The sequence below is a fragment of the Cyanistes caeruleus genome, chromosome Z, assembly GCF_971803275.1.
Source record: "Cyanistes caeruleus chromosome Z, bCyaCae1.hap1.1, whole genome shotgun sequence".
NCBI lineage: Eukaryota > Metazoa > Chordata > Aves > Passeriformes > Paridae > Cyanistes > Cyanistes caeruleus.
In genome coordinates, this window is record NC_141732.1 from 5988473 (window position 1) to 6128687 (window position 140215).

General features: G+C 46.5%; 5 protein-coding genes and 1 pseudogene across 10 annotated transcripts; 4 read left to right on the top strand and 2 right to left on the bottom strand.

The window, feature by feature from the left end:
- Positions 1-7944: 7944 nt before the first annotated feature.
- On the bottom strand, positions 7945-22624 carry LOC147648028 (serine/threonine-protein kinase PAK 2-like). 2 transcript variants are annotated; one of them, XM_086867776.1, is made up of 15 exons: positions 22362-22622; positions 21423-21460; positions 20855-20977; positions 17836-17970; positions 17214-17558; positions 16600-16767; positions 16164-16278; positions 14717-14780; positions 13967-14015; positions 13117-13229; positions 12321-12438; positions 11527-11626; positions 10888-11084; positions 9031-9168; positions 7945-8237 (listed from the first exon to the last, which is right to left on the bottom strand). In XM_086867776.1, the coding sequence occupies exons 1-15, from the start codon at positions 22438-22440 to the stop codon at positions 8139-8141; spliced, it is 1881 nt and encodes a 626-aa protein (XP_086723902.1). In that variant the 5' UTR covers positions 22441-22622; the 3' UTR covers positions 7945-8138. The 2 variants fall into 2 exon arrangements, with proteins under 2 accessions (XP_086723902.1, XP_086723904.1); XM_086867778.1 differs by lacking the exon at positions 20855-20977 and having other exon boundaries at positions 22362-22624.
- Positions 22625-30819: 8195 nt separating this feature from the next.
- On the top strand, positions 30820-32330 carry LOC147648029 (syncytin-A-like; annotated as a pseudogene).
- A 19192-nt stretch (positions 32331-51522) lies between these two features.
- Positions 51523-57696, top strand: LOC111944384 (maestro heat-like repeat-containing protein family member 7). Its single transcript, XM_086867755.1, has 16 exons — positions 51523-52320; positions 52420-52599; positions 52862-52929; positions 53074-53190; positions 53379-53527; positions 53854-54001; positions 54251-54438; positions 54528-54665; positions 54945-55059; positions 55236-55376; positions 55571-55747; positions 55871-56026; positions 56186-56287; positions 56656-56758; positions 57045-57101; positions 57378-57696. Exons 1-16 carry the CDS (start codon positions 52194-52196, stop codon positions 57575-57577), a joined length of 2166 nt encoding a protein of 721 aa, XP_086723881.1. The 5' UTR covers positions 51523-52193; the 3' UTR covers positions 57578-57696.
- Positions 57697-69676: 11980 nt separating this feature from the next.
- LOC111942364 (serine/threonine-protein kinase PAK 2-like) lies at positions 69677-81535 on the top strand. The gene is given in 14 exon segments (XM_086868268.1): positions 69677-69694; positions 70020-70142; positions 73095-73229; positions 73507-73851; positions 74298-74545; positions 74772-74902; positions 76287-76350; positions 76922-76970; positions 77700-77812; positions 78413-78536; positions 78781-78880; positions 79350-79546; positions 80887-81024; positions 81443-81535. Coding segments are annotated over 14 exon segments (1878 nt in total).
- A 9921-nt stretch (positions 81536-91456) lies between these two features.
- Positions 91457-105946, bottom strand: LOC111942012 (RNA polymerase II elongation factor ELL2-like). 4 transcript variants are annotated; one of them, XR_015280337.1, is made up of 11 exons: positions 105831-105946; positions 104981-105165; positions 102762-102828; positions 101262-101503; positions 99071-99195; positions 98565-98655; positions 96917-97238; positions 94867-94933; positions 92421-93100; positions 91945-91989; positions 91457-91804 (listed from the first exon to the last, which is right to left on the bottom strand). XR_015280337.1 is itself a non-coding variant. In XM_086867812.1 (11 exons), coding segments are annotated over exons 2-10 (1146 nt in total). In that variant the 5' UTR covers positions 105110-105165; positions 105831-105946; the 3' UTR covers positions 91457-91804; positions 91945-91988. The 4 variants fall into 4 exon arrangements, 1 of the variants encoding a protein (XP_086723938.1); XR_015280335.1 differs by having other exon boundaries at positions 92421-93254; XR_015280336.1 differs by having other exon boundaries at positions 101262-101506.
- Positions 105947-115891: 9945 nt separating this feature from the next.
- On the top strand, positions 115892-121883 carry LOC147648030 (maestro heat-like repeat-containing protein family member 7). Of its 2 annotated transcripts, none has more exons than XM_086867753.1 (16): positions 115892-116551; positions 116651-116821; positions 117084-117151; positions 117284-117412; positions 117601-117749; positions 118077-118224; positions 118474-118661; positions 118751-118888; positions 119168-119282; positions 119459-119599; positions 119794-119970; positions 120094-120249; positions 120409-120510; positions 120870-120972; positions 121242-121298; positions 121575-121883. In XM_086867753.1, the coding sequence occupies exons 1-16, from the start codon at positions 116425-116427 to the stop codon at positions 121772-121774; spliced, it is 2169 nt and encodes a 722-aa protein (XP_086723879.1). In that variant the 5' UTR covers positions 115892-116424; the 3' UTR covers positions 121775-121883. The 2 variants fall into 2 exon arrangements, with proteins under 2 accessions (XP_086723879.1, XP_086723880.1); XM_086867754.1 differs by having other exon boundaries at positions 115897-116551; positions 117296-117412.
- The last annotated feature ends 18332 nt before the right edge of the window (positions 121884-140215 follow it).

The following is a 140215-nucleotide window of genomic DNA, read 5'->3' on the forward strand; positions in this document are numbered from 1 at the left end:
CAAGGAATTAGAAAATATGAAGGTCAAGAAAGTAGAATGTGCCCAATAAGTTAAAAATGTTTAAAAGTTTGTACTGTGCAAACAATGGACAAGTGGCGGAACTATTCCCCTCACTTGTGGTGTTGAATAAACAAATCCTTGCTCTATAGGCCCTGCACTATGGAGTACTGTTTTCTTGACTACATTTCGTGCATCATAATCCTGGTATGATTTTCATTTTCTTCTTAGGATCTTCTAATCATAATAAGAGTAAGAGAGCGAGTTGTGTATTGGGAAGGCCAAAACAGGGTAACCCCGGGACAGAAGCAGAATTTCCAAATGCCATCCCTGGGAAAGGAAAGGACACAAAACAGCTCTGGGGAAGAGCGTCCCTCGCACAGCCCTCAGAGCTGCCACAAAGCACAAGATGGCGGCTGGGGCTGAGGCTGTGCCATGCACAAGATGGTGGCCTGAGCTGAGGCTGTGCCACGCACAAGATGGCGGCCAGAAATGAGGCTGTGCCACACACAAGATGGTGGCCAGAGATGAGGCCGTGCCTCTCAGAGCGTTCTGCAGCCTCTACCAGCCCAGCCCAGAACATCGCAGGGCAGTCAGAGCCCCCCTTCCAGCCATCTCTTTCAATGGACATTGACAGACACCTGGGGCACGGACACAGGGTGGCATCTGTGGTCTGTGCACACAAACATGTACCAGCCAGTTTGTAACCTTGGCTGGCAGTAGTCTCAGGTGAAAATAGAAAGAAACTCCAGGGTTTGAATGTTTTAAAATAGAAAATTTCATTTGCTAAAAAAAAAGTACCAAAAGCACAATGAGGCATCAGAGCCTGGGTCTTCCATGCAGGACTCATAGTGAGTGTGAGGTGATGAAAATGGAGATGGAATTTAACTGAAAGCAGACTGTGCAATGGGTGCTCACCTGTGATATCTATCCCTCAGGGTACCTATTTATTTAGAACACTATGAAGACTATGTAGGAATGAAAATAACCCATCAAACTGCAGCAGGAAATCCATTGTGGCTTAGGTTCTTCTTAATTTAGATGCTTTAGGTTGAGCAGAGCTTTTGTGTTCAGCAGATGCACAGGCAGAGGCTTCTTGGGCTGCTGCTCTAGCACCCAATATTTTGAGTGGGAGATTGCAGGAAAAAAACAAGAGAAACCCATCAACTACTGAAGAGAAAGAGTCACTGACAGGAAGCAGTGGGTGAAGAAATGTGAGAGGAAAAAGGCAGAAAATGGGAGGTCACAAGTGTGAGAAATGTGAGTGAGGAAAGGAGAGAAATGGGAAGGTGAAGTCAGCTGTGTGTGACGGTGGGGTGGTGAGAACTTCAGGGCTCGGGCACCTCAGCAGCTGCTTCTGGGCTTTCAGCTCTTCAGCCCTCAAAAGGGCTGCTGGAGTGAAAACAGCTCTTAAGGCAAATACAGAAGAAAAGAGACAGATCTTCGTAGCTCTGATCTCTTAGGAGGTGTGAATTCAACTTTCTCCTCCAAGAAATCCCAGTTCAAAAGCTGCTAGGGTCAGAGAGAACTTGCTTTTTATCCGCTGTGGAAAAGGGTGGGTCAAAGGGAATAACCAGTGAGAAACACAGAATGTACATAAAACTGGAGGCATGCCTAGGTTGGCTTTTTGACCTCAGCACACCTGTAAAGGTGGCCAGCCAGGGTCTCTCTCCCAAGGAGAGGGCAACCATCTGCAGCCTAAGGGGTCTCCTCCCTCCAGGGAAGAATGGCCACACTGCTGGCCAGATCCCTGGCCACTACAGGAGGGAAGAAAAGGGTAGGAAAGCCGAATGGCAAAGGGTGAGAAACATGAGGAGCAAATGGTGAGAAATGTGAGTGAAAAGAGGAGAAGAAGATGAGGGGAGAAGAGGGCAGGAAATATGATGGGAAAATTCTAAGCAACATGAGTACAAAATGGTGAGAAACAAAGGGAGAGAAGGGAGAGGATGTGAAGGGAAGAGCGTGAGAAGTTTTATTTGTAAAAAGAGTAAAAGAGGCAGGAAATGTGAGAGGAACATTGTGGAAACCTGAGGCAGAAGAACAACAACAACAAAAAAATAAAGAAACCTGTGGGTGGGAAAAGTCAGAAAACATGAGTGAAAGAGGGGAACAAAATATGAGAAAAAAAGTATAAGGACCATGAAGAGAAAAGAATTATAAATGTGAAGAAAAAAGTGTGAGACACATGAGAGGAAAAGAGTGAGAAGCATGAGGAGAAAAGTGAGAAACATAAGGAGAAATTTTGAGAAAGCAACCTGGGATAAGGAAACAAGAGGGGAGAAAAGGGTGGGAAAGGTGAGATGAAAAGTGTGAGGAAGATGAGGTAAAAAGGCTGGGAAACAAGAGTGAGAAATGTTCAAGAGAGTTGTGACAAACATGATTGGGAAGGGAGAAAAGATAGGAAATGAGAAGGTAGAAAAAGGCAGGAGAAAAGGCACTGTTGACAAAAGAGGTGTTATAATTCTTAACCCATTCCCCCATACCTTTTCCCATTTATTGCACAAGCCCAGAGCTTCTCTGTGTGTCCGTCTCTGCCTCTGCCTTTATTCCCATTTGGAAGCAGTCAGACTGGCAGGATCTGCCCACCAGCAGCAGCAGCTGCTCCAAGCTGGGAACATGAGTGGCAGTGCTGATTTTCAGAGGCTTCTGTCCCCCAGGTGAAGCCAAGGCAGGAGCAGGTTGAAAAGTGCTGGCGCTGCTGCTGCTGCTGCTCAGTGCCAGAGAGCTCTGGGCTGGGCAGGGCACGGTGCCCACTGTGCTGTGGGCTTTTTCTCCTGCCAGATCTGGAACAAGTGATGATGACCTGTGAGGAAACTGATGGATTTTGAGGAGGCTCTGCAGGCATTGCTCTGCACACACTTGGGCCACCTGCAGCACAGAGCTTTGGCCCCCCAAAAGGTAAACTAGAGGGAAAGAGCTGGAAAAGATTTTGTTTTGATCTTTCTTACCTGCTCAAGAGAAATGGCCAAAATGAAAGTGACCAAGCAGGGCCCAATCCCCACAGCCAGCTCAGGGTTCAAAAGGAAATATTACTCTATTTCAGTGCAGGGTGTGTGGAGAATCCCTTCCCTAAATTGTGCACATGTAGCAATCTCACCTACTAGCTTGTATCCATGGAACTAAGACATCTTCGGTACTTTGCTGAAACTCACAGGCTAAACATTTCCCCAGATTACTTGACATATTTAAATCCTGTCTCAGAATATATTGAAATGGAAATAGGCTTGTCCTGAAGCTCTCTGGTAGTCATTGTCATAGCTTCAGAAGGAGACCCATGTAGAAAAGAAGCCAAGACACAGTGGGGGTTGCAAAGAAAATTTATTCCATTAGTTGCAGAAGCAAAGAATACATACCAACCCCTGGATTCCCAGAAACCCACTGAGCAGAAGAAGGAGGTGAAGCATGGTGCTCGGCAGGAGAGGCATGTAGGCAGTGCACTTTCAGGACATCCCCTGCATCAAATCCGTCTGCATTTTGTCCTTCTCACTCCTCCAGCCCAGAAGCAGGCCTTATATCTCCTGCTCAGGAGTGGAATTTTCCCAGTGACAGCATCAGCTCCCATATGGCCGGCACGTGAGATGAGACCACAATGGCTCAGAATACCGACTCCATGCCAACAATGCCTCCATTATGAACAGTTCCTCTTTCAAAAGTTAACTGCCCACCCATTGACCAATCCATTGTTTCTATTGCAAGGGTCAAGTTCCCACCCCGTAACTGATACCGTTTTCTTCATTGTCTTGTTGACCTGCTCAAACATGGATCAAATATGGCAGGGCCTCTGTCACGATCCTCTAACACAAGCGGGAGTTGTGAGAGGTTCGTATGATCTCCGAGTGCAAAAAGGACACCAAGGAATTTCAGGTTAGATCATAACAGCAACAATGTACCTTTATTTTAGTGCCAGCAACATGGGTTATGCAATAGATGAGAGGGAGAGAATAAGAAAGAGAGAGAGAGAGAGAGAAGGAGAGAGAGAGTGAAGGGAGGGATAAAGAAGCAAAGTAAAGAGAGAAAAAAGAAGGGGGTTATAGCTACCAATGGACGAGATGGGGGTGCTGGTGTCTTCTGTGGGGACATATCTCTCTCTGAAAGTAACTTAGAAAAGTCACTTTTATAGTCTGTTTCAAAGGGAGGGGCAGTTGCCCAAAAGGTGGGGAGATTTATAGGCTATTGTGGTGTGACTCATTGCTCTGAGAAGCCGGTGTAAGGCACAGAGCAGGCCGCTCTTCACAAGTCCCTGCTCACCAGCAGGAATTAAGGCAGTGTAGCGTGGCAGCACAGCAAACACACCTGCAAACAATCACTCTTGTGCTGTGACCTGTTGCTCTGGAAAGCTGGTGTCAGGTCAAGCACACCTCCAAACAATCACTTAGCAAACATCCACCTCAACCAGGCCAGAAGCTCTGCACAAAGTCCCTTGTGGTCTTCAGGGTCTCGGTCTCTGTTCTTGCCATGGTTGTGAGGCAGATGAGGGAAACCTGGCACCGCCTCTTACAGCCTGCTCTCACCTCCCAGTCGCTGACAGCTCTGCACCAGAGGAGACCTTGCAGAGCACCACCACTGATCTTTCTGCTTTCTCACTTGAGCAAGACTCTCATCCAGCCAAAGAGATTGCACTTAGGGATTGTAGTGGTTTAGATTTGCTAATTTCAGCTTCTTGGCAAACACCAAGAATAATAAATTAATTTGTGTAGTGGTTTAGATTTGCTAATTTTGTTTCCCGGCCAACACACCAAATAAATGTTGTGGTTTTAAAGCAGTAACTAAAAAAATTACTAGAAAACTTACTTATTTCTTGCTAGGAGATATGGATTAGAACAAGAGCAAAACAGGCTGCAAACTTAAAAGGAATGAAGAAAGTTTATTAACAAAAACTACAAGAATAAGAAAACCAGAATTAAACCTCCAGAAAACCCTTTTCTCCACCACTACCCAACCATTCCCTTGTTCACCTGACAATATAGAGACAAAAAAACAACTTTGGTGCTTGCAACAGTCCCAATTCTTGCTATAGTCTTTTCATCTGTACTTATAGAGAAACAGAAGTCTTCTTCTGCTAATCTATGGAGTTTTTCACAAGAGAACTAATTTTCTTCATAACTTTCTATTTCTCTGATGCCAGCTGCGCAAAAATCTGCCATCAATTGTCTCTTCCCATTTCACATCACTCTGAGGTGTGTTATGGGTCAAATGGTTCTAGGGATGTCATTTTTAGGGATGAGTTATTCAAAGGCAAAAGTTCTCTTCATCTGTCTCTCTGAGCCTCCCTGGAAACAGAAGGTTTTTCTTTGCCTCTACAAAGCCACAAATCTTCAACTATTACTTCTCCCCCTCTGTTCCAGCACATCACGTATCACAACTACTCCACCTTTTGCTTAAAATCCACACTTTGAAACACTCTATTCCTCCCAATATACTCTGTCATGAATTAAAGGAATTTTATTTTCAGAACACTATTGTCCATCTCTATAGCTTTAACAGAAAAATATTTCAGCTTATTAAAGCATTTCCTTATTCTCTCTTCCCCATCTAAAACTTAATTCTTTTCTTCACTGACTTTGATGGTTTTATTGTGCCTTCTTCATGCTGATGATCCCTCTCTCTTCCCCTCACTCTGGGAAAAAAGGGTTAATCTGTAAGTCTCATCCAGGTAGTAAAAGAGTTCAAGTCTTGGAAAGCTGCAGATGTTCATGGAGTCAGGTTTCAGTTCAGTGGCACAAACTGCAAACCAAGTCAGGCCGGCTGCCTCTGCTCTTCTCCTTCCCCCCACCCTCCGCGGCCTTGTCCGGCCTGGTTGGGGAGGAAGAGGCTGAGCCGGAGCCGGAGCATTGTTACCTGTTCAAAAGATGGAAACCAAAGAGAACAAGAAATTCCCAGTCTTAAGCCTTACGATAGGTATTCACAAGTTGATCTCACTTTTCAATGGTCAGAATCACTGGGAGTTCTCAGAAATGGCTAGTAATTGGTCAGGAGAAAAAAGTCCCATCAGCCTCCAGCAGCTTCAACTTACCCCAGTTCCCAAACAAACCTTAAGGGTACAGAACTCAAGATATATAAAGTCACACCAGGACAATTATTTTTCTTGTAATAATTCTATTTTATAATTACTAAATAATGTGGTGGGTTTAGCACTGGCTAAAATCACCAGTGCACTTACTCATTTGTTTTTGCTGGGAGATATGGATTAGGAGAAGGGCAAAACAGGCTCAAAACATAAAAGGTATAAAGAAACTTTATTAACAGGACTACAAGAAGGAGAAGCATCAGAATAAGACTTCCAGGACTCCTTTCCTCCCCCTGACTAACTTCTTTCCTTTTCAAGCTGACAGCACAGACACAAAACATGGGATGTTAAATCAGTACCAACAATACAATACTCCTCTGTCAGTTCGTGAAGGGAGAGAAGATTTCTCTTGCCATGCCACCGAGACTTCTCTACATGAAACAGTTCTCTCATGGCTTTTCATTTCCACAGATAGCATCTGCCCAGGTTAAGTTCTGCAATTGTGAAATCTTTCCCATTTTCACAGCCCTGCTACAAGTGTCTTCATGGGCTATGAACTCATGGGGTATTATTTTAAGGATGAGTTGTTCAAAGGCGAATGTTCCCTTCATCTGTCTCTGTCATCACCTCTGGGAACAGAGCTTTTCTTCTTCTCTCCCTGGGGACAAAAGGTCTTCCTCACTCTCATCTCTCTCGCTCTCTGTTCAGACTTCTCATGGGATCACAGCTACTGCAACATCTGCTTGACTTCTTATCAGTGCATGCCTCTGTCCACATGCACAGTTTGAATGCTTCATTCCCCCATCCTCTCTCATGAATTGAAGGAGATATTTCTGTGTATCATTTTCTATCTCCATAGCCCTACCAAAAGAAATTTTCAGCCCAACACTGAGACATCTCCTCATTCACCTTCTTTGATTCTTACTTTAATGACCCCAGTGTCTTCATGTTGTCTTCTACGTGTCCCCACTTTGTCCTTTTCTCTTGAGGGGAGAATGGTGGTTTGCAGGTCTCATCTGTGCACTGATAGGGTTAAATGAAAGGTTTAAATCTTGCCAGGTCTGCAGATGGTCATGGGCAGTGGCTGCAGCAATTATGATGATGATTTCAGGCTGCCCTGGGCCCCTCTCTCTGCCCGGCAGCTGCTGGGAGGGGAGGCTTGGCCTGGAGCCATAGGTGTGTGCTGGGGAGAGGGTTTAGTGTCAGCGAGATGTCAGCAGCTGTGGCCCAGCCTTGCCTGGGGCTGGGATTCTGCAGCCTCCATCCCCCGTCCAGGAGCCACTGGGGTCCGGCCCAGCCTCTCCCAGGAGCACAGGCCGTGGGTGAGCAGGGCCGGCCTCACCAGAGCTCCGTCACCTTCTGGGTCCGGAAGCCAAGAGAGAGATTTCCCAAACTTTATTTTTAAAAATGTAGATCTCACAGAGGCAGATCTAATTTCTAAATGGTTCAAAATGTTGTCACTTCTCAGCACTAGCCAGCTATTGACCTTTCCCGGGCACAGGAGCTCCCAGCAGCTTCTTTCCGAGAAATCTCTTCCATAGGTGGTTTCTTCCTTCTCCAAATATCAATCAATGTGAAACCACCACAGGGATACAAATCCAAATGGCAGGAACCCAAATGCTCTGGAGTCACAGCTGAAGGCCTGCATCTGCACAGGAAGTTTTGGCTGCCCCATTCCTCCACTGCTTTTGCCTGCAAATGCCATTGCCCTTTCTGCCTCAATTAGACATACCACACAGCTGGGCAAAACCCAGCCAGTGAGCCAAATTCCAAAGGCAATGCACTTTGGAGAGGATGACTGAAGAAGAGCCTTCCCCACTTTCAAAGCACACCAAAGAAGCCATGAATATCACTTTGCACCTTGAAGAGACAACTGATAAGTCAGAAGGAAATGCTGAGTTTATTCACAGGGTAAAAAAGAAAGCAATCTTCCAGATGAGTTAAAATTTCAGAAATTTTATTGATTTATACTCCTACTCTATAACCCTACTCTACAATTCTAGTCCACAATCCTACTCTTGAACCCTACTCTACAATCCTAGTTCAGAATCCTACTCTATAACCCTACTCTATAATTCTAGTCTACAATCTGACTCTATAACCCTACTCTACAATCCTAGTCTACAAGCTGACTCTACGCTGGTCCTGATGTTTTCTCCTCCTTCCTCCTCTTCACTGAAATGATCAGCGGCACCAGGCTGGACACAGGCTCAGTTAATGTTACAAGTGGATGCTGCCCAAAAGGGAAAAAAAGAAATCAACAAAACTCAATTAACCATGACTTTCCAAGCTCAATGCTTCACAGCCTCCATCAGGATTCCTCTGGTTCCCAGACAGACCCAGAAAGGGGACCAATGGGGGCATCTGCATCTCCATCTTCACGTGCAGGACCTTGCCATCACAGGCAAACCTGGCCCAGAATCCCACTCATCCATTGATTCTTCTTTCTTCATTTTGATGGGACTTTTGCCCTAGCAGGGCTCTAGAAATGGTGCTTTCTCTGCCAGGCTGAGAGAGCTGGAGTTATTCAGCCTGGAGAAGAACAGGCCCCAGGGAGACTTTCTAGCTACTTTCCAAAACTTCAGAGTGGCTTCTGAGGGTGTGCAGGACATCTTTTTTAATAGGTCCAGTGACAACAGGACATGGGCTAATATGTTTAAAGAAAAAGGGGATGGAATCAGAAGAAGTCTAAGGAAGAACTTGTTTCCTTGGGCACACAAACAACACTAGCACAGGTTGTCCTAAGAGCTTGTAGGTGCCCTGTCCCTGGAACCATTCCAGGCAGGTGGGAGAGGGTTCTGGACATCCTGATCCCTTTAAAGATGTCCCTGCTCATTGCAGGGCACTTGGACCACATGAGCTTTACAGGTCCCTGCCAGTCCTGCTAGAATTCCTCGCCATTTCCATTTGAACAGAAGGAAGATTGGAGGTGAGGAGGAGGGGGGCACATCTGATGCCTTGCATTTCAGCGGAGGAGGAGCCCATCCCTCAGACACTGTTTCACCTGCAGCCCCTTGGCATTTTACCTGCAGGAGCTCCTCAGCAGACCAGCGCTGTGCCTCGTCTGTCTGCAGGCAGCAGCTCAGGAAGTCATGCAGCAAAAGCGAGAATAGGTTGGGCTGCCACAGCTTTGGTGTCCCTCTTATGTTTATCAGGAGTTGAGGCTGGAGAAAAAGGAAACACAAGGCTCCACCTGCTTCTTTCCCATCTGCAACTGCTCTCCCAGAGCCCAGTGTTTCAGCTCCACTCTGCAGTGGCATTTTTTGCCCTGGCAGAGAGGCAGAGATGACTTTCCTATACCTATAAAAAACTTAAACACCGAGGCAACCCCAGCTTTTCCAACATCCAGCAGATCTTGCCTTGGCAGCTGATTTTCACTGACTAGTTCTCTGGTTAATGAGAACTTCATCACCAAATGCAGCTTTTGCTTCTCTGAGGATTCACTCCAACTTGTGTGAATAGCTTGACAGGCCATTTGGGAGGGGGAATAGCTATAGCTCTAGCTATACTATTTCCAAGGATTATTACACAAAAGGGATCACTGCCATGCTTGTTGGTCCCTTAAGCACAGCTTCCATGAAACAAAAATCATCAAGCTTTTTGTTCTGTTCTTGAAAGAAATGCAGATGCAGAAAGCATTTAAAACAGACAGAAATGACAGTGGGGAGAGGCCTAGGAGTCTGCATGAAAATGCCCACCAGTGCTGGTAGCAATGAAATAGATGCTGACCAAGGAGACTTTGATCCTCTTCAAGCCAAAGGAAAACTTCCTTCACTTTTCCCACAGCAACAGAGGTCAAAAAGGAGGTTTTATCCCGTCCCTCTGCAGCTGAGCTCAGCTAGTGGGCATGGTGAGGAGTCCTCACTGTCACTAGCGCTGTGCAACCCAGGGATGGCCCTGCTCCTGTGCTAAAGGAACAGCACCGGCGTCAACCGCACCCCTTGGATCCCAGCCCCAGGCACCTGACTGCAGGCTCATCCTCCTGTTCAAGTACCAAGAAACAGCCGGGGCTTTGGCACACAATTCTAACTGCAGCTGGAGAAAAACACATCCTGAACTTATCCAGGCCACCCAGACACATGACAGAACAATGTACAGATGACTTGAAAGCCTGAAAGTTTGGAGGTCCCACAGGATTTGGAAAAGATGCTAGAATTTGGACAAAAATGGATGTGCTTTGTTTAATAAAGGAAAAAGTAAGCAGAACTACTTTGATTTTTGTATTTTCTGTTTACTTTTCCTTTTTGTTCTATTATTTTCCTTTTCTTTTTCTTTTTCTTTTTCTTTTTCTTTTTCTTTTTCTTTTTCTTTTTCTTTTTCTTTTTCTGATTTTATTTTTATTTTTAATTTTAAGTTTAATTTTATATTTTCCTTTTCCTTTTCCTTTTCCTTTTCCTTTTCCTTTTCCTTTTCCTTTTCCTTCTTTCTCTTTCCTTTTCCCTTCCCTTTTCCCTTCCTCTTCCTCCCCCTTTTCCTTATCCTATTCCTTTTTCTTTTTTTCTCGTCCCATTTCTCTTTTTTTCTGCTTTTTCTTTTCCATTCCCTTTTCTTTATTTTCATTTTTTCTTCTTCTAGAAAATTGAAAACAGGAAGGTCCCAACTCCATCTCAAAGGATATTTATCACACTGCTGAACTCTCCACTGAAAAATTCTTCTCCTTCAGAGACAAGCTTCAAGAATTTTCAAAAAGCAAAAGAGAAATGTCACGGAGGCCAGCAGGGCTGCAGGCCAAAATGGCACGTTTCTGAACTGGGTACCTGCCACTTGCCTGCTGATGCAACCAAACCTACAGCGGATGCTGATGTGCTGCAGGGACATTTTTAGAAGGGGACCTTGGTGGAAGTAATGCCAGCAGATGGCAATGGCATTTATATGCGCCTTACCGAGACAGGAGTTTCATTCCAGGAAGGAACTTCTCGTTCCACCATTTCGATGCCCACGATTCCAAAAGACCATATATCCATTTTGGGGCCGTACGGGTGACCTTTCACGACTTCAGGCGCCATCCACCCCGAAGTGCTGGCCACGGAGATCTGTCTCCTCTGCTCAGGGGTGAGCTGAGCAGAGAGGCCAAAGTCAGCTGTGGAGAAAACAACACACCATGAAAGGCAGCTCCAATTAGGAAACCAAGCAAAAGCATTGCTCACTCCCAGTCTCAGAATGCACTTTGTCATCTGCTGGAAATCCATTCCTGCTCAATTTCCTCAGGGCTTTAACCAAGGAAATATGGAATTGGCTGCTTCAAAAAATCCCCACCTTTTTTACACTTCCTCCAGCAATGGCCTTTCTTTTTCTGAAGCTTTAGATTGTAGCTCCTTCCCTTTGGATGGGACACAGCAATGCCACTCTTGACTGCTTGTGGTACCTTGTCATACCTCTGTGCACATCACAGCTGTGCCTTCAGCTCACAGCAGGGGCACCTGCACTGCCAGCAGCACCATTTTTGGGGAGCTGGCAGTCACTGAAAGCAGCCCCACACCCCACATCCCTGGGAGGCTGAACCTCACCAAGAATACACTGACCCAGCTTGACAGAGCCGTCCATTCTGAGAAGGATGTTGCAGCTCTTCACATCTCGATGGATCACATGGTTGGAGTGAAGAAAATCCAGTCCTTGCAGGCACTGAGAGAAAAAACAGAAACAGGGGGGCAAAAATGAGTGATGTGATTTCATCACACAAGCAAGGAAACAGCTGTAAAAATTCCCTTTGCAGGGGAATGGGGAGTAATGGCAGAACACAGTGCCACTGAGAGGAAGAGCCTGCTGCTGCAACAGGAGCAGAGCAGGACCTTTGTCAGGAAAGGCATGGCAGCTTTTGCAACAGCAGCAGCAACTGCTGTTGTAGACTGTCCCCTGCAAACCAGGCAGAGTGACTGCAGCTGCAGTGGGTGTGCTCAGAAGCAAACAGCATTTGGGCTGCACTACTATCCTTTTCTGCTGAGACCTAAAAGAAATTAGTCCCTCTTTTTTTCTTTGCTGCTTGTTTCAAATCCTGCCACCAGCATCTTTGCTTTAAGAGGTAAGGAATGTAGTGTAAATAAGCACAAAGTAAGCATTTAGAGAGGCAAGGTGGAGAACAGCAAATCCAAATAGAAGCGACAGAACTAGACTACAACAGCAGGAGATAAGAGTACAAGGAGTGAGTAGAGTGAGTGCAGGGACACTGGCAGGCAGTTCACTTGAAAGGCTCTTGCTTGCCCATAGCATACCAGCAAGACAGAAACCAAGCTTGGCCCATGAAATCACTCCCATTCTGAGCCCCAGTTTCCTAGACAATCTTGCTCAAGCCCTTGGAAGCACAGGTGGGATCCCTGACCTCACGGCTGACAACTGCAATCTCTCCTTCTGACATTTGAGTCTCACTGATGATATCTCTCAGAGTGCCTCCGTCCATGTACTCCATCACCAGCCAAAGGTGCTTCCCCACAAAGTAACTGAAAGAAGGAAACAAGGGTGTGGAGATGAACATGCATGGCTACGTTGCTGTTTGCAAAAGACAACAGTTGATTCTTGTTTCTGGGTGCCTTTGTGACAAGGACAGAATAAAAGGAATAGACATTGCCTCTAGGCTGTGCAGGGTTTGCAGTCTGTGCAGTCTCAAGGAGAATGGCACATGTACAAAAAAGGAGATGTCTTAAATGGCCAGCAAGCAAAAAATGCACTTTTGTAACAGCCCAGATAAAAAAGCTGTCACACATGGTATCTCTTTTAATAAGCACCGAGTCTTCCTGGCATTCACAGCAATGGAAAAAGGGCAGCAATGCAAGGGAAATCTTCTCTCTAGGGTGGTTTATCAGCACTTCAAAGGTGCTCCTAAAAACTTGAAAAAGTTAAGCCCCAATCCAATGTGGAGGAAATGAATTTACAGGGTGTTTTGTTCTTAAGATAGGGCTGGTCCAGATTTTTGGACAATTTTCAAACTGCATTTGCCAGGGTAGAATAATGCAGACAAAATGCAAAAATCTCTTCCATCCACTGGAGATAAGGTGAGAAATCATAATTAACCAGTAATTAAGAGTTCTTTTTTCTGCCAGTATCCAAAGTGGGTTTTTAACTTTGCAGGCATGAAGTATGTAAATAAATATTGGTGGGATAAAACAAGAATCCCTCACCTCTCTAAATAGGTCACAATGCTGGGGTTCCTATTCATTTTCATGACCATGAGTTCATAAGCAGTTGCTTCCTTCCCGACCAGTTCTTGAAGATTGATTTTCTTTATGGCCACCTAAAATGATATTGAAAATGAGTAACTTTGGAAGTTGGCATGGAGCTTCTCACATGGAGTGAGTGATTCTGGAATGGCACAGCCAAGCTGTGCCAAAGCACCTTGTGATTAGACATTGGAGTAATTAGGAAGTGACAATCCAACAGCCCATTGCTCTGCTCCCTTGGGGACAGTTACATGACAACTGACCACTTTGTCTTGTCCACTTGGTAACAAAGGTGTATCAACTCTCACCCACAAAGTTCTGACCACACTCTCTGCTGCTCTGCCTGCACTTCCAGAGAAGTAATCTGTGCCTTGGTACTCTGTGGATACAGGCAGGCCTTTGGGCTTTTAGGGACACCTTGCAGATCTCTCCCTACGTACAGCTCCCAAGTGGCTAATGAGCTACCAGTAACATTCAGATGTATTTGCTGTCAACCAGAAATGAGGATTCAGGACTCTGAAGCTGTAGCCCCAAAGAGCAGTGAGATGCTCTAAGTGAGATGCTAAACCTTGGTTTTAGCAAATGAGAGCAAGTGGGCACGTCCTTCTCTGCAAGGAACCACTGCCCTCCTTGCCTTCCTACTGGCAGCTGAGAAGGACAAAGACTGTCCCAAGTGCAATTTGCAGGCTGGCACCAGTCTGTGCTTCCTGTGTCTTTGCTGCACAGCTCTACCCAAAGCTTCAGGCACAGATGTCACCTGTAGGGAAAGGCCTTGAGAGCAGCAGAGTCTGCAGGGGCTGTTGACATTTACCTCTCCTCCTGTGGTAATGTCAAGTGCTCTAGAAACCTCTCCAAAAGCTCTAGAAACAAAACAGCAGCAAAGAAAGGAGAAGCCATTTAGATCTTGCAGTGAAAGCCACTCCAGACAGGAGATCTCTGCTGTAAATACCTAAAAGCTGCAGGTTGCAGGAGGGGTCTGCCAGAAGGCAGATGATACATTTTCCCCTCCAGTGCATGGGCACTGGGCCTGTTCCTGAAGTGCTGGGCTTTCCTGCCTCAGCTCAAAAAGACAGCTTATTCCTTCATCTCGGCTATCAGTTTCTAAACTGGGCAGTTCTAATCCTGAGCATGGAGTATTTCCTTTAGCAAACTCTTGGAAAGAAATGTCCCTGAGGACTGTTATCTGACAGCTATCATAAGGGGACGGGTTGCTCTTTCAGGTAAGCAGGATTCTTCTCCTGTCATTCGTGTGGCAAAATTCTATGATCTTGAGACATACACAAATGCTAAGGAAATTACCACAGAGCTGTCCCACACTTGAGAGACAAAGAGATCTACCAGGTTCTGTTCCTTGCTGCAGGCAAGACCTTGGTTGGCAGCATGGGGAGGTCTTTGGCAATGCCTTCTGAGCACACTTACAAATTCTGGCCAGTACTAAGAGGTGGGGCAGACTAACCCTGGTGTCTGAACATGTTTGCAGCTTGTCTGACTTCCCACTTGATGGATATTCCACCAGCGAAACACCTGGCCCAAGGCTGTGTAGAAGTATCTGTGGACTCACCCGCTGCCGAGATTTTCCAGTTCAATGTATTTTCGTATGGGATTTTCCATGTTCACCATTCTCCCTGAGGGAAACAAAATGCAAGATTCTCACTTTCATGCAGAAATTCCAGTTTCCAGGAGATAAGAAAGCCCCACTGTCTGGGACTCTGAACCCTTTGTGGTCAGCTGGGCAGCAACCACAACAACAAGAGCAAGAGCAACAAGCCAGGCAGTTCTGCAGTCCAAATGGCCAGCAGAGAGACTGGTTTTGTCCAGTCCTTTGAAGACTTCTCTTGTCAGGAAATAAAGCCCAGGGAGATGCATTCCCAGGAGAGGAGGGCATCTTCTCTAGCTTGCAGCATTTGCCAAAAGAATGAATGGCTTTCCATCTGTAAAGCAGAGCAGCTGATGCTGTAACCCATTCCAAGGGGGCTTTTGGCATCAGGACCCTCACCCTGTATGAGCAGGCTGAGCTCCAAGACGCCCTTGCCCATGGCCCATGGGAAGAACCCCAGTGCTTCCCTTCACCCTGACAGCGCGGATCAGTGGCTGCCATTGGACTCGGCCTCTCAGCACCGCACACGTTCCCCCCACCTTCCCAAGTGGGCACAGCGGGCAAGGGCAGCGAGGAGAGCAGTGCTGCTCAGGCGCCGCTGTGACACGCACAGCTGCCCAGAGGAGATGCTGTCCCTCTCGGGAGTCCAGGCCGTGCCGTGCAGAAGCCGGCCCAGACGAGGGGCTGCTGCCTCGGGCCAGCTCAGCTCTGCAGCGGCCGGCCGGGCGGCAGCGCCACTCTCCCAGCTAAGGAAGGCTCCAGCCCCTGCAGTCAGAGCAGCCCTCAGGGCCAGGGCACACAGCAAGGCTGCCAAAGGCCAAGCATGAGCACTGACAAGCCATGGCCACAAGCCACAGCCAGCCTGAGCCCCTGACAAGCTGCTGCCCCCATTCAGGACACAACGGGATTGGCTTAGGCATCAGACACACCGAGGTGTGGATCAATGCCCTTTTTTGTCTCAACAGGTGAAAGTACACACAGAATCAACCGGGATCTTTTCTCAGCCCCACCAGGTCTTTATGGGAGGGTACAACACTGGCAGCTCTTATGGGCAAGAAGCAGATTAAATGGGTTGTGCTGCAGAATCACAGAGGGCTTGATGTGTTTTCCTAGAGACTGATCTGAGCAGGGGTTGGGCCAATGGGTAGAACTCAAGCAACTGCTCCAGCAACAATTCCTGCTTCTTTCTTCAGTAGAAAGGGAAGCCAGGTAAACTTTAACCAGTCCAGGCTGCCCTCAGGGACAGCAGGAACATGCAGAGTGCTCTCTCCCTGCCTCGAAGCAGAGCACTTCCTGTGGAGAGACCTAAATGTCCCTGTGACACCAAACTGAGGAGGAACATTTGGTACAGCTAAGTCTGGCACGTGCACACAATTCACTGTCCCTCAGACAAGAAATAAACTAGATGTACTCAGTAGCTCCGGGAAATCCTCCTGTGGCTGAGCAGCATCTGTGTCAGTGCTGGAGATGAAGAAATTGCACAGGCTCCACTTCTCAGGGAGGGGAACGAAGGCTCCTTGGTAGCTCTGAGAGTAGAAATGAGTTGGTGTCAGAAAAGTGACTGGCAGAGATTACCCCGAGTACCCTTTTCAAATTCAAGCCCGTAAGAAGTTGCTCTTAGCCACATGCCAAGCTCATAAACTGGATTTTTTTGGACACCTGCTTCTGAAACCAAATGGTCAAAACCAGAGGTTGTTTTATTTGAGTTCATAGACACCTTCATATTCCATTTTCATGGATTTTCTGAAGGATGACTGCAGCAATGATCATTCCATTTCCTCCCAAGGATCCCTTTCCCCCTCCAAAGTCTGCAGACACATTTGCAGCTCCTTGTTCAAATGTTGTACCTCCTCACAATGAGTCCACTTTTCCTCCACCATCTTTGACACATTCCCAACCTTCAGCATCTTTGCTTGGGACAGTTGCTGTGCCTCACGCCAACCTTGGGGCTCCTCATCACCAGTCATTTGCTGGAAGCCTTCCCAGGCTGCCAGGTGAGATGTCAACATTTCCACCTCAAGTCAAACAGAACAAAGCAGTCAGAGACTACAGCTTGTCCCTTTCTGCCAAGGCTCATTGACTGTGAGGAAAGGGAACGAGCAGGAGAGGAGCAGATTCCCCAAGGGATACAGACAGCTTGTGGCTTGTGTTCAACATCTATCTGGGTGACTGTGTTCACTTGCAAAAACACCTGAAGAAACAAGGAGAGCAGGAAGAGGCCAGCAGGAATGCACTCAGATGAGTGCTGGCAAAAGGGGAAAATGACTTGTGCCACTGTCCAGAGCAGTAGTTGGGATTCAGCACACCAGGAAATTTCCTTCAAAGCAGCTGGGATAGACACTACAGCAGGATGGCACTGAGAGGCATCACCCTAGCTCCCTGCTGCTCTGCAGAGGAAAGGCAAGAGGGGCTGAAACCACCAGACTGCAATGACTGCAGTGTCTATTGCTGTTTCACTCACTTGTTTATGTAGAAAATTCTTCTCCTGAATCAGGTGATTGATTTCCTCTTCCACCATCTTCATTTCTTCCTCCAGCCTCTTCTCCCTTTCGTTGATCCTAGCCCGAATATCCTGCATCTCTGCCTGGAGATTTTCCTTGCTGTCCTCTAAAACACATGAGAGAGACAGCTTGATGAGTGGAGTGGCTGCCACTCTATCACTCACCTTGTTTTGTTGATCTCTTCTCTGCCGATAGAGTGTCATCTCCTCTTGAATGTTCCTCATGTCTTCCTGGTGCCTTCTCTTTACCGCCACGATGGCATTCTGAGCTTCAGGCAGCTCTGCTTGTGGCTCTGCCTTGATGTTCTGTATACACAAATGGAGAACAAGTGACTGGGAGCTGCCATAAGGCTCAGCTTTTCCCTCTTTCAGCCTCAAAATCACACTCATTCAGTCGCTTCTTTCACCCTGCTTAACCACCTCTGCTTCCACTGTAACCCTCCTGTCCCAGAGCTGATCTCTGCAGATTACAAGGCTCTGTCCTTTCAGTGCTTCTAGGACTCCTGGCCTCCTCAGTCCCAAGAGCTGTGTTTTATGCCCCTCTTCCTGCCCTGCATTCTGTCACCTGCTGAGTCAGGCTTACCTGGCCATTCTCCAGTGCCTCTTCCACCTGCTGCCCAAGCTGCTCTTCCTGCTCTCGGGCTGGCAACAGCTCTCCCTCAGTCTGGCATGGCATCTCTGACAAATCAATCTGCTCCTGCTCTTTCTCCAGAACAACCTGCAAAGAAAGCAAGAGAACATGGCCTTCAACTCCCCACACAACATTTGTGGGCCAAGACTCAAACACTGATGGGCTCACACGTTCCCAAAGCACTGTGCTGCTGCTCTCCTGGCTTGTTCTCTGCCCATGGGGAGACACAGATTCCAAAGTGACACTGGCAGTACAATCTGGGTCCAGCTGGGTCTGAGTCCCCAACAGACTCTTGGGCAGCTGACAGGAAATGTGTGCCATTTCTCAAGGGTCTGCTGAGGGCCTCCCTCCCCTTCTGCTCTGTCCTCTTTGTCTTTCCATAGTCAACTCACACTCAGCCCTGTCCCACAGTTCCATCCTGGCTCTGCAGGTGGCTTCCTGTGTGATTTCATCCCTTGTGAGAGACACTTGTGGAGTTTATGTTCTCTTCAGGCCTGCACCACCATTCCTGCCTTTCTGACATCTACACTCTTGTTAGAAATCCTGCTCGTTCAGAGATAAGGATGTGTGCAATTTGATCTTCAAATGGAGGTCAGGGAGCCCCTATGGCCACCTGAGTATATGGAAGAGGACCAAGGTGTTTATCCTCCCTCTTTTGTCAGCTGAGAATTCTGAGCAGCACTAACAGAGATCCTCCAAAGGCCCCATCAACAAATGAATTGACACACCCCTAGGGATGCCAATGAAGGAAACCATGTGTCGTGTAATGCATGTATGACCAAAGTCTCCAAACTCCACCTAGAGCTTGAGATTGTTCCACTCCCTTAGGACATGCAGCAATTTGTTGCATATAAAGAAGGTTTCACAGCAGAAGAGAGTGGAGGAGGAAAAGAGCTGTGAGGGGAAAAAACAACCATCTCTGCAGGGGGAATCATCTCTGCCTGCTCCGGATCAGTCAATGGAACCTGTCTCTCCTCCTCTCCTCAAAGGGATGCCTTTAGGTGACTTTTATACCACCAACTGCTTTGGAGCAGAGATGGGAATATTCAAATGGAATATTTGATATCTATCAAATAGAGTTAGATAGATAGATAGATAGATAGATAGATAGATAGATAGATAGATAGATAATCACTATTATAAACTCTCTTGCTATACTTTCTCTTCCTATACTTGGTAGCCAGTGCCCCCATCAGCAGCAGTGCTGAACTTGCTCTCCTGTTGCTTCAATAAATCACACTCTTGGGGAATCTGGATTGTGTCAGTGCTTTGCTGTCAGACCCAGAGCACTGCTCTGGGAACTGCAGTCTTTGTGCATCTGTGCTCAGACAAGTTCTTCTCTTGGACTCACCCACACTGATGGTGCTGAAGTGGCTGCAATCAGAAATGAAGCCCAGCCCCTCCCAGCATCTCTGATCTCTCAGCACCAGCTGGAATGCAAGGCCATTGATTTCCTGCCCAATTCCCAAACACAACACCTATTGATCAACCATGGGCTGCCAAAAGGCATGGGCACTGTTCACCTGAAAGTGATGTGCAAGCCCTGCTGTCTGGCCTGGCACCAGAACAGCTCCTTCTGCCCCATCATCCCCACCCCAAACTATGTGTTCTCCTGCAAAAATACTGCATTTTCCAGAACTGCCATCTTCCAAATTCAAATTCTAACAGAGTTTCTTCCAGTGCTGCAAGTGGGCAGGAAGGACTAAGCCAAAGCACCTTTAATGGCTGCAGAAGGAGAAATTACACAGAGTCCTTTTTATAATCAAACCAATAGACAAATAAACAAAGCAAAAGATGAAATTGTCACCCACTCCAGGGTCTAATCTTCTTGGCTACAGGGAGGGGATGTTTCGCAGGAAACAGGCACAAGTGGGGAGCACTGTCATGTCGGGATTGATGGAAGTCTGCTTGAAGCAGACTTGAAGCACCACGGTGCTGCTCAGCACAGGGGGACGCTCAGTGCCCTGCTCCTGCTGCCCCACTCTTGCTGACACGTGGCCAGCATGCCCCAGGCCTTCTTGGCCACCTGGGCCCACGCTGGCTCACGTTCAGCTGCTGTTGAGCGACACCCCTGGGTGCTTTGTCCCAGGCAGCTGCTCAGGCACCAAGTTGCACATTTGACTTTCAAGACACCATCCAGAATTTGGAGATGCCTTTCCTGTTCTTAGCAACACAAGACAGCACTCAAGGACTTGCGGCTTTATCCCAGCCTCCAGGCTCCAGGGGAGTTTTCAAAGCTGCAGACTTCAGAAAGAAAAGTCTCAACAGACATATGGAGTCTCTGGTTTTGCCTCAGAAGAAGGATTCAGGACAGTGCAATTTGTGTCTTCTGCCACAAGAGAAGAGTGGCCCCACATGGATTCATGGACCACAAAATCATCTCTTAGCAGCTTATCAAAAGCCAGAAGAGACGTGGGCTCAGAGCACCTGTCAGCTCTGCTACTGACTGCTCTGCCTGAAGAGGCAAAACAACAACCTGGCAACAAAGGCACCAAAATCCCTGATTTCAGTCAGAAATTCCACATCCCCAGTGTGTCTCTGAAATACTCCCAGGTAAGCACACCCAAGAAGGCCATGGAGACAAACCACCCCAAAGCACTTGTGTGGTCAGATCAACATCTTTTGTGCCTGCAGCTACTTGGCCAGTCTGTAGGGCACAGGACTCTCCAGACCACAGTGTCCTCTCCAGAATGTGACATGGCTGAGCAGAGTGTCTTTGAAATGCTCCCTCCTCTGGGCACAGGGAGCCTTCATGCTTCAGGCTGGCCCCTCTCAGAATCCCAGCAATTGGGGGCCTAAACATGACAGATCAAAAGTCATTTTTCAGCTGCCATTGCCTGGGGTGACTTGCTAGGTGCTGGCACGACTCCAGCACTCAGCAGCCTCAGCTACCAACAGCAAGTGCCGGCTGCTGAGGAACTTGCAGCTGTGCCTTGCACTAAAGACAACACCAGCCAGAAGTGGCACTTACAGTCTCCGAATGTTCAGGCTGGGGTGTGACCACTGCTAGAGGCTCGTGGTCATTTTGCTCCTCTTTGGCCTCTTCTCCAGGAGCAGGGGGAGCCAGAGAAGAGTCTGCTGTTGGTTCTGGGCTCTGTGCACAGATAGTAGTGTTAGGGACAGGCAGCTACCTATCATTTATAACCTTACTTCTATTCTGCTCTATTTCTACAACCAGCTCGACTAAAGACAAATCATCCACTTTGATAGCAATGGGATTCTAAGTCACTCCAACTAAATGAAAATGGCTTAATTCAACTGGACTGCAAATTGTCTGAATTAGATCTCCCACCCTGGCTACTGTCAAGAATATGCAGTGTTCTTTCTGCAAAACTGGTCTTCTGGTTCTTTTAAAGCACTGAAGTGGAAAATGAGGAAATAGGCAGCAATGCCTTTGCTATCACTGCTGCAGACATGGAAATGGATTTCCTTTCAGCCTACTCAGCTGGCCACCTACACTCTACTGCCACAGGCCAAGCTCCCAGCTTGCTCCACAATTCCCAAGCAGCAGGAACATCAAAGGTTCCTTTCTCACTCACCTCAGGATCGGCACCTCTGAACACACGCCTCAGGTGACCTGCAGTGAGCAAGGGAAAATGAACGCAATGGGGTGAGAAAACTGCCTGGGCTGCTGAATCCCATAGAATAAGTGAACCCAAATACCAAGAGGGTATTTTCCTCTAACAGCATCCCTCAGGGGACACCATTCTTTCACACATCCAACAAGGAACTGGGCAATATTCTTGCTTGTGCCTACACTTTGGCCTCTTTTGCCAGTAAGTGAACACAAACTTGATCAAGAACATGCAAAGTGTTCTTTAACACTCAATTATCGAGTCTTGTCCAACAGATAAAGTAGCTTTTGCTCTTTTCCCTTTCAGATACTTTTTTAAAAGATAAGTTGCATGCAGTAATTCTCATTAACTTGCTGAAAACATTGGCCCAGAAAATCTTCCCCCAAATCCCCCTGAGCTGTGGCAGTTCTACTGTGCAGCACAGCAACAGCAGCTCCAGCGTTCAGGAGCACACACTCGCTGCTTTGGAGTTTGCACTTCATTGCAAAAGGTATTGCTATTCTAGCACTCAGAAAAGGGTGAACTTAGTCAAATCCTTTCATGACAAAACTGAGAACAAAAGAAGCTTTCCCTCATTTGTGGGGAGAACCACAAAGTCTTAAGAAGGCCTTCTGAGAAGGTCTCTGCATTTTCAAAGCTATCCTGCTTGAGCCAGCAAACTGAGGAAAGGACAGACTCTGCTGCCACAGACTCTCCTGTGCAGGGAATGGAACCCTTGCAAATGCTGCCTGCAGACCCCTGGCTACAGGCATCCCATTTTTGCTAAACTTGTTGACAGGAGCTTTAGCAAAGCAGTGGCATCCTAATGGTCCTTCTGTTTCAAAATCAATCCAGGCACTAAGAAAAAGCAGGAAGACCTACAAAAGCCAAGTTAGGTTACACCCAGGGAAAACCTCTACTTACATGCCAGGTTTGTCAGGTAATAGCCGGAATAAATAAAGCCGTAAACAGTGCAAACTGCAGCAGCGAGTGGCTCCATCATTGGAGCACTGCTGCGGCAGTTTGCAGACACTGCTCCAACTCAAGAAGAACAAGGCTCCTGTCAGTGTGCAGCTGCCCACTGACAAACGCCTCAAGCAGGAGGATGCTCCTGCACTGAGCAAGCCCAAGAGCTGCTCTGACACTGAGGCCTTCCGTGCACCAAGGCAACCTTCTGATGTCTCCATGACAATGTGGCAACCATGTCCTGACATCACAAAGCAAGTGTTCTGCCTTGGAATTTATGCAAATTTATGCAAAGCAACCCAACTTTCCCTACAGCAAACACCAAATAGCCTGGGAAGTTCTCCTCTGTCACAAAGCTGCACAAAGTCCCCTGGTGAAACAAACCCTGTTGTTCAAGGGATCCAAGAGTAAAAGCAAGAGTGGCCCAAGCACCTACAGCCTGTTCCCCAACTGAGCACTCACATGGGACCAAAGACAAGGCAACCAGACCAAGAGAATGGCCCAAAGCATTGCACAGAACCAGGGAAGAAAACACTGTTGCCATAACAGCTGAAATAATTCTTAACAAATCTCTCCACATATTTGCATATTTATTGGACATGCCCAGGGCTCCTGTGTACATATATCTCTGCCTTTATTCCCATTTGGAAGCAGTTGAACTGGCAGGATCTGCTCACCACCAGCAGCAGCAGCTGCTCCAGGCTGGGAACATGAGTGGCAGTGCTGATTTCCAGAGCCTTCTGTCCCCCAGGTGAAGCCAAGGCAGGAGCAGGTTGAAAAGTGCTGGCGCTGCTGCTGCTGCTGCTGCTGCTGCTGCTCAGTGCCAGAGAGTACTGTCTGGGCAGGGCACGGTGCCCACTGTGCTGTGGGCTCTTTCTCCTGCCAGATCTGGACACACCTGGGAACAAGTGATAATGACTTCTGGGAAAAACAAGGGGTTTTTTGGGAGCTGCATTACTCTGCACACACTCGGGGCACCTGCAGTACAGAGCTTTGGCCTTCAAAAAAGGTAAACCAGAGAGAAATAGCTGGAAAATGTTTCATTTTTATCATTTTCATTTTCTGACAGATTTAAATCACAACTCAGAATTTATTGACATGAGAGTAGGGGTATCCTGAGGCTCTCTGCTAGTCATTGTCATAGGTTCAGAGCCAGGGTCTTCATTTCTTCATGCAGGAACACGAGTAACACAGCACCAATATGAGGATCAGATCATTTGTTTATTCTCTAAGCTTGGTTACTTTTATACTGTATATAGATCTATTCATACAAGTATCTCCTGTAGAACTGGCTGCACACATCCTTGTAAGCATTTGTATTGGATAATTACATTTGTGTATATGGGACCACAACTTGTGTGTTCAACTTCTCTATCTCTCATCTCCTTTGGCTCTTCCTTTGTGTTCTTTTGCTGACCACAACTGTTCCTTCCCTGTCTGATAACCTTGCCCACGTTCTTAACTCTTTCTCTTTATGGTCAAATTTGTTCTAATGCAGCTCAGGGTCCTACATCTCCCCTTCTTTTCTTTAAAACTGGAGGAACTAAATGGTGCAACATTTGTTGAATGCATTGTAAGAAACAAGGAAGAAGCAGCAGAAAGCTTAGAAATACAATCAGTAACATTATTGCCCTCTTGACCAAGGTCTGCCACCAACCCCTTAAACCCAAACTAGCAAGAAAAAGGATCATGTCATTCTCTGATATGCTTCATGTTTTCATGTAGTCCTGCCATTTGTTTATGAATATTTTTGGAGTGCTCAGATAAGTTAAAACAACACATTCCTTCAAAATCTTCACACCCGTGTCCATGTGCTAATAACAAAAAATCTATAGCTGCGCAATTCTGCATGGGTGTCATGCCGAATACTATCAACATCAGTCAGCAACTCACTCAACACTTTCTTAGTCAAATGCAACTGTTTGTCTCCCCAACAGGCAAGATGAGCTTTATTTTTCACATTCCTGGCAGCCATTCCCTCTGGTAAATGGAAAGATGTTGCAATGACAGTCACCAATGATGGTAATTGCACATTGGCATTACAAGTCTCATCAAAATTCAAATGGATCAATGTGATCTTTGATGATGACTTTGACTGGCATTCAATAAATTCCTCATGTGGGGGGCAAATAATTTTAGTGGACCAAGAGAGCATGGTCCACCAACAGGTCATCTTGGAATACCAGGCTGTAGAGGAATGGCTGGCGAGCAAAGGTCATATTCCCATGCAGCAGTTAGCTGGGAAAGAGTTAGACAATGGAGTACAGTTGGTGTGAAATGTTGCAAAAGTCAGGAAGGCCTTAGTGATAACTGTTAACTGAGAACAGGATGCTGTGATCAGAAGAATGTGAATTCAGCATAGATGAGCTATCACAGGAATGTAGAATTAGGTGGAGTTGACCTTAAATGAAATATCCAATAATGAGCCTGCTTTTGCACTATGTATGAGCCTAATTATTGGTGCTATATAAGTGGTTTTAGAGTTACCAATAAATGAGATTTGCTGATCATTCGTATTGAGTGCTGCATTTTCTTCCGCCAAACTCTTCAAACGGCGCCCGAACAACAGGGACCTGAGAGACCCTTGGAACCTTTGGGACCTTAGAGACCCTTGGAACCTTTGGAATCTTTGGGACTTTAAAAAGGAGTCGGAGTCGGCCAAGTGAGTGGTGACAGGGGACGGGTCCTCCGTAGCAAGGACGGTGAAAAGCAACAGCTGTGCTGCATTCCAGGCAACCTCGGAGGAGGGTTCTGATCACACAGTAGGGTTGCCGCGCCCAGGCGACCTTAGAGGAGAGTCCTGCCGTAACGTGCTGCCGAAACCTTGTAGGGCTGCAACAGTGCTGATGGTAAGATGGAAAGGCAAGTAGCATATGATTTATTTACCTGCTTTTTAGAAAAGCAACAGGTTAAAAACTTTGATTTGCACAAGGATCTTCCTGAACTTCTTGCTTATGGGTATGCTCAGGGTTGTTTTCAGAATCCCCATACAGTCCATGAATTAAGTGAGTGGCGAAAGTTTGGAGAAAAATTGTGGGAAGCTACTTTAGATGATGATAAAACTGCTAAAAAATTGGGAAAGCTGTGGCGGACAGTTCATAATGTTCTTTTGCAGTATCAGGCTGAACAGGCAGCTGCCACAAAGGCATCTGCAGCTATGTCAAAAAATAAATTATTAGAGGGAATTAATGAATGTCCATTGCCACCTGCCACGAACACAGTAATCTTAACCCCCCCCCACGCAGTCACTGACCTCTGCTTCAGCTGCTAATTCTTTTGTTTCATCTCAAATTCCTTCACCTACTAACCTTGATTCTGGAACGGAGCCTTTGGCACCGTTACCATCCTCTCCTATGGGAAATAAATCTGTCCCTGGGGTAGGATGTGAGTTAGGTGAGACTGTTGCACGGGAAAGAAGGGAGACATGGGCTACGTTGGCACCGAATGATTTGCAAGAAGGAGATAAGGAAATGACAGACGCTGTATTGGAAGTAGTATGTCCCGTAACCTTTGCACCGATGCAAGGGGGAGGAATACAAGCTCAAATTACAGCTTTAGATTGGAAGTGGTTATCACAGTTGCGATCTGCAGTCAGTCAGTTTGGAGTGACCAGTGAACCGGTTAGACAGATTATCTGTGGGGTACACAGATTTTGTTGCCTGCAGATTGTAGGAGCATTATGAAGTTGATTCTTACTAAGCATCAGCAGTTGTTGTTTAATGCGCACTGGCAAGCTTATTGTCAAGAAAGTGTAAATGTGCAAAGGCAGGCAGGTGATCCACTGCATGGATTAACTTTGGAAGAACTTCTGGGATTAGGAGCATATAGTCAAGTGGAGGCACAAGCTGTTTTGGGACCAGATAAATTGAAAGAAGGAATGCGATTGGCACGAGTTGTGTTTGATCGGATTAAGGAGCCAGGAGGAATTCCATCTTATATGGGTATTAAACAGGGGCGAGATGAGTCATTTGGAGCATTTATTGATAAAGCAGCTACAGCTATAGAACGGGCAGGTGTTCCTGAATATATGAGGGGAGCATTATTAAAACAATGTGCCTTACAAAATGGTAATCCAGCAACCAAGTCAATTTTAAATTCCCTAAGTGCTAATTGGACTATTGAGGAGGCATTAGAGAGAATGTCTAATATACCAGTGGGTTCACAGGCAATGTTAGTCCAAGCAATTAAAGAACTAGGGCAAGGGTTAGAAAAGCAGGCTGCATCTACTCAGAGTCAGGTTTTAGAAGCTTTAGAAAAGCAGGCTGCATCTACTCAGAGTCAGGTTTTAGCAGCTCTTGCACCCCTACAAGTGGCTACAACTAACAATGGCAGGATTCCAGTTTCTCGATTCAAATGTTTTTGCTGTGGCAACCTTGGACATATTCAAAAGGAATGTACTGTATTGTCTGTTTGGTGCAATCAGTGTCGGTCCAATACCCACGCTGATAATGTCTGCCGCTGGCGATCGGGAAATGGGAAAGCCAGCGTGAGAAGCCACCGCGCCAGGACACAAATAGAGGCTGCTGGAACATCAGTGCAACTTCCCTCCAGCCTGGCACAGCGGGGAGCCTCGGTCTGGACCTGGCAGCCTCAGTGACTGTGGATTTATCGACATCACAGCCCTACAAGATTCCCACAGGAATTATTGGACCACTGATAATAAATGGAAAAGCTATGGGTGCAATAGTGTTCGGGTGTTCATCTGCTAGTCTTATGGGACTATTTATTTTACCTGGAGTAATTGATGTGGACTATTTTGGTGAAATATATATCATGGCATATACACTGGCACCACCAACTAGAATTGATAAAGGACAGCGAATTGCACAATTGGTGCTGCTGCCACAATGTACCCATCAGTTGACACCACTGAAAAATCAATCACGGGGTACGGGTGGATTTGGTTCTACAGGAGGAATTACATTGCTTACTCTGGACTTAAACACTCGAGCCAAGCGAACAGTTGTTCTCAATTATAACGGAGAATCCCACCACTTAGAAGGACTATTGGATAGTGGGGCGGACTCAAGTATTGTTGCTCCACAATATTGGCCCCAGGAATGGCCTTTGTTGCCTAGTATGGTTCCTGTTACAGGGGTGGGAGGCTTAACTCTGGCAAAAAGGTCTCCACAAATCCAGATTCAATTAGATGGGAAGGTCATCAATTCTGTTTTGTCAATTGTTCCATTACCAGACAAAGTTCAATGTCTAATTGGACAAGATATTCTGTCACAACTTGGTGTTATTTTGACCAATGAGCACCCTTTAGAACAGAGGCCATTGTTTGGACTTTCCCACTCCCACTTAAATGGATAATTCAGGAACCAGTATGGGTTGAACAGTGGCCTTTAAAAAGGGAAAGTCTGCAACTAGCTCATCAATTAGTGCTGGAACAATATCAACAAGGACATTTAAAATTGTCAACAAGTCCTTGGAATACTCCTATTTTTGTTATAAAAAAGAAATTCGGGAAATATCGATTGCTTCACGGCTTACGTGCAGTAAATGAACAAATGGAGCCAATGGGGGCACTACAACCTGGTTTGCCCAATCCTGCAATGTTACCAAAAAATTGGCCCTTGTTAATAATTGATTTAAAGGACTGTTTTTTCACTATCTCATTGCATGAACAGGATACTTGCAGATTTGCTTTTACTTTGCCATCATTAAATCGAGCAGAACCAGACAAGAGGTTTAAATGGACAGTATTACCACAGGGTATGCGTAATTCTCCTACCTTGTGTCAGCTTTACGTTGACAATTCTTTGTAGTCACTACGTGCTCGATGGCCTACAACTATTATTTATCACTATATGGATGATATTCTTTTTGCTCAGTTACAACCTTTTGCAGATAAACAAGTTAAGGACATTCAAACACAACTACTTCAGAATGGACTGATTGTTGCACCTGAGAAAATACAGCAGTCATCCCCATGGAAATATCCCGGGTGGACTTTAACTGAGCAGTATGTTGCCCCTCAGAAACTGTCATTGAACATGTCACTTCATACTGTTCATGATGCTCAGCGATTGCTTGGAGATTTACAATGGCTTAAACCTGTTGTGGGTATTCCTAATGAACTTTTACAATACTTACGACCTTTGTTAAAAGGAACTGATCCTACAGCACCTATACAGGTCACCAGTGAACAACAAGAAACTCTCAATAAAATAATGGACTGTATCCAGACAGGTGTTGTTCATAGGCGAGATCCAGACTTGGACATTAACCTTACTGTATGGTTTGGACCTCAACATCTCATCGGTGCCTTAACGCAACAACAAAAGAAAACAGGGGAAATATGGGTATTAGAGTGGTTATTGCCAACACTTCAACAGAGACATACATTAATTCAAAAAACTGAAATTTTGGCAAATTTGATAAAACAAGGGCGGAAGCGATTGTGGCAGATTATGGGTGCAGATCCAGCTGTAATTCAGATACCAATAAAAAAGGACACTTTAGACTGGTATTTAATTCACAGCTCCACATTGCAAGAAGCATTGCTTGACAACAGCAGTGTAGTCAGTACTGAGGAAGTGCCTTGAATACCACTACGATGGATAGGTCAGCAGAATTGGATTGAAAAGCCCAAACGATCATTTGTGCCATTACCAGAGGCATCAACTCTGTTCACTGATGCTGGAAAGAAATCTCGTACAGCTGCTGCTACATGGCAAAATTCAGAAGGACAATGGAATCATCACATTATTCCAGCTCAAAAGGAGGACACATTACAAACTCCTGAATTAGTTGCTGTTGTTTGGGTTTTGGTGCAGTTTAAGGGTCCTGTTAATGTGGTAACTGATTCTTTATATGTTGCAGGAGTGAGTGAACGTATTGAAAATGCAGACATCAAGGAAGTAAAAAACCCTCGCTTATATGAACTGTTTTTGCAACTTCAAAGAGCAGTAAAGTTGAGGACTGCTTCCTTTGCTATTATCCATATTTGTAGCCACAAATGGGATGTGGGTTTAAGAGAAGGAAATGCTAGGGCAGATCGACTGGTTTCATTGACACAAAATAATCCTGTCCCACCACAGACATTAGCTAGAGAAGCTCATGCCATCTTTCATCAAAATGCAAAAGGTCTCCATCGGAAGTTTCAGATACCTTTAGAGGAGGCTCGGGCTATTGTCAAAGCTTGTCCTATTTGTAGTTTTCACAATCAAGGCAGTGGATTGGGTCTTGGGGTAAACCCTAGAGGATTACAGGCTAATGAGTTGTGGCAAATGGATGTTACTCATGTTGCAGAGTTTGGGAGAGTTAAGTATGTACATATCACCATTGATACTTACAGTCATTACATCTGGGCTACAGCTCAATCTGGTGAGAAAGCATGGAATGTTGAGCGACATTTAGTAAGTTGTTTTGCAGTCATGGGAGTTCCACGTTCTATCAAAACAGACAATGGGCCTGCTAATTGCAGTAGTAGAATTAAGCAGGTGATGCAATCATGGGGAATCAAACACATAACAGGGATTCCTCATTCCCCCACAGGTCAGGCAATAGTAGAACGAGCTAATGGTACTTTGAAGCAATATCTGAACAAATTTAGAGAGATCAAAGATCCACAAGAAAGATTATTGCGTTGCTTATTTGTTTTAAATTTTCTGTGTATCTTTGGAAACAGCGATTTGCCTGCAGCAATACGTCATAGTGCACCTGAAGCAGAAAAAACTCAAAGTCCAATATGGGTTCGCTATAAAGATCCAAAAATAGGTCTGTGGGGAGGTCCTAGCAAGGTACTATACTGGAGACGTGGTTATCTTTGTGTGTCTACCCCCACAGGGCCTGTCTGGGTGCCAAGCCGATGGACTAAACCTGCTGATCCCAGTGCTGCTGATCCCAGTGATTTACCTTCAGCTGATCCAGAAAATTTAGCAGATACTTCTCGCTCTCTACCATCAACATAGAGACGGGATCTGATGAACTCTCACATGAAAATCTTGTGTACAGTAACAAATTGTGAATGTTATCCTTTTGTATGTTACATTTGTAAGGTCTGTAAGGAAAAGTGGTGAATACATTCTAAGTGGGGTAGATCTCCAAGAGGGATTTGTACAGAGTGTTAAAACTTTGAAAGAAATTTAACAGAGATTGCATTACAGGAAGGTGTGCAAACAGGACAATTTGAAAAAGGATCTGATAGATGGTGGGAGATTTTTGCTTTTGGGGTAAGTCCAGAAAATTATTGTTATCATCCTAACACCCCTTTACTCTTTATTATTGAAATAACCACAATACGTTGTCGTAAGACACTTACACAAGTCAGGTGTGATATCCCAGGGGTAAAAAATAAAAATTGGGAGCAATTCTTAAAACGGCAGTCTCGAGAGAAAGGGTCTTTCCCTGAAAGTTATCCCTGCTGCTGAGAAGATGGAACACCCTGTGGTTCGAAGCAACCGAATCGATGGGAGAGGCAGAGGGGTAAAAGAAAAGGGAAGCAAGATCTCACATGGGATCCAGCCAAAATGCTGGCGGAACTGCCACAATCTTTTTAAAGTCCTTAAAGGACTATTTCTGATCAGGTTGTTGTTGTGGTTTACCATGATAAAGGGAAATTAAGGGTTTTTGATTGACATGGATGAGAGTCAAAATATGTGGGTAACATGGGCTAATCAAACTGGACAGGATAATTTTTGCCTTTCAATGGCTACCCCTTCAGATCCTTTTCGAACTTGTTTAGTGGGCGCACCTTTAGATGATTCACTCAATGCCACAATGTTTAAAAACTGGACAAAGAATTGGAAAACACCCAAGGAAGCAAACAAAACATTATGTGAAATTCCATCAGGTAAATTCAGGATCAATATCTGTGACAAAGGTTTAATTCAGTCAAATCCCATTGGTGCTCAAAATTGGAACATTGCTACAGGTTTAAATGTTACTGGGTCAGAACCACAAGAGTTAAGACTGTTAGGTTCAGCCCCTAGCAATTACTGTTTAAATTTTGTCAATAGGGCTAGGAGCAATCATGCAAAGAAGTCTCATGGGCCAAATGGTACAAATGTTTCTCCACAAAATTTGCTATATTTGCAAAATAATGATACATACTGTGGCAATTGGTCTCCCAAAGTAAATTCTAGCAGTACACCTTTACAATTACCACCTAGTATTTTTCTAATTTGTGGAGATCGTGCATGGTAAGGACTGCCAGCAAACATTTATGGAGGGCCTTGTTATTTTGGAAAATTGACATTGTTTGCACCCACTATACAGCAACTCTTAGGAGCCAATAGAACCAGGTTACGAACAAAGAGAAGTGTGTTTCAATGGGGACCAGAATGCAAAGATCAGGTTGAACTTTGGGAACGTCCTACAGTGATTGTGTCATTTATTTTTACACCTGGAGTATCTAGTGCTCAAGCCTTAACACAGTTATGACAACTGGCATGTTGGACAGGAAAACAGTTTAACATTACATCAAAGGTTTTGTCTGATTTGCTTTTGGATATGAACAGTGTTAGGCATGCTGTATTGCAGAATAGAGCTGCTATTGATTTTTTGCTATTAGCACAGGGCCATGGCTGTGAAGACGTTGATGGGATGTGTTGCATGAACCTTTCTGATCATTCAGTGTCTATTCATGCTCGTCTTCAACAGCTACAGAGCAATATGAAAAAATTAACCATGCAAACAAATCCATTAGAGGAATGGTTTCAATCCCTAGGTCTTACAGGATGGTTAAAAAATTTGGCACAAATGGCAATTGTTGTTATATTGATCATTGTGATTGTGTTACTGTTTATTCCTTGCATACTGCAATGCTTGCAAAACATGGTAAAAAAGGCTACTTCTACAGTTTCGTTAGTACAAAAAGAAAACGGGGGAATTGTAGAGGAACGGCTAGCAAGCAAAGGTCATATTCCCATGCAGGAGTTAGCTAGGAAAGAGTTAGACAATGGAGTACAGTTGGTGTGAAATGTTGCAAAAGTCAGGAAGGCCTTAGTGATAACTGTTAACTGAGAACAGGATGCTGTGATCAGAAGAATGTGAATTCAGCATAGATGAGCTATCACAGGAATGTAGAATTAGGTGGAGTTGACCTTAAATGAAATATCCAATAATGAGCCTGCTTTTGCACTATGTATGAGCCTAATTATTGATGCTATATAAGTGGTTTTAGAGTTACCAATAAATGAGATTTGCTGATCATTCATATTGAGTGCTGCATTTTCTCCCGCCAAACTCGTCACCAGGCCAGGCTCGATTCCCACAAATCAAAAAGAATCCCGGTGGGAGTTCCCACTCTCCTGAAGTGTTTCCTGTCAGACCCCCTGTTTTTAATCTGTTCCATGGAGATTGTCCTGTAACATTTGGATAACCTTCAAACAACGTTTTTCCTCCTTGCTCTTGTAACCAACTAATCCAAGGATCTCCAAACCAAACTACTCCTGTACCATTAACTGCTTGCCACGGTGGGGCCATACTGTTGCAACTAGGCAGAACAGTAACACTGACATCCAAGGTTGGGAAAACACTGGCTAACAAATCCAGTTCTTGAAATGGAATAGGATATGATCAGTTCAAATTTGCAATTACTCTTTTCTGCCAGGCTGCATTGTGCATAAACGGCCGAGTATACTGTCCCTTTGGACTGAGACAGTCATCACTTCTGCCGCTTCTTAAATTTACAATTTTCAGGTCCCACCAACCAGAAAAATCTGTTTTGTTCTCCTGAAGGGGAATGCCAATTAAGCAAGTTCAAAAAGGGTTATTGGCCTGCTGTAAACTGAGACAAAAATCCTGCATACCAGACACATTAGCCCAGGTTACCCAAACATTTCTTTGTGCTTTGTCCAGAAACACCCCTCACCATACAATGAAAAACCCCCCAAAATCAACAGTAACATCGCCATGGGGCGTGCACTACACCATCGTCTTTCTCCCATGTCCCGTTCACGACTACAAACTTGCCAACTTTGGGCAACTCCAACACCCATTCCACACTTGGTGTTCACTACCTTATTGCCTTGCCTAATACGTAATAATGCTAAGCGTTTAAGAAGCTCAAAGCTAATGTCTGCTAATACTCTCTGTCCAAAATCTTCAATCTGTTTGAATGAGTTTAGAAAATGTTGTTGTTCATGCAGTACTCTGACTGCACGCCTTGGAGCATTCCCTCCAGGCAACTGATCTAATGATGGACCAACAAAGTCACTCAACCATCGTGCTCTAGAGTAGGTAATAACCCGTGTGATACATGGCTGACACTTATACACCTCCTCTCTTCCACGTGCCCGAGTGACTCTCCAACTCTCTTGTTTACACCAAGAACAACACACCAATAGCCAGGGTCAATAGTCAAGCCCTTGTTCTCCACAAACACATTCAAGAGTCTCTAATTGTCTCTTGTCAACAATTGTTTTCAAAGAGCCACATAAAATGCAGTAAGATCTGGCAAAAAACCAACTGCATCCTTATTGTCAGGGTGCAGGGCACTCAGCAATGGTGTCAATGCCAAGTTCATTCCATGCTGATGTCTCTTCCATGCTTCAGGACAAAGAGCTGATGTCATTATTCTTCTGTAAGCATGGTTTAAGCCATTTTGCAGGAATCCATGTAGCTGAATCTTTCCCTGTGGAAATACAAGCATATGCTTTTCCCCAAGTTAATAACTGCATTGGGCCCTCCCATAACCCAGTCAGAGGAGGAAAATATTTAACTTGCATATTTTTAAAAGTAAAATCAGGTTGGTTTGTTTGCACGTGTACTATTGCAGGAGGATGGTCTTGTCGTCCACCTACACTCAACCAATTTATAACAAATAATGGTTTTGCCAATATTTCATGGGGAGAATCCCCCCTATTTTCCCCTCTTTTTCCAAAATATTAAGGTGACTTTTAAGAATGCCACGAATGCATTCAACAATTGCTTGGCCACACGAGTTATATGGGACTCCATGGAGAAGTTGAATACCCCAATGTTGTAAAAAATTAGCACTAGAAGTCGCTCAATATATGGGACCATTGTCAGTTTTGATCTTCTTGGGGCAGCCCATCACAGCAAAAGTTGGAGTCCTTCTCCAAAGTTGTTGAGCTGCAGCAGCTGAGGCAGATGAATGGGCAGAAGCCCACACAAATGCTGAGCAAGTATCCACTGACATATGCACATAATGCAATGGTCCAAAAGGTGAAAATTCAGTAATATCAGTTTGCCAAACTCATGGGGCTGGAGTCCCCGAGGATTAGCTCCTCCATCTTGCACTGGTGTCAGAATAGCGCTGTCAGGACATGCTGCAACCACTGCTCGAGCCAGTGTTTTTCAAATTCCAAATTGTTTACAGAGAGCAGCAGCAGATTGATGAAAGACAGTATGTGAACAGGATGCCTCTTGAATAGTCTGATCTTTGGAGAGGATGACTGAAGAAGAGCCTTCCCCACTTACAAACCATACCAAAGAAGACATCAATGTCAATTTCTACCTCTAAGGAAAAAGTGGCAATTCAGAAGGAAATGTTGAGCTTTCTCACAGGGTCAGAAGGAGGGGAATCATCCAAAGGAGATGAGGCTTAAGAAAGTTTATGGATTTATAATCCTACTGTAAAATTCAACTCTGCATTACTACTCTACAATATTACTCTAAGCTGGCCATGGAGAAAACTGTTCTAATTTGATTAAAACATTATTGTTCTCTCCTTTCACTGCTTCACGGAAAGGATGAGTGGCACCAGGCTGGAGCCAGGCTTGGCCGATGTTACAAATTGATGCTGCAGAAAGGAAAAGAAGAAGAAAGCATGATTTTCCAAGCTAAGAGCTTCAAAGGCAGGGGAATATTTTTTAAATGAAAAGGGCATTGAGTCAGAGGAGGTCTAAGGAGCATGGGGCAGCAGTGGCATAGGTTGGCCCAAGAGCTGGTAGGTGCCCCACCCCTGGAAATAGCTCAGGTCTGAGTATCCTGTTCTCTGTAAGGAGGTCCCTGCTCCCTGCAGGGCACTCGGACCACATGAGCTTTACAGGTCCCTGCCAGCCCTGCCCAGTCTAGGATTCCTCACCATTCTCACTTGAACAGCACCAAGATTGGAGGTGAGGAGGAGGGGGGCACATCTGATGCCCTGGAATTCAGTGGAGAAGGAGCCCATCCCTCAGCCACTGTTTCACCTGCAGCCCCTTGGCATTTTACCTGAAGGAGCTCCTCAGCAGACCAGCACTGTGCCTCGTCTGTCTGCAGGCAGCAGCTCAGGAAGTCACGCAGCAAAGCTGAGAGGAGTTTGGGCTGCCGCAGCTGTGGGGTCCCTCCTTTGGCTATCAGGAGTTGAACCTGGAGCAAAAAGGAAACAAGAGGCTCCACCTGCTCCTTTCCCATCTGCAACTGCTCTCCCAGAGCCCATTGTTTCAGCTCCACTCTGCAGTGGTACTTTTTTCCCTGGCAGAGAGACAGAGATGACTTCCTGTATCATCAAAAAACACAAGCCCCAAAGCAGCCCCAGCTTTTCCAACATCCAGCCGGTCTTGCTTTGGCAGCTGATTTCATGGACTGATCTAGTTAGTGGAGAAATAAAGACATGCAAATACATGTTTTCTTCTCTGAGGATTCACACCAGCTTGACAGGCTTCTTGGAAGAGGGATTTTGCTATTCTAACTAACTCTATTTCCAAGTATCATTACATGAAGGGCATCTCTGCAGTTCTTGTCGGTCCCTCAAGCACAGCTGCCATAAAACAAAACTCATCAAGCTTTTTGTCCTGTTGTTGAAAACAATGGTATTTGGAAGAAAAGAAAGGAAATCCCCCAGGTGCTCTTCAGGGAAGGAAAGAAATATTTGGCATGCTATATTCAACAGAGATACATTAAGATGCCTCCACAAATGTATTGAGATAAAAATGCCTTTTTGGGCACACAGGAGCCACCTGCAGATTTGTCACCCTGCAGTCTGAAAATTTCAGGTTTCCTTATGATGTAAATGGAAAATATTCCTGGTGAAATCAGAAGAAAGAGAAGTGTCATCCCTTTGCTAAGCCTCTGCTCATTGGATACTCAAGTCAATGAGCATTTGAGTACTCAAATACTGTTGGGCCCATCCCAGAAAGTGGCAGGAAACAAACTGGAGGTTTTGGCAGGCTTTCCCCATCACCAGGCTCCAGCTTGCTGATATGGAAAAAGTGGCTTGGCTTATGAACAAATATGGTCACTAAGTGTTTCAGCAGCACAGCACAAGAAGCAGCAGGGACTCTGTGCCTTTAAACCATCCTCTCCAGGTTACAGGCAAGAAGTGAGAAGAATAGGGGTTCACTTCTTCTCTCAAAACCACTATTTTAGAAACTTTGTTTGGTTTGAGTTTCTTTCCTTCATTGCTGGAAAGATAATACCAGTTCTGAGGTGCTTGTTTCCTGTTATTAGGGCCATCTACACAGCCAAAAGAGCTGCAACGATAACCCAAAGCAAAATGTTGCCTGAGAATGGAGATTGTTTGCATGGGGTAAGGCTTGAATTGCCCCACTGATGCAACCAAACCTAGAGCTGATGCTGATGTGCTGCAGGGACATTTCTAGAAGGGAGCCTCGGTGGAAATACTTGCAGCAGATGGCAGTGATATATTAGGGCATCTCCTCATGGTTCTTTGATTTGGAACTTGATCTTTTTTTTATTAACTTTTATGTTATCTTACACGTGTCTTTATATTTTTCTCTCTCTAGAGAGAGGATTATGGTCTCTAGGTCTTCTCTCTGCAGTGAAAGAGTTAATATCTCACCCAGGCCTGCAGATGGATATGATGATTTTTGCTGGGTAGTGGTTGCAATAGTTACGGTGATGGATTTGAGGCCATGTTGTGGTTGTTCTAAGATCTCAGGGACCTGACCACAGTGGTCATGGCTGTTCTGGCTGTGTGGTTGGTCTTTGGCCCCTGCTGTTTTTCATTTCAGCTGCAGACTGATGGCTCCCCCTTCCCACTGATGGCAGCCGTTTGTGGGGGGTCGCACTGGAGGGGGCCTGGCTTGGCCAGCAGCTACTCCCAGGGCCCAGCGGACTCTGGCTCAGCACGAGCAGACAGGGCCAGGGCTGAGGCCAGGGCTTGGTGTTAGTAAGATGTTAGTAGCTGTGAATTGGCTTAGCTCTGGCCAGGGCCCTGCAGCCTCCCATCCCCCGCCTGGCTCCTGTTGGGTCCTGGCCCGGCCCCTCCAGGCCTCGCAGGCTGCAGTGGAGTGGGGCAGGCCCAGCCAGAGCCCAGTTACCTTTCAAGGCTGGAAACAAGAGAGAGCCCTCTTGGGCTTGCCTGTCTTTTAAAATGTAGAATTCACAGAGGCAGAGCCAGCTTCTAAATGGTTTAATGGGTTGTCAGATCGCAGAACTAGACAGCTATTGGTTTTTACTAGGCACAGGGGAAGCTCTTAGCAGCTTCGCTCAGAAAAATCATTTTCCTGGCTGGCTTCTTCCCTCCTCACTGAGTATTAATTAATACTCACTCTGCTGGTCTTCTGGGGGTCTTTGGGGCTGAAGTGAGCAATTTTCCTTCAGCTGAACTTTTCACTTTGTCTTCTTGCGCATGCTCCCTTGAGATCTTTTCACCCCCCTCTTTCCATTTCTTCTGGCTTAGGGGTCCAAAAGAATCCAAGGAACACCCTCATCCTATGGCACATTTATGCTTGCAGCCTGTTTACATATTCCAGCTCCTTATCTCATCCAGTAGTCTTTATTCTCTTCCTGCTAATATGGGAGCAGTCAGTATTTCACACAGGTTTTGTAGCCCCTTCTTTTACACAAGGCAATTTTATAAATGATTGCTGATTCTTAATTTCTCTGTTTCAACCCAAGTGATCTTGAGGGTACATGTGGGTCACTGAGCTGATACTAGATTCCCAGAATAGGTATCCAGTTGAAAGGAATGAGAGAGATTTCTCTTTACAAGCTGCGGGTAAAGCTAGTGTCGTGGTTTTAAACCAATAACTAAGAAAATTACTTACTTCTTGCTGTGAGATATGGATTAGAACAAGAGCAAAACAGGCATAGAGCTTAAAAGGGAAAAAAAAGAAAGTTTATTGACAAACTACAATAATAAGAACACCAGAATAAACTTCCAGAAAAACCTTTTCATCCCCTACCTACCCACTATTCCCTTGTTCACATGACAACAGAGACAAAAACTTTGGAACTTTGATGGTTAAAACAGTCCCAATTCTTGCTACAGTCTTTTCACCAGTCTTTGTAGAGAAACAGAAGTTTCTTCCTGTTAATTTATGGAGTTTCTCACAGGAAAACTATTTTTGTTATAGTTTTCCATTGCCCTAATGTCAGCTGCCCAGAGCTGCTATTATTAGAGCCCACTCCTCCCATTTTCACATCACTCTGAAGTGTGTATGGGCCATGAGTCTAGAGATAGCATTTTTAAGGATAAGTTATTCAAAGGCAAAAAAGTCTTCTTCATCTGTTTCTGTGAGCTTCACCAGAAAACAGTTTTCTCATTGCCTCTCAAGGCTTCAAATCTCCCAGCACTTCACTATACCATAATTACTCTACTTTTTACTCAAATTTACACTTTGAACTCTTTATTCCTCTCTAGATCCTGTATCATGAATTAAAGGAGTTCTTTTCAGGACTTCGTTGTCCATCTCCATAGTTTTAACAGAGAGATATTTCAGCTTAATTAAAGCATCTTCTTAATTCTCTACCTTTCCTGAAGCTTCTTTTCTTTCCTGTCACTGGTAGTTTATAAAGTCTCTTTTCATGTTGATCACTCTCTTTTTCTCTCTCTGGATAAAAAGATTAATCCGCAAGTCTCATCTGGGTAATGAAAGAGTTAAAATCTTGCCCAGGCTTTTGTAGATGGTTCGGGGATCTCTGCTGAACCGGAGCTGGAGCCGTCTGTGATGGAAAGTTCTTCACAGCTGCTCTAGAGAGTGTGATTGCTGCTCCAGCCCACTGCAAGTCCAGGGCCTCTCTCTTTCTTCACTCGGCAGTTTCTAGTGAATGTAGTTACAGCAAAACCTGCAGCCAAGCCAGAGATCAGCTCGGCCCGGCCTGGGGCCCGAGGAAAACCTTCCCCAGGCGTCCCCCCCCATCTCCCGGCTGGGAGACGTGGCAGGCCCGGCTCTCGTCCCCACCCGGCCGCATGGCCTGGGCAGGGAACGGGAAGCCGGGAGCTCTGCCACCCTTCACAGCCAGGAAACAAAGAGAACCCAGAGAGCTCTGCTTTTACGCTTTAAGGTAGGGTTCACAAGTTGATCTCACTTTTCAATGGCCTAAACTGCTGTCAATTCCCAGCAATGACCGATAATTGGTCAGGAGAAAAGACTCCAGGCAGTTCCCAGCAACTCCAACTCCCTTAAAGGTAAAGTAACTCCATGACAACTAGGTACTGAGAGATGGAAGAAGCAATGCGTGGAACCATCAGATCCATAGGATAAGAAAAAGGGGGGGTGGGGTATACATTAGAAGGGGGTCTTTATTAGGCAATTTGGGAAGCCTGTACCTCTCAAATACTTCCACCAATGGGTAAAGAGAGTGAGAAATGCAGCCGGGAAATTAGGAAAAAAAGGAGGCTGCATCCTCTAAAAATTTGAGAGACCCCAGGGGAATGCCCCATGGCCTTTCCCTTTATTCAAATAAAGTAACAAGACTCCTCCGTCTTTATTTTGGATATAAACCTCCGGTGTTTGTGGACTAATTTTCCTGGCATAAGTGCCTCATGCGTCACTGAGGGAAGGCGGATGCCCCGTGTGTTGCTGAGGTGTCATGAAGATTCCCTGCATGCCACTCTGGAGCCATGAGGGTCACTGAGGGTGGCAGGTGCTCAGGATTCCACTGAGGTGACATGGGGGTCACTGAGCAGAGGCGGGTGTCTGTTGAGTCCCTCAGGGGATGTCGGGGTCACTGAGGGAACGTGGGCCGCATTTGAGGTGGAGTCGGGCATGCCGGGTGTGGCTGAGCACACATGCTGGTCGCTGAAGGTACCTGAGGGCTGCTGAGCAGACGTGGGCGCTCCCTGAGGGACACGGGAGGGGCGGGCGCGTCCCCACTGCGCAGCTGCCGCCACCGCCGCCGCTCCCTGCCGCAGGGGGCGTTTCTCGCCCAGGCGTGGGCGGCCCCGGCCCGCCGCTCCCCTCAGCCACGGGGCGCGAGCTCGAACCCGCTGTGTCCGCCCCTTCGGGCCAGGCACTGGGTGGCCTTCCATAAGCGGTGTGGGAAGTGCCCTGGGGCAGCCCAGAGCTGATACACGTAGAGGAGAATGGGGCAGGATTGTCTCAGGACTAGGGAGTGTTTCAGTTTGTGAGAGGTAAACCTGGAGTGGCTCAGAGGGAGAGAACTTCATAGGAGAGGAATGCTGGCATTATCTGGTGTCATCTGTAGGGCACAGAATGAACATTTGGGGGTTAAAGTTGAGGTAATCACTAGGCTGAGAGAATTATGAAATCGGAAGCAATCTCTGGAGTACATGTAGTGGACATTTGGCAGATAATTAGAAGTGACCTCGAAGAGACAAAATTACATTTGAGGAAGAGTCTGAGGTAATAGCTAGAGAGGACATTGCGATAATTTTGTGACAAAATCTGAGATAAATTTTAGGAGAAAGAAAGAACGTTTTGGGAGTAAAATATCAGGTTATCTGACTTCCCACTACCTTGTGCCATACTCCAGCAGGAGGGCCTTGTCCTCCCTGTCCCCAGCCAGCCCAGCCTGCGCACTTCAGGGTGTCCCCACCATCCTGGTAAAGCCCAGCCTTGATGGCTTCTGCCGCAGGTCTGGGAGACACTTTGGGGAAGCGTCAGATTTGCTGGGCGTCGGCTGTCCGGGGGCTGCTTATCCCTCTGACACCCAGTTCCTCAGGGCTTCCTATTGCCCCAGCTCCTCAAGAGCTTCCTGTCCCCTTGGAGCCTCCAGCCTCCACACATCCCCCTCGTGCCTTCCCACAGCCTTGTCCTGTCATGGCCACCGCAGTCTCTCATCCCTTCATGGCCTCCAACCACCCCATCCCCTCAGCATCTCCCCCGGCGTGGCCCGGCAGCAGCGCTGCAGCCCCACAGGATCTCCAGAGGAGCTGGATCAAGAGGCACCTGGGAGTCCTCAGCAACCCAGTCAGCACCACACGGGCACGAGGACACAGATGGCGCTTCCTGGCTGCGACAGGGCTTCTGCCTTCAGCAAAACCACCAAAGGCCAAGGGCTTCTGGCCATTTTCCCTGCACCACTGCATGCCTGGGCAGCTTGCCGAGCACAAGCATCCTTTCCCTCCTCTTCCCCATGCCCTGCACACCCTGGGCAGCGAAAGAAAGATCCTGGGAGTCTGTCTATTATAACACATCCTATATTTATATACTAAAGAAAAACAAAAAGAAGAAAAGAACAATCTTGAAGGAAAGGGAAATGTTTGCCTGCTCATGTGGGCCCAGCAGGCAGAGCCTGCCAGATCAGTTGCCAGCAGTACTCCAGCAGCGCAGCCAGCAAAGACCCGACAGATGAGGCCATGACCTCCATGCTCCGCAGAGCTGATCTTGCAGCCTCTGGAACGTGGAGATTGGAGCGTGGTCTCCTGCCCTGAGAAGGCACAATGTCTGAATTGCCAGGCTTTTGACCTCCAGGCTGATGTCACCTGTCATGTCTTCAAGGGCTGGAAGGGGTTTTCAATGATAGTTCTTCAAGATGCTTTCTTCTGTCTTCCGTTTGCAGAAGAAAATCAAAATACATTTGCTTTTGCATGGGAGAATCCCACCACTGGCAGGAAAAAACAACCTTAGCTGGATGCATTGAGGATATTACCTCAAGGGTTCAAAAAAATTCCCAAAGTTTTTGGGAATTGCAATGAATAAGGTGTAATGATTGGCTCACGCAAATGAGGAGGAGTTATTAAGTATGTTGGGAAGAAGTTCTGTTAAGATTTATAGGTCTTTTGACAGGTACTCCTGTGGTTCCAGTTTGGACTTCAACCCTTTTCTGCTGTCCCCTCAATCCTCCCCTTCCTTTCTGCGGTTACTGCCTGGCAGCTCTGGCTGGCAGAGCTGTCAAAACACATCAGGGTGGGCGTACTCTTGTCCCTGGCAAGAGGTGGCAGGGAGTGGGGGACACTGGGTGCTGGGAGGCTTGGCAGGCCAACATCTCACCATCAGTCAAGATGCAAGAAGGGCTTCACCAACAAAAGGCACAGAGGACTGACTGACAGACCTTGGGAGGAGCCAAATCTACCGCTAGGGATGAGGCCACGGACCCTAGGAGGAGCCAAGTATACATATATGGGCAAAGCCACGGACTGCGGGAGGTGCTGGGAGGAAATACAGGGACTGCTTATCAATATTAATGTAGCTGGTGCAACCTTGAGTGTATAAAAGGCAGAGACACCATTCTGTGGGCTGAGCCTCTGGTGAGCAGAAAGAGTCTCACAATGCTCCCAGCCCTCCCCACTTTGCTTTGTAACTTGAACAGGATCTAACTAAATTTTATTTACTCATTCCTGCTTATGGTCTGAGTCATTTGTAACAGGAATCAATTGGCTAAAGAATTAGAGCAATAGCAGTCTCTGCCAGGCAAGGAACACTCCCACAGAATGTAGATGATTTGTTGATTGCCACTGAAAGTACTAAAGAATGTTTTGAATGGGCAGTTTGAATGTTCTTGGATTGAATGGTTATTAAGTATCTCAACAGAAAGCCCAACTGGAACAGCAACAAGTGACCTACCTCAAATATGAGGCCTCTGTAGGACAACGGTCCTTGGGAACTGCCCGGAAGAAAGCAATTTTCCAGACACATCAACCACAGACCGTAAGAGAACTCTGTATTTTCCTTGTAATGACAGGTTGGTGCCAACTGTGGGTACACGGCTATGGATTAATTGAAAAACCTTTATATGAATTAGTGAAAATCTCTGAAAATGCCGTGATATGGAACCCCAAAGCAAACAGGGCCTTTGAAAAATGGAAGCGTGAACTCATGAGGGTCCCTGCTTTGGGGCTGTGTGAAAGAAGTAATTTTGGTTATTCTCCCATGAGAGACGGGGAATATCTTTAGTGGTTCTGGCACAACACCTGGGTTCTTACAAAAGGGCAGTAGCCTATTTTTCTAAACTTGATACTGTGACCAAAGGCTGGCCTGCCTGCCTTAGGGCAGCAGCAGCAGTGATCACAAACATTGAAGAAGCAAAGAAGTTTACACTAGGGCAAAAGATGATTGTCTTAGTGTCACACACAGTGCCACCTGTATTAGATCAGAAAGGGAACCATTGGTTGTCTTCCTCGAGGTTCCAAAACTACCAAGCAGTCCTGGCTGAATCTGACAATATTGAAATTCAAGTGACCAATATTATTAACCCTGCCTCTTTTCTGCAAGGAGGGTCTGAAGCTGAACCTGTAGTACGTGACTGCCTAGAGACCATCAAAGCTGTGTATTCCAGCTGCCCAGATCTAAAGGAGGAGCTGCTCCCAGGTGCCATGAAGTGGTTCACTGTTGGCAGCAGTTTTGTGAGACAGGGAGTGAAAAGGGTGGGCTACACTGTGACTACAGTCTTGGAGGTAATCGAGTCAAACCCGTGACCAGCAGGAGCCTCAGCATAAAAGACTGAGATAATAGCCCTGGGGTGACTTTATGATGCTTGTATCCCCAGTTGTCTGTTCTGTTGACGCTGGATATTAATTTCTGCACGTTTAAGACTGGTTCTGAGAGCAAAGAGAGGAAAAAAGGAAGCATGCAGTTTGTTTTCAGAAACTGCCCTCACTCCCCTGCATCCTGCTCCTGGACTGTGTTGTCTGCAGTATGGATGGACAGTGAGACAGAGGTCTCCTTTGCTTTTAGTTAGTTTTTTTAGCTAGCTGAGGCAGAGAAGTCCCTTGGACTGTGGCTTTTCTTTTCCTTGGAATGGTTTAAACCTGCTCTGTACTGAAAATACAGAGAAATACCAGGAGCTCATGCCTGTGGCCCACCAGGGCCTGGGACTCTGCACTCCAGCACCAGAGGGACTGATAAGAGACTGAGTGAGCTGAGTTACACTCTGCAAAAAAGGACTTTCTGAATTTACCATCTCTTCAGAACTGTGAAAAGTTTTATTTTTTAATATTATTCATTTTTTATACTTGTGAATACTTGGCTGCTAAATAAACATTTTGTCCATTTTTCTCCAAAGAAATCTTTTCCCAAACCAATTGGGGGAGGGGCAGCTTGAATTTGCTTTCAGGAGGGACGGCATTTGGAGGTTTCTTCCCAAATTTGCCCTAAACCAGGACACCCTCACTTGAGCATTAGAAATGGCAATGGAAAAGAAAAATATTATTTGCTCTGATGCCAAATATGCTTATGGAATTGTTCATGTCCACGGAGCCATAAGGAGGGAAAGGGGACTCCTGACTACATTCACCAAAGGAGATCGTCAAACATGCAGCTGAAATCCTCAGGGTCACCCGAGGTGTTGGAACTCCCATTGCAAGTGGCAATTATACATTGCTGAGGGCACTCTAAAGGTAACAGCCTCCCGGAAGCAGGCAACAAATTTGCAGATTCTGAAGCTGGAATCACTGCCAAAAGAAATTAACCACTTGTGGCAGCTCTAATACCTACTGCAGTATCAACTAAGCAGCCTGTAAAATACCAACCTTCTGATTATAAATGGATTAATGAAAATAAAGGAAAACTTCTAGAAAATGGTTGGGGAAAATTAGGAACAGGTCAACTAATACCACCAGAAAAGTTTATGAGACATTATGTGAAGTCTGAAGGTGGGGAGAGAAATCTCACTGGGGAGCAGAGCCCTTACCCCAATACCTAAGGGAAGAAATTGCAGGCCTAAGCTTGCAGGAAAGTGTTGAAGAAGTAACATCACAATGTGTGACGTGTTTGAAGAATAATCCAAATCCAACTGTTAGGCTAGAAAAAGGAGTTTTTAGGAGGAGCATTTCCTGGACACTTGTGGCAGGTAGACTTTTCTGAACTCCCAAGAAAGCGGGAGGTGATTTTGATATTTCCTGGTACTTACTGATACTTTCTCTGGGTGGTCAGAAGCGTTCCCTTGTAGGACAAATAAAGCTAGAGAAATGACAAAAGCATTGTTGAATGAGATCATACCTAGGTTTGGTGCACTTAGAGAAATATCCTCTGATGGAGAATCACATTTCTGTGCACAAATGGTGTGAGCTCTCAGCAAAGCATTAGGAATCCAATGGCAGCTTTACACGCCCTATAGACCACAAGCTCGTGGTCAAGTAGAAAAGCTGAACCCTATGATCAAACAACAGATGGCTAAAATTGGTCAAGAAATGAATTTATATTGGTATCAAGCTTTACCTATTGCCCTTATCAGACTCAGAATAAAACCTAGGTCTAAATAAAAAGTTAGCCCATTTGAAATGCTTTATTGGCAGACCTTATGGATGAAATGTTACTTGTGATGAAAATTTGGCGCAAATTGGTAATCAATATATCTATGACTATTTAATGGCTATAAACAAACAATTGCTCCAGAAGTTTAATGCTGTGTTTGAGATTCAACCTAAGCAGCCAGATCATAAATTGCATGTAACTGATCCTGGTGACTGAGTGTATGGTAAGAATTTTACAGGTGATCCTCTGCAAGAAAAGTGGGACAGACTGTTCCAAGTGCTTCTGACTGCCTTTACATCCATTTGAGTAAAGGAAAGACGACCTTGATTCACTACACCCCAGTGAAGAAATCACCAAGTAAACCCTGGATGACCAAACCTGTTGGGGATCATAGACTAAAATTGCAATTCACTCATAAACCATTAAATCAATATTGTATTTCACTGTCTTTTGCATTGATTATACTGTCACTGCCTTCAATGTTGACACCTATGTAACACTGAAAGGGGCCACAGCTAATTACACAGGACTCAGGGATTTCTGTCTTTGCAGAGAGGTGCAACAATGGAACCTTCCCTTAACAGGGGTACCATCAAGTAATTGGTCAGATTTGAACCCCTACAGCTTACACAATACTAGTGCTCAATGTAGACAGGCAGGATCTTCCCTGGGAAAGCCCCTTTTCCAATTACTACCTATCAAGGAGTCAGTCACATACACAGGGCTGAACAAGTCTGGGACAGATCTCAGCAACTTTTCCGGTAACACAGCTGGGTGGGTCCATGTCACTCATCCAAGGCGGAAAACCTGACCTTTTGATAGACATACCAGAAACGAGTCTGTGAGAATTGATACCAGCTGTGATCTTACTGATGCATCTTGGTGGTTTTGTGGGAATGGAACAGCATTAAAGCAATTACCAGGTGACTGCACTGGCCAATGTAACCATGGGATGCCTTATCCCTCATTTACAGGTTATAAATCAAACTAATGAAATGACACTTATTATTCAAGGACTATGGAAGAACAGACTCGCTAAGAGAACACCCAATAGCCCACTGGTGTGATGCAGCGCAAGGATTCACAGTTTTGTTAGAGCGTTGCTCCCAATTTTAAGAATTGCACAATTGGAAAAGGCAATTTCAAACATCTCAGTCAAAATAGGATTGCTAACTCAACAGCAGATGACTTACTGTGACAGATTGGCATTTAAGAAAACAAAGAGAAACACCTAAAGAAGTTAAAACTGCTGGAGGCTGATGGGAGTTTTTCTCCCAGCAAACAACTGGCCATTTCTGAGAATTGACAGCAGTTTTGACCATTGAAAAGTGAGATCAACCTATGAACACCACCTTAAGATCTAAGCCTGGGAATTTCTTTGTCTCTTTGTTTCCTGGCTGTGAAAGGTAACAGAGCTCCAGCTGGCCTCCCGTTCCCCTGCCCAGACCATGTGGCCCGGGCAGGGGCTGGGCTGGGCCTGCTGTGGCTCCCGGCCGGGAGATGGGGCCTGCAGGGCTTCTCCCTGGGCTCTGGCCAGGCCAGGCCGGTCCCTGGCTTGGCTGCAGTTTTTGCCGTTGCTGAGTTTCATCAGAGACTGCCGAGTAAGGAGAGAGAAAGCCATTGACTTGCAGTGTGCTGAGACAGTGACTACACTTTCCAGAGCAACCATGAAAAAAATCTTCCATTGCAGACAGGTCCAGCGGCTGCTCTGGCAGAGATCACAGAACCATCTACAAAACCTGGGCAAGATTTTAACTCTTTCACTACCCAGCTGAGACTTGAAGATTAATCCTTTTTTATCCAGAGAGAGAGAGGAAAAGAGAGAGTGATCAACAGGTAAAGAGAAAACATAAACTATCAAAGACAGTGAAGAAAGGAATTCAGCCTCAGATGGGGAGAGAAATAAAGAGATGCTTTAATAAGCTGAAATATTCTTTAGCTAAAACTATAAAGATGGACAATAGTGTTCTGAAAAACTCCTTTAATTCATGAAAGAGTATTTTGGGGGGAATAGAGTGTTTCAAAGTGTGAATTTAAGCAAATGGTGAAGTAGTTGTGATCTTACATGATGCTGGAACAAAAACGGAGAAGGGAGAGTTGTTGAAAATTTGTGGCCTTAAGAGAAAACTTCTGTTTCCAGAGATACTCACAGAGACAGATGAAGAGCACTTTTGCCTTTGAATAACTAATCCTTAAAATGACATCCCTTGACCCATGACCCATAACACAGCTCAGAGTGATGTAAAAAATGTGAGGAGAGAACTGATGACAGAGTTTTCCAGGTGGCTGGCATCAGAGCAATAGAAAACCATAGGAAAATGGTTTCTTGTGAACAACTCCATAGATTAGCAAAAGAGAAGTTCTTTTTCTCTACAAAGACTGATGAAGAGACTATAGCAAAGTTGGGACTGTTTTAACCATCAAAGTTTTTTGTCTCTGTGTTGTCAAGTGAATGAGAGAATGGTTGAGTAGTGGGGAAAAAGGAGCTCTGGAAGTTTTATTCTGGTTTCTTGTTCTTGTAGTTTTGTTAATAAATTTTGTTTATTCCTTTAAAGTTTTAACCCTGTTTTGCTCTTCTTCTAATCCATATCTCACAGCAAGAAATGAATAAGTTTTCTAGTGATTTTTTAGCTAATGCTTTAAAACCACAACACTTACTAAGACTACAAAATGAAATAAACTCACTAAAAGAAGCAGTCTTTCAAAACCACATGGTGTTAGAGATGATAAAATCCCAAATGGGAAGAGTTTGTATTCTAATTAATACCAGTTGTTGCACTTAGATAGATCAGTCAGGGCAAAGAGCAATGGATATCCATACCATTTGGCAACGTGCAAAGGTGCTCCCTGAAGTAACCAAAGACGATACGTCTTGGAGTAAACATTTGTGGGAAACTCTAAGATCTTGGCTACCTTATACGAATTGGCTAACACAATTGTTTGTAGGAATTTTAGGAACTGGAATACTAATCTTAGGAACCTGCATGATGAGCCAGAGTTTCATATGATATTGTAACCAAACTGTCACCATGTATCACAAATTGAAGCAAATTAAAATGACATTCAGGATCAAAACAGGTAAATATTTTGTGACCACAAGACTATAGCTGCAAAAGAATTTGCAAAGGATAAAAGAAAGGGCAGACTTGTTGCAAAGGCAATGAGATAATGTTTGAGCTACACAAAAAGCTGGAGCTGTGCAGTAAGTAGTTGTGTTGTAACAGGGTATGTAAATGAAGCACTTTTCAGAAATCAGCAAATTTAGCAGAACAAGTGAACTGCAAAAACTAACCACAGACTATGTGAGCAGACAATCATATAGAGCACGCCTTGGAAGCAGGGGTGAAAAGTTCAAGCCTGAGGAAGTCTTACGAGCCATCATCCAAAACAACCACCAGGAGGCTGAGGACCATCTCATGTAGAAACCGCACACGTGCTACAAGGGCTTACATAACCACGTGATTGGAAAATACGCTGCAATATGAAGGTTAGGAAAGTATAATGTGCACATTAACTAAAAAAATATATAAAAGGTAGTACGGTGTGAAGAATGGATGAATGAGTGAAGCAACGCCCCTAAATCTCGGAATCGAATAAACAAATACCTGCTCCATAGGTCTTATATTAAGGAGTACAGTTTTCTTGCCTAGTTTCTGGGCAGCAGCACCATAATCAGAGACACAGAACAGCTTCTCTGCCCAGAGTTATCCCAATAGTCTGCACTTCCCCATGGGTCTGCCTTGAAGTTCACTGGGGACCTCCCTGTTTGTAGCCGTCCATTCCCGTGCTCAGCAGAGATGCAGTTGTGTTTGGACATGAGCTGCCACAGCCAGACATGCAGCAAGAGGAATGTAGAATATCAGAGGCTGTGTAGATCCAATTTTTTTTTCCAGGATGCAAGCAAGAAAAGCAGAAGGAAACATGGAAGAACTTCAGTACAATTAAATTGTCCAGGGAAACCCAGAAACTGATGGTGTTCTGGTGCTACTGCCAATCCCTTCTAGGGAAAAAAAATTACTCCAGGAAGGGGCAATGTCATGGGACAGATAGCAAGAGTTGATCCAGGAAGTCCCTGCAGGATGGAGCCCAGCCCCCAATGCACGTGGGCTTTGCCTGCCCCCCGGCACAGAAGCCCCCAGGGGCACAGGTCTCGAGGGCAGGAGAAGGGCACCAGCACTGCCAGGGCTCGCCTGGGGGGCCGGAAGGTCTGCCTTGGCAGGGACTCTGCCACACCTGCTGATTTCAGTGCTGGCCAGGCCCCAGGGATCAGAGCAGCATTCAACACACACGTTCCTTGTCTGTGTCACACCCTGTGCAGGGTTAGGATGGCCACCATCCAGGCCGTGTCCCAAAGAGGCCGTGTCAGCTTCTGTGCAGGGCCCCGTGCCCTTCCTGCTGCGGCTGCGTAGGCAGCCCTGGGGGCTCCTTCTGCTGCCCTGAGCCTGCAGAGCAGGGCAGCGTTTGCTGATGGTTTGAGGCGCTCCTAAAGATCCTGTCACGCTGTCTTAGACACTTTGGGCAAGAGATTCCTTCCAACCTGGGCCACTTTGTGGGGGATGGGTGTCATGGAGTTACTTTACCTTTAAGGAAGTTGAAGTTGCTGGGAACTGCCTGAAGTCTTTTCTCCTGACCAATTATTGGTCATTGCTGAGAACTGACAGCAATATAGGCCATTGAAAAGTGGGATCAACTTGTGAACCCTACCTTAAAGTGTAAAAGCAGAGCTCACTTGGTTCTCTTTGTTTCCTGGCTGTGAAGGGTGGCAGAGCTCCAGGCCTCACGTTCCCTGCCCAGGCCATGCGGCCGGGTGGGGACGGGGCCGGGCCCAGCGGCTCCCGGCCGGGAGATGGGGCCTGCGGAAGGCTTTCCCCGGGCTTTGGTCGGGCCGGGCCGATCTCTGGCTCGGCTGAAGGTTTTTGCTGTAACTAAATTCACTAGAAACTGCCGAGTGAAGAAGGAGAGAGGCTCAGGACCTGCAGCAAGCAGAGACAGCCACACTCTCCAGAGCAGCTATGAAGAACTTTCCATCGCAGACGGCTCCAGCTCCTGTTCGGCAGAGATCACCGAACCATCTACAAAAGCCTGGGCAAGATTTTAACTCTTTCATTACCCAGATGAGACTTGCGGATTAATCTTTTTATCCAGAGAGAGAAAAAGAGAGTGATCAACATGAAAAGAGACTTTATAAACTACCAGTGACAGGAAAGAAAAGAAGCTTCAGAAGAGGTAGAGAATTAAGAAGATGCTTTAATTAAGCTGAAATATCTTTCTGTTAAAACTATGGAGATGGACAATGAAGTCCTGAAAAGAACTCCTTTAATTCATGATACAGGATCTAGAGAGGAATAAAGAGTTCAAAGTGTAAATTTGAGTAAAAAGTAGAGTAATTATGGTATAGTGAAGTGCTGGGAGATTTGAAGCCTTGAGAGGCAATGAGAAAACTGTTTTCTGGTGAAGCTCACAGAAACAGATGAAGAAGACTTTTTTTGCCTTTGAATAACATCCTTAAAATGCCATGCCTAGACTCATGGCCCATACACACATCAGAGTGATGTGAAGATGGGAGGAGTGGGCTCTGATAACAGCAGCTCTGGGCAGCTGACATTAGGGCAATGGAAAACTATAACAAAAATAGTTTTCCTGTGAGAAACTCCATAAATTATCAGGAAAAAACTTCTGTTTCCCTACAAAGACTGGTGAAAAGACTGTAGCAAGAATTGGGACTGTTTTAACCATCAAAGTTCCAAAGTTTTTGTCTCTGTTGTCATGTGAACAAGGGAATAGTGGGTAGATGTGGATGAAAAGGTTTTTCTGGAAGTTTATTCCGGTGTTTTTATTACTGTAGTTTGTCAATAAACTTTCTTTTTTTTCCTTTTAAGTTTTATGCCTGTTTTGCTCTTGTTCTAATCCATATCTCACAGCAAGAAGTAAGTAATTTTCTTAGTTATTGGTTTAAAACCACGACAATGGGGGAGGAACCAGGAAGGTGGCAGTGTGTGCAAGGGCCGTTAGTGACATGGTGCAGCATGGTAACGGTGGAATGGAACGGTGGAATGGACAAGAGCTGGTGGTGACAAGACCACACCAGAGTGCTCGGTGCATGCAACGAGACAGGACACGCCAGAGCAGTGCTGTGAGGAGCCCCTGCACAGCACACTCATTTGTGTGTGACCCGGAGCTTCTCTGAGCCGTCATTCCTGCAGGTGACCTCAAGGCCAGACTGCAGGACTTGGTGACCTGTGGCCTTGCCGAGGCTTATCTTCTTAAGGTGCCCTCGAGGGCAGACAGTGGGACTTGCTGCCTCGGAGCTTTTCTGAGGCATCGCCCATCCCTGCAGTTACTGCCCTTGAGACCAGGGCACAATCCTTGAGGAGGAGCCTCCTGTCCTTGTGGCAGGAGCCCTCAAGACCCGAGTGCAGAACTTGCTGTCCTGCAGTCTTGCCAGGACTTGAGTCTTGCAGGTGCCTTCCAGGCACGACTGCAGGACTCCCTGCCTCGGAGCTTTTCTAAAGGCATCTCTCTTGCAAGTACCATAAATCCAGGCACTGCCATGGAGCAGCGACCCCCAAGAGTTCCCAAGCTGGCCTGGGTGCAGGAGGAGGAGGAAGAAGACGGCCCTGGAGCTGCCCCAGAGGTAGAGACTGAAGAGATGCAGGAATTCCAGCCGCTGGAGGAGGGTGAGTTGCAGAGTTTGGCCTTAGGACTAGTGCCTGTTGCTAGCTTGGCCGCATCCCACTGCATGCCATGCCATCCCCTGGTGCTGTTCCTATGGAAAGGATGGGATAGTGTTGGAGAAGATCTGGAGCAGCAACCCCCGAGAGTGCCCAAGCTGGCCTGGGTGGATGAGGAAGAGAAGGAGGAGGAGGAGGAGCAGGAGGAGGAGGAGGAAGAAGGTACTGGAGCTGCCCCAGAAGTGGAGACTGAAGAGGTGCAGGAGTTCCAGCCACTGGAGGAGGGTGAGTGGCAGAGCTGGGACAAAAGGCTGGTTGCCGCATCCCAACCCATTGCATCCCATTTCATCCCATCCCACCCTATCCTGTGGAGACACACCCAGGGACAGGACACAAGTGGGGCTGGGGCTGCCCCTCCAGCAGTGGCCGTGCTCCATCCCCTGGGGCATCTCGGGGCTGTACCTGCCTGGGGACAGCCCAGGGCTGAGCTGCGTTCTCTGGCCACTCCTGCAGCCCCTCAGCTCTGGCTGCTCTCACTCTTTGCCAGATGCAGCCGTGGACCAGACACAAGAGCAGGACCTTGCCTGTGGCCTCTTCCGCAGAACACCTGCACAGGTACCTGCAGCCATCCCCAACTGGGCTGGGCCTGCTGGCACTGCTCAGCTCAGCACCATGCTTGGAACACTCCATGCAATATCCCTCTCTTCCCACCCTTCCTTCTCCTACCCAACATGCAAATTCATCAAGCGCATTTGGCAGGAAGAGACCAGCGTCATGGGCACTGGGTCCATGAAAGATGGTGACGTCTACACCAGCGACACCAGTGCTGCCATGCTGGAATTCATTTTAGAGGAGGGTGTTTCCATTCCAGAGCAAGTAAGCAGCCTGTGGCCAGGGTTTGATCCTCCAGGGATCGCTTGGCCTCCCAAGCCACGCCTGCTGATCACTCTAAGCCTTTGAGGCCATTGCAGCGTGGTGACAAGGGAAGCACTTCTCTGGGGAAGCTGGGGGCATTCCTGACTCCCTCTGGCAGCTTTCCAAGTCTCCCCTTGTGCTTTCTCCAGGTACCTGCCATGGTGAGGTACATCCACCAGTGCCTCATGGCCAATGAGTCTGCTGACTCCAGGCTGGGCAGGACCCTGCTGGATCTGACTGAGGCACAGCCCACTGACGTGGTCATTGCTCTCCTGCGTGTGGCCCCAACGTGTGACAGGTATGAGGCCCATGTGCCCAGAGGGCTCAGGGCTCCCCAGCCCATCAGCTTGCACAGCCTGGCCCAGGTGTCTGACCAACAGAGAGTTCCAGGGTCCTGTGTATCTGGGACCTTTCCCAGCCCTGCTCCATTGGCCCCTGAGCCTGCTGCCATGCCATGTCCCGTCAGGGCCCTGTCCCCACAGGCTGGGTTGCCTGGGTGCCGCTGCCAGCGAGGGGCAGCGGGCAGAGGCAGAGCTGGCAGCCAGCTCAGCTCCCCCTGACACTGCTGCCCATGCCACGGGGATGTGTCTGAGATCCCCATGAGACAGAACTGTCACCCCACAGAGCTGCAGTGACCATGTGGAAGACCATCATGTGCTCGAGCAGGACTGTGGAGCCAGTGATGCAGATACTCCTCGATGTGCTGAGAACCTGGCCAGAGCACAGCAAGTGCACCTCTGATGGGGACAACACGGGTGTCTTTGCCCTGACTGTGAGTTTCTGCAACTGGCCTTTGCTCACCCCATGACTGACTGCCTCTCCAACAGCTCTGTTTCCTCCTTCCTCCACCGCATCTGCCTGCCTCAGGCATTGGGCTGAAACCTGGCCTAGGGGCAGCTTCAGGGGCACCAGGCGTGGAGCTCCCCAAGGCTTTCCCCTGGCCTTGCCCTGCCGCGCTCAGGCCCTGCCACACAGATACCTTGGCACTGGGCACTACCCCTGGGTGCTTTGTCCTCTGCAGGCAACAGTGGTGATGTGGAAGTTCCTTCAGGTGCCCTGTGTCCCACGGGTAGTGAATGTGTATTTCCCCCGCCTCTTTGTGCATCTGCTCTTCCAAGTGTTCTTCAGCACTTTGGATATATCAGAGGATCTCAATGCCTTCTGGAAGGGATGCCAGGAGCAACACGGCCTTGCCACCAGCCCCAGCAGGTGCTCCATCCCAGACCTCCTGTCCCTGCCATGTCCCCAGGGCAGGAGCCAGTGCTCCCAGCATGACCTGGGCTTTGCTGTGCACACAGGTTTGCAGTGCAGACCCTGAAGTCCCTGCTCTGCCAAATGCGCTGTAATGAAGTGGTGTTGTCAATGGAACGCAAGCGTGGCTGGGACACGCTGCTCTGTGCCGACACCCACCACTATGCCGTGGGTCTGCTGGCCAGGTGAGACCCCTTCTCCCCACTGCCTCTGGCATTTGTGCCCTGTGCCCAGGTTGCCCTGTGTCTACAGTCCCAATTGTCGAGGGCCAAAGGGCCTCATCACCAAGGGATGACCAAGGAGACAGGAAAAGGCTGGGAGAGGAAGGCTCCCATGAGCAGTCACCTCCCAAAAGGCTCAGATCCCCTTGCAGGATCATGGTGAAAGATCAGGACTTTTCAATCATTCCTGGGAGATGTTTGTCCCTCTGGCTCATAGTCTTGGTTACTTTTTCACCCTGGAAGGGAGATATCCTGTGTCTCCAAACGCTTGTGTTCCCGGATTGCTCGCTACCTGCTCCGGGTTCTTAGCACACAGGAGGCACGCTGGGATCTGCCTGCCCTGGCATTCCTTGTGGAGGTGAGCCCCATGGCCAGAACTGCCTCCCTGCAGAGCTGTCTGCCACCTCTCTGCCCTCTCATAGCTGCAGCTGCCTGGGACGGTGCCCATGCCGTGGGCTGCCGCCTGGGCCCTGTTTCCTGTGTGGTTCCTGCTCCTGCCGGCTGGCTCCCCTGTCACTGTCCTGTGCCTTTCAGATCCTGGACTACCTGGACTTGAGTGAACGTGGTGCTAACAGGCTCCTGGAAATCTTCTCAAGGCACCTGAGCAGCGAGTGCAGGGACAAGCGTCATCTAGCACTCAGAGCCCTTTTCAAGCTCAGTGACGATCCCTCAATGGTGAGAAGTGGGCAGTGGCAGAAGCTGCACTGGGGAACAAAGTCACTTGGGCTCGGCTGGGCTTCAGGCACCGAGGCAGCTGCTGGCAGCTCTCTTGCCTCCCGCTTCAGCTGCCTGAGTGCTTTGGGACAGGCCTTTGGCCTCTTGGCCCTGTGGCAGCAGGGTGGCATTTCACAGACTTGTCTTCCACACAGAATGAAAAGATGTGGAGCCTGACTGAAAGGCTTGTGGAGCTCCTGCGGGACGCAGATGGAGAAATAGTTAGGATGACAATCATGGTACTCAGCTCTGTAGTCTTGGACAAGGAGATGCTGATACCCAGCCCCATCACCCTGCAGCTGGCTGAGGTGCTCCCACCACTCTTTGACCACGTAAGGCTCTGTGCCCCCAGCCAAGGCCACTGGCTGCTGCCTGGACACTTGGTGCACCAGGCCTGTGCTCTGCTGAGCCCCGTGCCGACAGGGCTGAGGTTTTTTTCTCTTCCTTCCATATAGAATAATAGCCAGGTGCAGCTGGTGTCCATACTGCTCTTCCAAACATTGGTGATTGTTTTAGTTGAAATGGAAAAAGAAGCCCTGGAGACACAAATGTGCCAGAGCCTGCTGCCACTCTTCTTCCACTGCCATGACGAGAACCAGCGTGTAGCAGAGGTGAGGACTCCCGGGCTGCTGCTGTCACCCGGGGAGGGGGCTCGGCTGCCTCCTGCCCTGGCACCTTGCTGGCTGCAGCCTCCTGCAGGCCTTGGCACACGAATGCGGGTCCTGTGCCCTGGCTTGTGGGGCCATCTGTGGGTCTCTGCTGCTCTCCAGGCCTCTCAGAGAGCACTGCTTAGCATGGCCAAGTTCCTGAAGAGGAGAGATCTTGGAAATCCCGTGAAGAAGGAGAAACTGTGGAAGTTCGCTGAGGTCCTGGTAAGGACGGCCTGGAAGGCCCAGCCTTAGCCTGGAGAAGCCCCCTGTCCCCGGCGCTCGGTGTATGGGGCTGGCAGCTGCGCCCCTGCCCAGTGCCGCAGCCGGGGGCCGCACGGCTTCTTCTCCAGGCTCCTGTGGCCCCGAGCCGGCTGCCTATGGAGCCCCGAGCCACTGGGGCTGCAGGGCGGGCCGGCACCGCGGCTCCCCGGGCAGCAGCCGGCCCTCTGCCCCCTCCAGAGCCCGGCGCCAGCGGCTGCTGCCCGGTGCCTCAGGGCTGGGCGGCCACGGGAGGCCAGGGCTGGCCGCAGGCAGCGCCCGGCCGAGGGGCAGAGCCCGCGCCAACCCTTCCCTCCTGCCGCTCTCTGCAGCTGGCACAGGACGAGAGCCGAGCGGCCGAGCACCTGCACCGGGCACTGCCATACCTGCAGAATCCACAGGAGCCCCTGCGAGCGGCGGCCATCAGGTTCATCGGTGAGCCACGAGCCCGGGCTCTCTCCCCGCCCCGCCGCAGCTCGGCCCCGGCCCCGGCCCCGGCTGCTGCTGTCCCGGCAGCGGCCCCCAGGCCCGGCGCCCTGGAGCCCCGGCTGCTCTCGGGGCTGCTGCCGGCCTCTGGCAGCCGTGCCCTTGGGCTGAGTCAGGATGCGGCAAGGGCTGGGGCTGAGCCCTGCCGGGGCGGGAGGGCGTGTGGCCCCAGGGCTGGCAGCGCCGCTGGCAGGGGGCTGTGCCGCCGGGGCCCTGACAGGCTCTGTGTTCCCAGGGATTGCCGGGCGGCTCCTGATGGGGCAGAAGGAAGAGCTCCTGCAGATCTACGAATGTGAGTGAGGGCAGCGGGCTGTCAGCGGGGCTGGAGGGGAGAGCTGCAAGTCCTGGCCTGGCTGCGGAGGGCTCTGCTCAATGTGCGGATGAGGGGCAGCGTGGGCAGAGCACACCGAGATTTCAGGGGCACGTGGGGTGTTCATGGTCGCAGCTTTGGGCTGTTCCCCTTGGTCCCTGCTCCCTCTTGGCCATGGCAAGAGCCAGCTGGGATGGCTCTGGCAGGGGGCTTTCCGGGGGCCCTTGCAGGTCTGGGATCTGTTTGTCTCTCTTCCAGCCCTTGAAGACACGATGGATGACAGCAGCCTGGAGGTCGGAAGCCTGGCAGTTCAGACGTTGTGCCTGCTGAGGGCAGGAGACCCCGCTCCGATCTCCACATTCCAGAGGCTGCGAGATCAGCTCCGCAGGGCATGGAGGTCACGGCCTCGTCTATCGGACCTCAGCTGGCTGTGCTGCTGGAGGTCTGCAGAGAGCTGATCTGGCAGGCTCTGTCTGCTGGGGCCACATGAGCAGGCAAAGATTTCCCTTTTTTTCAAGATTGTTCTTTTTTTCTTTTTGTTTTTCTTTAGTATATAAATATAGGATATGTTATGTTAGACAGACTCCCAGGAGCTTTCTTTTGCTGCCCATGGTGTACAGGGTATAGCGGAAGAGGGGGAAAAGGGCTTGTGCTCGGCAAGCTGCCCAGGTGTGGAATGGTGCGGGGAAAATGGCCAGAAACCCTTGGCTTCTGGTGGTTTTGCTGAAGGCACAAGCCCTGTCCCAGCCAGGAAGTGCCATCTGTGTCCTTGTGTGTGTGCTGGTTGGTTTGCTGAGGGCTCTGTCATGATCTGCTAACACAGGTGGACCTCGTGAGAGATTCGTTTGATCTCTCAGTGCAAAAGGACACAAAGGGATTTAATTTTAAATCACAGCAATGGTGCACTGCTGCCAGCAGGGTGGATGTCAGGGGTGCTGCGACCTCCCTGAAAAAGTGTCCTGAGAAGGACGGCTCTTAGTGGCACTGGCATGTCCCTCTCCTGGCCTGGCAAGTGATGACTTGCTAAGCAGCAGCTCCTTCCCAGGCAATGCAGGGAGAAAAAGGACTAGAGCTCTGGCCAGCAATTACCACAGAGAAATCAGCCTTTATTAGTGCAGGGCCCTCTGCCAAGGGGGCTAGCACAGCAGCTCCACTCAAGTGGGGAAAAAACAACAACAACAAAAAACAAAACAAAAACAAAAAAAAAAACCAAACAAAAAAACCCAGGGTTTATATAGGGAAGGGGCGGGGGAAACTTGGATACAAGTAGCAGGGTGGAATGGCAGGGAAGAACACCAATGGGGTACAAGAGTTTAACATGTAACACCAAAGGGTTTCTGGCCTATGATGAAGATCTGCAGGGGATCACCAGCACTCGATTCCTCGGCCCCCGCAGTGCACTTTTATTTTAGTGCCAACAACAGGAGTTAGAGCTGCTATGGTTTTTTGAAGGAGAATTGCTCTAGGTTTAAGTGATTCTGGAAGGCCTCAAATTAAAGGGCTCATCATTTCACAAGTAATTGCATTGGTGATTCATAACCAGTAGTTGATTTTCTGTCATGTATCATTTGCAAGCAGGCAGCTTTGTGCCTGTCTTCCAGTAGTTGGTCAGGGGTACCAACTATAGCTATAAGTCTCCTCTTTCCCAGGGGTTAAGCCCTGCTGCCCAATAAATTGCACGCTGAGTTAGGGACCACGGGTTACATCTGTCTCCTGCTGTTGAGAAATTGAGATGGCTTCTTCATCTGTCAGTTGAATCTGATCTCCTCCAGTGAGAGATAATCACAATACATATTTTGTCTCTGACTCGTGAGGGAGATGCCTGTACGCCTTTTTCAACTTAGCCAATTCAGTGGCAGTGTACAGGATTTCTTCAGTGGTTGTATGCGGATCAATATCTTCATCATTGATATCATTATATTCTGTTTTAATTAAAGGTTTCCAGCTCGGACAGCAGTGCTCCCCACAATTTTTCATCGGTTAGTTCTTTTTGAGGGTAAATTTGATTAATGAGAGGGGTTTCTCTCTCCTCTGTTTCTTTTGGTGAGTAAGCCCACTTTGAATTTTTAACACATCTCTTTGGGCCGCTGGCAACAGGTGGATCTCATTCCTTTCTTCATCTAATTGTTTTTGCAAAATTTCAACCAGGTTTTGAAGGGAGTCTATAATAGTTCTTTCCTTGCTTCTTTGCTTAAAGCGAGTTTCTATAGCTTCTGTAAGACAAGCTCCCAAAACTGAGCAGAGTATATATTTTTGCCCAGTTTAAATTTTGTTTCATGTTGTAAGGAACATATTGTATCAATTACATTTCCCAAATTAAACCAGTTATTAAGTGCACGCTCTTCCCCTCCCAGAGAAGGTCTGGCACTGTGTTTTGCTAATAGGGCATAAAATGCAGCTTTAACTTCTCACTGCCATTTTCACTCATTTTTACAAAGGGAAAACCACTACAGGGAGGTATCAACTTAAGTTATGCACACACACAGCTTTTGCTGTATCACCCTTCGCTTCCCTGTGTGGGTGACTGTCGCCCTGAAAACTCAGCTTTGGAGCTTGTTGACATAGTTTCTAAAGAACTTTCCCAGGACAGTAACTATAAACATAGATATGTATGCATTCCTTCTGTTACACGTCTCTTATGGCCAGTGTGGTTGGAAAGGTGTTATGCTGACTACCCAATCCCTGGCCATGGTCAGAAAGCTATAAATTGTGAGAGAAGAAATAAAGTTTGCTTCTTCTTCACCATCTCTTGAGCTGTGTCTGTGTGACTTATTTCGTGTCCGACAGTGACAGGTGATGAGACCAAATCTGCTTGGGAAGCACTCCTTCAGTTTAAAATTCTTGTTGTCTCTTTGCTACACCAAGCAGTCAAAATTCATACACAGCAAGAAGAAAAAACAGTCCCGCCCTTTTGCACTGAGATCTTTTGCAGAAGTCTGAAGACAGAGCCCTCAAACGAGTGTGGGGTGATTTTCACCTAGGCGTGTACAGTTTGCGGGAAATTCGAGTTTCCCCCCTTTGTTCACTCTTTTGGGAGTGTCGGGCTAGGTGCAGCTGGAGCGAAACATCCTTCCCCTAATACAGACTGCACAACAAAACCTGCAGCCTCTTCTGTCTGTCAGAAATGCTGTCCATGCCACCAATTTAAATGTCATGATCTGCTAGCACAAGCAGGTGTCATGAGAGGTTTGTTGGATCTCCGAGTGCAAAAAGGACACCAAGGGATTTCAGTTTAAATCACAACAGCAATAATGCACTTTTATTTTAGTGCAAGTAACATGGGTTATGCGATAGATGAGAGGGAGAGAAAGAGAGGGGGAGAGAGGGATAAAGAGGCAAAGTGAAAAGCGAGAAAAAGGGGGGGTTATGGCTGCCAACACACAAGACGGGGTCACCGGTGTCTTCTTATGTGGGGAGATCTCTCTCAAAGAAGGTAACTTAGAAAGTCACTTTTACAGTCTGTTTCAAAGCGAGGGGCAGCTGGCCAAGAGGTGGGGAAATTCCTATTAGGAAATTCCTATAGGCTATTGTGATCAGACTTGTTGCTCTGGGAAGCAAGTGTAAATACAGAATAGGCCACTCCTTACAAGTCCCTTGTTGTGGTTTTAAAGCAGCAACTAAAAAATCACTAGAAAACTTCCTTATTACTTGCTGTGAGATATGGATTAGAACAAGAGCAAAACAGGATTAGAAGTTAAAAGGAATAAAAGTTTATTAACAAAACTACAAGAATAACAGAACCAGAATAAAACTTCCAGAAAACCCAACTCTCTCACTTTTTTCTCTTTTTCTCTCACTACCCAACTATTCTCTTGTTCACATGACAACACAGAGACAAAAAACTTTGGTGTTTACAACAATCTCAATTCTTGCTATAGTGATAAGCAGAGACCCTTTTGTTTGTCTAAACATGTAGATACGATGCTTTGCAAAACTATGCTTTGTGGAATCAGGATGAGGTTGAAGGTTGCTACTGACGCTTGCATAAATCACCAACGGCCTTACGAGCTTTCTTGAATTCCAGAAAGTCACCAAAGATAAGCCTTAACAGAAAACAGTGAAGAAAGGTCAAAAGGATAAGATTGAGAAAGACCTATGATCTTCATCCCGCGACCACCAGAAGGCAGAAGAAAGACCCCCTAGCAACCGGAGACACATGCGCAGAGACGCCAGAGAAAGGACACGTAACCCGGAAGCCGGGTTAAAAGGGGGAGTACGGAAACCAGTTCGTGGAACAGGAACTCTCCTGCTCCCCTGTCGCCCACCGCTGATCTTTTGCTTATTGCTTGCTTGCTGTAATTAATAAAACTTTTCTCTGATTGAATCATATCACTCTCTTGAGTGAATTCATAACAAATTTGGTCCCGTGACTCAGATGCAATCTGTAGGACAGATTCTCGGCACTACCAGGGGGGCACCCTGCTAACATTTAGCGGCTCGGAGGACCGGTTTCTGCCTCGGTTGCACCGACAAACCTAAATTTAAGGCAATAAGCAAATACACAGGACTCGTGAGTATTACGGGAACTGTTCAGTCGGGGTTGGGATCCCGGAGTGTGGCAAAGTGGTGTGTGTGTGAGAGGGGGACTGGTAGCCAGATTCCCCAAGCGAGAGCGGACCCTCAGTAGTGCGGTTCCCATTAGCCCACGAGGGCGTGGGCCACGAACCAGGGGAAGTGAAAGAGGCTGTGTGATTTGAAGGCACTCCGGAAGAATGGGGCAGGGGAAGAGCAAGCACCCTGTATCTATTAAACTCCCACCGGTACCTAGAGATAGTCCGTTGGGTTTTATACTAGATAATTAGAAACATTTCCCGGGAACAGAAAATAAAGATAGGGCAAAAATGATTTACTATTGTGTAGAAGTATGGGGAGGAAAGGAAATTTCAAAGAATGTATTTTGGCCTATATTTGGATCAACCGAAGATTGGGTTAAACAAAAATTAAATTCCTGGGTAAATAAAAAGATCCCCTTTAGCTCAGAGGAAAGTGCTTATGCAGAGACCTGGGTAGTAAATCCCAAGGTTTTTATATTTGAGCTGACAGAGAACTCGGGGGAGGGGAAGGGAAAGAAAAAGAAACCCCGAAAAGAAGACACTTTGATAATACCCCCACCTCCATTTGTACCACCACCACCACCACGAGCCCCTCCCCCTCCAAACCCCAAGGAGGAGGATTTAGACCTGCCAGAGGTGGGGCCTGTTACCAGGAATAGATCCAGAAGGAAACAGGAGAACCTATTCCCATTAAGAGAGATGCCAATGGGTGGCCCCCAAGCTGGAATAGGGTTTATATCTGTCCCTCTTAGTTCGGAGGATGTTAGAGACTTCAAAAAGGAAATGGGGCATTTGCTGGAAGATCCATTGGGGGTTGCAGAAAGAGTTGATCAATTCTTAGGACCCAATATGTACACATGGGAGGAATTACAATCTATCCTGAATATTTTATTTACGGCAGAAGAGAAAAACATGATTAGAAGGGAAGGAATGCGCATTTGGGATGCTCAGCATGTCCAGGGACCACTGGCAGATGTAAAGTGGCCCCTCCAAAATCCCCATTGGGATCACCAAAATCCAGCGTACAGAGAACATATGCAGGATTTGAGGACTATTATAATTCAAGGAATTAGGGAGGCAGTCCCGAGGGGTCATAATATTAATAAAGCATTCAATGAGAGGCAAAAGAAAGACAAAACTCCTACGGAATGGTTGGAAAGGTTAAGAAAGTATTTTCAACTATATTCCGGAATGGATCCAGACACCCAATTGGGGCAAGCACTGCTTAAAGCACAATTTGTGGCAAAAGCCTGGGAGGATATTCGGAGGAAGATAGAAAAATTGGATGGGTGGCAAGACAGAGGTTTGGATGAGCTTTTGCGGGAGGCACAAAAAGTGTATGTTAGGAGAGAAGAGGAGGCTCAGAAGCGGCAAATTAAGATGATGGTGGCTGCTTTGAGAGAGAGTAGAGATCAAAGCTGGAAAGGGAAACAACAGAGACCGATCAGAGATTCAAATGAAAGACAGAACACTAAAGTTTGTTTTTATTGTGGAAAGAAAGGACACTTTAAGAGAGAATGTAGGGTGAGGATCCAGGATGAAAAGATGTTCAAAGAAGACTAGGGGGGTCAGGGACTCTTTATTCTGGGGACCCAAAAACACCTGAAAGAGCCCTTGATAAAGTTAAAAGTGGATCCCCAGCACCAAGAAATAATATTCTTGGCAGATACTGGAGCTGAGAGATCAACCATTCAGTTTTTACCTAAAGGATGTAGTATATCCAAGGAAACTGCCACGGTAGTGGGGGCAAAGGGGGAACCCTTTGAAGTGGGGCTTATTAAAGATGTGGTGATAGAATCAGAGTCAAAAATTGGGTTGGGAAATTTTTTATTAGTACCAGAAGCAGATGATAATTTGTTGGGACGGGATTTAATTATTGAATTAGGAATACATTTAGATACAGTTGATAAGGAGTTGAAGATAAGGCTATGCCCTTTAAGAGTAGAAGATGAAGACAAAATAAACCCAGAAGTGTGGTATACACCTGAGAGTGTGGGACGGTTGAGGATAACCCCATTCTCAGTCACTATTAAAAACCCAGAAATCCCAGTTAGAATAAAACAATATCCCTTGTCACTTGAGGGACGAAGATGGTTGAAACCAGAAATTGATAGACTGTTAAGTAAGGGACTATTAGAACCATGTATGTCACCTTTTAACACACCCATATTGCCAGTAAAGAAGCCAGATGGGACTTATCGTTTGGTACAAGATTTGAGAGAAATTAATAAACACACAGTAGCACGGTTCCCCGTAGTTGCAAACCCGTACATGTTACTAAGTAAGCTGGGACCCGACAGTTTGTGGTACAGTGTTATAGATTTAAAAGATGCATTCTGGGCCTGTCCTCTTGATGAGACTAGCCGAGATTATTTTGCATTTGAATGGGAAGATCCAGATACGGGGAGGAGACAACAACTGAGATGGACGGTATTGCCCCAGGGATTCACGGAATCCCCCAATTTGTTTGGGCAAGCATTGGAGCAGATTTTACAGGATTTTCAGACAGACCCAGGAGTGACCTTGATACAATATGTAGATGACTTGCTTTTAGCTGGGAAAGAGGAGGAAGATGTAAGGAGAGAGAGTATTAAGTTGTTAAATTTCCTGGGTTTAAAGGGATTGAAAGTATCCAAGGCAAAACTCCAATTTGTAGAAGAAGAAGTAAAATATTTAGGACATTACCTTAAAAAGGGGGAGAAAAAGATAGACCCTGAAAGGATACAAGGAATTCTGTCAATACCGGTTCCCAAAAATAAAAGGCAGATACATCAAATCTTGGGGTTAACAAGGTACTGTAGACAGTGGATTGAAAACTATAGCAGCAAAGTTAAATTTTTCTATCATAAATTGACACACGAGGGATTAATGAAATGGAGTTCAGAAGACACAGAAAAATTCCGGGAGCTACAAGAAAGTTTAATTCATGCTCCTGTCTTGAGTCTCCCAGATTTGAGAAGACCCTTTTATTTGTTTGTAAATGTGGAAAATGGAATTGCCTTTGGAGTCCTGACTGAGGAGTGGGCAGGGAGAAAGAAGCCGATAGGGTATCTATCAAAGATCTTGGACCCCGTGAGTAAGGGCTGGCCAACTTGTCTGCAAGTAGTAGCAGGATGTGCCCTACTGGTGGAGGAAGCTAGGAAAATCACCTTTAATAGCAATTTGAAGGTAATGTCCCCCCATAACATTCGGGGTGTATTACAACAAAAGGCGGATAAGTGGATTTCAGATGCTAGACTTCTAAAATATGAAAGAATTTTAGTTGAGGCCCCAAACTTAATATTAGAAACCACTACTTTACAAAACCCGGCTGCATTTTTGTATGGAGAACCTGAAGGCGAAACTTTGACACATGACTGTATAGCTACAATTGAGGAACAAACCAAAATTAGACCTGATTTGGAAGAAGAGGAATTAGAAAGCGGAGAAAAGTTGTTTGTGGATGCGTCCTCCAGAGTAATAGAAGGAAGGAGGAAAACAGGCTATGCCATCGTACGAGGACCTGATTAGCAAGTCCTAGAATCAGGTCCATTAGACAAATCTTGATCAGCCCAAGCCTGCGAATTGTATGCAGTATTAAGGGCATTGAAACTACTAGAAGGAAAGGAGGGGACAATATGTACAGATTCCAGATATAGTTATGGAGTGGTGCATACGTTCGGTTAACTGTGGGAAGAAAGAGGTTTAATAAACTCCCAAGGGAAAGATTTAGTTCATCAAAAACTCATAATTGCAGTATTAAAGGCCCTGAGAAGGCCCAAAAGGTTGGCAGTGGTTCATTTAAAAGGACACCAGAAGGGAATGGACTTGAGGAGTAGAGGAAATAATGCCGCCGACCAGGAGGCAAAACGAGCGGCATTATGAACCATGGTCCTAAAAGAAAGAGGGGGGCATGAAGAAATTTTGAAACATAGGGATAGTGACTTAAGAAGTAGATTTACTGAGGAAGAGAGGTTAAAACTCCCAGAGACAGGAGCAATAGAAAACCCAGACGGGAGATGGTTTCTCCCAGATGGCCGGGAAGTACTACCAAAAGCCATAGCTCAAAGAATATTAGAAAAAATACATCAAAGGACACATTGGGGAGCACAGGGGTTAACAGACTATTTTACTGCAAGGTATATGAGCACAGGTATTCGAGACTTAGCTAAGCAAATTACTAGAAGCTGCCTCCCAAGTTTACAAACAAATAGGAAAAATCTCAGAAAATTACCGTATGGAGGGAGACCCCTGGCAAAAAGACCCTTTGCAAATATTCAGATTGATTTCACAGAACTACCGAAGGTAGGGAGACTTAAATATCTCCTGGTCCTAGTAGACCATCTCACCCATTTCGTAGAAGCTTTCCCAACATCTAGGAAAACTTCACAAACAGTTGTAAAGGTGTTATTAGAAGAAATAATCCCTACATATGGAGTACCAGAGACAATAGACTCTGACAAAGGTCCCCACTCTACATCAAAAATAACTCAAGAGGTGGCAGAAGCATTAGGAATAAAGTGGGAACAACACACCCCTTGGCACCCTCAAAGTTCTGGAAGGGTAGAAAGGATGAATGGGGAAATAAAAAAGCAATTTACCAAGCTGGTGATGGAAATGAAATTATCATGGGTTAAGTGTGTTCCACTAGCTCTTCTGAATATTCAAACCCAGCCAAGGGCAGATTTGGGAATTTCCCCTTTTGAGATGTTATACGGTATGCCCTATAATATAGAGGAAGTTCAAACACATCCAAACGTGAGTGATCAATACATCAATAAGTACTTAATAAAATTAATGAAGTTCAAAAGGGCATTGTGGGAAAAAGGGATGATAGCTCAAACACCACCATTGGATTTTATATTACACCAGGTACAACCCGGAGAGTGGGTGCTGATAAGAAGTTGGAAAGAGAACCCCCTAACACCGAAGTGGGAGGGACCGTATCAAGTCCTACTAACAACTGATTCGGCAGTCCGAACGGCAGAGAAAGGCTGGAGACATGCGAGTTGAATAAAAGGACCTGTGAAACCACCAAAAGCTAATAAGTGGGAAGTGGTTAGCCCGGCTGGGGATTTGAAACTTAAGATATCCCGAACAAAATAATATTTAAGAACTATTAATAGAAATTTATGAATAGTAAACTCCATAAAGGTTTTTATATAGAATATAAGATACCCCCATCTAGTGGTGAGGAAATATATAATAGAAGTGTTAAAATAAGCTGTGCTGTATGTCAGAATTGTCACCCTTTTGTTTGTTTTAAATGTATAATATGTGAAGAACATTGGTGGACCCACTGTCATAGAGGCTACCCACCGAGAGGGGTGTGTAGATTTTGCTACATTGCCCAGAGGAGACTCACTGATTGGGCCCTAATAACCAGAACACGGGCAGGAGAATTTGAAACAGGATCAGAGAAGTGGTAAGCCATCTACTCAAAAGGAGTCAATTCCTTGTATTATTCTTACCATCCAAACAAACCTGCGCCTTTTGTAGCAAATATAGTAGCTGGGTTGTGCAGACGGTGGCTCCAGGAATTGAGGTGTAATACCCCTTTAGTAAAGCATAAAAGTTAGGAAAAATACATACAAAGAATCAATAAACGGAGTAATCTCCCTCCTGAAGAATACTCTTGCTGCCGAGAAGATGGTACACCCCATGTCCTGCGGAAACCGGGTCGACGACGGGAGAGGCAGAGGAATAACGAACTGTGGAGGGAAACACTCCAATATACATGGGACCAAAAGGTCATAGTACTGGAAATGCCACAAGAATGGGAATGAGACAACCCAGCGAAATAATTTCTGGGGAATCCAAATTAACACTTTACAAAAGAAAAGCCTCTATTATAGTAGGGGAAGCCAATGCTCATTAAAGAAGTCAGTAATATTTATAATCTTAATCAGCACATTTAACATTTGCACAAGTAAGACTCACGAACCCTTCAATTGGTCCTTAATCCAATGGGAGGACCAGGTTATTATCCAATCACAGATCACCTCTGGAGCCCCTAGCTTTCAAGTTACACTGGACTCTCTCATTAAGTAGAAGGGTATTAGTTATTTCCCGCCTGGGCATAAGGTACTATATATGTGCCCAGCTTCTAATCCAAGCAGAGGGTATTGTAATTATCCCGGCGAATTTTACTGTAGATATTGGGGCAGTGAGACAATTTCCATGAGATGGAAAGTACAGAACCCAGATAAGTATCTAAAGGTTGAACGAGGTCCACATGGATGTGTAAAGCCCTGGATAAGCCCCTCAGGGGAAATAACATATATTAGAACTTGCAAATTTCACTATATTAATATCACACAATCCCAAGATCCTGGGTGGTTATTGAGAAGAACCTGGAGTCTCAGAGTATGGGAACCCATAAGGGATTGGGGAGTGCACATACTCATAAAGAAAGAGGTGGTTCCCCATGATTCGAGATCTGTTGGACCAAATCCAGTGGTGTGGGGAGCAGAAGACCCCAAAGTAAGGGATCAGAATAACCATTCAGAAAAACTAGAAAATAGCACCCAAGTATTAACCACGGTAGAGTCACCCCAAGAATATGGAAACGAGGCTCTTTGGAAAATTCTGCAAACTACCTTTAAAGTGTTAAATGATACACACCCAAATTTAACTAGAGAATGTTAGTTATGTTATAACATTAACCCACCCTTTTATGAGGCCATAGGCTCCATAGCAGAACCAAAGAGAGTAAATGGCACCTATCCTGCTGCTTGCTTATAGAAATTGGGAAGGGAAAACACCCCAGGAATAACATTATCTCGAGTCACTAGAAAAAGGAAATGTGTGGGAAATGTGCCCCCAGATAAGAATTATTTATGTCAAACAAAAATATTGATTAATGACCCTCGCAAGCCAGCTCAGTGGCTGATTCCAGCACCTAATATTAAATAGGTATGTAACACTTTAAGAGTAACCCCATGTGTTTCTATAACAGCCTTTAATGAAACCTATGAATTCTGCATACAGGTTATAATAGCTCCCAAGATTATTTATCATTCTGAAGAATATATGTATACACAATACCAAAACCCAGAACATCATTTGGTGAAGCGAGAACCCCTCACAGCACTAACAGTAGCCGTTTTGCTAGGCATAGGAGGGGCTGGATTAGGAACAGGTGTAGCATCCTTAGTAAATCAGCACCAGGGGCTCAGAGAGCTTAGAATTTCAGTAGATGAAGATTTAAGAAGAATTAATAAATCTATAAAAGACCTCACAGACTCCCTAGACTCACTGGCTGAAGTGGCCTTGCAAAATAGAAGGGGATTAAATCTATTATTTTTATGACAAAGAGGCCTTTGTGCTGCCCGTAAAGAAGAATGCTGTGTATATGTAAATAAAAGTGAAATAGTAAAAGAAACCATAGCCAAATTACAAGAAGGACTGGAAAAGAGAAAGAGAAAATAAGAAATGCAACAGAGTTGGTATGAATCTTGGTTTAGTTACTCCCCCTGGTTAACTACTTTGTTATCCACCATAATAAGGCCGCTAATTTTACTAATTTTAGTACTTACTTTAAGCCCTTGCATTCTCAATAAAATTATTAACATCGCAAAAAACAGGTTAGAAGCAGCTCACCTTATGTTAATACAGGCTAAATATGAAGCCTTAAAGGGAGAAGAAACAGAACATTATTTAGAATTAAGTAAAAGAGAACTACAAAGATTTAGCAAACAAAAGTAAGGAATAGAAAAAGGGGGGAATTATGATAGACAGAAACTCTTTTGTTCGCCTAAATATATAGATATGATAGGATGCTTTGCAAAATTGTGCTTTGTGTGTAAAATCAGGAAGAAGTTGAAGGCCGCTAAATCGTTGAGGCTCGCATAATAATTAATAGCCTAGCAGAGATTCCTGGAATGCCAGGACAAGATAAGCCTTAAAGGGAAAACAGTGAGAAAAGGTCAGCAGAGTAAGACTGAAGAAGACTTGGAGCCTTCATCCCACGACCACCAGAGAGCAGAAAACGACCCCCTAGTAACTAGAGACGCATGCGCAGAGATGCCGGAGAAAGGACACGTAACCCGGAAGTCGAGACAAATAAAAGGAGAAACACGGAAGCGAGAAGCGCGGCAGTTCCGTGGACCGGGAATTCTCCTGCTCCCCTGTCGCCCAGCGCTGATCTATTGCTTATTGCGTGCTTGCTGTAATTAATAAAATTTTTCTCTGATTGAACCATATCGCTCTTTTGAGTGAAATCATAACAGGAGGGACTCAGAATCCCATTGCTATCAAAGTGGATGATTTGTCTTTAGTCGAGCTGGTTGTAGAAATAGAGCAGAATAGAAGTAAGGTTATAAATGATAGGTAGCTGCCTGTCCCTAACACTACTATCTGTGCACAGAGCCCAGAACAAACAGCAGACTCTTCTCTGGCTCCCTCTGCTCCTGGAGAAGAGGCCAAAGAGGAGCAAAATGACCACGAGCCTCCAGCACTGGTCGCACCCCAGCCTGAACATTCGGAGACTGTAAGTGCCACTTCTGGCTGGTGTTGTCTTTAGTGCAAGGCACAGCTGCAAGTTCCTGAGCAGCCAGCACTTGCTGTTGGTAGCTGAGGCTGCTGAGTGCTGGAGTCCTGCCAGCACCTAGCAAGTCACCCCAGGCAATGACAGCTGAAAAATGACTTTTGATCTGTCTTGTTTAGGCCCCCAATTGCTGGGATTCTGAGGGGGGCCAGCCTGAAGCATGAAGGTTCCCTGTGCCCAGAGGAGGGAGCATTTCAAAGACACTCTGCTCAGCCATGTCACATTCTGGAGAGGACACTATGGTCTGGAGAGTCCTGTGCCCTACAGACTGGCCAAGTAGCTGCAGGCACAAAAGATGTGGCTCTGACCACACAAGTGCTTTGGGGTGGTTTGTCTCCATGGCCTTCTTGGGTGTGCTTACCTGGGAGTATTTCAGAGACACACTGGGGATGTGAAATTTCTGGGGAAAAAAAAAATCAGGGATTTTGGTGCCTTTGTTGCCAGGTTGTTGTTTTGCCTCTTCAGGCAGAGCAATCAGTAGCAGAGCTGACAGGTGCTCTGAGCCCACGTCTCTTCTGGCTTTTGATAAGCTGCTAAGAGATGATTTTGTGGTCCATGAATCCATGTGGGGCCACTCTTCTCTTGTGTGGCAAAAGACACAAACTGCACAGTTCTGAACCCTTCTTCTGAGGCAAAACCAGAGACTCCATATGTCTGTTGAGACTTTTCTTTCTGAAGTCTGCAGCTTTGAAAACTCCCCTGGAGCCTGGAGGCTGGGATAAGGCCGCAAGTCCTTGAGTGCTGTCTTGTGTTGCTAAGAACAGGAAAGACATCTCCAAATTCTGGATGGTGTCTTGAAAGTCAAATGTGCAACTTGGTGCCTGAGCAGCTGCCTGGGACAAAGCACCCAGGGGTGTCGCTCAACAGCAGCTGAACATGAGCCAGCTTGGGCCCAGGTGGCCAAGACGGCCTGGGGCATGCTGGCCAAGTGTCAGCAAGAGTGGGGCAGCAGGAGCAGGGCACTGAGCGTCCCCCTGTGCTGGGCAGCGCCGTGGTGCTTCAAGTCTGCTTCAAGCAGACTTCCATCAATCCCTACATGACAGTGCTCACCACTTGTGCCTGTTTCCTGCCAAACATCCCCTCCCTGCAGCCAAGAAGATTAGACCCTGGAGTGGGTGACAATTTCATCCTTTGCTTTGTTTATTTGTCTATTGTTTGATAGTAGGAAGAACCCTGTGTAATTTCAGCTTCTGCAGCCATTAAAGGTGCTTTGGCTCAGCCCTTCCTGCCCACTTGCAGCACTGGAAGAGACTCTGTTAGAATTTGAATTTGGAAGATGGCAGTTCTGGAAAATGCAGTATTTTTGCAGGAGAACACATAGTTTGGGGTGGGGATGTTGGGGCAGAAGGAGCTGTTCTGGTGCCAGGCCAGACAGCAGGGCTTGCACATCACTTTCAGGTGAACAGTGCCCATGCCTTTTGGCAGCCCATGGTTGATCAATAGGTGTTGTGTTTGGGAATTGGGCAGGAAATCAATGGCCTTGCATTCCAGCTGGTGCTGAGAGATCAGAGAGGCTGGGAGGGGCTGGGCTTCATTTCTGATTGCAGCCACTTCAGCACCATCAGTGTGCTTGAGTCCAAGAGAAGAACTTGTCTGAGCACAGATGCACAAAGACTGCAGTTCCCAGAGCAGTGCTCTGCGTCTGACAGCAAAGCACCAACACAATCCAGATTCTCCAAGAGTGTGATTTATTGAAGCAACAGGAGAGCAAGTTCAGCACTGCTGCTGATGGGGGCACTGGCTACCGAGTGTTGATGTGTGTAGGGATAGAAAATATAGTAAGAGAGTTTATAATAGTGAGATCTAGCTATCTATCTATCTATCTATCTATCTATCTATCTATCATCTATCTATCTATCTATCTATCTATCTATCCATCTATCCATCTATCCATCTACCTATCATCTATTTGATAGATATCAAATATTCCATTTGAATTTTCCCATCTCTGCTCCAAAGCAGTTGGTGGTATAAAAGTCACCTAAAGGCATCCCTTTGAGGAGAGGAGGAGAGACAGGTTCCATTGACTGATCTGGAGCAGGCAGAGATGATTCCCCCTACAGAGAGGGTTGTTTTTTCCCCTCACAGCTCTTTTCCTCCTCCACTCTCTTCTGCTGTGAAACCTTCTTTTTATGCAACAAATTGCTGCATGTCCTAAGGGAGTGGAACAATCTCAAGCTCTAGGTGGAGTTTGGAGACTTTGGTCATACATGCATTACATGACACATGGTTTCCTTCATTGGCATCCCTCGGGGTGTGTCAATTCATTTGTTGATGGGGCCTTTGGAGGATCTCTGTTAGTGCTGCTCAGAATTCTCAGCTGACAAAAGAGGGAGGATAAACACCTTGGTCCTCTTCCATATACTCAGGTGGCCATAGGGGCTCTCTGACCTCCATCAGAGGATCAAATTGCACACATCCTTATCTCCTGAATGAGCAGGATTTCTAACAAGAGTGTAGATATCAGAAAGGCAGGAACGGTGGTGCAGGCCTGAAGAGAACATGAACTCCACAAGTGTTTCTCACAAGGGATGAAATCACACAGGAAAACACCTGCAGAGCCAGGGTGGAGCTGTGGGACAGGGCTGAGTGTGAGTGACTATGGAAAGACAAAGAGGACAGAGCAGAAGGGGAGGGAGGCCCTCAGCAGACCCTTGAGAAATGGCACACATTTCCTGTCAGCTGCCCAAGAGTCTGTTGGGGACTCAGACCCAGCTGGACCCTGATTGTACTGCCAGTATCACTTTGGAATCTGTGTCTCCCCATGGGCAGAGAACAAGCCAGGAAAGCATCAGCACAGTGCTTTGGGAACGTGTGAGCCCATCAGTGTTTGAGTCTTGGCCCACAAATGTTGTGTGGGGAGTAGAAGGCCATGTTCTCTTGCTTTCTGTGCAGGTTGTTCTGGAGAAAGAGCAGGAGCAGATTGATTTGTCAGAGGGGCAATGCCAGACTGAGGGAGAGCTGTTGCCAGCCCGAGAGCAGGAAGAGCAGCTTGGGCAGCAGGTGGAAGAGGCACTGGAGAATGGCCAGGTTAGCCTGACTCAGCAGGTGACAGAGTGCAGGGCAGGAAGAGGGGCATAAAACACAGCTCTTGGGACTGAGGAGGCCAGGAGTCCTAGAAGCACTGAAAGGACAGAGCCTTGTAATCTGCAGAGATCAGCACTGGGACAGGAGGGTTACAGTGGAAGCAGAGGTGGTTAAGTAGGCAGAAAGAAGCGACTGAATGAGTGTGATTTTGAGGCTGAAAGAGGGAAAAGCTGAGCCTGATGGCAGCTCCCAGTCACTTGTTCTCCATTTGTGTATACAGAATATCAAGGCAGAGCCACAGGCAGAGTTGCCTGAAGCTCAGAGTGCCATTATGGCAGTGAAGAGGAGGCACCAGGAAGACATGAGGAGCACCGAAGAGGAGATAAGGCTCCATGAGCAGAGAGGAGATCAGCAGAATCAGGTGAGTGAAAGAGTAGAAGTCACTCCACTCATCAAGCTGTCTCTCTCGTGTTTTTTAGAGGACATCAAGGAAAATCTTCAGGCAGAGCTGCAGGAAACAGAGGCTAGGATCAACACAAAGGAGAAGAGGCTGGAGGAAGAACTGAAAACTGTCATAGAGAAAATTAATCACCTGATTCAGAAGAAGGATTCTCTACAAAAACAAGTGAGTGAAACAGCAATAGACACTGCAGTCATTGCAGTCTGGTGGTTTCAGCCCCTCTTGCCTTTCCTCTGCAGAGCAGCAGGGAGCTGGGGTGATGCCTCTCAGTGCCATCCTGCTGTAGTGTCTATCCCAGCTGCTTTGAAGGAAACTTCCTGGTGTGCTGAATCCCAACTGCTGCTCTGGACAGTGGCACATGTCGCTTTCCCCTTTTGCCAGCACTCATCTGAGTGCATTCCTGCTGGCCTCTTCCTGCTCTCCTTGTTTCTTCAGGTGTTTTTGCAAGTGAACACAGTCACCCAGATAGATGTTGAACACAAGCCACAAGCTGTCTGTATCCCTTGGGGAATCTGCTCCTCTCCTGCTCGTTCCCTTTCCTCACAGTCAATGAGCCTTGGCAGAAAGGGACAAGCTGTAGTCTCTGACTGCTTTGTTCTGTTTGACTTGAGGTTGGAGTGTTGACATCTCACCTGGCAGCCTGGGAAGGCTTCCAGCAAATGACTGGTCATGAGGAGCCCCTAGGTTGGCGTGAGGCACAGCAACTGTCCCAAGCAGAGATGCTGAAGGTTGAGCATGTCTCAAAGATGGTGGAGGAAAAGTGGACTCATTGTTAGGAGGTACACCATTTGAACAAGGATCTGCAAATGTGTCTGCAGTCTTTGGAGGGGGAAAGGGATCCTTGGGAGGAAATGGAATGGTCATTGTTGCAGTCATCCTTCAGAAAATCCATGAAAATGGAATATGAAACTGGCTATGAACTCAATTAAAACCAACTTCTGGTTTTGACCATTTGGTTTTAGAAGTGGGTATCCAAAATAATCCAGTTTATGAGCTTGGCATGTGGCTAAGAGCAACTTCTTACGGGCTTGAATTTGAAAAGGGTACTCGGGGTAATCTCTGCCATTCACTTTTCTGACACCAACTCATTTCTACTCTCAGAGCTACCAAGAAGCCTTGGTTCCCCTCCCTGAGAAGTGGAGCCTGTGCAATTTCTTCATCTCCAGCACTGACACAGATGCTGCTCAGCCACAGGAGGATTTCCCGGAGCTACTGAGTACATCTAGTTTATTTCTTGTCTGAGGGACAGTGAATTGTGTGCACGTGCCAGACTTAGCTGTACCAAATGTTCCTCCTCAGTTTGGTGTCACAGGGACATTTAGGTCTCTCCACAGGAAGTGCTCTGCTTCGAGGCAGGGAGAGAGCACTCTGCATGTTCCTGCTGTCCCTGAGGGCAGCCTGGACTGGTTAAAGTTTACCTGGCTTCCCTTTCTACTGAAGAAAGAAGCAGGAATTGTTGCTGGAGCAGTTGCTTGAGTTCTACCCATTGGCCCAACCCCTGCTCAGATCAGTCTCTAGGAAAACACATCAAGCCCTCTGTGATTCTGCAGCACAACCCATTTAATCTGCTTCTTGCCCATAAGAGCTGCCAGTGTTGAGCCCTCCCATAAAGACCTGGTGGGGCTGAGAAAAGATCCCAGTTGATTCTGTGTGTACTTTCATCTGTTGAGACAAAAAAGGGCATTGATCCACACCTCAGTGTGTCTGATGCCAAAGCCAATCCCGTTGTGTCCTGAATGGGGGCAGCAGCTTGTCAGGGGCTCAGGCTGGCTGTGGCTTGTGGCCATGGCTTGTCAGTGCTCATGCTTGGCCTTTGGCAGCCTTGCTGTGTGCCCTGGCCCTGAGGGCTGCTCTGACTGAAGGGGCTGGAGTCTTCCTTAGCTGGGAGAGTGGCGCTGCCGCCCGGCCGGCCGCTGCAGAGCCGAGCTGGCCCGAGGCAGCAGCCCCTCGTCTGGGCCGGCTTCTGCACGGCACGGCCTGGACTCCCGAGAGGGACAGCATCTCCTCTGGGCAGCTGTGCGTGTCACAGCGGCGCCTGAGCAGCACTGCTGTCCTCGCTGCCCTTGCCCGCTGTGCCCACTTGGGAAGGTGGGGGGGACGTGTGTGGTGCTGAGAGGCCGAGTCCAATGGCAGCCACTGATCCGCACTGTCAGGGTGAAGGGAAGCACTGGGGTTCTTCCCATGCGCCACGGGCAAGGGCGTCTTGGAGCTCAGCCTGCTCATACAGGGTGAGGGTGCTGATGCTGAAAGCCCCCTTGGAATGGGTTACAGCATCAGCTGCTCTGCTTTACAGATGGAAAGCCATTCATTCTGTTGGCAAACTGCTGCAAGTTGGAGAAGATGCCCTCCTCTCCTGGGAATGCATCTCCCTGGGCTTTATTTCCTAACAAGAGAAGTCTTCAAAAGACTGGACAAAACCAGTCTCTCTGCTGGCCATTTGGACTGCAGAACTGCCTGGCTTGTTGCTCTTGCTCTTGTTGTTGTGGTTGCTGCCCAGCTAACCACAAAGGGTTCAGAGTCCCAGACAGTGGGGCTTTCTTATCTCCTGGAAATTGGAATTTCTGCATGAAAGTGAGAATCTTGCATTTTGTTTCCCTCAGGGAGAATGGTGAACATGGAAAATCCCATACGAAAATACATTGAACTGGAAAATCTCGGCAGCGGGTGAGTCCACAGATACTTCTACACAGCCTTGGGCCAGGTGTTTCGCTGGTGGAATATCCATCAAGTGGGAAGTCAGACAAGCTGCAAACATGTTCAGACACCAGGGTTAGTCTGCCCCATCTCTCAGTACTGGCCAGAATTTGTAAGTGAGCTCAGAGGGCATTGCCAAAGACCTCCCCATGCTGCCAACCAAGGTCTTGCCTGCAGCAAGGAACAGAACCTGGTAGATCTCCTTGTCTCTCAAGTGTGGGACACTTCTCAGGGACCTTTTTTTCCAAGAGTTTGCTAAAGGAAATTCTCCGTGCTCAAGGTTAGACCTGCCCAGTTTGGAAACTGATAGCTGAGATGAAGGAATAAGCTGTCTTTTTGAGCTGAGGCAGGAAAGCCCAGCACTTCAGGAACAGGCCCAGTGCACATGCACTGGAGGGGAAAATGTATCATCTGCCTTCTGGCAGACCCCTCCTGCAACCTGCAGCTTTTAGGTATTTACAGCAGAGATCTCCTGTCTGGAGTGGCTTTCACTGCAAGATCTAAATGGCTTCTCCTTTCTTTGCTGCTGTTTTGTTTCTAGGGCTTTTGGAGAGGTTTCTAGAGCACTTGACATTGCCACAGGAGGAGAGGTAAATGTCAACAGCCCCTGCAGACTCTGCTGTTCTCAAGGCCTTTCCCTACGGGTGACATCTGTGCCTGGAGCTTTGGGTAGAGCTGTGCAGCAAAGGCACAAGAAGCACAGACTGGTGCCAGCCTGCAAATTGCACTTGGGACAGTCTTTGTCCTTCTCAGCTGCCAGTAGGAAGGCAAGGAGGGCAGCGGTTCCTTGCAGAGAAGGACGTGCCCACTTGCTCTCATTTGCTAAAACCAAGGTTTAGCATCTCACTGCTCTTTGGGGCTACAGCTTCAGAGTCCTGAATCCTCATTTCTGGCTGACAGCAAATACATCTGAATGTTACTGGTAGCTCATTAGCCACTTGGGAGCTGTACGTAGGGAGAGATCTGCAAGGTGTCCCTAAAAGCCCAAAGGCCTGCCTGTATCCACAGAGTACCAAGGCACAGATTACTTCTTTGGAAGTGCAGGCAGAGCAGCAGAGGGTGTGGTCAGAGCTTTGTGGGTGAGAGTTGATACACCTTTGTTACCAAGTGGACAAGGCAAAGTGTCAGTGGTCAGGTGTCATGTAACTGTCCCCAAGGGAGCAGAGCAATGGGCTGTTGGATTGTCACTTCCTAATTACTCCAATGTCTAATCACAAGGTGCTTTGGCACAGCTTGGCTGTGCCATTCCAGAATCACTCACTCCATGTGAGAAGCTCCATGCCAACTTCCAAAGTTACTCATTTTCAATATCATTTTAGGTGGCCATAAAGAAAATCAATCTTCAAGGACTGAGGAGGAAGCAATTAACTGTTAATGAAATCATGATCATGAAGAGTTATAGGAGTCCCAGTGTTGTGAATTATTTAGACAGGTGAGTGGTCATGGTCTTATCCCATCAATGTTTGTTTCCATACTATAAGCATGAGAGGTTAAGAACCTGCTTTGGCCACTGGCAGAAAATAGAGCTCTTAATTATTGGTTAATTATTATTTCTCTACTTATCTCCAGTGGGTGGGAAGAGACTGCATTTTGTCTGCATTCATCTACCTTGGTAAAGGCAGTTCGAAAATTGTTCAAAAACCTGCATCAGCCCTATCTTAATAATTCAATACCCTGTAAGTTCATTGCGTCTGCATTTTCTTGGGATTGAGTTTTTCAAGTTTCTTTAATGCCGATGATCCATCCTAGAGAGGATTTCCCTTGGATTGTTACCCCTCTTTCCCATTACTGTGCATGCCAGGAAGACTAGGTGCTTATTTCCAGAAATACCATGCGTGGCAGCTTTTTTATCTGGGCTGTTACATACATGCGTTTCTCCTTGAGACAGCACAGACTGCAAACACTGCACAGTCCAGAGGCAATTTTCCTTTTAGTCTGTCCTTGTCTCAAATGGACCCAGAAACAAGAAACAAGCAAAAAACAAGTAGTCATGCATGTTCATCTGCATGGCCTTGTTTCCTTCTTCTTTCAGCTACCTTGTGCATGAGGAACTCTGGCTGGTGATGGAGTACATGGACGGAGGCACTCTGACTGATGTCATCAGCAAGACTTACATGTCTGAAGGAGAGATTGCAGTTGTCAGCTGCAGTCACTCTGCCTGGTTTGCAGGGGACAGTCTACAACAGCAGTTGCTGCTGCTGTTGTAAAAGCTGCCATGCCTTTCCTGACAAAGGTCCTGCTCTGCTCCTGTTGCAGCAGCAGGCTCTTCCTCTCAGTGGCACTGTGTTCTGCCATTACTCCCCACTCCCCTGCAAAGGGAATTTTTACAGCTGTTTCCTTGCTTGTGTGATGAAATCACATCACTCATTTTTGCCCCCCTGTTTCTGTTTTCTCTCTCAGTGCCTGCAAGGACTGGATTTTCTTCACTCCAACCATGTGATCCATCGAGATGTGAAGAGCTGCAACATCCTTCTCAGAACGGACGGCTCTGTCAAGCTGGGTCAGTGTATTCTTGGTCAGGTTCAGCCTCCCAGGGATGTGGGGTGTGGGGCTGCTTTCAGTGACTGCCAGCTCCCCAAAAATGGTGCTGCTGGCAGTGCAGGGGCCCCTGCTGTGAGCTGAAGGCACAGTTGTGATGTGCACAGAGATATGACAAGGTACCACAAGCAGTCAAGAGTGGCATTGCTCTGTGTGTGTGTGTGTGTTTGTGTGTGTCCCTTCCAGAGTGAGGGAGCTACAATCTAAACCTTCAGGGCAACAAAAAGTGCTGCTGGAGGAAGTGTAAAAACTGTGGGGATGTTTTAAGTAGCCAGTGCCATATTTCCTTGGATAAACCCCATGGAAACAGAGCAGGGACTGCTGTCCAGGAAATGCAACAGCACATTCTCCAACTTCTACTGGGCAATTCTTTAGGTTGGTTTCCTAATTGACAGGATCCAAATAAAACTAGTATTTTTCTTTCTCCTCAGCTGATTTTGGCCTTTCTGCTCAGCTCACCCCTGAGCAAAGTCATCGTCGCTCGGTGGCCGGGACTCCTTGGTGGATGGCACCTGAAGTGGTGCTGTGTGTACCATATGGCCCCAAAGTGGACATATGGTCTTTTGGAATTGTGGGAATTGAAATGGTGGAACGACAAGTCCCTCATGACAGTAGAAGTTCTCTCTCGGTAAGGAGCAAATACTCTCTGATCCTGCTCTCTTTCTCACCTGTCCCATGCTCTCTGTGCCATTGAACAAAATCCCATTGCCATCTGCTGCAAGTACTTCCAGCGTGGCCCCCTTCTAGAAATGTCCCTGCAGCACATCAGCATCAGCTCTAGTTTTGGTTGCATCAGTGAGGCAACTCAAGCCTTACCCCACACAAACAATCTCCATTCTCAGGCAACGTTTTGCTGTGGGTTATCATTCCAGCTCTTTTGGCTGTGTAGATGGCCCTAATAACAGGAAAAAAGCACCTCAGAACTGGTATTATCTTTCCAGCAATGAAGGAAAGAAACTCAAACCAAACAAAGTTTCTAAAATAGTGGTTTTGAGAGAAGAAGTACACCCCCATTCTTCTCACAGGGAAACTTGCCTGCAACCTGGAGAGGATGGTTTAAAGGCACAGAGTCCCTGCTGCTTCTTGTGCCGTGCTGCTGAAACACTTAGTGACCATATTTGTTCATAAGCCAAGCCACTTTCTCCATATCACCAAGCTGGAGCCTGGTGATGGGAAGAGCCTGCCAAAACCTCCAGTTTGTTTCCTGCCACTTTCTGGGATGGGCCCAGCGTTTATGCATTGACTTGAGTATCCAACGAGCAGAGGCTTAGCAAAGGGATGACACTTCTCTTTCTTCAGATTTCACCAGGAATGTTTTCCTATTTCCACATAAGGGAACCTGAAATTTTCAGACTGCAGAGAGACAAAGCTGCAGGCGGCTCCTGTGTGCCCAAAAAGGCATTTTTATCTCAATACATTTGTGGAGGCATCTTAATGTATCTGTGTTGAATAGGGGATCCCAAATGTTTGTTTCCTTCCCTGAAGAGCACCTGGGGGATTTCCTTTCTTGTCTTCCAATTACCATTGTTTTCAACAACAGGACAAAAAGCTTGATGAGTTTTGTTTTATGGCAGCTGTGCTTAAGGGACAAACAAGCACTGCAGAGATGCCTTTTATGTAATAATCCTTGGAAAGAGTAGAGTTAGTTAGAATAGCAAAATCCCTCTTCCAAGAGGCCTGTCAAGCTGGTGTGAATCCTCAGAGAAGGAAACATGCATTTGCATGTCTTTATTTTCCCACTAACTAGATCAGTCCATGAAATCAGCTGCAAAAGCCAGACCTGCAGGATGTTGGAAAAGCTGGGGCTGCTTTGGGGCTTGTGTTTTTTGATGATACAGGGAAGTCATCTCTGCCTCTCTGCCAGGGCAAAATCTGCCACTGCAGAGTGGAGCTGAAACAATGGGCTCAGGGAGAGCAGTTGCAGATGGGAAAGGAGCAGGTGGAGCCTCTTGTTTCCTTTTGCTCCAGGTTCAACTCCTGATAGCCAAAGGAGGGACCCCACAGCTGCGGCAGCCCAAACTCCTCTCAGCTTTGCTGCGTGACTTCCTGAGCTGCTGCCTGCAGACAGACGAGGCACAGCGCTGGTCTGCTGAGGAGCTCCTGCAGGTAAAATGCCAAGGGGCTGCAGGTGAAACAGTGGCTGAGGCATGGTGGCTCCTTCTCCACTGAATTCCAGGGCATCAGATGTGCCCCCCTCCTCATCCCTTCCAATCTTGGTGCTGTTCAAGTGAGAATGGTGAGGAATCCTAGACTGGGCAGGGCTGGCAGGGACCTGTAAAGCTCATGTGGTCCGAGTGCCCTGCAGAGAGCAGGGACATCCTTAAAGAGAACAGGATACTCAGACCTGAGCTGTTTCCAGGGGTGGGAACCTACCAGCTCTTGGGCCAACCTATGCCACTGCTGCCCCATGCTACTTAGACCTCCTCTGACTCAATCACCCTTGCATTTAAAAAATACTCCCCTGCTTTGAAGCTCTTAGCTTGGAAAATCATGCTTTCTTCTTGTTTTCTTTTCCTTTCTGCAGCATCAATTTGTAACATCGGCCAAGCCTGGCTCCAGCCTGGTGCCACTCATCCTTTCAGTGAAGCATTGGAAGGAGAGAACGATAATGTTCTAATCCATTTAGAACAGTTTTTGCCATGGCAGCTTAAAGTAGAATTGTAGAATAGGAATTTAGAGAAGGATTGTGGAGTAGGAATGTAGAATAGGAATGTAGAGTAGGAATGTAGAGTAGTATTGTAGAGTAGTAATGAAGACTAGGATTTTAGAGTAGGATTTTAAATCAATAAATATTCTCTAACCTCAACTCTTTTGGATGATTCCCTCCCTTCTGACCCTTTGAGAAAGCTCAATGTTTCCTTCTGAACTGCCAGTTTTTCCTTAGAGGTGAAAAGTGACATTGATGGCTTCTTTGGTATGGCTTGTAAGTGGGGAAAGCTCTTCTTCATGCATCTGCTCCAGATCACACTGCCTTTGGAATATGGCCCAGTGGCCAAGTTTTGCCCAGCTGTGGCATTTCCAGTTGAGGCAGAAACAGCAATGGCATTTGCAGGAAAAACCAAAGGAGGAGTGGTGCAACGCAAACATCCCATGCAGATGCAGGCTGTGCAGATGTGACTTGAGAGTATTTGGGTTCCTGACACTTAGATTTGTGTCTCAAATGCAATCTCTTTGGCTGGAGGAGAGTCTTGCTCAAGTGAGAAAGCAGAAAGATCAGTGAGGGTGCTCTGCAAGGTCTCCTCTGGTACAGAGCTGTCAGCGACTGGGAGGTGAGAGCGGGCCCGACCTTGGCCAGGCTGGAGCCCCAGCAGAGCCCTGGCAGAGCCTGGAGCAGCCTGAGCCTCGGCAGAGACAGGCTGGAAGGAGGCCCTTGGAGCGGCAAGAAGCAGCAGCCCGGCCCTGGGTGCCTCTTGCTGGGAGAGGGCAAATCCTCCACTCTCAGAGCCAAGCTGGCAGCTGGCTGCTCCTGAGGGGAAGCGTAGCCGTGCTGGGCACAGCACACACTGGTGCCATTGGCCATCTGGAGTCTGCACAGGAGGAGAGAAAGGCAAACAGCAGCTGAGGGCTGGTGCCCTGGCTGACCATTGCTGCTCTTCTGCCGGCTGCCCTGGAACTGCTGGCAATGGTCAGCAGTGTGTGCAGCACTCTGGCACAGGGGGAGGGAGCCGGGCTGCTCTGCAGGCTCCAGCACAGGGCAGTGTCCTTCAGGCATGGCATTTCTGCCACGGGAAGCGAGGCCAGCGTGAGGCAGTGACAGCAAGTCAGGTCAGATGTGCAGGAGCCAATGCCTCACACAGCTCTGGGACAAAGTGCCTGCAGTCCTGGAGCTCTGCACTGAGCCACAGCAAAGGTGTGAAATGCAGTGTGTTTTGCAGAAATATTCAGGGCACGAGGCCAGCCTGCTTTGTGCTCTCTGGAGCACAGCAAGCACTGTGCAATGCAGCTGGGAGCTGCTGGGAGAGAGAGAGAGTGAGGATGTGCCTGAGGCTTCTCCTTCAGTAGTGATTTGGAAGGGAGCAGAAGGGTCTCAGTAGGCAATTTGTGTTTTCTTCCTTCATTTCTGAATGAAAGACACAATGTGGCTTCATGCAGCAAGAGCACTTGCAGAACTTCTTGACTATAAGCTTGTGTTTGATTCCCAGAAAAGGAAGGAGAGGTGTTGGGAAAATGTTGACGTGTAAACAATAGGGCTTAATCTTGTGAATTCTGTTAATTTTAACAAACAGTGCTGAGGCCTGTATTCCTCCACTGCAGTGATTAATGTGTGCAAGTGACTATCTTAGCCTTGAGAATAAAGAGAGTGGTCCTGTTAAGAAGGTAGCTGGGAGGCATTCAAGAGAACAAAGTGGTTTTAGGAGTCTCTTGACATCCAGAGGAGAAGATGAGGAATGGGTGTTTCCAAAAGACTGTGTCAGGGACCCGAGTCAGGTTTGAGGCCCTGCCATATTTGATCCATGTTTGAGCAGGTCAACAAGACAATGAAGAAAACTGTATCATTTAAAGGGTGGGAACTTGACCCTTGCAAGAGAAACAATAGATAGGTCAATGGGTGGGCAGTTAACTTTTGAAAGAGGAACAGTGCATAATGGAGGCATTGTTGGCATGGAGTCGGCATTCTGAGCCATTGTGGTCTCATCTCACGTGCCGGCCATGTGGGAGCTGATGCTGTCACTGGGAAAATTCCACTCCTGAGCAGGAGATATAAGGCCTGGCTCTGGCTTGGAGGGGTGAGAAGGATGAGATGCAGACGGATTTGATGCTGGGGATGTCCTGAAATTGCACTGCCTACCTGCCCCTCCCACCGAGTACCATGCTTCATCTCCTCCTGTTCAACAGGTTTCTGGGAATCCAGGGGTTGGTATGTATTATTTTCTACTGCAACTAATAGAATAAATGTGCTTTGCAACCCCAGTTGTGTCTTGACTTCTTTTCTACATGGGTCTCCTTCTGAAGCTATGACAATGACTACCAGAGAGACTCAGGTCAACCCTACTCTCATGTCAATAAATTCTGAGAGGTGATTTAAATATGTCAAATAATCCAGGGAAAGGTTTAGTCTGTGAGTTTCAGCAAAGTATTGAATATGGCTTTGTTCTAAAAATACAAACTAGTAGGTGAGCTTGCTGGGAGTGCACCTTTTCAGGAAGGGATTCCCCACACACCCAGCACTGGAATAAAGTAATGCCTTCTTTCTAATCCTCAGCTGGCCGTGGGGATCAGGCCCTGCTTGGTAGGAAATCACTCTAATTTTTCTCTTGAAGCATTGAGAAATGTATGTTGAGGATTGATTTTAAGCACAAGGACTTCATATGCACAGAGGTTAAGTGTGTTACAGGACAGTGGCATGACTGGCATCTGTTCCCCCTTCTAATTTCCTTTTTGCTTATTTTATTCTTTCCCATGGATATTTTTGGCTGCTAAACTGAATCTGTTGAAAACAGGTTTTGTAAACAGGTTTTGTAAATCTGTGTATAAGAGAAGCATAGGAGTACAGTAGCAGTAGAGCAGGGAAGCTGAGAAGCCAGGTCATAAATTCTTCATATCCTTCAGGATGCAAACATTTTCTGCAGCATTTGTTAGTTCACAATAGAAAGGGTAGGATTAAGAAGCAATGGAGTTACTGTTAATTTATGACATCAGAGAAAGCCTGTAGTTCTGTCACAACACTATGAGTAGATCTTTTCATTCCAGAGGAATGCCTATGCATCACTATGTTCTTTAGTGTCTCCAAATATCTAAAGAATGACATCATTTTCCCTCCTATTAAGTAGGAGAAGAAAGCCTGCTGCAACAATCTGCAGAACACCTTTGTTAGTGTGCTCATATTGTATTTTTCCCCATCAGGAATAAAGAGAGGGAAATAGAGCATGTCTCTACGGTACTGATGGCCAGGGAAGAAAGGCAGAGGGGTCAACAGCCTTTCATGGGCTTTGAGCAAAAAACCTCACTAGCAGAAGTGACATTTTTGGGAAAAATCTGTCTGGTAATCATAATCATTGTCCCCACAATACCTGGCAACAAAAATCTTCAATGTGCTGCTCATGGAGGAGGTGATGACCCTCCCAGATTTGCTAGTGCTGCCAGGGATATTGACTTTTGTGGTGGGACTTTGAGCTCAAACCTCCCCAGCGGGGACTCAGTTCAATTTTAGTTATCATTGTGTGCTCATAAGCTACACCCCAGGAGACAAACCTAGCTGTGGATGCTTTCTGAGACATAAGAGAAAACCCCAGAATTTTATGACTGGCATGATCCTTGCAGATGCTATTTAGCATTTTCTTGACCAAAAGAACTTGTCATGCTGCTGCCCTGGGTGTACACTGTATGTGCTAATGCCAAAATGAACCCAGCCTTTACCTGAGCATAGGTGCTCTTTTAGAAGCAAAATCTAATGAAGGAACTCAATCCCTCATGATCACTCTTGTACTTTCAATTCTGCTTTTTCATCTGCCTTTGTAATTTGGTATGTAACTGGAGACTGTGGCATTTCTGCCACATCAAATGTACCTGGAAACTGCACTTGGGAGAAAAAGGTGGGAAAACAAATTGCTGGAGATGAATTTTTTTTTCTTTTAGTAAGGTATCAAAATTGTTATATTTTTCAATATAGTTTTATAGCTAAATTGTTCTTTTCAAATTCCATTCTAAAGTCATAGACATTTTTATTATTTTTTTGGTGATACTTTTCAGTGTAAGAGGTACTTTGGGGTGTGGACGGTCTGGGGCACGGCAGAGACATCTATAGTTGAGTTAGATGTTAGTAGTTTATTTCAGGGCGTGGGCGATAGAGCCCTGCTAGGAGCCAGCAGATGAAGCTCAAAGCAGGCTCAAAGGGAACAAGACAAAAGGGGGCAAAAGATGAATACATGATTTCAAGATTTAAGATGGCTAAGAAAGAGAGTAAGAGAACAGAAGTGAGAGAGGTGGGAAAAGAGAAGCAAGAGAGTAGCAAGAGCAGAGAAAGAGAGCAGCAAGAGAGGCAAGAGAGACAAGAGAGTAGCAAGAGAGGCAAGAGAACGAGCTCTCCTTTACAATTACTTCTATAACCTCTACATTTGAATATTCTATTCCTTTACTAACCAATCTTTGAAAGTATACTAATACAGTAACATTTGTGTGCGACCTATAGAAATCGCTGCTTTTGCATATTTTTAGTTATCTCAGGGGTACTTTGGACTTTTCCTTATGAGGTTGGGGAGAGGGGTCTCAGCTTAGTTTTACTGGGGGAAAGAATGTGTTCTGGCATAGCAGACTGGTTTCTTTGAATTATTCAAACCGTGCTTTCATTTGTATTTCTTCCTTAGCCTTTGTTGCTAAGGAGTCATATTTATAATTCCTTTCTGATTCAAACTTTCCAACATTTCAGAACTTGAGAAGGTGTTTCCTTCCTTATTTTTGTATACATACATACAAAATAAAAAACAATTTATGACTCAGCTGACTGCTGCAGACTCAAAATTTGATGGTTAGTTTTAGAATGATTGATTTCTTAAAAAAACTTGGCATCTGCAGATCCTAAAGTTCTTTAGAAGATGAATATAATTATCTATGTTTTGCATATAGGGAGTCTATAATATAGAGCATTACATTGCTTTTTCAAGATGATGAAAGAAAACTGAAATTATTAAACAAAAATTAGTAGGGAATAATATTGATGGAACTTACATGTGAAAAAAGTAGTTTTTATCATTCTATAGTTATCAAAAATTAAAGCAAAACTTAAATTACTGGATAGATGTGAATAAAATGAATATTTCTGAAGCTCAAACTCATAGAAAAATTTGTGCCTACAGCTAAACGATGGCTTGTCTAGACATTTGATAACATCCTTGTGTGTTTCTACCAGAAGACAGCTCAAGTATCAAAAGTGGGGATTAAGTGCTTCACCATGACGTGCTGTGCAAAAGTGACACAAAAGGTCTGTGAATGTCAGTCTAAGCTGCCTGTAGTCCTGCATTTTCAAGATTTTAGAAGCTTCCCCAGTTTCTTTACTAGGAGTTAGTCTGTTGCCAATGATTTCTGTATTTACAACACATAAGAAAGTACTGGTTTTCATTTTCTTGAAATGTTTTATAGGTATTAAGAATAGGCTTTGTGGAAAACATGATATCCAAACCAGAGCAATATTTGGGCAGTATGCATTTTAGACAGTGATAGGCACAGGTTTTATACAGAGAATTCAGGCAGTATAGAGATACTTATTATTTCTTCAGAGATTTATGCTTACTACTCTTCTGACAATAAACCATGTTTCCATTTTACTCGGCATCCCCATCATGCTGCCAGTATCAGGTGCAGATGTGCTGTACTTGCAGACATAGACTATCTGATAAATTTTAATTCTTAGAAAGAAATCTGGCTAGAAATTTTATTCTCATTCTCTGTACTAGTTTAGATTTGTCAATGTTCATTTCCCAGCCTATGCACCAAATAATGGGGTGCGTTTTAGCTCTAGCTAAAAGCCACCAGAGTACTTACTCATTTCTTGCTGTGAGATATAGATTAGAAGAAGGGCAAAAGAGGCTTAAAACTTACAAGGAATAAAGGAAGTTGATTAAGAGGACTACAAAAATAAGAAACCAGAATGAAACCTCCAGAAAGTTTCCCCCCACAACCCCGCAATCTTTCTTTTCCCACCTGACAACATAGAGACAAAACTTGGGATGTTAAAGCACTACCAACTAGACAGTACTTGTCTTTTCATCAGTCTCTGTAGGGAGAGAAGGAGATTTTTCTTGTCATTCCATGGAGAGTTCTCTACAAGAAAACAGTTTTCTCATGGCTTTTTATTTCCAGGACAGGCAGCTTCCCAGGAAAAAACTCGGCCATCCTGCCTTCCTCCCATTTTCACACCACTCAGACAGAGGTGTGTTCATGGGCCATCAACTCAAGGGGTATTTTTGAAGGATGAGTTATTCAAAGGCAAAGGTTCTCTTCATCTGTCTCTGTGATCATCCCTGAGAGCAGAGGTTTTGCTCTTTCCCTGGGGGCCAAGGGTCTTTCTCAGCTCTCTCTCTCTGTTCAAGCATCTCATGGGATCACAGTTACTCCACTGTCTGCTCTGCTTCGTCAACGGATACCTTTGCTCAGATTTACACTTTGAATACTTCATTCTCCCCAGTACTCTTTCATGAAAGAAAGGAGTTATTTTCAGAACATTATTGTCCATCTCCATGGCCCCACCAAAAGAATATTTCAGCTGATAAGAGCATCTCCTCATTCTCCTTCCATCTGACGCTTGAATTTCTTTTACTGACCATGATGCTTTATGGTTTCTCTCTCTCTGTCGATTACTCTGACTTTTCTCTCACTAGAGAGGCAATTAAAGTCTGCAGATCTCATCTGTGCAGTGAAAGAGTTAAATTTTGCCCAGGCCACGGCTAGGTATTCATGGTGTCAGATTTCAGCTGGGCAGCTGGGCAGCCCCTGGAAGGATGGTTTTCAGCCTGGAGCCGTCTGTGCGGGCCAAGGGGGGCGAGATGTCAGCAGCCGTGGCCCGGCCCAGCCTGGGGCCAGGGGTCCCCCTGGAAATGGCTTCAGCCACCCCGCTGGAATGGGAGCTGGAGGGTTTCCCAGGAGGGGCCAGAGCAGAGCTTGGCCTGGCCTGGGCGAGGGGGTCCCGCACTCTCCATCCCACGCCCGGGTGCTGCTGGAGTCTGGCCCAGCCTCCCCCAGGCCGCACAGGCCGCGGGGGAACCGGGCCAGCCGCACCAGAGCTCCGATACCTTTCAAGGCTGCAAACAAAGAGACAAGAAGTTGCCGGGCTTGGCTTTCAAAGGTGGTATTCACAAAGGTGAACATAGTTTTCAGTGCTGCAAAAAGCTGTCAATCTCAGAAGTGGCCAGCTGTTGGCCTGGTCTCAAGTAGAGAAGAAACTCCCAGCAGCCTCGCTCAGAGAAATCCTGTCCATGGATGTTTTCCACTTTTTTCCTAAATGCCAAACTACCACATTCTCTAAGGTGTTCTTCTGTAGAAATGTATGTATTTTAAAATTATTTTTAAAGCAGCTACTTTTAGTATTTAGAAATATGACTGAAAGTAGATAATGATGCTTTGTGAGTTGCTATTCTTAGCTGGTTTTAGTGGAGGCTGTAATGTATCTATCACAGATATTAGATTAATAATAAGAAGAATTAGGTATTTATAACTGTGTAAGGCATAAAGGAAAAACTGCTATGATATAAACCCCCCACCTTATATCGCGGTAGAAATTAAAAATCAGAAACCAATTTGTAAAATAAAGTTATTTAAGGAAGTGGTTTTGAACAAATGAAATGTTTCTGGAATGCTTCCACTGGTTCCAACACCTCCCAGACTGCCCTGGCACTGGCAGCATTGGGATCAAAGAAAGAGGTCAGTGGTGAATTTGTATGTGCCTGGACAGTACCTAGAGCATTTGAAATGATATCTTCAGGCTTAAGTTGAAGTAGATGCAATTCCTGAGTCCTTCATTCGAGATAACTCTCTTATTTTAGAAAATAATGCTTTGAAAAACAGGTTACACCCCTCATTCTTGCAGTCCTAGATAGGTGTGTCCTTTTCCCAGAGTAGCACTAAGCTTTATAGAGACTGAGAAAAAAAGTTTTCAGCACTAGTAAAGTTTTCCACATGAAAGTCGGAAAACCTTGGTTATTGTCCTTAGGCCATGGTGTATTGGTTTTGAAAAAAAACCCACTAGAAAATAGGAAACAGAAAGTTAGAAAAATTGAGAAAAGTTCAAAAAATTAGGAAGTCAGAAAAGAAAATAGAAAGTTAGAATAAAGAATAACTATTTAAATAGGCATGTTCTGAAACATTTGTATGTTTTTCTTCTAGTGTACCTTGACTAAATGATGTATTTTTTAAATTGAATATGTAAAATTTTGATAAAAAGAAATAAAAAAAAACCCCACTTCTCTAATCAGTCTTGCGTGATTACTTATGGATATATATATTAGCATACTTGTTTGTTACACTGGAGATACTTTTTGTAGCTTCTTAGAATCATAGAACCATACTGCCTTGGGTAGTATGCTTCTACTTTGTTCCCCTTGCAGAGTTAGATCCAAGCTACACCAAATGCCCTGAGCTCATACAATCATTTTTAACAGGTATATAAAGCAGCTTTCCAGCAACTATCATTTACTGAATTGGTGTCATTCTAATTGTAAAATTCAGAAGGTCTTTTTCCATATAAGACTGTCGCATTTTTTATTTCTTCCTGTTTGGAATAGAGCGTTTTTTTATTTCTCCTTTGGTTTTTAGGGATGTGGGCAGAAATGACAGCCAGAAACACACAGGTCTAAGGAGTATGTGGACATTACACATGCTAAAGGCAGTTGACAGCAAGAGTGAAATGTGACCCAGAATAAGGAATAAGGAATAAAGAATAAAGAATAAAGAATAAAGAATAAAGAATAAAGAATAAAGAATAAGGCCTGTAAAACCTCTGTCTCAGCCCACACTCTCAACAGCAGCACTCTTGCATACTCCATCCACCAGCAGCAGTCCCCAAGTGCCCAAGGGAAGGCACCCCAGCAGAATTCACCCCGTGCTCCCCATGTCACCGTTCCTTGTGCTGCTGCACTGACGAGCTGTAGGAGCAGCCCCTGGCCCTGACAAAGCAAGACCCAAGTCTCAGGGTTTATAGAGGTGACATTTTCTTGAACTGCACTTGAACAGAAGGGCAACAATCAGGCGTTCAATCACCAAACACCCCAAGATGTCTCACATACAGGAGGCTTAACATCGTCAGCATGCAGACAATTGAGGAATTGGTGAAATAGTCTCCAAGAAAGAAAGGGGCATTCACAGCCCCTTTGAATTTTCCCAGATATTGTCCTCCCTCAGTCAATTTCATATCCTTCCCCAAAAGAAGGTTATGGCATTGCTGGCCACACCTCTACCCTTTCAGCTGAAGAAATTAATGGCAGGAGACTTAGGCAAAAGACAAGACTTCAAAGTCCCTTTAGGTCTGTGCAGGAATCAATATCTGTGTGTCTCTAGAAAGACTGGTTGTGACCTATTATGTTGGAAAAAACTACAAAACAGACAGAGTATTCATAGGGATACATTAAACTAATTTCTCTTTAAAACCCCATGAAGAGCCCTGCCTCCAACACTTCTCCTTGTGTTTTATAGAACACTTGCAAAAGATCTGGATATTCCTTGGCTCACTGACAAGATGAGGCCATGATCTCCAAGCAGTCCTGGCAGCTGCTTCAGCTGACAGCTTAGAGCAGCCCATAACACATTCCTCTGTAACCCTCCCAAACAAGCTGACTGGGGGAGGGGGTTGTCCAAACTCCTACTCTTTGGACCACTTAAGGCAAAGAGTGTGCATTAAGGAGAAGGGTTGGAAAACACCCCTATATGTATCATAAAGAATTTCCATTTCCTCTAATATTTTCTTAAAATGTGGGCAACCTCATAGTAGAGGTACTCGACCTCAACCCTTTCCTGATAAATTTATTTCAGTAGACAAACCTACATCTTGGAAAAAATAATTGACCAGAAGAAAAATGCCTCTCCAATATGATACAAGTAACAATGAGAGGAGTTGTCACAAGGGAAATTTCTTTATTCTTAAAGTTCAATACTATCATATTTGAAATTCTTAAACTTATTAAATTTCTTTTAATTAATCCTATATTTTTTGGAATTAACCCACTCTTTATTGCTAGCAGAACCTACTGTTCAACACTAATGTAAATAATCCTAAAAACCTAATCTTCTAGTTGTAATAAAAAATCCAGAGTTCATAGATATTTCTGGCTGAAGCAGTTGCCTGGTGCCAGGACTCCACTTAATGCTTGTCAAATTCAGATATGAGGCTCTGATGAATATGTGACAGCTTGTTGTGGAGGTACAGGCACCTGTTCTTCATTTCAAAGTAGCTGGGGCTACCCTATGAAGGAGAAATAAAAAAAAAAAAAAAATAGGGCAGGCAAAGACTTCTGCAGAGTTTACAAGGTGTGCTTTGCTTTAAAAAAGCCTTGAGCCAGACTCAGCAGTAACCAAGCTCTGCAGATCTGGTGTCAAACATACCTGTTGTATCTGCTGATAATCTGCTAGGATTCGATGAAGCAGCATCTTCAAGAAAAAACACAAAGAATGTTTCACTACCACCATAAAATGCAAACTTTACTAAAGCACTACAAATGCATTCCGTTTGACTCCCGAGATTTTCTTCTCTGTGAGCCACCACTCTTCTGGGAGGTTTGCAAAAACAAATCCCCAACCCCCAGTGTCACCCAAGATCTGCAATTGAGCCTCTCAACAGGCACCAGAAGGAGCACATGCTCTAAGACTCTGCTTGGGACACCTCTCACCCTACGGATTGTTCTCAGACAGCTCAAACAGGGTTTTATGGGCAGGGTCTTGTGAAAAATCTGACCCAGCCCAAGCAGTGTCTGAGCATATATGCCAATTCCTCAGTTTCCCTGCATCTCACTGAGCAGCTCCAGGGAATCCAAAGGACTGCTCTGATGAAGCACAGTCTTCATGGCTTTATCCTTCTCTACCTGATGGGCTTCAGAGCCTGCGGTCACAGACTTCCATTGTTCCTGAAGCTGTGTGAAGTGCTCTCTGATCTTGTCAATCTGAGTATATAAATTTTGGTATTCCTCATACTCTGCATTGAAGTCATCCTTGTAGCGCTGTAGCGCTTGTAGCGTTGGTCCAAGGAGACTATGGCTACATATTTTCTAATGGAAAAATCAGACTATTTTTCTAGGAGTGTACTCTAAGAGAACATTCTGATATGTTTCTATTCCAGAAAGCACACTTGTACTGTTACACCAAGCACGTGGTGAATGTCAAACACAGACCCCCAAACTCTCAGTCAGTCACTCTGGGTCTCAATGATTCTACATATAAGCTGATGTGCTTCAAGAGAATCAAATCAGGTAGCTCTAAAAATCTGCCACATTTCTATGAAACCTAGTAACTACTGTTTTATATTGTAGAGATTCTCTTCATTAGCAAGTGGATCACATTTAGGAAATATCAGCACTGATTTCTGTTGTGAATTCATGTTGTAAATATTGGCTTTTCACAATTATTCTGATAAATATATGCTTTCACTATATTCTTTTCTCTCTTAGCAAGTTATAGGCTTAGATAGGAATTCTGAATGGTAAGGATATGTCTCATCTGGAGAAGGCAAGATAACTCCAACAGGCAAGACAATGGGAGGATCAAGCTGTGGAAAACAGGCTGTTATCAGCAGCAGGAAATGGAGAGCAAACTGTTACCAAAAAGCCGGTACCAGGACGTTGGCAAGGGGGAAAGATATGAAGCCCATCTGCTCTCTGAGGAAGTATAAGGGGCCTGGACCCTTATCAACAAGTGACCATCTGCAGCAGAAAAGAAACCAAAAACTCTGAAATAATGCTGACCAACAGAAAATAAAATTGAAAAAAATATGATCCAAGAAGGTGGAACCAGGGAGGGGACATGCTTGAATATGCATTAACCTCTCGCAGCAAGGATGGGATAAAAAGGACACTCCTGAAATACCAGGTGTGCTCTTGGCAGCGCGCCAAGGCACCCGGCCGTATCTCTTTGCTTTACTTTATGTCTCTTATTGTCTTTATTAAACATTTTTAAAATTTTACAGGAGTGAACTTCGTTTTTCACATTTCCAATGTCAAACGACTAATAAACACAGCATCTTCAGGGAGAGAAGAAACATTGCCTAATTTTATCTTCTTTCTTTCTGGGTAGGAAAACTTTTTCATTTACATTTCTCTTTGAAAATCCATCTGCAATACTATTTTGGCAGGGACTGCATTTCTGATGAACTGGGTGCAGAGTTGGACTTTTGAGCTCCATTTTTGTCTGTCTAACAGCAAAGCAGAGTTAAGCATAAAATTTCATTTTTCTAGTGAGCAGCAGTTACATCACTGACCATTGAAAAGAGGCACTTGTATTACAGGCACAAGAACAAACTGCAGACTGGTCTGAAACCACAACTAAACCCCAAATCATATCACCTCTTAAGGAGGGCAGAACTCATAAATGCTTGAAGCCACTGATGGGAGTAAAGCCTTCTTCATTCCCTTCCCCCTCAAATCAACACAAGTGCAGTTCTATCAAACTCATGACACAAATCCAAGATGAAGTGGCAATGAGAATAATAGATATCACTTCAACACTGCCACACCAGTACTTCTGCTCCTCTGGCCCTGAAGACTGGTTTCTTTTTGGATGACAAGAACTCTTTCCTCATGGGAATGAATCCTTCAAAGCATCTGAGATTAATATTTACAAGCAGGAAATCTTTAACAACTTGAAATTCAGTACCAAGACAGACAACATATACGACAGATGCACCCCAGGCCAGCTGCACCTGACTGGTGTGCTGCATGGTTTTGAAAAGAAAACTGCAGAGGCCTTTCAACATTTTGGGCGGTAGCAGAAAAGCAATAGCCTGGACTACTGGCTTTTGCCCAGGGACATCCCCTAGCAAGGGCCCTACCACAGGCCTCCCTCAGCTGCTCCCCTGCAGGGCCCGCCTTGCCCTCAGCCTCCCCACGGAACATCCCTGGCTGTATCCAATATGAGCCAGGGCCCTGCCACGCCTGCTCCAAAGGCCGCAGCTGCCCCAGAGCCCAAGGGCTGCAGGAGGCATGACTGCCCTTGCCAACATCACAGCTCTGACAGAAGCTGAGAGCAATTCCCACTGCTTTATACCACACACACACACACACACACACACACACTTCCCCCTCCCCTCCTGCACTGCAAATCCCATGATGGTATGCAGCACCACTGCTGCAGCTGGCCCTGGGCACCTGCACTGCAGCAAGGAAGGGCCTTTCCAGGCCTAACCCACCTCGGTGCTCATCTCAGCTCGGAGCCTTGGAGGCCCAGCCAAACCTTCCCCAACTTATTCTTTCCACACAGGAAACAGCTTGACACTGCACCCCACTGAGAGTGGCAAGGGTTAATGGCAATTTTACTCACCTCAAGTCGTCTGGTTGGTTGGCTGTTGCAGAGCATGTAGAGGCAATGGAAGTATCTTTTGTTTCGCCTGCAGAAAAGTAGGATCTTGATTATATAATCTTAAATATCCAAAAACACCCACTGTATTGGCTTGAACAAGTCCTTTTAGAGCTTCCTTCTCACAGCATTTTATCATAGGAGGGCACATGTGATCTTCTCCACAGTAGCCAAGTCCCAGGGTTTAGAAAGAGGATGGCCACTTTGTTCTACAGGTTCTGCATTGCTACATGGTGTAGCAGAAGTATAAACAGAAGTGTCAAAGGGGTAATTAAACTGGACAGAAATAGCAATAGTCACAGTATGTTCAATACAGCTGGTAAGCTTTGGGGTGGGCATTTCATTTCCAAAAGTGCATTTGCTGTCATGGCTCAGTCCACACAAAAACTTCAGCCTAAGCCCCAACTTGAAACACAGTACAGATTTTTCCAACAGCAGCTGGGCAGAATTTTCTAACTCGCTTCTGAAGAACAATGCTCACATCTTTAGAGACTCAAGCAGGAATCTTTCCAAAAGACATCTCAAGGTTTGCAGCTACCATGTGTATGTGCTGAAAAGAGATGTGCAAAGACTGTCTCAAGGCACCTGTCTCTACAAGCACAGCACCACTTGCAAGAGCAGACATGCCTCCAGGCTAAAAAACCCTTGTCATTTGCAAGCTCAACCTCCAAAAGGGACAAGACATAGATTTAACAAAGCAACTGAACTCTGCCCTACTGGGTGTGTCCCTCTGATGACAAATCAAGTGCTCCTTGTGGATTTTCCGGTTAGCTTTTCAATGCTGTTTTCAGTCTGTACCATTTCTAGAGCTTTTGAAGAAAGAAATTCTGCAGCTAGGATGGAGAGGAGCTCCCAGGCCACTTCAAACTACAACTCCAGCAAACCACAGGCCAGGTTTTGTAGCTTCCATGGAGTTGCCATGGAAAGGCTGAGTTCAACAAACAATGATGAAATCATTGAGATGCTTACATGTTTCAGTAAACTAGTCTGCAGTAAATGTCTGACAGGTTTCTATCTCCAGCATGCAGACTTGAAAAGCTGCTGGTGGAAAAAGTGGTGGCTCAATCAACTGTCTGAGTCAACTGTGTGCTTACTAGAAATCAAATGAAAAGAAAAAATCCAATCCCTGCGACTTTCTAGTGCGTGGCTCTTCCTTTTAACCACGTTCTCCCAACAGCAATCTATTTGGCATTTCTTTCTTCTTGATTGGTTTTGCACTACAGAGGGAGAATTTCTAAAAATTAAGGTAGTTTTAGATAAGGTTGCAGCAGCACAGATTCTGGCCTTTGCTGCTGCTTCTTTTAAACCAAGAGTTACAATGGAATGCAATGGCAGAAAAAAGAGTCTTGGTTTCTCATGACCATCAAGCAAGGAATAATGGTAGAGCAGAAATGTAGAGCAGTGCCTTCATGTATGCAGCCTTCAAAGCTGCCTTTTCAGCAGGTGCAAGAACACAGTTATCTACTTGAGAACACTGTCCAAGAAGGATGCTCCCATAAGAGATAAGGCAGCACAAGGGGAATTTAAGAGAAGCACAGATGGAATGAAGGAAAGCACCAGCCTTGGCCTAACAGTGCTGAAGGTTTGCAATTAGGACACCAGACAAACATTCCACTGTGGGTAAGGGAATAAACACTTCCATCACTTCTAGCCCAAGGTGTGGGAACATCTGTGAGCACCCTGTGGATCCACTATAAAGGTGGTACTTTCAGAGCAACTTGGGAACCCCCACCACCAAGAAGACCAGAGGGAAGAAGGACCAATTGGACAGCAGAGAATCCACATGGTACTGATATCTTCCTACTTAATGTCTCTCTCTTCCCCCCACCATGCCTCTCTTCCCTAATTTCTTTTTATCTCCCTAGTTTGTATTAACTGTTAAATAACATTTTTCCTATTGACACTGGAAAAAGGCTGCACTTACACCTTGATTTGGGCAGAAGCTTCTCTTAATAACCAAATCTTTACACCATGGTTATCCACCCAGGGCTTAGGAAAGGCAGCACATTAATACCTTCATCGAATTCCCAGGGACACAACTGCTTCAGCCTCCCCAGTTGGTTTTTCTTTCCATTAGAATTGGGGATCTCCTCCTGCACCCCAGAAGGCTCTGGGATGCTAGAACTCTGAAATCTGTCTTGTTCTTGCACCTCACAGGTGCAGGGGGAAACGGAGCCAACACTTGGAGACATGTTCAAAGTGGAAGTGGATGTGGAAGGCAGCAGCAAGGAAGAGAAGTGGCCATCAGCTGCTGGCTGGTTGTAACTGAGCTGGCGAGCAATTCTCCGCTTCTTGCTCATCACAGGACCGCTAAAGTCAGAAGCCATAGGCCGTTTCTGCAACAATAACATAAGAACTCATTCATCTATGTCCATATATTTATCTATCTAGATCAGGTTTCTCTCCCATTCTGAAAAAGTAGCATTTCTGAACTGGCAGTGCTTGAAAATACATCTTAACTGAAAACAGCATTGAAACCAGGAAGTACTGCAGGTAAATACATTCTCTATCTCACTCCTACTTTCTCATCTTAAGACTTAGCAAGTCTTTCTCCAAGTTGTGGGAGAAAGACACTCCCTTCAGCACCTCTATCAAAGATTTCCCCAAAGAGGGGGAGGTCTGGTCTGTTTTGTCTAGTTCTCAATTTCCACTAGTACACACCAGGAAGAGACTCAGCTTTTGCTGTCACACACCCACATGATTTAGTAAAGAGGCACCTGACTGGCTTCAGGTTTTATGTGGTAAAGACGGGATTAATCTTCACTGCCACAATCTGTCAGTACAAGGTGTGATGGTTGGTTGTGAATTCTCATCAGGCTGAACAAAAACCTCAGTCACATGTAAGGAATTCCTGTGCTTTCAACAAGAGTGACCTTCACTCCAGCAGCCACCCCACACTTTATACTCAAAAGCTCATAGCTAGGAATCTTGAAATTTTTATAAGAGAGTTTCACAAGTGGTGACTAAGGGGCCCTCACTTTTCCTCAGTGCCCTTCAATCATCTCTCAGCACCTCCCAAGGACCTTCTCAAAGGTGCTGGATTCAAAGCCACAGCACACGGCCACAAGCTCCCCACTCCCACTGCAAACTTCAGGGCCGAGGATGGAGTAGAACAGGACAGCCATGCTGTGCTCAGGCAGAGTGAGACAGGAGAAAAATAAAGGCAGAGAAAAGAGAGACACAAGAGAGAATATCAAGGGTCTGGAGATCCTGCATTGGTCCTGACATGTGCATAGTCTGGAGCGGGAGTCAACAAAGAGAGTGAAAGAGAGAGAGGGGGGAAAGAGAGTGAGAAGGCCCCATCTGCTCCACCATGCTGCAGCTTCTCATGTACAGTAGATTTCTCATGTGCTTCTGTCACACATGCACAGCTAATCCTTTGAGCCTTTCTGCAGGGAATGAGTTGAGGGTGGAGACTGAGCTCAAGGCTCCAGGCAGAGCAGCAAGTTGGCTCAGGATGCTGCTGCTCGAGCCCTGCAGGAGCCTCTCTTCTGATCACAACCTTCCTGTGCCAGCAGTCTGAATTACTGACTAATGTGCTTTGGCCTGGTCCTGCACATTCCCAGCACAGCTTTTACACCAGCAGCAAGTGTGTGAAAGCTATTTAGCAAGTGTGCTGCAACTTCATACACACTCCAGAATATTAAAAATGCACAAACTACCTGAGCAGGCCTTGCTGAAGCATCTCTCTTAGAAGCTTCCAGAGATGGCTCTTGGCTGGTGCTGCTTGTGTTCTGAGATGGAGCTGTTTTTCTGGAAGGATGGTGCAAGAGTTCAGGCAACAAGGTCTAAATGGTCAACAGCCATAAGTCTTTCCTTGCTGGTAAATCTGAACTTCAGTGTCATTACTCAAGAAAACATCATGAAGATGAGTTGAGGCAGCTTTAGGCTGGATGTCAGGAAAACATTCTTGCCCCAAAGGATGCTTGAGCCCTGGAATAGGCTCCCCAGGGCACTGGTCAGTGCAGCAAGGCTTCAAGAAGTGTTTCAACAACACTCTTGGGCATATGGTGTGATTCTTGCAGTGTCCTGTGCAGGGCCAGGAGTTGGCCATCAGTTGGATCCCAATGGGTCCCTGCTACCTCAGCGTACTCTGAGAATTTAGGCTTCATTTCCTAAGGCCTTCTTCTGAAAAGACTCTTCTCCTTCCCCTAAAGACTGAACTTACCTGGAAAGTATCAACTTCAAATTCTCTCTGTCTACATCAGTATAGCCAGGCCAATTGTTCTGAATGCTTTCCAACAGATATTCCTTCAGACTGTAGGAATTATCCTTTAGATTCAGGTTGGCTACCTACAGGCAGACATTTAAGAGAACAACCATTCATGATGGGTGCTGTATGTAAACTAAAGCAATAGAATTGGTCCTCAACAATGATTTGTGAACACCCACTTTGAACTAAACAACATCTTTTGGTAGAGAGATGAATGATTCCCTTATTGCATGAGTTTTCATCTATATTAAAATTTCAACAAATAGAAATAACCAAGTAACTCTATTCATATCTAGCAAGTGTACCTTGGAAACCAACATGAAGTGCTGCAAGACAGAACTGTGGTCAAGCCCAGAGTCCCTCTTCATGTGGCAGAGCCAGGGTTCATTCCAGCAAAGTGCTGCCATGAGAAGACCATGCACATGCCTTGCTGTATTCCTTTGAAAAGCAGCGAGCTTCATATCTTCCTCAAGACAACTACCAAGTCTACTCAAAAAGGTAAAATGCAGTAGTAAAACCTCAAGACCACTAATATCAAAAGGGCTGGTTTAGGCTTCACCACTTCACACCTGCTCAGAGTTCCATAGAAAAGCCCACAGGAAAGTTTGACCCCTACAGCACACTGAATACATGATCAACACATCACCACCATCTGTAACAATTTACCCTTTTTTTCTCCTTGAAAACATGCTAAATATTGCTGATTTGGGTCAGTGATGATGTCTGTCTGTCAACAGCTTAAAGAAATGTAAAAGTAACAAAGCTACTTTGAATTAGGAATTCCTGTCTTAAAATCAGAACTAAGGTTGTGTTTGAAGGGAAGCAAGAGTGTGTGTACCACATCTCAGCCAGCTCAGGCTGCCCATTTTACATTTATATAAAAGAAACTCCCACTTGCTCTGCTATCTGGAAAAGCCTGAGCAAGGCATTTGAGTGTGCAGTGCTCACACAGCCCTTTCAGAATGCAAACCAGTACCTTGAGGCAGTTCACACCTCCTACAGGACATTACCTCCAAAGCAGTCTTAAACATTGCAGTGGAACAGGAGAAAATGTTTTCACCCTCTACCTTCTAAGGAGCTGAGCTGTGAAATTTTTCTAATCTATTTGAAATCTAAATGGGCTTCCTCACTTGGGATGGTAGAATATGGCTCTCATGAAATTGTCAATTTGTGTCTTCAGCATGCAAAAACCCTGCCACTGCCCTGAGCAACCACAGCAACAAACTTCAGAATGTCAAGGAATGAAATCCTTCTATCAAGTTCTTAAAAAGTCCCTGTGGGATCAATGGAAAAACTGTATCCATGCTGAATTTTCCTGCCTTGACTATGTTCCAAACACTTTTTTCATCCCTAATAAGGAAATATTCCTATTTGACATATAGCCATGGGGAAGAGGGAATATTTAAAATGGCAGGAAAGAACCACTGCATCTTTCCATGGGTGTGCATCTTCTAACTGGTTATCCTAAAGAAATACCAGTGGAAGATAGAGCAGCACTGGAGAAGGCACTGAATAACATTGTTCCAAGCAAGATGAAGACTCAATCTACATGACAGGAAAGAAACCCTGTGCTCAAATTTGGGCTACCACCTTTATCAAGGAGCTTTTGCCTGGAACACCTTTTCCTGGCAGGCAATCCTCACAGATCCCAGCAGAAGCCAAGTACCTTTGAGAGGTCACCAACTCTGTTAAAAGGAAATGCTGCCCTGTGCATTTTCCAAACTTCTCTCCTCTCAAACTTATCCTAGGAAATTTTAGGTACCACTACAAACCACTTCACAAAATCAAGGTACCCCTGTGAAGCTACTGCATGAAACAGTTCAACAGTGCTAGGAAAAGAGAGAGGATTAAAAGAGGCATGAGCAGCAACAACCCTACAAAGTGTTACTCATTGCCAGCTATTCTAGCAAAACACCAAGACCTCAAATATTTTGAAGTTTTCTTTCCTTTTCCTCACATGGACTTGCAGCTTGAGGCATCTGGACTATGTTGATGGACAAACTGAACTTAGGTGTATGGAGCATTCTATAAGCCACTGCTTAGTTTCTAATTTCTAATTGAAAGAGGGCTGATAGGAACAAGTGAAAATGAGGAAGAAGAGAGTAGTACTGTGGAAAAATTGCTGTCACAAACTCCACAATCTCACCTGATGGAGGATCTTTCCAAGGGTACCCTTGTCCTTTTCCTTGATTCCATCTCTCTGCAAGCGAGCAAGTAACTCTGGCTTCTTGTAGGCCCTCAGAGCAAGTAAGTGAATCACCCTGTCCTTGTAGGGTCGGTGATAAACAGCCGTGCAAGAATTTTGTTCACTGTCTGCAGGCTTCATGGGCTTTGCTTCTTTTCCCTCTGGTTCAGGACATGAAGCGCTCGGTTCAGCTCTTTTGACATCTGCTTGTTTTCCCAAAGGAAAGGAAAAGAGATAAAGAAGTGTGAAATGGGAGGTTGGGAGAAGTCAAGAAACTTGATTTCAAAGGATGATGCAATTCTTGGGGACAGAGCTGGACTTAAATATCCACGTGGATCCCTTCCAACTCCGCACATTCTCTGATTCTGTGACAAATCCCACTCCCTAACTGATACTGCATGGAGCATGCTGCAGAGGCACCCTGTAGCCTACCAGCAACCAGATCTGTCCCACCTGTGTTTCTCAGTGCCAGCCCAAAGCAAAAGTGGCCCCAAGTTCCATGATTGTCCCACCACTGCCAGTCCTCAGACCCCAGTCACTAAATGTTAAATACGCCCTTAGGATCTATGTAAATCACCACCAAGAATCACACAAATCATCATTCACATGTGAAATGGAACATCCCCAATGAGAAATTGGCAAGGTGAATTTTGTCTCTCCAAAAAGCCAGGATGATGCGGCCATAAAATGCTCTAGACTGAGCTAAAGCAGGGCAAGAGCTGCCCTTCCAGTGGCAGGCATGTCCCTGCAGGCAGGGGACTGCAGCCACAGCCAGGTGAGAGCTCCTTTTTCTCAGGGCAGCTGGCTGTGCCTGGTTCAGCTCACTGCTGCAGGCAGCACCACGGAGTGCCTGCAATGGCAATGTCCACCTTGTGTGTGCCTGGAGCCAGGCTCCTTGGGGAAACAACACTCACAACAGATAAAAAACAAACGACACCACCTAAGCACATTGGAGTGTTTTCTTTGTGGGAAATGACAAAATGTGAGGAAGATGACATCATGACTTTCCTTTTACTTGCCTTGAAAAGAACCCAAGAGGGTATTGTGGCAACAGTCACCTAATAATGACCAAGACAACAAATGAAATCAAGCAAAGTTTTGCATATTGACCTGATGAAATTCTCTATGCAACTTCCTCAAAGTCATTTTCTTTCAATTTCCACTTAAGGTGAATGGTTTAGCCCAATGTGCTTGCAGTGGTGCAACCCTTGACTTCAATGCTCAAAATTCCAAGCCGTCAATCAGCATGGGAACAAGGAAGAACGAGCAGGCTTCCTCAGGGGAAAACAGGCCAATGGCTGAATGCCATTGTGACAAGGGATTGCAAAGCTGGCCTAAGAGCAAAGCACCCGCAGTTGAGATCTCTGAACACACCCCCTTGTCTCAAGAATATGCTGCAAAAATGAGTTACCATGTTTCAAGTCTTACAGACATGGAGCAAAATATGAAAAGCAACCATACCTCCAAGTGGGTTAGACAATTTGACAACCTGCGCACTTCCAGTGTGTGACGCCTCCCCAGTATTTGGCTAAATGGAAAAAGAAATCTTCTGTAAAACGTTCAGCCCGCACTCCATTCCTGCTGACTAAGCAGGTCCCTAATTTTAAACAAGAGCTGAATTTGGAAAGGTTTGCTCTCCTATCAACTACAAAGGGCTGCTTTGACACCATTCTCCCTCTGAAAGCAGCCAGCTACAAAACTGCCCTGAGAGAGCAACCGTCACTTAGCCTCTAATGCAGCCAAGCATTCAAGTACCAAGTCATCCTTTCCCAGTTGCTGGAATTGATGGGCACCAGCTTCCCTTGAAATCAAGTGCCTGAGTGCAATTGAACCAGCCAGCACTCAGCTAACAAACCTGGCAAGAGTGGTTCACAGAAAGATCACAAAGTTGGGGCAGGAACCCACACTGGGATTTATTTGGAACTTAGGAAACCCATTCTGGAATCAGCTCCAAGAACAACTTCAACTGCAAAATATCAACTTCATTTGTAAAAGGCATGGAAACCCTTGCTCGTTTCCTCAGCTCAAGATGCAATTATTTGCATAGATGTTAAAATGGAAACAGTTCAATTTCCTAAGTTAGTCAGATGTGACAAAATTTGGCTTGCTTGGCTTGAACTCATCACTTAGTCCTGAATGTGCTGCATTCCACTGGAGCTTAAAAATCACTAAAATGTCTTTTGGCATAATCATATTTTTTAACAAAAACACCTGACTGCCATGCAAGGGCTTCATTCTGAAGGCAAAACTGGCTGTCAGTGAAGCTAAAAAGCTGCTCATCTGAAACTGGCCTGAACTTTTCAAGAAATAGGAGGATCACTTGCAAACATCTGTGAAAGCAATATTCAGCAGTCTTTTAGAAATCCTTCTACATTTTGCTTGTGAGACTGTTCATCCTTCATCCATGTCACTTGCACAAAGTGTTGCCTCAACACAATTCCATTAATATTTCTGTTTCATTCATCACTACTGGCAGAGCTTGGGACAGGGAGAGGACATGAAGGGGAACAGGGAGTCACCTGAACTTCGCATCCTTTTACATCAGCTTAACAAAGGACTATGCTCTAAGAGCATCTGTGCATTTTATAGAAGAAGGGAAACCAATCATGTAAGCGACCAAAACGTAAGCCTGCATTACTTATGCAGTTGTTCATTGTTTGTTTAGCCTGCATTTTTTCCTACCTAATTATTTTAATTAACTTTGTAAGTAATTGTTTAATTAATCATAAGCAGTATATTAATCATAAGCACTCTATCAGTCTTAAGCACTGTCATTTCCCACTTTAGAGAGCAGGTAGCTAAGAACCTTTTGGCAGTCAACTGTCACAACTGGATTGTTAGATCACCAGAAGTTGTCGTTTTCCAAAACTAACCCTGATAAGCTTCAATGAACAAAGCCTGAGGTATAAAAGGCTGGACACCTGGAATCTACACTTCATAGCCCTCCCAAGAACATGTTGGAGTAACCAGGAGACAAACACTAATAAAAACATTTCTGCCTCAGAGCTCAAAACAACTCGTCTGGGAAAAAGTTAATCAACAGACTGAAAAATGTGGGCTAATTGAAATGAGAAAGGTGACACCAATATCCAAGCCAATACAATAGAAAAGTAGTTAATGAGAAGAATGATGTCATTTAGAAGCCATGAACAGTAATTTCTTGGTTTGATAAAAAGGTATGAATAAGTGGAAAAGCTTTGGAAGTGGCATGCATGTGGCAGAAGTTCTCCACTATGCACCAGAGCCAGGAATAAAGTAATGGCTACTCCTAATATCAAAAAAAATTCCTGTTCAAGGGCTTCATTTATCCTTACATTTTCAGTGACCCCATTAAAAACATGGGACAATGAGAAATCCATGCATTTGGGCCAAAAGCCATGCCCAGAGCATGAGGTTACTGAATGTCACAGCATGGGGTACTTCCAGCTTCCACTGGTACCTCCTCCATGTCATCCTTGAGAGCCACTTCCATCAGGGAACCTGTGACTTCCACTGGCACCTCCTGGGTGTCATCCCTGTGAATCGCCTCCAGCGGGGCGGCTGCCTCAAAGGGGCCCTTGGAGCACCAGTGGGGCCCCAGCCCTGCACAGCAGGACCCGCAGGGTCAGCAGCCCCTGACACCAAAACCACGGCCAAGCCCCCACGGTGTCAACGCCCAGAGCCCGACAGCCACCCCACACCTGTTGGTCCTGGGACCTCTGGGTCACCCTGACGGGCATGGCAGTGGTGCTGGGGGCCCTGCGGGGCGCAGTGTGGATTAGAGCCCTGTGGAACATGGTGGATCGTGCCCAGGCTCTCTGCTCGGCCATCCGGCTCTGCCTTGGCTGCTCCCGCTCCCACACAGCCACTGCTTCTGTCACAAAATCTGGGAAATGTAAACTTGATGTTAGGAAAAGGTGTTCTTTGCTCTTTGGCCTTTATGGCTTCCAAGACTCATCAACAAGAAGGGAGATTATTTCCATGAAACACAAAGTAGCCAACAAGCTCTAAGTGACGGCCAGGTGTTGGAAAGGCAAATTACTTCTTGGCTGAATTGCCTTTTGAAGGTGTAGGGCTTGACAGGCAAGAGTTATCTCCGACCTAGGGGAGCTTAGCAAGGCTTGGGAAGAAGTTTGTACCACTGATGGTGGACACAAAGAATGCAGAATTTATGGGCACAAGGACATTTGACAGAACCCCCAAGACTAGGAGCCAACTACTAAAGCCAAAGCAGCAACTGTGCTGAATCTACTCCAGCGGCGTAAAAGGGAATTTCCGGCAGGGCAAACCATGGCCACTCACTCCAGAAAGCTCTCACTAAGAACAGAGAGACAGAACATGCAGACTAATTAGCATGAGAAGTGACAGGATCATAATCTAATAGTAGAGGGAATAGTGATTATGAGAAGAACTAGGTAACTTGGAGACAAAGAACACTAATTACTTTAGTTGATGAAAGGTCTAAATACTAAAACATTCTGATTCCTGTGGTAGTGGCTTTGTGGATTGACCACTGAGCCCCACTTTCTGCACAGAACTGTAAAGAATTACCTCCACTCAGTGCGTGGATTGGCCTCTTGATCACCTTGTGCTAGAACCAAGCAATTTGGAGCAACACTCCCTAGCACTGTGACACCTCCGCTCTCGCTGCAGCCACGGAAGGGTCTGAGCGGGCCTGCTGTGTGCCGGTGACAATGGCCACGTGTCCTTGGAAACGGGGAGTTCCATGTTCCAGGCTGGGTGGGATGTCACTGAGGAGCGGGATGTGACACGCTCGGGGCAGAGGGAATTCCAAATGGGCAAATGTGGGGAATTCCCAGCCCTGTCCCGTGAATGACTCAGCTGGTTTCCAAGTGCAGAAAGGGGTGCTCCAACCATCCCAGTTGCTGCAGCTGTGCAAACCAGGGCTAACAGAGTGTTTCTGCACAAAAGTGTTGTACTTGGCTGTCTCCGAGGTGAAGGAGCAGCTTAACACCTCTAAGCAGGGCAGCAAGGTGCAGCCCTCCCAGCACTGGTCAGTCCTGCCGTGGGCCGGTCAGTCTGTGAGCCTTTGAGCACGTACACGGTCACTCAAATATCATCTCCTTGACAAAAACCCCCAGAGCCTTCCTCATCCCAGCCTCCTAAAAGAAAGCAAGCCAGCAGCACACCCAGGCCCCCACGTGCCCTGCAGGAGGAGCTGACATGGAAGAGCCTGCACTGATCCTGAACACAATTACAGGCTGATAGGTGTGCTGACTACTGGTGGCCATTGAAGTTACTGACACATCTGGAAAATATTTTACACTGTGTTTATATTTGCATTTTCCCCATACACAAGCTTATTCCTGATTTAAACCATGCACCAAAACTCTTGTCTTGTCATTACAGGGGGAGGGAACAAAAGCATGTAATTAAAAATGTGTCCTGTATTACTTTCCAAAGCTCATTTCCCAAGAAATCTTGTCTTTCCTTTTTTTTTTGTGTGTTTTTCTACAAGACCATGTCCATATCTGTCCATGTCTGGTCTCCTGGCTTCCACACACACAAAGACAGGGTAGTTTGAGGTACAGAAAGGAAGAAAGCAAATTGTCAAACACCAGATCTAGAAAAGAACTGTGTCCTTTTTTGTGATTGACTGCATGGTCTTGATTATGGATCCCCAATTACAGACTATTGGAAAAGCCTTTGTATGAAACATCAAAGGAAATCAAGGAGGTGTCACACTGGACTCCTGAATGTCCAACAGGCTCTTCTTATCTTAAATTTCATGACTTCTGCTCTGGGGTTACCAGAATTGACTGAGCTCTTGGCACTCTTCATACATGACTGCCTTCACCTTGCACAGTAGATCCATTTTTAGCTCAAAGACTAGAAATGCAGGAAAGAACCAGTGGAAAGGAGCATATTTCTCAAAAAAGAACTGAATAATGTACTTTAGGGATGGCCTGTGTGCATCAGAATAGGAGGGCCCATGGTCCTGACTGATTGAATAGGTCTGAAAATTAATGGGGAAATAAATGTCAATTTCTGTCCTGCACCTGCTTGTGTCTGGTTTAGAGCAAAAAGGAGGTCACTGGTTATCCCTGAGCAGAATCTTAAAGTAACAGGCAGTACTCCTGGAACTAAAGACATGGCACTAAAGACACCTACTGCCGTGAATCCTACTATGTTTCTCGATCCTTCTACAAGGAATCAGGATCTCCAATCAAATAGGGAAAGCTTTGGGAGTGTCCAGTTCCCTGCTAAAGTACCAATAATGCACTGCAAAGCTCACCAGTTCAGACAAACACCAGCCAGCATCAGCAACTGAGTAGGAGACAAAACTGCTAGAGAGGTGGCAGAACAAAGCAATTTTTCCTAAGTTGTGAACCTTTCCAAACCAGTCACAAAATACCATGATGCAGATAATCAATTGGCAAAAGCTTTTAATGCCTGATTGAATCCTGAAGGGTGGTGGGTAGCAAGAAACCAACAAGTTAGAGTGCCACAAGCAATGAGATAAATTGTAGAAGATAAACATAAAGAAACTCATTGGGGTATTGAAAGCATGGTAGACAATTTGAAAAGGCAGCTACTTAGCGCTAGGCTGACAGGGATTGTGACAAGTATAGAGAGAAAACGTAAAATCTGCTTACAGAGCAATGCACAGTTTTACAGAAGACTGCCAGTAACTATCACAAAAAAGGGAAGTAGTGCAGGAGCTTAATGCCAAAGAGATTTTCTTGAGTTACCTCAATAAGAGCCATATAGCTATTTATTAGGTTTAGTGGACACATATTCTGCACGGCCAGAGGATTTTCCTTGCCACACCAACAAAGCTAGAGAAGTACAAGAAATAATACTCAGGTTGGGGATCCCATTTGGAATGTCATCAGATAGAGATTCTCTTTTCATGCCTTAAATTCTACAAAATCTATGCAAAACATTCCCAGTTCAATGGGACCTACTTAGCCCATGGAGGTCATACCCCAGTGGCCAGGTTGAGAGACCAAATCAGAGTGTAAAAAGACAAGAGAACTAATTTTCTTCATAGCTTTCTATTTCTCTGATGCCAGCTGCCTGAAAATCTGCCATCAGTTGTCTCCTCCCATTTCACATCACTCTGAGGTGTGTTACGGGTCAAATGAGTCTAGGGATGTCATTTTTAAGGATGCGTTATTCAAAGGCGAAAGTTCTCTTCATCTGTCTCTCTGAGCCTCCCTGGAAACAGAAGGTTTTCTTTGCCTCTACAAAGCCACAAATCTTCAACTATTACTTCTCCTCCTCTGTTCCAGCACCTCACTGTATCACAACTACTCCACCTTTTGCTCAAAATCCACACTTTGGAACACTCCATTCCTCTCAATAAACTCTGTCATGAATTAAAGGAGTTTTTTATTTTCAGGACACTATTGTCCATCTCTATAGCTTTAACAGAAAATATTTCAGCTTATTAAAGCATCTCCTGATTCTCTCTTCCCCATCTAAAACTTAATTCTTTTCTTCACTGACGTTGATGGTTTTATCATGTCTTCTTCATGTTGATTATCCCCCTCTCTCTCTCCCCCTCACTCTGGGAAAAAAGGGTTAATCTGTAAGTCTCATCCAGGTAGTAAAAGAGTTCAAGTCTTGGAAAGCTGCAGATGTTCATGGAGTCAGGTTTCAGTTCAGTAGCACAAACTGCAAACCAAGTCAGGCCGGCCGCCTCCGCTCTTCTCCTTCCCCCACCCTCCGTGGCCTTGTCCGGCCTGGTTGGGGAGGAAGAGGCCGAGCTGGAGCCAGAGCATTGTTACCTGTTCAAAAGATGGAAACCAAAGAGAACAAGAAATTCCCAGTCTTAAGCCTTACGATAGGTATTCACAAGTTGATCTCACTTTTCAATGGTCAGAATCACTGGGAGTTCTCAGAAATGGCTAGTAATTGGTCAGGAGAAAAAAGTCCCATCAGCCTCCAGCAGCTTCAACTTCCCCCCAGCTCCCAAAGCAAACCTTAAAGGTGCAGAACTCAATATATATATAGTCACACCAGGACAATTATTTTTCTTGTAACAATTCTATTTTATAATTACTAAATAATGTGATGCGTTTAGCACTGGCTAAAATCACCAGTGCACTTACTCATTTGTTTTTGCTGGGAGATATGGATTAGGAGAGGGGCAAAACAGGCTCAAATCTTAAAAGGTATAAAGAAACTTTATTAACAGGACTACAAGAAGGAGAAGCATCAGAATAATACTTCCAAGACTCCTTTCCTCCCCCTGACTAACTTCTTTCCTTTCCCAACTGACAGCATAGACACAAAACATGGGATGTTAAATCAGTACCAACTAGACAATAGTCTTCCATCAGTTCGTGTAGGGAGAGAAGATTTCTCTTGCCATGCCACCGAGACTTCTCTACAAGAAACAGTTTCTCATGGCTTTTCATTTCCACAAATAGCATCTGCCCAGGTTAAGTTCTGCAATTGTGAAATCTTTCCCATTTTCACAGCCCTACTACCACTGTCTTCATGGGCTACAAACCCATGGGGTATTATTTTAAGGATGAGTTGTTCAACAGCAAATGTTCCCTTCATCTGTCTCTGTCATCATCTCTGGGAACAGAGCTTTTCTTCTTCTCTCCCTGGGGGCAAAAGGTCTTCTTCACTCTCATCTCTCTCTCTCTCTGTTCAAGCTTCTCATGGGATCACAGCTACTGCAACATCTGCTTGGCTTCTTATCAATGCATGCCTCTGTTCACATGCACAGTTTGAATGCTTCCCCCATCCTCTCTCAGGAATTGAAGGAGATGTTTCCAGGTATCATTGTCTATCTCCATGGCGCTACCAAAAGAATTTTTCAGCCCAACACTGAGACATCTCCTCATTCACCTCCTTTGAATCTTTCTTTACTGAACTCAGTATCTTCATGTTGTCTTCTACGTGTCCCCTCTTTGTCCTTTTCTCTTGAGGGGAGAATAGTGGTTTGCAGGTCTCATCTGTGCACTGATAGGGTTAAATGAAAGGCTTAAATCCTGCCCGGTCTGCAGATGGTCGTGGGCAGTGGCTGCAGCAATTATGATGATGATTTCAGGCTGCCCTGGGCCCCTCTCTCTGCCCGGCAGCTGCTGGGAGGGGAGGCTCGGCCTGGAGCCGTCGGTGTGTGCTGGGGAGAGGGTTTAGTGTCAGCGAGATGTCAGCAGCTGTGTATGGATGCTAAATCTGAACCACAGTGCCTGTACAAATTGCAGGCCGCATGGCTCCTCAGGCTGCCTGAGAAAGTATCCTGGGAAAAATATCAGAAGGAATTAAAACAATTCTCAGGGACACTAAACAGCCTTACAGGTGTTGTTTTACAGCTTCTTGTTTCTCCTTGCAGGAGAGAGTCAGGGGGGCAAAGTGCCCCTGACCAATGATGGTAATGTAGCACTTTGCTAGCCAATAAGAGTTTCTTTTCTGTACCTTTCCACATATCTGTCTATAAGACAGGCTGAAGCAATAAACGAAAGAATTCTCGTGTTGTGACTCCCTTGAGAGTCCAGTGTCGTTCTTTCTAGCCGTTCCCAATCGGAACGACATCTGGTGACCCCGACGTGATGTTGAACCGACCCCTGAGGTCCGGTAACCTGACGTGATGTGCAGCCGACCCCTGAGGTCAGAAAGCAACCGACGTGACATCTGCTAATCCCTTGAGGGTAAGCAGCGAGCGGGAAAAAGCCAGCCCTTCCCCCTAGAGGGGTAAGTGGAATTCTCCCAAGCTTTCCTAGAGGAAGCTGGTTCTGGAAACCAACGGGATAGTGGAGCCCTGCCAGTGAGCGGGCTTGGAACGGCTCATCTTGGCGAAGCAGAGCTCAAAATTCCCGGGTCTGAGCCGACAGCATGTGCATAATTGCATTCGCGGAGCCGCCAAGATAAAGTCCTCATAATGGGGAACTGAACTTCGGCTGATGAACAGCTTGCCTACCTTGCATGGCAGGATGCCCTGCCCCACATGGGACTCAGTGTTTCTGAAGATGCCATGCGTGCTGTATTTCAGTGGGTGAAAGAGCAAGGTTTTGATATAACTATGGACAATGCCTTTGATCTCAAACTTTGGCTGTCGATAGAGCACCATTTATGGTCAGAATTCATTAACGGAGATATCAGCGTGTGTAGCCTAGCAGCCACCTGGGGAGTGCTTTTTAAAGCGCTGAAACGGAGCCAGTCTGAGGACAGTGAAACCGAGATGAGAAACTTTGATGCTGAAAGTTCCTCCGTTGTACAAGATAAGGGACCGGGAGATGAAACCGTGGATGAGCTGCACAGTGCTCTTTTAACTCTGCCCGGACCCTCGGAGGACTTTAGCGGCGAGCAGGAGCAATCTGCAGCCCGAAAATCTCCCTCTCCAGAGCAGTCTGAGCAGCCGCCATCCGCGGAGCTCGGCGCGTGGGCTCTGCCAGGAGAGGGGCCTCTCTTCAGCCCCCCCCGCGCCCGGCGCGCGGGCCGCCACCGAGGAGTCCGAGCGCAGGTCCGGAACACGGCGGGCCGCTGCCGCCGCCGCCGCCGCCGAGGGGGGGGGGGCCCGCCCAAGCAAACCCCCCATGTACCAACGCGGCGGGGCGCGCGGCTCCCCCCGGCAGAAAAGCGGCGGGGGGGACCAGCGGCTTCGCTCGCCCCGCGCGTGCACGAACCAATCTCCCCGGTACCAACGCGGCGGGGCGTGCGGCTGCCCCCGGCAGAGGAGTGGCGGGGGGAGGGGAAACAGCAACCTCGCTCCCCCTGCGCCTGCCCGCCGCCACCGGCCGGCTGCCGGCCGGCCGCGAGAACCCCAAGAAACCCGAGCTCAAGCCCAGATCAGAAGCCAGGGCCAGGCCCGTGGCAGGCATCGCCCCCCCCCCGCGCGTCCGAAGCACCGGCGAGAAAGCGGGGTGGGGGGGACCGGCGGCTTCGCTCGCCCCGTGCGTGCGCGAGACGGCTCGCCCTCACGGTCCCCCCGCGCTCCAGCGGGGAGGCGCGGGAGAGAGAGAGAGTGCTTGCCGTGCTACAGCGGCAGGCCACTCCGCCGAGACCTTCTGTACCGACCTGAGGAGATGCCTCAACAAACCCTCCAGCGGCCTGAGCCAAGCCAAAGTCCTGCAACCCCTGCAGGACCCAAACTTACTCACTCAGTTTGTACCTTTTAAGTCTTGTGTTTACAGAACTGACAACCAACCGCGAAGAGATGGTAACTTCGAGTTCCCTGAACCTCCTGAAATTCATGAACTACTGTTCTAATAACCAAAAATCATCCTAAGACAAGTCTACACAACAACAACCATGTAAACTTAATAAATCCCTCAAAAATCCCTCAATTATACTTGAAAAAAAAAAAAAAAAAAAAAAAAGCGGGATAAGAAGAGGGGATCAAAGCAGCATAAATTGCATATAAATTGCATTGTGCATTGTTTTTATCACTTTGGTGTTCTTTCAAACTACTCTATTGACATGTTAGACTGTCAATTCGAACAGACTAACAATGTTGTATATAGTGTCTTGTATAGTGTATTAATTCACTGAATTAGAAATATTAGAGTCAACCATCAAGTCCTTGCAAGGAGAACAAATCTTAAATACCAAAACATAAGCCAAAATTCTAGATGAATTCTAGATCAGCATCCATTCAAAGTTCTAGCAAAGAAACCTCTTGAGCTGTGTTTGTTCTTTATCCTACAAGGGCCCAGTAGAATATAACAAACACTGCCTTTTTTATTTTTTCTAACAGAAAAGGGTGAATTATGGATGCTAAATCTGAACCACAGTGCCTGTACAAATTGCAGGCTGCATGGCTCCTCAGGCTGCCTGAGAAAGTATCCTGGGAAAAATATCAGAAGGAATTAAAACAATTCTCAGGGACACTAAACAGCCTTACAGGTGTTGTTTTACAGCTTCTTGTTTCTCCTTGCAGGAGAGAGTCAGGGGGGCAAAGTGCCCCTGACCAATGATGGTAATGTAGCACTTTGCTAGCCAATAAGAGTTTCTTTTCTGTACCTTTCCACGTATCTGTCTATAAGACAGGCTGAAGCAATAAACGAAAGAATTCTCATGTTGTGACTCCCTTGAGAGTCCAGTGTCGTTCTTTCTAGCCGTTCCCAATCGGAACAACAGCTGTGGCCCAGCCTTGCCTGGGGCTGGGATTCTGCAGCCTCCATCCCTGTCCAGGAGCCACTGGGGTCCAGCCCAGCCTCTCCCAGGAGCACAGGCTGTGGGTGAGAAGGGCCGGCCTCACCAGAGCTCCATCACCTTCTGGGTCCAGAAGCCAAGAGAGAGGTTTCCCTAGCTTTATTTTCAAAACTGTAGATCTCACAGAGGCAGACCTAATTTCTAAATGGTTCAAAATGTTGTCACTTCTCAGCACTAGCCAGCTATTGACCTTTCCCAGGCACAGAAGGAGCTCCCAGCAGCTCCTCTCCAAAAAATCTCTTCCATAGGTGGTTTCTTCCTTCTCCAAATATCAATCAATGTGAAACCACCACAGGAATACAAATCCAAATGGCAGGAACCCAAATGCTCTGGAGTCACAGCTGAAGGCCTGCATCTGCACAGGATGTTTCGGCTGCCCCATCCCTCCACTGCTTGTACCTGCAAATGCCATTGCCCTTTCTGCCTCAATTAGACATACCACACAGCTGGGCAAAACCCAGCCAGTGAGCCAAATTCCAAAGGCAGTGCACTTTGGAGAGGATGACTGAAGAAGAGCCTTCCCCACTTGCAAAGCACACCAAAGAAGCCATGAATATCACTTTGCACCTTTAAGAGACAACTGATAACTGTGAAGGAAATGCTGAGCTTATTCACAGGGTAAGAAAGAAAGGAATCTTCCACGTGAGTTAAAATTTTAGAAATTTTATTGATTTATAGTCCTACTCTATAACCCTACTCTACAATCCTAGTCCACAATGCTACTCTATAACCCTACTCTACAATCCTAGTCTACAATCTGACTCTAACGCTAGTGTTGGAGTAAATGGTCCTGATGGGATTATCACAGTGTTTCCTCCTCCTTCCTCCTCTTCACGGAAATGATCAGCGGCACCAGGCTGGACACAGGCTCAGTTAATGTTACAAATGGATGCCGCCCAAAAGGGAAAAAAAGAAATCAACAAAACTCAATTAACCATGACTTTCCAAGCTCAATGCTTCACAGCCTCAATCAGGATTCCTCTGTGTCATGGAGTTACTTTACCTTTAAGGGAGTCGGATTTGCTTGGAACTGCCTGGAGTCTTTTCTCCTGACCAATTATCGGTCATTGCTGAGAATTGACAGCAGTTTAGGCCATTGAAAAGTGGGATCAACTTGTGAAACCTACCTTAAAGTGTAAAACCAGAGCTCTCTTGGTTCTCTTTGTTTCCTGGCTGTGAAGGGTGGCAGAGCTCCAGAACTCCCGTTCCCTGCCCAGGCCATGCGGCCAGGTGGGGACGGGGCCGGGCCCAGCAGCTCCCAGCCTGGAGATGGGAGGGACCTGCGGAAGGTTTTCCTCAGGCCCGGGCCGGGCCGAGCCGAGCCCGATCTATGGCTCGGCTGCAGGTTTTGCTGTAACTAAATTCACTAGAAACTGCCGAGTGAAGAAGGAGAGAGGCTCTGGACCTGCAGCAAGCAGAGACAGCCACACTCTCCAGAGCAGCTATGAAGAACCTTCCATTGCAGACAGCTCCAGCTCCTGTTCGGCAGAGATCACCGAACCATCTACAAAAGCCTGGGCAAGATTTTAACTCTTTCATTACCCAGATGAGACTTGCGGATTAATCTTTTTATCCAGAGAGAGAGAGAGAGAGTGATCAACATGAAAAGAGACTTTATAAACTACCAGTGACAGGAAAGAAAAGAAGCTTCAGAAGAGGTAGAGAATTAAGAAGATGCTTTAATTAAGCTGAAGTATCTTTCTGTTAAAACTATGGAGATGGACAATGAAGTCCTGAAAAGAACTCCTTTAATTCATGATACAGTATGTAGGGAGGAATAAAGTGTTCAAAGTGTAAATTTGAGTAAAAAGTAGAGTAATTATGGTATAGTGAAGTGCTGGGAGATTTGAAGCCTTGAGAGACAATGAGAAAACTGTTTTCTGGTGAAGCTCACAGAAACAGATGAAGAAGACTTTTTTGCCTTTCAATAACATCCTTAAAATGCCATGCCTAGACTCATGGCCCATACACACCTCAGAGTGAGGTGAAAATGGGAGGTGTGGGCTCTGATAACAGCAGCTCTGGGCAGCTGACATTAGGGCAATGGAAAACTATAACAAAAATAGTTTTCTTGTGAGAAACTCCATAAATTAACAGGAAGAAACTTCTGTTTCTCTACAGAGACTGGTGAAAAGACTGTAGCAAGAATTGGGACTGTTTTAACCACCAAAGTTCCAAGTTTTTTTTGTCTCTGTTATCATGTGAACAAGGGAATAGTGGGTAGATAGGGATGAAAAGGTTTTTTCTGGAAGTTTATTCTGGTGTTCTTATTATTGTAGTTTGTCAATAAACTTTCTTTTTTTCCCTTTTTATGTTGTGTGCCTGTTTTGCTCTTGTTCTAATCCATATCTCACAGCAAGAAATAAGTAATTTTCTTAGTTATTGGTTTAAAACCACGACAATGGGGGAGGAACCAGGAAGGTGGCAGTGTGTGCAAGGGCCGTTAGTGACATGGTGCAGCATGGTAACGGTGGAATGGAACGGTGGAATGGACAAGAGCTGGTGGTGACAAGACCACACCAGAGTGCTCGGTGCATGCAACGAGACAGGACATGCCAGAGCAGTGCTGTGAGGAGCCCCTGCACAGCACACTCATTTGTGTGTGACCCGGAGCTTCTCTGAGCCCTCATTCCTGCAGGTGACCTCAAGGCCAGACTGCAGGACTTGGTGACCTGTGGCCTTGCTGAGGCTTATCTTCTTAAGGTGACCTCGAGGGCAGACAGTGGGACTTGCTGCCTCGGAGCTTTTCTGAGGCATCGCCCATCCCTGCAGTCACTGCCCTTGAGACCAGGGCACAATCCTTGAGGAGGAGCCTCCTGTCCTTGTGGCAGGAGCCCTCAAGACCCGAGTGCAGGACTTGCTGTCCTGCAGTCTTGCCAGGACTTGAGTCTTGCAGTCTTGCCAGGACTTGAGTCTTGCAGGTGCCTTCCAGGCACGACTGCAGGACTCCCTGCCTCGGAGCTTTTCTAAAGGCATCTCTCTTGCAAGTACCATAAATCCAGGCACTGCCATGGAGCAGCGACCCCCAAGAGTTCCCAAGCTGGCCTGGGTGCAGGAGGAGGAAGAAGAAGAAGGCCCTGGAGCTGCCCCAGAGGTAGAGACTGAAGAGATGCAGGAATTCCAGCCGCTGGAGGAGGGTGAGTTGCAGAGTTTGGCCTTAGGACTAGTGCCTGTTGCTAGCTTGGCCGCATCCCACTGCATGCTATGCCATCCCCTGGTGCTGTTCCTATGGAAAGGATGGGAGAGTGTTGGAGAAGATCTGGAGCAGCAACCCCCAAGAGTGCCCAAGGTAGCCTGGGTGGATGAGGAAGAGCAGGAGGAGGAGGAGGAGGAGGAGGAAGAAGGTCGTGGAGCTGCCCCAGAAGTGGAGACTGAAGAGGTGCAGGAGTTCCAGCCACTAGAGGAGGGTGAGTGGCAGAGCTGGGACAAAAGGCTGGTTGCCGCATCCCAACCCATTGCATCCCATTTCATCCCATCCCACCCTATCCTGTGGAGACACACCCAGGGACAGGACACAAGTGGGGCTGGGGCTGCCCCTCCAGCAGTGGCCGTGCTCCATCCCCTGGGGCATCTCGGGGCTGTACCTGCCTGGGGACAGCCCAGGGCTGGGCTGCGTTCTCTGGCCACTCCTGCAGCCCCTCAGCTCTGGCTGCTCTCGCTCTTTCCCAGATGCAGCCGTGGACCAGACACAAGAGCAGGACCTTGCCTGTGGCCTCTTCCACAAAACACCTGCACAGGTACCTGCAGCCATCCCCAACTGGGCTGGGCCTGCTGGCACTGCTCAGCTCAGCACCATGCTTGGAACACTCCATGCAATATCCCTCTCTTCCCACCCTTCTTTCTCCTACCCAACATGCAAATTCATCAAGCGCATTTGGCAGGAAGAGACCAGCGTCATGGGCACTGGGTCCATGGAAGATGGTGACGTCTACACCAGCGACACCAGTGCTGCCATGCTGGAATTCATTTTGGAGGAGGGTGTTTCCATTCCAGAGCAAGTAAGCAGCCTGTGGCCAGGGTTTGATCCTCCAGGGATCGCTTGGCCTCCCAAGCCACGCCTGCTGATCACTCTAAGCCTTTGAGGCCATTGCAGCGTGGTGACAAGGGAAGCACTTCTCTGGGGAAGCTGGGGGCATTCCTGACTCCCTCTGGCAGCTTTCCAAGTCTCCCCTTGTGCTTTCTCCAGGTACCTGCCATGGTGAGGTACATCCACCAGTGCCTCATGGCCAATGAGTCTGCTGACTCCAGGCTGGGCAGGACCCTGCTGGATCTGACCGAGGCACAGCCCACTGACGTGGTCACTGCTCTCCTGCGTGTGGCCCCAACGTGTGACAGGTACGAGGCCCATGTGCCCAGAGGGCTCAGGGCTCCCCAGCCCATCAGCCTGCACAGCCTGGCCCAGGTGTCTGACCAACAGAGAGTTCCAGGGTCCTGTGTACCTGGGATCTTTCCCAGCCCTGCTCCATTGGCCCCTGAGCCTGCTGCCATGCCATGCCCCGTCAGGGCCCTGTCCCCACAGGGCTGGGTTGCCTGGGTGCCGCTGCCAGCGAGGGGCAGCGGGCAGAGGCAGAGCTGGCAGCCAGCTCAGCTCCCCCTGACACTGCTGCCCAGGCCACGGGGATGTGTCTGAGATCCCCGTGAGACAGAGCTGTCACCCTGCAGAGCTGCTATGACCATGTGGAAGACCATCATGTGCTCGAGCAGGACTGTGGAGCCAGTGATGCAGATACTCCTCGATGTGCTGAGAACCTGGCCAGAGCACAGCAAGTGCACCTCTGATGGGGACAACACGGGTGTCTTTGCCCTGGCTGTGAGTTTCTGCAACTGGCCTTTGCTCACCCCATGGCTGACCGCCTCTCAAACAGCTCTGTTTCCTCCTTCCCCCACCGCATCTGCCTGCCTCAGGCACTGGGCTAAAACCTGGCCTAGGGACAGCTTCAGGGGCACCAGGCGTGGAGATCCCCAAGGCTTTCCCCTTGCCTTGCCCTGCCACGCTCAGGCCCTGCCACACAGATACCTTGGCACTGGGCACTATCCCTGGGTGCTTTGTCCTCTGCAGGCAACAGTGGTGATGTGGAAGTTCCTTCAGGTGCCCTGTGTCCCACGGGTAGTGAATGTGTATTTCCCCCGCCTCTTTGTGCATCTGCTCTTCCAAGTGTTCTTCAGCACTTTGGATATATCAGAGGATCTCAATGCCTTCTGGAAGGGATGCCAGGAGCAACACGGCCTTGCCACCAGCCCCAGCAGGTGCTCCATCCCAGTCCTCCTGTCCCTGCCATGTCCTCAGGGCAGGAGCCAGTGCTCCCAGTATGACCTGGGCTTTGCTGTGCACACAGGTTTGCAGTGCAGACCCTGAAGTCCCTGCTCTGCCAAATGCGCTGTAATGAAGTGGTGTTGTCAATGGAACGCAAGCGTGGCTGGGACACGCTGCTCTGTGCCGACACCCACCACTATGCCGTGGGTCTGCTGGCCAGGTGAGACCCCTTCTCCCCACTGCCTCTGGCATTTGTGCCCTGTGCCCAGGCTGCCCTGTGTCTACAGTCCCCATTGTTGAGGGCCAAAGGGCCTCATCACCAAGGGATGACCAAGGAGACTGGAAAAGTCTGGGAGAGGAAGGCTCCCATGAGCAGTCACCTCCCAAAAGGCTCAGATCCCCTTGCAGGATCATGGTGAAAGATCAGGACTTTTCAGTCATTCCTGGGAGATGTTTGTCCCTCTGGCTCATAGACTTGGTTACTTTTTCACCCTGGCAGGGAGATATCCTGTGTCTCCAAACGCTTGTGTTCCCGGATTGCTCGCTACCTGCTCCGGGTTCTTAGCACACAGAAGGCACGCTGGGATCTGCCTGCCCTGGCATTCCTTGTGGAGGTGAGCCCCATGGCCAGAACTGCCTCCCTGCAGAGCTGTCTGCCACCTCTCTGCCCTCTCATAGCTGCAGTTGCCTGGGACAGTGCCCATGCCCTGGGCTGCCGCCTGGGCCCTGTTTCCTGTGTGGTTCCTGCTCCTGCCGGCTGGCTCCCCTGTCACTGTCCTGTGCCTTTCAGATCCTGGACTACCTGGACTTGAGTGAACGTGGTGCTAACAGGCTCCTGGAAATCTTCTCAAGGCACCTGAGTAGCGAGTGCAGGGACAAGCGTCATCTAGTGCTCAGAGCCCTTTTCAAGCTCAGTGATGATTCCTCAATGGTGAGAAGTGGGCAGTGGCAGAAGCTGCACTGGGGAACAAAGTCACTTGGGCTCGGCTGGGCTTCGGGCACCGAGGCAGCTGCTGCCAGCTCTCTTGCCTCCCGCTTCAGCTGCCTGAGTGCTTTGGGACAGGCCTTTGGCCTCTTGGCCCTGTGGCAGCAGGGTGGCATTTCACAGACTTGTCTTCCACACAGAATGAAAAGATGTGGAGCCTGACTGAAAGGCTTGTGGAGCTCCTGCGGGACGCAGATGGAGAAATAGTTAGGATGACAATCATGGTACTCAGCTTTGTAGTCTTGGACAAGGAGATGCTGATACCCAGCCCCATCGCCCTGCAGCTGGCTGAGGTGCTCCCACCACTCTTTGACCACGTAAGGCTCTGTGCCCCCAGCCAAGGCCACTGGCTGCTGCCTGGACACTTGGTGCACCAGGCCTGTGCTCTGCTGAGCCCCGTGCCGACAGGGCTGAGGTTTTTTTCTCTTCCTTCCATATAGAATAATAGCCAGGTGCAGCTGGTGTCCATACTGCTCTTCCAAACATTGGTGATTGTTTTAGTTGAAATGGAAAAAGAAGCCCTGGAGACACAAATGTGCCAGAGCCTGCTGCCACTCTTCTTCCACTGCCATGACGAGAACCAGCGTGTAGCAGAGGTGAGGACTCCCGGGCTGCTGCTGTCACCTGGGGAGGGGGCTCGGCTGCCTCCTGCCCTGGCACCTTGCTGGCTGCAGCTTCCTGCAGGCCTTGGCACACGAATGCAGGTCCTGTGCCCTGGCTTGTGGGGCCATCTGCGGGTCTCTGCTGCTCTCCAGGCCTCTCAGAGAGCACTGCTTAGCATGGCCAAGTTCCTGAAGAAGAGAGATCTTGGAAATCCCGTGAAGAAGGAGAAACTGTGGAAGTTCGCTGAGGTCCTGGTAAGGACGGCCTGGAAGGCCCAGCCTTAGCCTGGAAAAGCCCCCTGTCCCCGGCGCTCGGTGTATGGGGCTGGCAGCTGCGCCCCTGCCCAGTGCCGCAGCCGGGGGCCGCACGGCTTCTTCTCCAGGCTCCTGTGGCCCCGAGCCGGCTGCCGATCGAGCCCCGAGCCACTGGGGCTGCGGGTCGGGCCGGCACCGCGGCTCCCCGGGCAGCAGCCGGCCCTCTGCCCCCTCCAGAGCCCGGCGCCAGCGGCTGCTGCCCGGTGCCTCAGGGCTGGGCGGCCACGGGAGGCCGGGGCCCAGCGCCCGGCCGAGGGGCAGAGCCCGCGCCAACCCTTCCCTCCTGCCGCTCTCTGCAGCTGGCACAGGACGAGAGCCGAGCGGCCGAGCACCTGCACCGGGCACTGCCATACCTGCAGAACCCACAGGAGCCCCTGCGAGCGGCAGCCATCAGGTTCATCGGTGAGCCACGAGCCCGGGCTCCCTCCCTGCCGCAGCTCGGCCCCGGCCCCGGCTGCTGCTGTCTCGGCAGCGGCCCCCGGGCCCGGCGCCCTGGAGCCCCGGCTGCTCTCGGGGCTGCTGCCGGCCTCTGGCAGCCGTGCTCTTGGGCTGAGTCAGGATGCGGCAAGGGCTGAGCCCTGCCGGGGCGGGAGGGCGTGTGGCCCCAGGGCTGGCAGCGCCGCTGGCAGGGAGCTGTGCCGCCGGGGCCCTGACAGGCTCTGTGTTCCCAGGGATTGCCGGGCGGCTCCTGATGGGGCAGAAGAAAGAGCTGCAGCTCATTTACCAATGTGAGTGAGGGCAGCGGGCTGTCAGCGGGGCTGGAGGGGGGAGCTGCAAGTCCTGGCCTGGCTGCGGAGGGCTCTGCTCAATGTGCGGATGAGGGGCAGCATGGGCAGAGCACACCGAGATTTCAGGGGCACGTGGGGTGTTCATGGTCGCAGCTTTGGGCTGTTCCCCTTGGTCCCTGCTCCCTCTTGGCCATGGCAAGAGCCAGCTGGGATGGCTCTGGCAGGGGGCTTTCCGGGGGCCCTTGCAGGTCTGGGATCTGTTTGTCTCTCTTCCAGCCCTTGAAGACACGATGGATGACAGCAGCCTGGAGGTCGGAAGCCTGGCAGTTCAGACGTTGTGCCTGCTGAGGGCAGGAGACCCCGCTCCGATCTCCACATTCCAGAGGCTGCGAGATCAGCTCCGCAGGGCATGGAGGTCACGGCCTCGTCTGTCAGACCTCAGCTGGCTGTGCTGCTGGACGTCTGCAGAGAGCTGATCTGTCTGCTGGGGCCACATGAGCAGGCAAAGATTTCCCTTTTTTTCAAGATTGTTCTTTTCTTCTTTTTGTTTTTCTTTAGTATATAAATATAGGATATGTTATGTTAGACAGACTCCCAGGAGCTTTCTTTTGCTGCCCATGGTGTACAGGGTATAGCGGAAGAGGGGGAAAAGGGCTTGTGCTCGGCAAACTGCCCAGGTGTGGAATGGTGCGGGGAAAATGGCCAGAAACCCTTGGCTTCTGGTGTTTTTGCTGAAGGCACAAGCCCTGTCCCAGCCAGGATGTGGCATCTGTGTCCTTGTGTGTGTGCTGGTTGGTTTGCTGAGGGCTCTGTCATGATCTGCTAACAGGTGGACCTCGTGAGAGATTCGTTTGATCTCTCAGTGCAAAAGGACACAAAGGGATTTAATTTTAAATCACAGTAATGGTGCACTGCTGCCGGCGGGGTGGATGTCAGGGGTGCTGCGACCTTCCTGAAAAAGTGTCCTGAGAAGGATGGCTCTTAGTGGCACTGGCATGTCCCTCTCCTGGCCTGGCAAGTGATGACTTGCTAAGCAGCAGCTCCTTCCCAGGCAATGCAGGGAGAAAAAGGACTAGAGCTCTGGCCAGCAATTACCACAGAGAAATCAGCCTTTATTAGTGCAGGGCCCTCTGCCAAGGGGGCTAGCACAGCAGCTCCACTCAAGTGGGGAAAAAACAACAACAACAAAAAACAAAACAAAAACAAAAAAAAAAAACCCAAACAAAAAAACCCAGGGTTTATATAGGGAAGGGGCGGGGGAAACTTGGATACAAGTAGCAGGGTGGAATGGCAGGGAAGAAAACCAATGGGGTACAAGAGTTTAACATGTAACACCAAAGGGTTTCTGGGAGAGACACTTTTCTCACTGGGAGGGCAAAGTGCCTGGCCTATGATGAAGATCTGCAGGGGATCACCAGCACCCGATTCTTTGGCCCCCACAGTGCACTTTTATTTTAGTGCCAACAACAGGAGTTAGAGCTGCTATGGTTTTTTGAAGGAGAATTGCTCTAGGTTTAAGTGATTCTGGAAGGCCTCAAATTAAAGGGCTCATCATTTCACAGGTAATTGCATTGGTGATTCATAACCCGTAGTTGATTTTCTGTCATGTATCATTTGCAAGCAGGCAGCTTTGTGCATGTCTTCCAGTAGTTGGTCAGGGGTACCAACTATAGCTATAGGTCTCCTCTTTCCAAGGGGTTAAGCCCTGCTGCCCAATAAATTGCACGCTGAGTTAGGGACCACGGGTTACGTCTGTCTCCTGCTGTTGAGAAGACCCCATGTCCCCAGTACCCACTGGCTTCTTCACCTGTCAGTTGAATCTGATCTCCTCCAGTGAGAGATAATCACAATACATATTTTGTCTCTGACTCGTGAGGGAAATGCCTGTACGCCTTTTTCAACTTAGCCAATTCAGTGGCAGTGTACAGGATTTCTTCAGTGGTTGTATGCGGATCAATATCTTCATCATTGATATCATTATATTCTGTTTTGATTAAAGGTTTCCAGCTCGGACAGCAGTGCTCCCCACAATTTTTTATCGGTTAGTTCTTTTTGAGGGTAAATTTGATTAATGAGAGGGGTTTCTCTCTATTTCTTTTGGTGGGCAAGCACACTTTGAATTTTTAACACATCTCTTTGGGCCGCTGGCAACAGGTGGATCTCATTCCTTTCTTCATCTAATTGTTTTTGCAAAATTTCAACCAGGTTTTGAAGGGAGTCTATAATAGTTCTTTCCTTGCTTCTTTGCTTAAAGCGAGTTTCTATAGCTTCTGTAAGACAAGCTCCCAAAACTGAGCAGAGTATATATTTTTGCCCAGTTTAAATTTTGTTTCATGTTGTAAGGAACATATTCTATCAATTACATTTCCCAAATTAAACCACTTATTAAGTGCACACTCTTCCCCTCCCAGAGAAGGTCTGGCACTGTGTTTAGCTAATAGGGCATAAAATGCAGCTTTAACTTCTGCAGTGCCATTTTCACTCATTTTTACAAAGGGAAAACCACTACAGGGAGGTATCAACTTAAGTTATGCACACACACAGCTTTTGCTGCATCACCCTTTGCTTCCCTGTGTGGGTGACTGTCGCCCTGAAAACTCCGCTTTGGAGCTTGTTGACATAGTTTCTAAAGAACTTTCCCAGGACAGTAACTATAAACATAGATATGTATGCATTCCTTCTGTTACACGTCTCTTGATGGACATCTCTTACGGCCAGTGTGGTTGGAAAGGTGTTATGCTGACTACCCAATCCCTGGCCATGGTCAGAAAGCTATAAATTGTGAGAGAAGAAATAAAGTTTGCTTCTTCTTCACCATCTCTTGAGCTGTGTCTGTGTGACTTATTTCGTGTCTGACAGCGACAGGTGATGAGACCAAATCTGCTTGGGAAGCACTCCTTCAGTTTAAAATTCTTGTTGTCTCTTTGCTACACCAAGCAGTCAAAATTCATACACAGCAAGAAGAAAAAACAGTCCCGCCCTTTTGCACTGAGATCTTTTGCAAAAGTCTGAAGACAGAGCCCTCAAACGAGCGTGGGGTGATTTTCACCTAGGCGTGTACAGTTTGCGGGAAATTCGAGTTTCCCCCCCTTGTTCACTCTTTTGGGAGTGTCGGGCTAGGTGCAGCTGGAGCGAAACATCCTTCCCCTAATACAGACTGCACAACAAAACCTGCAGCCTCTTCTGTCTGTCAGAAATGCTGTCCATGCCACCAATTTAAATGTCATGATCTGCTAGCACAAGCAGGTGTCATGAGAGGTTTGTTGGATCTCCAAGTGCAAAAAGGACACCAAGGGATTTCAGTTTAAATCACAACAGCAATAATGCACTTTTATTTTAGTGCAAGTAACATGGGTTATGCGATAGATGAGAGGGAGAGAAAGAGAGGGGGAGAGAGGGATAAAGAGGCAAAGTGAAAAGAGAGAAAAAGGGGGGGTTATGGCTACCAACACACAAGACGGGGTCACCGGTGTCTTCTTCTGTGGGGAGATCTCTCTCTAAGAAGGTAACTTAGAAAGTCACTTTTACAGTCTGTTTCAAAGCGAGGGGCAGCTGGCCAAGAGGTGGGGAAATTCCTATAGGCTATTGTGATCAGACCTGTTGCTCTGGGCGGCAAGTGTAAAGTACAGAACAGGCCACTCCTTACAAGTCCCCTGTTGTGGTTTTAAAGCAGCAACTAAAAAATCACTAGAAAACTTCCTTATTACTTGCTGTGAGATATGGATTAGAACAAGAGCAAAACAGGATTAGAAGTTAAAAGGAATAAAAGTTTATTAACAAAACTACAAGAATAACAGAACCAGAATAAAACTTCCAGAAAACCCAACTCTCTCACTTTTTTATCTTTTTCTCTCACTACCCAGCTATTCTCTTCGCATGACAACATAGAGACAAAAAACTTTGGTGTTTACAACAATCTCAATTCTTGCTATTGTGATAAGCAGAGACCCTTTTGTTCGCCTAAACATGTAGATGCTTTGCAAAACATGATGCTTTGCAAAACTATGCTTTGTGGAATCAGGATGAGGTTGAAGGTTGCTACTGACGCTTGCATAAATCACTAACAGCCTTGCGAGCTTTCTTGAATCCCAGAAAGTCACCAAAGATAAGCCTTAACAGAAAACAGTGAAGAAAGGTCAAAAGGATAAGATTGAGGAAGACCTATGATCTTCATCCCGCGACCACCAGAAGGCAGAAAAAAGACCCCCTAGCAACCGGAGACACATGCGCAGAGACGCCAGAGAAAGGACACGTAACCCGGAAGCCGGGTTAAAAGGGGGAGTACGGAAACCAGTTCGCGGAACAGGAACTCTCCTGCTCCCCTGTCGCCCACCACTGATCTTTTGCTTATTGCTTGCTTGCTGTATTTTCTCTGATTGAACCATATCACTCTCTTGAGTGAATTCATAACAAATTTGGTCCCGTGACTCGGATGCAATCTGTAGGACAGATTCTCAGCACTACCAGGGGGGCGCCCTGCTAACATTTAGCGGCTCGGAGGACCGGTTTCTGCCTCGGTTGCACCGACAAACCTAAATTTAAGGCAATAAGCAAATACGCAGGACTCGTGAGTATTACAGGAACCTTTCGGTCGGGGTCGGGATCCCGGAGTGTGGCAAAGTGGTGTGTGTGTGAGAGGGGGACTGGTAGCCAGATTCCCCAAGCGAGAGAGGACCCTCAGTAGTGCGGTTCCCATTAGCCCACGAGGGCATGGGCCATAAACCAGGGGAAGTGAAAGAGGCTGTGTGATTTGAAGGCACTCCGGAAGAATGGGGCAGGGGAAGAGCAAGCACCCTGTATCTATTAAACTCCCACCGGTACCTAGAGATAGTCCGTTCGGTTTTATACTAGATAATTGGAAGCATTTCCCGGGAACAGAAAATAAAGATAGGGCAAAAATGATTCACTATTGTGTAGAAGTATGGGGAGGAAAGGAAATTTCAAAGAATGTATTTTGGCCTATATTTGGATCAACCGAAGATTGGGTTAAACAAAAATTAAATTCCTGGGTAAATACAAAGATCCCCTTTAGCTCACAGGAAAGTGCTTATGCAGAGATCTGGGTAGTAAATCCCAAGGTTTTTATATTTGAGCTGACAGAGAACTCGGGGGAGGGGAAGGGAAAGAAAAAGAAACCCCGAAAAGAAGACACTTTGATAATACCCCCACCTCCATTTGTACCACCACCACCACCACGAGCCCCTCCCCCTCCAAACCCCAAGGAGGAGGATTTAGACCTGCCAGAGGTGGGGCCTGTTACCAGGAATAGATCCAGAAGGAAACAGGAGAACCTATTCCCATTAAGAGAGATGCCAATGGGTGGCCCCCAAGCTGGAATAGGGTTTATATCTGTCCCTCTTAGTTCGGAGGATGTTAGAGACTTCAAAAAGGAAATGGGGCATTTCCTGGAAGATCCATTGGGGGTTGCAGAAAGAGTTGATCAATTCTTAGGACCCAATATGTACACATGGGAGGAATTACAATCTATCCTGAATATTTTATTTACGGCAGAAGAGAAAAACATGATTAGAAGGGAAGGAATGCGCATTTGGGATGCTCAGCATGTCCAGGGACCACTGGCAGATGTAAAGTGGCCCCTCCAAAATCCCCATTGGGATCACCAAAATCCAGCGCACAGAGAACATATGCAGGATTTGAGGACTATTATAATTCAAGGAATTAGGGAGGCAGTCCCGAGGGGTCATAATATTAATAAAGCATTCAATGAGAGGCAAAAGAAAGACAAAACTCCTACGGAATGGTTGGAAAGGTTAAGAAAGTATTTTCAACTATATTCCGGAATGGATCCAGACACCCAATTGGGGCAAGCACTGCTTAAAGCACAATTTGTGGCAAAAGCCTGGGAGGATATTCGGAGGAAGATAGAAAAATTGGATGGGTGGCAAGACAGAGGTTTGGATGAGCTTTTGTGGGAGGCACAAAAAGTGTATGTTAGGAGAGAAGAGGAGGCTCAGAAGTGGCAAATTAAGATGATGGTGGCTGCTGTGAGAGAGAGTAGAGATCAAAGCTGGAAAGGGAAACAACAGAGACCGATCAGAGATTCAAATGAAAGACAGAACACTAAAGTTTGTTTTTATCGTGGAAAGAAAGGACACTTTAAGAGAGAATGTAGGGTGAGGATCCAGGATGAAAAGATGTTCAAAGAAGACTAGGGGGGGTCAGGGACTCTTTATTCTGGGGACCCGAAAACACCAGAAAGAGCCCTTGATAAAGTTAAAAGTGGGTCCCCAGCACCAAGAAATAATATTCTTGGTAGATACTGGAGCTGAGAAATCAACCTTTCAGTTTTTATCTGAAGGATGTAGTATATCCAAGGAAACTGCCACGGTAGTGGGGGCAAAGGGGGAACCCTTTGAAGTGGGGCTTATTAAAGATGTGGTGATAGAATCAGAGTCAAAGATTGGGGTGGGAAATTTTTTATTAGTACCAGAAGCAGATGATAATTTGTTTGGATGGGATTTAATTATTGAATTAGGAATACATTTAGATACAGTTGATAAGGAGTTGAAGATAAGGCTATGCCCTTTAAGAGTAGAAGATGAAGACAAAATAAACCCAGAAGTGTGGTATACACCTGAGAGTGTGGGACAGTTGAGGATAACCCCATTCTCGGTCACTATTAAAAACCCAGAAATCCCAGTTAGAATAAAACAATATCCCTTGTCACTTGAGGGACGAAGAGGGTTGAAACCAGAAATTGACAGACTGTTAAGTAAGGGACTATTAGAACCATGTATGTCACCTTTTAACACACCCATATTGCCAGTAAAGAAGCCAGATGGGACTTACCGTTTGGTACAAGATTTAAGAGAAATTAATAAACGCACAGTAGCACGGTTCCCCGTAGTTGCAAACCCATACACCTTACTAAGTAAGCTGGGACCTGACAGTTTGTGGTACAGTGTTATAGATTTAAAAGATGCATTCTGGGCCTGCCCCCTTGATGAGACTAGCCGAGATTATTTCGCATTTGAATGGGAAGATCCAGATACGGGGAGGAAACAACAACTGAGATGGACAGTATTGCCCCAGGGATTCACGGAATCCCCCAGTTTGTTTGGGCAAGCACTGGAGCAGATTTTACAGGATTATCAGACAGACCCAGGAGTGACCTTGATACAATATGTAGATGACTTGCTTTTAGCTGGGAAAGAGGAGGAAGATGTAAGGAGAGAGAGTATTAAGTTGTTAAATTTCCTGGGTTTAAAGGGATTGAAAGTATCCAAGGCAAAACTCCAATTTGTAGAAGAAGAAGTAAAATATTTAAGCCATTACCTTAAAAAGGGGGAGAAAAAGATAGACCCTGAAAGGATACAAGGAATTCTGTCACTACCGATTCCAAAAAATAAAAGGCAGATACGTCAAATCTTGGGGTTAACAGGGTACTGTAGACAGTGGATTGAAAACTATAGCAGCAAAGTTAAATTTTTCTATCATAAATTGACACAGGAGGGATTAATGAAATGGAGTTCAGAAGACACAGAAAAATTCCGGGAGCTACAAGAAAGTTTAATTCATGCTCCTGTCTTGAGTCTCCCAGATTTGAGAAGACCCTTTTATTTGTTTGTAAATGTGGAAAATGGAATTGCCTTTGGAGTCCTGACTGAGGAGTGGGCAGGGAGAAAGAAGCCGATAGGGTATCTATCAAAGATCTTGGACCCCGTGAGTAAGGGCTGGCCAACTTGTCTGCAAGTAGTAGCAGGATGTGCCCTACTGGTGGAGGAAGCTAGGAAAATCACCTTTAATAGCAATTTGAAGGTAATGTCCCCCCATAACATTCGGGGTGTATTACAACAAAAGGCGGATAAGTGGATTTTAGATGCTAGACTTCTAAAATACGAAGGAATTTTAGTTGAGGCCCCAAACTTAATATTAGAAACCACTACTTTACAAAACCCGGCTGCATTTTTGTATGGAGAACCTGAAGGCGAACCTTTGACACATGACTGTATAACTACAATTGAGGAACAAACCAAAATTAGACCTGATTTGGAAGAAGAGGAATTAGAAAGCGGAGAAAAGTTGTTTGTGGATGGGTCCTCCAGAGTAATAGAAGGAAGGAGGAAAACAGGCTATGCCATCGTACAAGGACCTGATTAGCAAGTCCTAGAATCAGGTCCTTTAGACAAGCCCAAGCCTGCGAATTGTATGCAGTATTAAGGGCATTGAAACTACTAGAAGGAAAGGAGGGGACAATATGTACAGATTCCAGATATAGTCATGGAGTGGTGCATACGTTCGGTAAACTGTGGGAAGAAAGAGGTTTAATAAACTCCCAAGGGAAAGATTTAGTTCAGCAAAAACTCATAATTGCAGTACTAAAAGCCCTGAGAAGGCCCAAAAGGTTGGCAGTGGTTCATTTGAAAGGACACCAGAAGGGAATGGACTTGAGGAGTAGAGGAAATAATGCCGCCGACCAGGAAGCGAAACGAGCGACATTACAAACCATGGTCCTAAAAGAAAGAGGGGGGCATGAAGAAATTTTGAAACATAGGGATAGTGACTTAAGAAGTAGATTTACTGAGGAAGAGAGGTTAAAACTCCCAGAGACAGGAGCAATAGAAAACCCAGAGGGGAGATGGTTTCTCCCAGATGGCCGGGAAGTACTACCAAAAGCCATAGCTCAAAGAATATTAGAAAAAATACATCAAAGGACACATTGGGGAGCACAGGGGTTAACAGACTATTTTGCTGCAAGGTATATGAGCACAGGTATCCGAGACTTAGCTAAGCAAATTTCTAGAAGCTGCCTCCCAAGTTTACAAACGAATAGGAAAAATCTCAGAAAATTACTGTATGGAGGGAGACCCCTGGCAAAAAGATGCTTTGCAAATATTCAGATTGATTTCACAGAACTACCGAAGGTAGGGAGACTTAAATATCTCCTGGTCCTAGTAGACTATCTCACCCATTTCGTAGAAGCTTTCCCAACATCTAGGGAAACTTCACAAACAGTTGTAAAGGTACTATTAGAAGAAATAATCCCTACATATGGAGTACCAGAGACAATAGACTCTGACAAAGGTCCCCACTCTACATCAAAAATAACTCAAGAGGTGGCAGAAGCATTAGGAATAAAGTGGGAACAACACACCCCTTGGCACCCTCAAAGTTCTGGAAGGGTAGAAAGGATGAATGGGGAAATAAAAAAGCAACTTACCAAGCTGGTGATGGAAACAAAATTATCATGGGTTAAGTGTGTTCCACTAGCCCTTCTGAATATTCGAACCCAGCCAAGGGCAGATTTGGGAATTTCCCCTTTTGAGATGTTATACGGTATGCCCTATAATATAGAGGAAGTTCAAACACATCCAAACGTGAGTGATCAATACATCAATAAGTACTTAATAAAATTAATGAAGTTCAAAAGGGCATTGTGGGAAAAAGGGATGATAGCTCAAACACCACCATTGGATTTTATATTACACCAGGTACAACCCGGAGAGTGGGTGCTGATAAGAAGTTGGAAAGAGAACCCCCTAACACCGAAGTGGGAGGGACCGTATCAAGTCCTACTAACAACTGATTCGGCAGTCCGAACGGCAGAGAAAGGCTGGACACATGCCAGTCAAATAAAAGGACCTGTGAAGCCACCAAAAGCTAATAACTGGGAAGTGGTTAGCCCGGCTGGGGATTTGAAACTTAAGATATCCCGAACAAAATAACATCCAAGAACTATTAACCTGCTTAGAAATTTATGAATAGTAAACTCCATAAAGGCTTTTATATAGAATTGTCACCCTTTTGTTTGTTTTAAATGTATAATATGTGAAGAACATTGGTGGACCCACTGTCATAGAGGCTATCCACCAAGAGGCGTGTGTAGATCTTGCTACACTGACCAGAGGAGACTCACTGATTGGGCCCTAATAACCAGAACACGGGCAGGAGAGTTTGAGACAGGATCAGAGAAGTGGTGGGCCATCTACTCAAAAGGAGTCAATCCCTTGTATTATTGTTACCACCCAAACAAACCTGCGCCTTTTGTAGCAAATATAGTAGCTGGGTTGTGCAGACAGTGGCTCCAGGAATTGAGGTGCAATACCCCTTTAGTAAAACATAGATGTTGGGAAAAATACATACAAAGAATCAATAAAAGAAGGAGTAATTCCCCTCCTGAAGAGTACTCTTGCTGCCAAGAAGATGGTACACCCCGTGTCCCGCGGCAACCGGGTCGATGACGGGAGAGGCAGAAGAGTAATAAACTGTGGAGGGAAACACTCCAATATACATGGGACCAAAAGGTCATGGTCCTGGAAATGCCACAAGAGTGGGAATGAGACAACCCAGCGAAATAATTTCCGGGGAATCCAAATTGACACTTCACAAAAGAAAAGCCTCTATTATAGCAGGGGAAGCCAATGCTCATTAAAGAAGTCAGTAACATTTATAATCTTAATCAGCACATTTAACATTTGCACAAGCAAGACTCACGAACCCTTCAATTGGTCTTTAATTTGATGGGAGGACCAGGTCATTATCCAATCACAGATCACCTCTGAAGCCCCTAGCTTTCAAGTTACACTAGACTCTCTCATTAAGTGGAAGGGTACTAGTTATAAACGGCCCAGGCGTAAGGTACTATATATGTGCCCAGCTTCTAATCCAGGCAGAGGATATTGTAATTATCCTGGTGAATTTTATTGTAGATACTGGGGCTGTGAGACAATTTCCATGGGGTAGAAAGTACAGAACCCAGATAAGTATCTAAAGGTTGAAAGGGGTCCACACGGATGTATAAAGCCCAAGACAGATCCCTCGGGGGCAGTAATGTATGTTGGGCCTTGCAAATTTCACTATATCAATATCACACAATCCCAAGACCCTGGGTGGTTATTGGGACAAACCTGGGGTCTCAGGGTATGGGAACCCGGAAAGGATCGGGGAGTGCACATTCTTATAAAGAAAAAGGTGGTTCCCCATGATTCGAGATCTGTTGGACCAAATCCAGTGGTGTGGGGAGCAGTAGACCCCAAAGTAAGAGACCAGAATAACCATTCAGAAAAACTAGAAAATAGCAAGTTCCAAGTATCAACCACAGTAGGGATAACCCAAGAATATGGAAACGAAGCCCTTTTTGAAAATTTTACAGGCTACCTTTAAAGTGTTAAATAATACACACCCAAATTTAACTAGGGAATGTTGGTTATGCTATAACATTAACCACCCTTTTATGAAGCCATAGGCTCCATAGCAGAACCAAAAAGGGTAAACGGTACCAATCCTGCTGCCTGCTTATGGAAAACAGGAAGAGAAGATACCCCAGGAATAACATTATCTCGAGTCACTGGAAAAGGAAAATGTCTAGGAAATGTGCCCCCAGATAAGAATCATTTATGTCAGACAAAAAATGCAGATTAAGGACCCTCGCAAGCCAGCTCAGTGGCTGATTCCAGCACCTAATACTAAATGGGTTTGTAACACCTTAGGAGTAACCCCATGTGTTTCTATAACAACCTTTAATGAAACCTACGAATTTTGCATACAGGTTATAATAGTTCCCCAGATTATCTATCATTCTGAAGAATATGTGTATACACAATACCAAAACCCAGAACATCATTTGGTGAAGCGAGAACCCCTCAGAGCACTAACAGTAGCCATATTGCTAGGCATAGGAGGAGCTAGACTAGGAACAGGTGTAGCGTCCTTAGCGAATCAGCAGCAGGGGTTCAGAGAGCTTAGAATTTCAGTAGGTGAAGATTTAAGAAGAATTGATAAATCTATAAAAGACATCACAGTCTCCCTAGACTCACTAGCTGAAGTGGCCTTGCAAAACAGAGGGGATTAAATCTATTATTTTTACAGCAAGGGGGCCTATGTGCTGCACTCAGGGAAGAATGCTGTGTATATGTAAACAAAAGTGGGGTAGGAAGAGAAACTATGGCCAAATTACGGGAAGGACTGGAAAAGAGAAAGAGAGAACAAGAAATGCAACAAAGTTGATACGAATCCTGGTTTAACTATTCTCCCTGGTTAACAACTCTGCTATCTACCATAGCGGGACTGCTAATTTTACTAATTTTAGGACTTACTTTTGGCCCTTGCATCTTCAACAAAATCATTAGCATCATGAAAAGCAAGTTAGAAGCAGCTCACCTTATGTTAATACAAGCTAACTATGAAGCCTTAAATAGTGAAGAGACAGAAGATTATTTAGAACTAAGTAAAAGAGAACTACAAAGATTTAGCGAACAAAAGTAAAGAATAGAAAAAAGGGGGGATTGTGATAAGCAGAGACCCTTTTGTTCGCCTAAACATGTAGATACGATGCTTTACAAAACTATGCTTTGTGGAATCAGGATGAGGTTGAAGAGGTTGCTACTGACGCTTGCATAAATCACTAACAACCTTGCAAGCTTTCTTGAATCCCAGAAAGTCACCAAAGATAAGCCTTAACAGAAAACAGTGAAGAAAGGTCAAAAGGATAAGACTGAGGAAGACCTATGATCTTCATCCCATGACCACCAGAAGGCAGAAAAAAGACCCCCTAGCAACTGGAGACACATGCGCAGAGACGCCAGAGAAAGGACACGTAACCGTGTTAAAAGGGGATATACGGAAACCAGCGGTGCGGCAGTTTCGCGGAGTGGGAACTCTCCTGCTCCCCTGTCACCCAGCGCTGATCTTTTGCTTATTGCTTGCTTGCTGTAATTAATAAAACTTTTCTCTGATTGAACCATATCACTCTCTTGAGTGAATTCATAACAGATATGAACAGTGTTAGGCATGCTGTATTGCAGAATAGAGCTGCTATTGATTTTTTGCTATTAGCACAGGGCCATGGCTGTGAAGACTTTGATGGGATGTGTTGCATGAATCTTTCTGACCATTCAGTGTCTATTCATACACGTCTTCAACAACTACAGAACAATATGAAAAAATTGGTTTCAATCCCTAGGTCTCACAGGATGGTTAAAAAATTTGGCACAAATGGCAATTGTTGTTATATTGATCATTGTGATTGTGTTACTGTTTATTCCTTGCATACTGCAATGCTTGCAAAACATGGTAAAGAAGGCTACTTCTACAGTTTTGTTAGTACAAAAAGAAAACAGGGGAATTATAGAGGAATGGCTAGCTAGCAAAGGTCTTATTCCCATGCAGCAGTTAGCTGGGAAAGAATTAGACAATAGAGTACAGTCAGTGTGAGATGTTGCAAAGTCAGGAAGACCTTAGTGATAACTGTTAACTGAGAACAGGATGCTGTGATCAGAAGAATGTGAATTCAGCATAGATGAGTGATCACAGGAATGTGGAATTAGGTGGAGTTGACCTTAAAAGAAAATATCCAATAATGAGCTTGCTTTTGCACTATGTATGAGCCTAATTATTGGTGCTATATAAGTGATTTTAGAGTTACCAATAAATGAGACTTGCTGATCATTCATATTGAGTGCTGAATTTTCTCCCGCTGAAGTCATCAACTGATGGGCTCACACGTTCCCAAAGCACTGTGCTGCTGCTCTCCTGGCTTGCTCTCTGCCCATGGGGAGACACAGATTCCAAAGTGACACTGGCAGTACAATCAGGGTCCAGCTGGGTCTGAATCCCCAACAGACTCTTGGGCAGCTGACAGGTAATGTGTGCCATTTCTCAAGGGTCTGCTGAGGGCCTCCCTCCCCTTCTGCTCTGTCCTCTTTGTCTTTCCATAGTCACTCACACTCAGCCCTGTCCCACAGCTCCATCCTGGCTCTGCAGGTGGCTTCCTGTGTGATTTCATCCCTTGTGAGAGACACTTGTGGAGTTCATGTTCTCTTCAGGCCTGCACCACCATTCCCGCCTTTCTGACATCTACACTCTTGTTAGAAATCCTGCTCATTCAGGAGATAAGGATGTGTGCAATTTGATCCTCTGATGGAGGTCAGGGAGCCCCTATGGCCACCTGAGTATATGGAAAAGGACCAAGGTGTTTATCCTCCCTCTTTTGTCAGCTGAGAATTCTGAACGGCACTAACAGAGATCCTCCAAAGGCCCCATCAACAAATGAACTGACACACCCCGAGGGATGCCAATGAAGGAAACCATGTGTCATGTAATGCATGTATGACCAAAGTCTCCAAACTCCACCTTGAGCTTGAGATTGTTCCACTCCCTTAGGACATGCAGCAATTTGTTGCATAAAAAGAAGGTTTCACAGCAGAAGAGAGTGGAGGAGGAAAAGAGCTCTGAAGAGAAAAAAAAAAAACATCTCTGCAGGGGGAATCATCTCTGCCTGCTCCAGAACAGTCAATGGAACTGTCTCTCCTCCTCTTCTTAAAGAGATGCCTTTAGGTGACTTTTATACCACCAACTGCTTTGGAGAAGAGATGGAAAGATTCCACAATGTAAATGTTAGGTAGATGATAGATAGATAGATAGATAGATAGATAGATAGATAGATAGATAGATAGATAGATAGATCGATCTCAGATATAGAGATCTGATTATTACATATAAATTCTCTTTACTGTTATTTCTGTCCCGGCACATATCAACACTTGGTAGCCAGTGCCCCCATCAGCAGCAATGCTGAACTTGCTCTCCTGTTGCTTCAATAAATCACACTCTTGGGGAATCTGGAGCACGCTGGTTCTTATGGAATGTGATCAGACCCAGAGCACTGCACTGGGAACTGCACTCTGTGCATCTGTGCTGAGAGAAGTTCTTCTCTTGGACTCGACCACACTGATGGTGCTGAAGTGGCTGCAATCAGAAATGAAGCCCCGCCCCTCTCAGTTCCACTGATCACTGAGGACCAGCTGGAATGCAAGGCCATTGATTTCCTGCCCAATTTCCAAACACAACACAAACTGCTCCTGTGACAGGGGCTGGGATGAGAGTACCAAAGACACAGACACTGTTAATCTGAACTTGATGTGCAAGGCCCAGCTGACTGGCCAAGAACCAGAACAGCTCCTCCTGCACCAAAGTCCCCACCTCAAAATGAGTGTTCTTGTGCTAAAATACTCCATCGTTCAGAGCTGCCATATGGAAAATTAAAATTATATCAGAACGTCTCCCAGTACTGGAAAAAGGCAGGAAATATGCAGCAAAACAACTTTCCATTGTGGAAAAAGTAAAAAAAAAACCCAACAGGTTTTGATTCCTAAGAGTGCAAAAATGCAACCAAAAAAACCATATTAATGTGACCCCCTCTAGTGTCTAAAATAATAATTGGATGCAGTGAGGGGATGCTGATGGTCCCTCATCAGCCTGCCTGTCTCCAGGCTAAAGCTTCCTCAAAACCTCCTCATTGGACCTGTCTTCCACAGCCTTCCCCAATGCCCTTGTCCTTCTCTGGACACGCTCCAGCCCCTCAATGACTTTCTGATCACAGGGGCCCAGGACTGGACACAGCACTCCAGCTGCGGCCGCGGTGCTGCCCAGCACAGGGGGACGCTCAGTGCCCTGCTCCTGCCGCCCCACTATTGCTGACACATGGCCATCATGCCCCAGGCCTTCTTGGCCACCTGGGCCCAAGCTGGCTCACGTTCAGCTGCTGTTGAGCGGCACCCCTGGGTGCTCTGGGCCCAGGCAGCCCCCCGGGCACCACGTTACACATTTGACTTCAAAGACAGCATCCGGAATTTGGAGATGCCTTTCCTGTTCTCAAGGATTTTCAGTCACTCCGCATTCGAGGCTTCAAAGCAGCTTTCAAAGCTGCAGACTTCACCACAAAATGTATCCACAGAAGCTTGCTGCTTATGCTTTTAACCTCAGAGGAAGGCTTCAGAACCACGCAGTTTGTTTCTTTGGCCTCATGGGACAAGAATGGCCTTCACAGCTTCATGGATAACATTATCATCTCTTGGCAGTGTTGTGGTGTATTTTTATTCATTTCATTTGATTCAATTATCTTTTGTATTGTTAAGTCGTACCCCCCACCCTTGGTAATAGTTTATTCCCAGTTGTGCCCTCCTACCCCGGTTGCCAATCCACCCTGATACCTGCCCCTTGTTCCCGAATGTTCGCTGTTCCCCCGCCCATTAAGTTGTCAATCCTCCCTTGTGCCAACCCCTGCCTGGACCGCCCCGTTTGGAATTCCCCTGCTCCTCCGAGCCCCATTGGCCCATGTGCCCCACTCTCCTCCCCTTGTGTTCTCCATTGGTTTATGTATTTTGTAACCCCGCCTTGTGCTCCTCCCCTAAGTCTTCCCTGTTGGGTTGTTATATGTACACGCCCCTTGCTCCTCCCCCGCAGAGAAGTTGCTGTAAGCCCCGTTTCTTTTGTCTTTTGTTTCTGGATCCTCCAAGAGAATAAATCCCTTTTGGAAGCCACATGTAAGACCTCTCCCTCGTCCTTGCTCCTGCCCCTGACGCTGGACAGCCAGTGCCATAGAGCATAAGCCCTAAGCTCCTGCGCTTCCCCGGAGCAGCCCACTCCTGGCCCGGTGCTGGGAGCTGGCTGGGGAAAATGCGGCAGCATGTCATGGCAACAGTTTAACAAAAGCCAAAGGACAGATGGGCCACCAGACTCTGTAAAAGTGAAGAATTGTTCACAAAACTACAGAGCTGTTTCACTAGCTGAACACAGAATTCTAAAAAGGGAAAGCAAACAAACCAAGCCCTGCGAGGCCCAGAACTCCCACCAGTGCCCTTGGCCATGGCATTGGAGAAGCCAAGAGACAGAGCTGCACTGAGCCAAGCAGCCACATGCTCACCCACAGGCACCAGCGCTTTGGTGCCTCAGCACGACAGCTCAAAGCCCAATTCCCAGTGGTCTTGTGCTGGAGGGAATGGCTAGGTGCTGCCAGGACTCCAGCCCTCAGCACCCTCAGCCTCCAACAGCAAGCGCTGGCTGGCCAGAAACTTGCAGCTCTGCCCCTCACTAAAGACAGCTCCATCCAGAACTGGCACTTACTGGCATGAAATTTTCAGGCCACTTGTGCTCCGCTTGTTCAATTTGCTCTTCTTTGGCCTCTTCTCCAGAAGCACAGGGAGCCAGGGAAGAGACTGCTGCTGGTTCTGGGCTCTGTGGAAAGAGACAAGCAGGAGAGACAGGCCATTACTTATTACTTCCAACATGATTGCTTTTCACATCTACAACCTGCTCTGCTCAGGAAAAATCATCAGCTTTGATAACAAAAGGAATCTAAGTCACTCCCACTAATTGAAAAAGGGTTAATTCAAGCCTATTGCATATGGTTGTGAATTCCACATTCCTCTTTGGCTACTAGCAGCAAGCAAGGTTCCCTGGGCAAAACAGAGCTTTTAGTTCTTTAAAGCTCTGAAATGGAAAATTAGGAAAGAAGTAGCCACACCTTTGCTTTTGCTGCTGCATGGAGAAGTGTTTCTTTTCAGCCTACTCAGCTGGCTATCTATACTCTAGTGCTGCAAGCTAATGTAACAGTTTGCTTTACCATTCCTAAACACTTGAATATCAAAGGTTCCTTTCTCACTCGCCTCAGGATTGGCACCTCTGAATACACACCTCAGGTGACCTGCAGTGAGCAAGGGAAAATGAACGCAATGGGGTGAGAAAACTGCCTGGGCTGCTGAATCCCATAGAATAAGTGAACCCAAACAGAGGGTATTTTCCTCTGACAGCATCCTTCAGGAGACACAATTCTTTCACACATGCAGCAAGGGAACAGGGCAATGTTCTTGGTCGTGCCTGCACTTTGGCCTGTTTTGCACATATATGAATAGAATCTTGATCAAGATAATGCATATTATTTTTTAATGCTCAAATCTTCTGTTCTACCCAAGACATACAGCATCTTTTTTAATTCTCTCCTACAAATACCTTTTTTTTTTTTATTTATTTATTTTATTTTATTAGTTATATGCATTAATTCTCAGTAACTTTCTGAAAACAGTTGCCCAGAACAGCTTTCCTAAGTCCCCCTGGGCTGTGGCAGATCTATTGTGAAACAGTGCAGCACCAGCTCCAGGGTTCAGGAGCAGACACACACTGCTTTGGAGTTTGCACTTCATTGCAAAGGGAATTGCTGTTCTAGCACTCAGAAAAGAGTGAACTTAGATAGTCAAATCCTTTCATGATAAAATTAAAAAAAAAAAAAAAAGATCATCTTTCTCTGAATTCTGGGAACAACCGCAGAGATTTTAGAAGGCCTTCCAAGAAGATCTCTCAGTCTACATTTTCAGAGGTGTCCTGCTCAACCCAGCAAAGTGAGGAAAGGACAGACTCTGCTGCCACAGACTCTCCTTCCTTTCTCTCCTTTTCCTCCACAGGGAACGGAACCCCTGCAGGTTGCCTTGCAAATGCTGCCTACAGACTCCTGGCTACAGATACCCTGTTTTTGCTGAATGTGTCGATAGGAGCTTTAGCAAAGCAGTGGCATCCTAATGGTCCTTCTGTTTCAAAATCAACCCAGTGACTAAGAAAAAGCAGGAAGACCTACAAAAGCCAAGTTAGGTTACAGCCAGGGAAAACCTCTACTTACATGCCACATTAGTCAAGTAATAGCTGGAATAAACAATGCCGTAAACACCGCAAACTGCAGCAGCGAGTGGCTCCATCATTGGAGCGCTGCTGTGCCAGTTTGCAGACACTGCTCCAATACAAGAATCACAAGGCTCCTGTCAGTGTGCAGCTGCCCACTGACAAATGCCTCAAGCAGGAGGATGCTCCTGCACTGAGCAAGCCCAAGAGCTGCTCTGACACTAAGGCCTTCCGTGCACCAAGGCAACCTTCTGATGTCACCACGACAATGGTGGCAACCATGCCCTGACATTCCAAAGCAAATGTTCTGCCTTGAAATTTATGCAAAGTAACCCAACCTCCCCTGCAGCAAACACCAAATAGCCTGGGAAGTTCTCCTCTGTCACAAAGCTGCACAAAGTCCCCTGGTGAAACAAGCCCTGTTGTTCAAGGGATCCAAGAGTAAAAGCAAGAGTGGCCCAAGCACCTACAGCCTGTTCCCCAACTGAGCACTCACGTGGGACCAAAGA

Bases quoted from the DNA above. Each gene is read 5' to 3' on its own strand.
- LOC147648028 (XM_086867776.1), bottom strand. From the start codon at position 22,440: ATGATGGAGCCACTCGCTGCTGCAGTTTGCACTGTTTACGGCTTTATT. The intron at 11,627-12,320 runs GTCAGGGATCCC...TTTTTCTCTCAG, and splicing joins TTGCAGTTGTCAGCCGTGAG to TGCCTGCAAGGACTGGATTT. The intron at 9,169-10,887 runs GTAAGGCGCATA...CTTTTTCTCCAG, and splicing joins GGAATGAAACTCCTGTCTCG to CCTCAACTCCTGATAAACAT.
- LOC111944384 (XM_086867755.1), top strand. From the start codon at position 52,194: ATGGAGCAGCGACCCCCAAGAGTTCCCAAGCTGGCCTGGGTGCAGGAG. The intron at 54,666-54,944 runs GTGAGACCCCTT...TCACCCTGGAAG, and splicing joins GCCGTGGGTCTGCTGGCCAG to GGAGATATCCTGTGTCTCCA. The intron at 55,060-55,235 runs GTGAGCCCCATG...TGTGCCTTTCAG, and splicing joins CCCTGGCATTCCTTGTGGAG to ATCCTGGACTACCTGGACTT.
- LOC111942012 (XM_086867812.1), bottom strand. From the start codon at position 105,109: ATGGCCGAGCAGAGAGCCTGGGCACGATCCACCATGTTCCACAGGGCT. The intron at 99,196-101,261 runs GTGAGATTGTGG...GTCTGCCTGTAG, and splicing joins TTGGAAAGATCCTCCATCAG to GTAGCCAACCTGAATCTAAA. The intron at 94,934-96,916 runs GTATTAATGTGC...ACTTTTCTGCAG, and splicing joins TCCCTGGGAATTCGATGAAG to GCGAAACAAAAGATACTTCC.
- LOC147648030 (XM_086867753.1), top strand. From the start codon at position 116,425: ATGGAGCAGCGACCCCCAAGAGTTCCCAAGCTGGCCTGGGTGCAGGAG. The intron at 116,552-116,650 runs GTGAGTTGCAGA...TCCTATGGAAAG, and splicing joins ATTCCAGCCGCTGGAGGAGG to GATGGGAGAGTGTTGGAGAA. The intron at 118,225-118,473 runs GTGAGTTTCTGC...TGTCCTCTGCAG, and splicing joins CGGGTGTCTTTGCCCTGGCT to GCAACAGTGGTGATGTGGAA.